General features: G+C 44.3%; 7 protein-coding genes, 1 long non-coding RNA gene and 5 pseudogenes across 11 annotated transcripts in view; 8 read left to right on the forward strand and 5 right to left on the reverse strand.

The window, feature by feature from the left end:
* The first annotated feature begins 11,718 nt into the window (after positions 1-11,718).
* On the forward strand, positions 11,719-17,857 carry LOC136469234 (uncharacterized; annotated as a pseudogene).
* Positions 17,858-22,535: 4,678 nt separating this feature from the next.
* LOC136472349 (uncharacterized) lies at positions 22,536-23,230 on the forward strand. The gene is made up of 3 exons (XR_010762325.1): positions 22,536-22,752; positions 22,818-22,934; positions 23,023-23,230. It is a non-coding gene; the product is annotated as an uncharacterized lncRNA (long non-coding RNA).
* An 840-nt stretch (positions 23,231-24,070) lies between these two features.
* On the forward strand, positions 24,071-46,771 carry LOC136469235 (BTB/POZ and MATH domain-containing protein 1-like; annotated as a pseudogene).
* LOC136472350 (uncharacterized) lies at positions 28,228-32,266 on the forward strand. 2 transcript variants are annotated; one of them, XM_066470062.1, is made up of 5 exons: positions 28,228-28,730; positions 29,117-29,640; positions 29,733-30,965; positions 31,054-31,172; positions 31,256-32,266. In XM_066470062.1, exons 2-5 carry the CDS (start codon positions 29,118-29,120, stop codon positions 31,643-31,645), a joined length of 2,265 nt encoding a protein of 754 aa, XP_066326159.1. In that variant the 5' UTR covers positions 28,228-28,730; position 29,117; the 3' UTR covers positions 31,646-32,266. The 2 variants fall into 2 exon arrangements, with proteins under 2 accessions (XP_066326159.1, XP_066326160.1); XM_066470063.1 differs by having other exon boundaries at positions 29,733-30,959.
* A 1,078-nt stretch (positions 46,772-47,849) lies between the features above and the next one.
* On the reverse strand, positions 47,850-52,229 carry LOC136472351 (uncharacterized). Its single transcript, XM_066470065.1, has 7 exons — positions 51,932-52,229; positions 51,529-51,699; positions 50,751-50,915; positions 50,513-50,677; positions 50,029-50,163; positions 48,490-48,587; positions 47,850-48,192 (listed from the first exon to the last, which is right to left on the reverse strand). Exons 1-7 carry the CDS (start codon positions 52,136-52,138, stop codon positions 48,000-48,002), a joined length of 1,134 nt encoding a protein of 377 aa, XP_066326162.1. The 5' UTR covers positions 52,139-52,229; the 3' UTR covers positions 47,850-47,999.
* Positions 52,230-61,407: 9,178 nt separating this feature from the next.
* LOC136472352 (leucine-rich repeat receptor-like protein kinase TDR) lies at positions 61,408-64,941 on the forward strand. The gene has a single exon (XM_066470066.1). It carries the CDS (start codon positions 61,680-61,682, stop codon positions 64,812-64,814), a length of 3,135 nt encoding a protein of 1,044 aa, XP_066326163.1. The 5' UTR covers positions 61,408-61,679; the 3' UTR covers positions 64,815-64,941.
* A 2,088-nt stretch (positions 64,942-67,029) lies between these two features.
* LOC136469236 (probable RNA-dependent RNA polymerase SHL2) lies at positions 67,030-69,293 on the reverse strand. The gene is made up of 2 exons (XM_066467515.1): positions 69,289-69,293; positions 67,030-68,473 (listed from the first exon to the last, which is right to left on the reverse strand). Exons 1-2 carry the CDS (start codon positions 69,291-69,293, stop codon positions 67,030-67,032), a joined length of 1,449 nt encoding a protein of 482 aa, XP_066323612.1.
* Positions 69,294-70,298: 1,005 nt separating this feature from the next.
* LOC136469238 (uncharacterized) lies at positions 70,299-85,891 on the reverse strand (annotated as a pseudogene).
* Positions 85,892-86,967: 1,076 nt separating this feature from the next.
* LOC136475406 (L-type lectin-domain containing receptor kinase SIT2-like) lies at positions 86,968-90,487 on the reverse strand (annotated as a pseudogene).
* Positions 90,488-105,251: 14,764 nt separating this feature from the next.
* LOC136476555 (L-type lectin-domain containing receptor kinase SIT2-like) lies at positions 105,252-107,958 on the reverse strand (annotated as a pseudogene).
* An 8,232-nt stretch (positions 107,959-116,190) lies between these two features.
* LOC136469239 (uncharacterized) lies at positions 116,191-125,030 on the forward strand. The gene is made up of 3 exons (XM_066467516.1): positions 116,191-116,445; positions 123,050-123,163; positions 123,267-125,030. The coding sequence occupies exons 1-3, from the start codon at positions 116,191-116,193 to the stop codon at positions 125,028-125,030; spliced, it is 2,133 nt and encodes a 710-aa protein (XP_066323613.1).
* An 8,280-nt stretch (positions 125,031-133,310) lies between these two features.
* LOC136469240 (uncharacterized) lies at positions 133,311-138,851 on the forward strand. Its single transcript, XM_066467517.1, has 3 exons — positions 133,311-133,703; positions 133,807-135,426; positions 138,735-138,851. The coding sequence occupies exons 1-3, from the start codon at positions 133,311-133,313 to the stop codon at positions 138,849-138,851; spliced, it is 2,130 nt and encodes a 709-aa protein (XP_066323614.1).
* A 2,266-nt stretch (positions 138,852-141,117) lies between these two features.
* LOC136472353 (uncharacterized) overlaps positions 141,118-143,704 on the forward strand; it is a 2,608-nt gene continuing 21 nt past the window's right edge. The window contains exons 1-4 of one of the 3 annotated variants that reach the window (XM_066470068.1): positions 141,118-141,256; positions 141,357-141,821; positions 141,925-142,978; positions 143,070-143,293. In XM_066470068.1, the coding sequence (XP_066326165.1) occupies positions 141,429-141,821; positions 141,925-142,978; positions 143,070-143,167 (1,545 nt within the window). In that variant the 5' untranslated portion in view covers positions 141,118-141,256; positions 141,357-141,428 and the 3' untranslated portion in view covers positions 143,168-143,293. Of the gene's footprint in view, positions 141,257-141,356; positions 141,822-141,924 lie in introns of all 3 variants that reach the window. The other 2 variants (XM_066470069.1, XM_066470067.1) reach the window with 2 other exon arrangements.

Below are 143,704 nucleotides of genomic sequence, written 5' to 3' on the forward strand. Positions count from 1 at the left end.
CACGCTTGCAACCGGTCCATCAAGCTAGGTCTTGTATTGATCTTCTCCACCTTGATCACATTACTCAATGTTATATCTCATGTGCATTTAAGCTCCTTCATCATCACATGTGTGAGCTTTGCAACATCTCCAAGCCATTTTCACCTTCATGGCATATGTTGCTCACACACATGTACCTGTGGACTAATCACCTGTGTATCTCACATAAACACAATTAGTCCACCTAGGTTGTCACTCAATTACCAAAACCAAACAAGGACCTTTCAATGACCCAAGAAGACAAGCTTCCCATGACGTCCAGGGGCTGGGCGGCTCCCAAGCCCATACGTCAGCCCCTGGAGCTGACCTCCTTCGCCACCAAGAAGACTCTAGAAGGTCCACCTGGGGAAGGCCAGTCTAAGTCGACATAGCTTGACATGTAGAGTGTCAGAACAGAGTAGCCGGATGACGCCCAAGGCTTCTTTGGCTCCACAACACCACCACGGTCCACAGAGCGCTGCTGCAAGACCCTCCTGGATTTTGGCGCATGTAGACCATAGACTTATCTCCCCAAACCACCATGTACCCGACCTATCTTATTATATAAGGGATAAGATCAGACCTAGAGGGGGGAGGACAATCCAAGACAGATCATTCCAATCCATTCCGTCCGCTCCTGCTTAGCACCGAGAGCAGGGCAACCCAGAGAGGGGCACCGAGAGCTCCTCCACTGTATCCCGTCGTCTTCCTCCTCTTTGACGAGGGGAAGGCTCCACCAGCGGCGAGGCAACCTCAGGATTAGCATTGAGGTAACCCCCTACCAAACCCCTCTTTACACTCTGTTGTAACCCCCCCCCCATTTTGGGTGCTTTTAAGTATAAGGATCATTAGCTGCTAGACGTAGGGCATCGATTGGCGTGAACCAAGATAAACCGTTGTGTCCTCTCTATGATTCTTATGTTCTTGAGTCCATCCGAGCCACCAGAGACCCATACTCTGACACCGACTCGAACAACTATGTTTGTCGCGGTTCTGACCCCACGATAGCTAGCGTGCTAGGTAGAAGGCAGCATCAAGTGCGATTCAGGCTCTACGGTGGCCAGAGCCACCTGCCTCATCACCAGAGGAAGTGGCACCGCCCTAGACGGTGGTGTCCTCTTCCCTGGTGAGATCTCCGTCATGGCCGGCGCCTTCTCTCTAGGCTAGGTCCTCAACTTTGGGAGCATGGCCTACGTCACCGACTCTCTAGGCTAGGTCCTCTTCCCTGGTGAGTTCACCGGAGGAAGCGGCACCGCCCTAGCGAATGGCTTGTTTATTTGATTAAGCATGAAGAACAACTTTTTTATAAACAAATATAAAATATAACTTGTATTTAGTGCTTAAATAAATTCGAAGTGCAACTATTGATTTGGTGAATATGTGTTGTTCCATGGTATTTCTGATAGCTCAAAGATCGAATTCCGTTGAGTCGGCAAACTAATGATTTGTGTTTAAAAGTGCTATCTTGGGTGAATTATATAGTGGAACCTACTTAAATAGCGCTTTAATATTTTATTCCATGAATTAGTATGAAGTATGGACTATGTCATGCTATATTGTTAGTTGAAGTCAACGAGGTTTAAACCTTGTAAAAATTAAGACAAAAGTGTTAACAGGTGTTAAGTTCTAACGAGTCCCTCATCAATTGCTAGTCAGGGATGATATAGACGATGCTACTTTGGCATTTAAAATTTAACAAAAATGATTAAACAATATATCCATGTTTTTGTATAGTTTGATGATTCACTGTGAGTACCTTGGCTTGGTGTAGGTCGTAGGTTGGTTTGATGTTGCGGGGTTACCCAAAAATATCCTGAAGTTCTTTCAAAACGCGTTGTAACCCATGTGTCGGAACTCAGTTCGTGAACTGGTGCCTGAGTGACGAACCCAAGTTGGGCGTGCCATGCTCGTGTGTTAGGCCGTTGTGCTGTGCAAAGGGTCGCGTCGAGGTCGTGGCTGTCGTCGTCGGGTCATCGTGGCGTTCTTCTGGCCTTTTAATTCACCTACCGCGAGCAGGCGCCGCTGCCGCCGCGGCAGGGCCATCTAGCCCCCGGGCTCTGCGGTGATGGTGAAATTTCCCTGCCACGCCTCGCTTTGAATAGCTACCCACCGTAAGTGAGCCCCGCTCACATCCTTGCTACTGCCCACACTGCCTGCCCGCTGAATTCTTGGGGGCGCTGAGCTCACCCCGCCCACTCTCAGCCTCTCCAGCTGCCTCTCCCTCGCTACTGTTGTGTTCACACCCAACATGGCCATGAGCTCAGGGCCACGCTCATCATCGTTGTTTGCCGCTGCGCCTACCGCCACCACAGCCACCTCGCTTTCCTCTGCACCCCGCTCGTGCCTGCCTTGGCTGGCTGGTCGAGTGAGTCGCCGCCCTATCCGTTGGCCATGGCCGCGCACGGGCTGGCTGACTACCGCCCACTGCTGCGTGATGCGCAGGGGCTAGGCGCCACTAGTGGCCATGGCTGAGCCGCCGCAAACCACCGCTGTCGGGCCAGGGCTAGGTACGGGTGAGGCCGACGCTGCCGGTGGCCACCCCACCTGAATCGACCTCGCTCCGGTGCTCCTCTGCTCTGCTCTACGGCCGCCACTGTGCGTGGTCCTAATGCCTGGCACCGCCTCCGGCCGTGCCATGGCTGCCTTGGGGTCACAAAGGGAACCGCACTGGGAGTCGGCCATCCCGATGCACCGTGGCCGCCCGCCGCTGCCCCCGCATGTCCTTCGGTAGGCCTTGCCAAGTTGCACCGGCGCCGCCCGGTGGTCACCCATGTGGGTGCATGGCTAGGGTGCCTCGGGCCACCCATGGCCATGCCGCTAGTGCCCACGGGAGCGGCAGGTGCCCTCGCTGCCCCTGTGCACCGCCTCCATCATCGCCGGTCACCCCTGTGTCGATTCGGCCACCGGCCGATTTTCCCCTGCCCATGCTATGTTTTGAGGAAGGAGAGAAGGTGAGAAGTGTGATTAGGAACTAATATAGGGTTCTAGGTGTAAAATACGTGACTCACATGAACAATGCTTTTGTACTGCGGAATGATTTGGTAGAACTGCAGGGTTCTTTCTGCATAAGTAGCGCGCTCCTCTAGGCCTTGGCCGTGTGAGCCGTAGCCGGCCTTGGGCCGCTACCGCGTGCGCACCGGTGGGCTACTAGCCTGGCTAGCTGGGCCACATGTGCCTGGGCCTCTTGGCTGCCCAGCGTGGGCCGAGTTGGCCGAAGCCGGCCTAGGTGCCCTTTTCTTTTTCTAGTTTTTGTTTCAAATGGCTGAAACTTATAGAATCCGTAATAAATCAAATAAAAATCATAAAATGGTAAATCTAGTTTTGTTGAACTCTACATAGATTGTACTACACTATGAACACATAAAATCATATGCTTTAGTGCAAAATAATTGTCTTAAAATTACTCTAGGGTTTGTTGTAATTAATTAAAATAGTTCTTATGCTCCAAATACTATGAAACTTTTATAGTAGCATAACTTTGTTATGTTTGTACTCTAGTAAGAATTTTATGTTCAATAGGTACTAGATGACTGGAGTATTAATTTAGCTTGTGAATACTAATTTAATGCTTGAAATAAAATTAAAAGAAAATAGAAATATAAAATGTATGTCCTTAGAATATTATTACTATAATAGTACTTTAGGACACTTGTTAACACCTTGGAATTGTATAACTAAAAGCACTTGTTGGGAAATGACACCTTTCTTGACGATGTTGATGCGTAGATTAGAACGTTAGTCATTAGAGCTAGCTTGTTAGTTCGTAGTATGTACTCGGTTTTAAGAGTTGTTGTTGCATGGTTAATTAACTGTTGCATCATCTCTGCATCGCATTGCATGCCATAATAGGGACGATGATGGATCGGGGAGTCATCTGGATTATCGGAAAAGATGGTGTCTCGATGATCATGTCACAAAGATGGAATACTGACTTTTGGTTATATTTTACCCAGGCAGCCCTGGTGCATAACCCCTACTTTTCTGCACTTTAAATTATATTTGTGCATTAAGTTTTAAGGAGTTGAATGAAACCCACTTGCATATATATATCTTTATCCTATGAGCCTTACTAGTATGATAGAATCGTGTAGATTGCTATGCTACAGGACTCCGGTAGAAGTCGAATGATTGCCTGTCACTCGCGAGAGATAGGAAATATATTACTGTATTATTATCACTCGGAATATATAAAATGGTGGAAAGGACAAATAGAGACCAGGCAGGGAGATGGTTTGGGTATTGGTGGGTGTAAGAGGTTGTGTCCCGCGGCCAACGGGGCATAGCTTGGTTACACTGTTTTCCCTGTCTGTGTCAGTTAAGGACCGATCGTTGCATTGGACTCTAGGCAAGTCACAGATTTATTATCCTGAGCACATACTTGAGTATGGGAGCGAGGAAGACTTGTTACTCTCTTGTCATGGGTTCCGGCTCTTTCTGGACTGACTGTTAGGGTGATTTTTGGGTGGAGGTCCTTGCACCGCACTGAGTCTTGGACTTAGGGACAGAGGCTTGGAGTCCTAGTTTGGACAGGGACGTGGACCACGTGATAGGACGGTAGTGGGTTGGTCCTGCTTGTGCCTGGGGTACAAGTGGGGGGGTGTTTTGGGGGTACCCAGCTGGGCACATTGATTCACAAATCGCCGAGCAATCCGGTACGGCTTGTCTAAAATCTCGCATCGTAGTAAGAAGTGAAAGATGAAAGATAGTAAATTGATTTTGATTGCTTAGCACCTGCTTGACAGTAGCATAGGTGCTTACATAGAATGGTTAGTTAATGAACTAATGAGGACTGTTAACAAAATCGAATATAAGGACACACATTTAGTAATGCTCCTGCAGATGCAATAAACCCACAAACCAGATAGCTTTGCATATCCTTGGAGTCTTTTCTTTCCTCCTATCGGGTAAGTCTTGCTGAGTACAATTGAGTACTTAGGGTTTTATTTCCTCCTGTTGCAGGTGACAGGTGGATGCTAGAGCTGACCCTTGTGTGTGGGTTCCTCTTGGTGGGCTCAGAGAGGATTCCTTTACGCTGTGATCTTAGTTTTCATTTATAACTCTTACTAAATATTTTTATAAATAGAAGATCTTTAATCTATTGTCATAACTTATATACCAATGCTTTATCATGTCATGAATAGATAATTATTTCTGCTATCATTATGATCACATGTTTATATTCCACTGTAAATTAAATTGTTCATAACTCTGATAACATGATCATATTCCGCTATTATAAATAATAAACATTATACTCCGATGTTACATGGAAAGTGATGTAAGAAATGGTTAAAAATATTGTAAGCTTTATTCTCTCATTTATGATTCTAATGGAAAAATGTGAATTTTCACGTTCTCCCTTGGGGTGTGCTCGACAGAACTGCGTAATTTGGTGTTCTCCCTAGGGTACTTAGTGTCTAATGGAAGACGAGTACTCCTGGGAGGCATTAGATTAGGAGGTTCTGCCACAACTCCAACATGCATGCCCTACCGATGGGCGCAAGCGGCGGCGACTCCTCTAGCAGCAGCCCCGACCCTCCATGGACCAGGGGCGCCAAGCCTCAATAGGAGCAAAGGCGCAAGCCTTCCCCTTGGCATCCTCCCATGCACCACTAGATCGGTGTCAACCGCGACGTCTGTGACACCATTGACGCCAGGCGCCATGCTCAGGCGTAGTCCCGTACTCCTGGGCAGAGGGGCGAGGGTGCCACCGCGGATCACTTCGGCCCTCGGCGTTTGGGGCGACGATCCGAGCGGCCCCTACCCCAGGCGGTTCTAGCCTCCAACGCACATCTCCAAGTATGACGACGAGATCAACCCGAACCATTGGCTCGAGCACTACCGCCTCGCCATGAGGGCCGGGGGTCCGACAATGACTTCATCGTCTAGTACCTTCCCCTTCTCCTGTCAAGCTCAACCAGGGCTTGGCTCAAGTAACTCAAGCCCGGCAGCATCCGCTGCTAGGGAGACCTCTGCTCCGTCTTCATCGGGCACTTCTAGGGTACATACACTCGGCCCGGGAACTCATGGGACCTCACTTGATTCGTTTGTTCTGTGATGTTTAGTTAGGTTTATTTTATGGTTATAATTATGTTTGTATGGTTTGTAAGTCTGATTTCTTTTTTAAACCCGGGCTAAAACTTGTAACTAGTCTTTCTCCATCATACTAACTTCAAAATTGATTATTTTTCTCTAAATTTTTTAAAATCATGCTCTATCAATTTATTGTGTTCTTACAACTTTCATTTTGCTCATCTTTTCATGTGAATTTGTTTTATCAATTCAAAATTTGATTCTCCAAAAATGGCAACTTCAATCGGCATTTTGAAGCAGTAAATGAATTCAGCTGGGAAATTCCTAAACATAAAAGTTGTAGAACATTTCAAAATCTACAACTTTCATTTTGGTCATTTCTTCATCCGATAAAATGGTTGTAAACATTGTTCAAAATTTACATCTCTCATATAGTTTCAGAGATATGTAAATTTTGAACAATTTTTACTACAACTTTATCGGATGGAGAAATGACCAAAATAAAAGGTGTAGATCTCAAAAAGTTATACAATTTTTTAGTTGGCAACTTTTTCATTTGCAACCATTTTGTCAAGGAAAACTATTTTTGAATTTCTCATATTTGAAATTTAAATTTTTAAAATGTCCTCAAATGGAGAAATGACCAAAACAAAAGTTGTAGATCTCGAAAAGTTATGGAACATTGTAGTTGACAACTTTTTTATTTGAATTCATCTAGATGACGATAATTACGGCTAAGTACTACAATTCATAATATTTCAACTAAGTACTGCATTTCCCATTGTAAAAAATGTAATTATAATTTATAGCATACGTTTTTAAACATTTATAGCATGAAACAAAACACTTATCAATTGTATATGAAAGAAAATTTGTATTGCAATTTTTGGAGCTATATTTTTTTACTACCCAATTTCCAATTTTCAGCCTATTTATATAAAAGGATATAACGAACTGTTCTATGGGCGAAAAACGAAACTGCCGAGTAGTAGCAGTTTCATCGCATGCCAAAATTTGGCTTTAGTTCCAGATTGAGCCACCACCCTAGACTGAAAAATCTTTAGTCCCGGGTTATGGTTTAAACCGGGACTAAAGGTCCTTTTAGTCTCGGGTGGTAGCTCAACCTAGGACTAAAGGCCCCCCTATATAATTGTTATGTCTATTCTTCTTCCTCCCAACTCCCAATTTTTCGATCCCTGGACGCCACGCCCTCGTCCTCCTCTCTGGCGCGCGCCCTCGCCCTCGCCGTCATCCGCGCCTGCACCCTCGCCCTCGCCGTTGTCCGTGCCGACGCCCTCGCCCTCGCCGTCATCCGCGCCTGTGCCCACGACCTCGCCGTCGCCCGCGCCCTCATCTCTGGCCTCGCCCTCATCTCTGGCGGCGCCTTCATCTTCGGCCTCGCCTTAGTCTTCGGCCTCGCGCGCCCTCGCTGCCACCACTAGGTGAGCAGTGCCAACCACATGGATCTCATCCCTTCCTGCTATGTGAAACCCAGCACTCAACCATGAAATATATATATATATATTGATATAAATTTGCTTTAGTGATATATATTTTGATATATATATGTGGAAAGATGCTGAATTTTGATGCATAGGGTTTATTGATGCAAATTTTGATATATATAGACTTATAAAAAAATTGACTTCAGTGACATACATATATGAATTTTGATATATTAACTTTAGTGTTTATGCATTTTGGTATATGATAAATATTGACTACAGTGATTTGAATTTTGATATATAGGGTTTAGTGATGTGAATTTTGATATTTGTAGACTTATGAAAAAAATTGACTTTAGTGATATGCATTTTCGTGTATGAAAAATATTGTCTCTAGTGATATGATTTTGGATATATTGACTTTAGTGAGAAGAGATGGCTGGACGTCGTCTCCCTCCGCCGGAAGTCATAGGTTTCAGCGGCTATGTAAAGTGGATGGGATTTGATCCAGTGTTGCCAAATGTACCGTTTAATCATCCAAGCATAGTAATCAACTCTATATGTTTCCAATAAATTAATGTGTCAAATACGCTTGTATAAATATATTTTCTAATACGTATATATATATGTGATTCTTAAATGTACAGTAGGTAATTGACCCAATCATTTGGTTTAAAGAGACACTCTCAAATTTTAGGGTACATGCTGTGGATGTTTAGTCCTTTCATGTAGATAATGGTCCATTAATCCAATGTTGAATTGGCTTTTCCATCGCCGCTAGGAGGGGTGAGGTGTTGTACATATCTCAGAGATGGGAATAAAGGCACCCTAGCAGACTGTTGCACAAAAATATGTTGTCATTGCGTGTGTAACTAAGCTTACGAATATTGGGTACACCCTGCCTACACTATCCTCCGTGCTGATACAAGCTATAAATGCGGACATGTGTCATGATGTTCAGTGCTTTTGTGCAAGCATTGCTTGGAACAACTTAAATGATGTGGTAAAGTCGAAGTCAAACTCATAACTTATATCTGGATTTGTTGTTATATGTTGCAACGCTTGGTTCTCATAACCTTTTTTTTCTGCCAACACTTATAGGTTGAGGACTATGACTTAACCTATGCAGGGTGCAGTTTTGAAGCCATTCTAAACCAGACAATGTATCGATTGGGTTATGATTGAAAATATGCTCATGAATGGCCAACACTCACTACGGAAGGATTTCAGGCAAAGCTACTTGCGACTAAGAGGGGAGATCCACCGACTTCTCAGGCACCGTTAAACGTCGTTAGTAGATCTTGTGCTCGTAGTTGTGAAGCAAGGGAGAGTGCACTAGTTAATGCGTTGGTCTTCATCAATGATATTTTTGGATAACACGTCGGTGACCTACACTTCACCGAATTGAAAATACGAGAAAGTCAACTTCATTAGGTAGTAGTGGTGACATACTATGTTTGCATGAACTTTGGGGGGTACTTGGACATGTAGTGTATAATGACTTGGTTTAAATTTATTATGGTTTGTACGAAATTTGATTGTGGGATGGATGGTCATTGTAATATACAACATCTTACTTAATTAGTTTCACTCTTAATATGTGTGTACAATATTCAATGCAAAGAAACGGTAAAAGGAAAGAAAAGAGATAGTCTTGATTGGTTATAATATGTGGCAGCGCCTGGGGCGGCCCGAGCTAGAGCCGCCCGTACTCTCGGTTGGTATTACCAACCGAGACTAGAAGGTCCAAATCAATTCCGGTTGAGGGGACCGAGATTAAGTTCCGGATACCGGGACTAGAGGGGGGCTTTCAACCGGAACTGAAACCCACTGCTACAGTAATGGTGCTAGCGCTCGATGACACTGCGGGACTGCAGGTGAACTCGCTTAAAACACCCTGCCTTTGGCCGGCTATTGCTACATGCGGCACAGGAGCAGCACAATGGCGGCAGCGGCGTGTATGCGTTCTTAGCTAGGTTAATGACCCTCTGGCCAGTAATTAGCTTTTATAAGCACGTTCACCGGCCAGCCGCATGGGCCATGTTGGGTTCGTGGGCCAAAACTGAATTGCTCTTGGGCATTAGCTAGCAGTAGGCAGGCCAGGCAATGGGGACGGCGGCCAGGTGGCTTCGGGGCCCTGGCGGCGGTGGAGGCGGCCGAGCCAAGTCGGAGAGGGTCTGTCGCAGCCGTTCTCGTCGGAGCTGGAGAAGAAAACGGTAGGGAAGGGGGAGGGTAAGAGGGCACGGGAGGATCTCGCCGGAGCTCCGCGGCGGCAGAGCTCCGGCGAGACCCTACCGTGCCGCAGCAAGGTAGTGGGCGGCGCGCGGCGGGGGAGCGGGCAGGCAGGACGCAGGACGCGGTTGGAAGAAATAGCGAGGAAGAAGTTGAACAACGAGTGGATCAACTGGGGGGCGTTGAATCTTGATCCAACGGCTAAGATCGTCACCTGAAAAAAAAATCAGGCATATCTCTATCTCTATCTCTATCTCTACCCCTATAATACACCACTTCTAATTATCCTACAGCCACCAAACAAATCCCACCTCTACAGTCATGGCCTAAACTACGTCCACCCCACAAAACGCACACAGAAAAAAATGTCATTAAAAACGTGCGCACTAAATTAACTCTCACTTATTCTCTCTCCTTACTCAACCACATCCGACGGCCGATATTCTTTGGATCTCCCACCCTGTGTCTCCGCTCCCCTAACCCGCAAGGCGTCGCATGCGTCTCCGCTCCCCTTGCCCGCAAGGCCGTAACCCCTTCACGAAATCACGCACGAGCGGGGAAAATTTTTTCCGTACCAGCGACGGCGACCTCACTCGTAGGTGCGGCGGCGGCGCTCCCACTCGCAGCGACGGCGTTGATTATTAGAAGGAGCGCACGGAACTTAAAAAAATAACCCAACCGAAGTCTCTGCTCGTAAATCTTCACGGACTCACAGTCGCGCGTACCATTGCGGCGGCTCGCCGAAATCCGGCGGCGGCTCCTCGCGCAGTCGCGCTCGCAGCGTGCGGCTGCCTGCGTCGTCCGGATCCGGCCTCCGGTGGCGCTGCGGCGGCTCCCAGCTCTCAATCGCCCACTCCCTCTCGGCCTCTCCCATCTCCCTCCCGGCGGCCTCCAAGGTCCCGGTACGGCGGATCCGGCCAGGGGTGGCACTGCAGCGGCTCTCAATCGCTAACTCCCCCTTGGTCTCTCCATCTCCCTCCTGGCGGCCTCCAAGGTCCCGGTACGACGGTCTCTGGCGCTCCACCTGCTGGCGTGCTCGGTGCAGCTGCCGCCTGGTGTCCTGTGCACGAGCCACCTCTGCCGCGAGCCAGCGGCAGCGACCAGGGAGGAGCCAGGCAAGGACTAGCGAGGCGGCCTGATTGCACGGCTGCAAGGTGGGCAACTCTCTGTAGTCTGAAACTCTGAATTGTGATGCGAGCAAACTCCCTGTAGCTGTAGTCTGAAACTTTGAATTTGCATATTACGATGTGCCATTTTCTGTGTAGCTGTGGTCCATGGTTAGTCACTTCTTGAGCAAAAAAATTTAACTGACATTGCCGGTATAGTTCTGTTTGGTGTAGCTAGGCTCGGCTTGTGAATCCCTCAGAGCCAAATGTCACAGGATGTTCGGTGTAGTTAGGTGCAAGTTGTTTTTGTTCAGTTCTGAATGCCCAAATAAGACAAGTTGTGAGTGACACCTACCTCTTTGCAGTGGGAGCAAGCAGCCTTACTGTAGGTTTCTTCCAGAGGATTCCTTTCTCGATCTTTTTGAGCTCGGTGAAGACTCGGAGATCCAAGGTTTGGACTGTAATCCTGAATTATGCATATCATGCAAACTGACCCAAAATCTGACTGGTCTGGCGGCTCCCTGTATGGTTTTTATGTTACCTGCCTTCTTAGTTTATCTCCTCGCCTTGAATGTTCAATCTTCACACCTCGTTCCTTTACAGTGATCATTCCTTTACAGTAATTACATGTAATGTTCTAATCACTATATGCATTCTTCTTTTCAAACACCTGTTTGTATCCTTGTTATGCATCTCAGTTCCACAGTCTCATTCCTCGGTGGTCAAGGCAGCAATTAGCAATTACCGGAAGGTATATATATATATATATATATATATATATATATATATATATATATATATATATATATATATATATATATGTGCCTCTTGTATGTCGTCTTTCTCTTGTGAAGCATTAGCTGCAACCAGATTGATATGGTACCATGGCTGTCTTGTATTCACCATCACAGGCAACCAGATTGAACGGGTACGACGCGGCGGCGCACCTGACGGAGGAGACATTCTGCAACATCGGCATCATCTCCGTCTTCGGCTGGGCGTACATTCTGGCCGTCATCTTCAGCATCCAGGTACTTGCTTGCTGAGGAAACTAACACACGTGCAATGCATTGCAGTCAGCTGTCGATTCCTCTCACAAATGTCATCCCATGTCAGATTAATTGATTAAGAAAAATATTTATTCTATAATATTTGAAACTGCATAGAGAAGGTGGCAATGCGGATGTGGTAGCTAGATAGAGATAGCAATGCAACGTCCTGATATTTGCATCTTTCAGATTCCTACGGATCTACATGAATTCTACTGTGGTTAATTAAAAACAAAAAAAAGGCCATGTCAAACCAGAAAGCAGATCACAGTACTTTAGATGACATAACAAACAACAACACAGGTACGAGCGCTTCATGGGCTGTGGCGGAGTTACTTTCATATTTTTATAACCTTCTTAGTTTCAGTTCAACCACCTGTGGATGAGGCTGAGCGGAAGAGGGAAGAGAGGAATAGAAAACAACGAGAATACCGAGCAAGGATAAAGGCTAATGAAACTGACGAGCAGAGAGAAGAGAGGAAAACAACGAGTATTGGGTGGAAAACAACGAGTATTGAAGAGGACAGAGTCATCGACGCATACTATAGGGCCTGATCATGGTATTGCTTATTTTTTTAATAATGCTTCCTTTGTTTTTTTTCAATGTTGATCTTACTCCTTGAATGATGATAGGTCAACGAGCACCATATGGAGTGTGTTCAGGTATTCTCCAAGCATCAGATGCTGAGGACAAGGAAAATGTGTGCCCGGAAAACAACACGGATTGGCTACATAAAAATTATAATTATGTCCGTACAAGACAACCGACCTCTCATACTTCTTGTGTGCCCAACAGCCTGACAAGCCACAATCTGTTTAATGCAACGTCAACTCTAGGTGCCATCTTTGTATTTTTTCATTTTTGCAATCCATGTTGCAACTTTGACAATGACAATGTTTTCCACCCAATGGTGATCAGTTACCAGCTCAAATAGGCAAAGGGCCCTCGCAAAACGAGAGAGGTACAATAATATGAATGAACACGACAAGGAAAACATGTTGCAGAGAAAAAGGGACTACAAGAAAAAGATGAGGACACAGTCAGCCGGTGACTTGGCAAAGGAAACATTGCATACAGTACAAGATGATATAGAATATGATGGTGCCTTGTTCGAGCCTATAACCAATCAATCTGATGAAGGTGTGTTCATTTTCTTTTTTTCCAACAAAAAAACCCTTAATTTTATTTTATTTTGATAACACACTCAGTCAATGTGTTCTATACCTAATTGTTGGACCAAACATCATGCAGAGGACCATCTGGAGGCACCTCGTGCTTTGGATATTGATGATCTTCTTGATGACGAAGAGACCAGGCAGTACATTGGTGAAAGTAAATTTATTTTGTGTGGCGCTTTCGAGTAAATTAATTTTGGTGAAGGTAAAATTTATTAATGTTGTGTAATAACGGCCAATGCTTGCTTTCATAGCAGATGGTGCCTTCGAGTCCTATCGTGTCAGTGTTAATGGTGTTGATCTGAATAACAATGAAGATCCTTACGATTATGTCTACCAAAATTTGCTTGATAGGCACCATGTTCTAAGAAAGGTGCCTAACTGCTTGTACTGTGGAGCAAGGAGATTTCAATATGAATCACCTGGATTCTGTTGTACAAAAGGAAAGATAAAAGTACATGTTCCACAAGTGCCTGATGAGTTAAAAAGGTTATTCACAAGTTAGGTAGATAATGATGCACAATATTTCAGGCAAAATATCCGGTACTTCAACTCTCATTTCTCTTTCACGAGCCTTGGAGTAACCTTGGATCGACGAGTTGCCACCGCAACAGGGACTGGTATATATACATTTCGTGTGCATGGGGCCTTGTACCATCGCCTAGACCATTTGGTCCCAGGTTCTAAAGGGGCTCGCCACTTGCAACTCTACTTTTATGATACTGAGGATGACAGTTTGGCGCACAGAAAGAAGAGATCGCCTAACCTAGATATCAATCTTATCAGAACTATGCTGCTAATAATGGAAGGCAACCCATATGTACAGACCTTTAACAGAGTTGGAGTTATTCCAAATCTTGATGACTATGTAATTGAACTCAATACTAATGTCACACCAGACCAACGAAGGTACGCATGTTCAGGAATATGTTTATGTATTACAAGATATTATTATTCTACTACAAATAAATTTGGTTTATTTGTACTACTAAATATATGTTCCTTTGTTGAAAACAAGGTACAATGCACCCACGGCGTCACAGGTCGCAGCTATCTGGTCAGATGGCAACGATCCCCAAAGATGTTTTGATAGGAGTGTGCTTGTGTATGCCAGAGGGGATCGCCCACGCTATATAAAGCATATCATGGATGTTATGATCCATTGGCATATCCGTTATTTAAACCTAAGGGGGAAACTGGCTGGAATAAATTTATGCCGTACAATGATACAGTGACTGATAAGGAAGGACACACCTCGGTTCATCCAACAGAAGCAGCAGATCCAACAGGTACTGAACATGATTTAATTTCCAATGCCTTAATAAAACGCATGAGTACATACTAATATATTTTTTTTGTTAGAGATAGAGCAAGGTGAGGATGACACGGACGTACAACAAGGTGAAAACATGAGTACCATGGTGGAGGAACGACAATCTGGGAGATTTGTGATAGCAAGAGAGTACTATTGTTATTTGATGCAAGTTAGAGAGGGGCTTTTTAACATATTGCTATTTGGAGGACGACTTTTCCAACAATGGGTCGTTGACATGTACGTAAAGATCGAGTCTATGAGGCTTGATTGGTATTCTAACCCTGATAACCAGAAACTCATACGCGCGGAACTATATCAGGTGAGTTATGCAATGTTTTATTATTTACAATATAATATGACACAACAAACAACAATTCAAAACTAAAAAAATCATACATGCTCTATTTTTTTATGTAGGGTTTGGTTGATGTAATTTCTGCCGGGGAGACAAGGGCTTCAGAGGTTGGCAAGAGAGTAGTGCTACCCCGCAGTTTCCCAGGTGGCGATCGTGACATGATGCAAAGATTTCTTAATGCAATGGCTATAGTCCAGCGTTTTGGAAAACCAGATTACTTCATCACCATGACTTGCAATCCGTACTGGGAGGAGATTACTCAAAATCTTGAGCCTGGCCAACAACCACAAGATAGGCCAGAGCTAGTTTCAAGAGTATACAGGGCCAAGCTGCAATCCTTGATGGATTTATTGATCAAGAAAAGTATTTTGGAGAGGTGGCAGCATATGTCCATGTCACGGAATTCCAAAAGAGGGGGCTTCCACATGAACACATCCTACTAATTATGAAGAAAGGCAGTAACTTAACAACCCCATATGCTTATGACAAAGTCATTTCTGCAGAGCTACCAGACAAGGATAAATACCCCGTGTTGCATAGCCTGGTCATCAAGCATATGCTGCATGGCCCATGTGGGGTCTTGAATAGAAAGTGTGCTTGTATGGTTAATAGAGAATGCCGCTTTCGTTATCCTAGACAGTTTTGTGCAGCAACACAGCAAGGCAAAGATTCATATCCTTTGTATAGGAGGAGGGATGATGGACGTCGTGTGAAAGTAAGAGGTGCCGAGTTGGACAATAGGTGGGTGGTTCCATACAATCCTGGGCTGCTTATGACATATAATTGCCACATAAATGTTGAAGCTTGCTCAAGCATCAAAGCTTGTAAGTACTTGTTTAAGTATGTACACAAAGGCCATGACCGTGCATCATACTCTGTTGATCCTGCTGGAGTAATCAATGAGATCCATCAGTACAGGGATGCTAGATACATATCACCCCCGGAAGCTGTACATAGGATTTTCGGCTTCCACCTTTTTGGAGTTTGTCCATCTGTTTTGCAGCTCCAGTGTCATCTACCTAATATGCAGTCTATTATTATTGAGGAGACAACCAATCTCAAGGATGTTGTAAAAAAACCATCTGCAACTATGATGACACTCACGGAATACTTCACGTTGAACCGTGAAGATAGTTATGCAAGGAAATTCTTGTATAGAGAAATCCCAGAACACTACCGATGGATTAGTGGTAAGAAGGCGTGGCAAAGAAGAAAGCAGAGGGGACAGGTGGGGCGTATTGTGTATGCACACCCGGCTGAAGGAGAAAGATATTTCTTGAGAGTACTTCTAAATCATGTACGAGGTGCAACCTCATTTGAGAATTTACGGACAGTTGCTGGAATCATGTACCCTACTTTCAGAGAAACATGCGAGAAGAGAGGACTCATAGAAAGGGATCAGACTATTGATGACTGCTTGAGTGAGGCAACAACTTTTCAGATGCCAGCAGCTCTACGACGGTTATTTGCGACTATTCTTGTGTTTTGTGAGGCCACCAACATCCGTGGATTGTGGGACAAGCACAAGGAATCTTTCTCCGAAGATTATAGCCGAAACAATCCAAACACAACAGCAGTAGAACAAATGGTTCTCAGAGACATTCGGGATTTAATTCAGTCAATGGGAAAGAATATAAGGAATTATGATCTACCTGAGCTAAATGATATGGGTAATATTTTCAGCATTAATATTATCCTAAAAATATTTTATTGTCTGGTAAAATACATAATTGTAATACTTTAATATCTGGATGTCAATATAGTAACTATTTCATATATTATTTACTTATTCCATATATTTATTTACTTATTCCATTATCATTTTCTTGTGTCAAGCAGATGAATTTAACAATGACATTATGAAAGAGGTTAGGGAGGAACTGGCTGTGCCTGTCGACCAAGAACATTTAGATATGTATGCTTCTCTTAACAAGGAACAACGAGAAGGATTTGATGAAATATTAAATTGTGTACTGAATAAGAAGAGCCAAGTGTTTTTCGTGGATGGTCCAGGAGGAACAGGAAAGACATTCCTATATAAGGCACTTCTTGGTAGAGTGCGCTCAGAGGGATTAATTGCCATTGCAACTGCAACTTCAGGTATTGCGGCGTCCATATTGCCTGGAGGACGCACAGCACACTCAAGGTTCAAAATCCCAATTAAGCTTGCTAACAATACCACGTGCACCTTCACAAAGCAAAGTGGCACTGTAGAGTTACTGCGTATGGCATCCTTGATTATCTGGGATGAAGTAGCAATGACAAAGCGGCTAGCAGCGGAGTGTCTTGATAGGTCCCTCCAGGATGTTATGAATTCTTGTTTGCCATTTGGGGGAAAGGTTATGGTATTTGGTGGAGATTTTAGACAGGTGCTACCTGTGGTACCACGTGGGACAAGAGCACAGGTAACAGATGCTACATTGCAGCGATCTTATTTGTGGGAAAGAATAAGGAAGATACGATTGTCACGAAACATGAGGGCTCAGTCTGACCCATGGTTTGCAGATTACCTCCTTAGAATTGGGAATGGAACTGAAGAGACAATTGGAGATGATTATGTCCGTCTTCCAGTTGATATTTTGATTGAGTATACTAACAACGAAGAATCGGTAAACAAGCTCATTCAAGAAGTCTTCCCATCACTTGAGAAAAATGCAAGATCATCAGCTTATATGAGCAAACGTGCCATCCTGTCTACCACTAATGAACATGTGGATCAGCTAAATGCAAGTATGATTGACAAATTTCCAGGTGAGGAAAAGGTTTATCATAGCTTCGACTCTGTTGATGATGACTCAAGGAATAACTATCCTATTGACTTCTTGAACTCCATCACTCCAAATGGTCTCCCCCCACATGAGCTCAAAATAAAAACCAACTGCCCTGTGATCCTTCTCCGCAATCTTGATCCTAACAATGGCTCGTGCAATGGAACGAGACTAATGGTTAGAGCATTCCAAGACAATGCAATTGATGCAGAAATAGTTGGTGGGCAACATGAAGGGAAAAGGGTGTTCATACCTAGAATCCCTATGTCTCCATCGGATGATATTTCACTTCCTTTCAAGTTGAAAAGGAAGCAATTCCCAATTCGTTTGAGCTTTGCGATGACAATAAATAAAGCTTAGGGGCAAACCATCCCACATGTTGGGATCTATCTTCCAGAGCCAGTGTTCTCACATGGGCAGCTCTATGTTGCCTTGTCGAGGGGTGTGTCCAGGCAAACAACAAGAATATTGGCCAAACCAAACAAGGAATTAGATCCAACAGGAAAGTGCACCAAGAATATAGTGTATAAAGATGTCCTGCAATGGTGACAAGGTGGTAAGTAATGTTCTATATGCTTTTATGTTCTCTTCATCTCATGATATTTGACTTGAGAGACAGTGACGAGTAGCATATATGGCTATATGACAGAGATACTCGAAGGTCTTCAAGTGGGTTATGGTGCTATTCAAAAGTGATATACATTAATACCGGCTCTTGTTTAGCTAGAACTGAGAGGTGAATTTTTCATTGTTTAATTATGTTTTTTTCACATTATTTGATACTCCTTTCTCATGGAGTGATTTTTTTATTCCTCACACTTTCGTGGGTATTGAAAATTGATTCCTCATCAGCAAGAGTAGTATGGATTTTTAGTCCATTTCAGTTGACTCATACATATTATTGCTTCACTGTAGATCAACTTTATTAGTGTTTTTTGCTGCTCTGGTTAGGCGTGAAGATTCCGGAATTGTTGCAGTGACCATACCATCTGAACAATTTTATGCCATGGCAGGATATATGATTTTCATCTGTTCATAATATAAAATTCTCGTAAATATTATTAGCTCAAATTTTTGTAAATATTATTAGTATTGTCGACGCCCTTCGTGGAGGCGAGGAGGAAGCCATGGTGCCTGCTGTCAGCGTCCCGATCGCCCTGATCGCCCACGCTCACACCCTTCGTGGAGGCGAGGAGGAAGCCGTGGTGCAAAAGTGTTTTCCGGATTGTATACATGCTCAAATACAATTATGTAAAAGTTGAACTATGAAAAAAAAACATTGGTTGTTTTCAAGATTGGAAGATGTTTTTTTTGCCAATTCCAAGGGGTAGGTGAGCTTCTTTTTTATTGCTTCAACGATATGGTTGTCCAATTCATGGCAACGAGCAGGCGGCGACGATCAAGAAATATGCCTTACAACTGCAACTATGGAAAGCAATTAAGTAAAATTTTAGGATGCATTTTCTTTTTGCGGTGGTGGTTTCAACATTTTAATAACTTCATCCGTTCGGTTGCAGGATTAAGTCCCCATCCTGATTTGGAGCATTGGAGTGGATGAAGTCTTTTGTGTCATTATACACTACTGAAAAACGATTTTTAGATTGGTCCGTATTTTTTATGGCTACACTTCTTGATTTATGGTGGAGGCGGGCGCCTGCTGGATGCTGCCCGGCCTGCAGCACCAGGATAGCCGCTGCCATTGCTTGCTCTTTGCGAGTTTTACTGATGGGTATGATTTATTAATGACAGGTGTCCGGAGCTATTACAACGAGGGCAACCGTACAGCTGAAACGTTGACCATGGATTCGTTGACCAAACATTTTTTTCCCAGTGATATATTTATGTACTGGTTTGCATCCATCAGCATAAACTGAACTACTAAGACGGAGAGACTGCTTCGGCAAAGCCCTCTGGGAGCATAGATCAAGTCAAGGCTTTTATATTAATCTCGAGATGCATTCTTATGCTGATCCGGTGGCATGACTGACGAAGAACAGATTTAGACTTCTGGGCTCTACGGAAAAAAAATTGTAAGATATGTATTACCTTCAGGTAGATATAGTAGTAGCTAAAAGAACAAAAAAATTGTAAGGAAAAAACACGCACTTCTTGGTTTAAGAAAAGCTTTACCTGCTACTCAGATCAAGTCGTACCTACAGGTCGGCATATGCCGTATATATATACTAGAGACATGCATGCACGTTGCATGCAAACTTTAAGGCGGTTGCCGGTGGTTGCGGAGGCCACGGAACCGAATCTATCGGATATTTACGGTGGGTCTACGGAGGCGACGGAACCGAGACTCCCGCGTGCCGTATATATTATATACTGTAGAAGATACGCCACGTCTGGGCTCTCACGTGATCCGCTGATCCTTCGTACGGTCATCCCTGTTCGGCAGACGCCGAGCACGCAGGCGCCAGGTACGTAGTGCCCTAGCTACCTACTTCTCTGCACACGCTGCCTTAATAAATCGATCTTAATGGCCCTCAGCCTCAGTCATCGTCCGCGACCGCGCTGACTCCGTGCCATGACTCCGTTCGTGACGCTCGCGGACCCTCTCAATGCATGAACCCTAAACCCTCGCAGGAAGTTGCCGGCGAACGGCCGGGAGCGGAAGACGTTGCCTTCAAGCGTCCAGTAGCGGAAGACGGCGGCGGCGAGCGGCGGCATCGACGGAGACGGCGCGGCTGGGAGCGGACGCCGTGGGCGACGAGCGGGCGACCTCCACGGAGGCAGCGCATAGTCTTCGTTGGACCCTTCTCTGTCGAGACTTTTGGAGTCGGTGCAAGAAAATGGATCATGAACGTGCCTTAGTTGACCCACCTATGGAGGTGCAAGAGGTGCAAGAGATACTACCAGAAGAAGAAGGTATCCTCCACTCAGCTGAATTCCATGGCTGAGCAGCATGATCCGTAGGTTCAATGCTATATATGTTTATTAGTTTCAGTCAATTTAAGCTAAGTTTGATTACTACTTTTAGTCAACTATTAAGCTATGTTTGATTATCAACCATCATCGCAGATACATAAATTTGGTCTCCAAAATTATTTATTATTTATGCTTTGTTTATCTGGATACAGAAGAAAATAAAACAGATATAGAGATTGAGGCAACAATGGAACCCCAAAAAATGGATACAAGGGGTGAAGAAAAATTGCAGATCTCAGACGATGCCAAAATAATAGTTCAACTAGAACGAGATGAGGACAAGAAGCGAAAGCGTGCTCATGAGGATGTCGTACGTAACAATCTCTCAATCAGCTCACATATCCTCACACATGAATATCTATATAACAGGGTCACTGATATTATAATAATATTGCATATGTAGATCAGTATTATAGATGAAGACGAAGTGCAGATCCAAGACAATGTCATAAAAAGAGTTGATGTACAAAAAGACGAAGACATTAAGCGTGCTGACGAGGAGGTTATGGCAATCCCTCAATATAATAAACCTAAGAAGGCAAACAATGCAAATGTCCTCCTAGAAGGTGAGACGTTCTCAATTATATCTTATTTCTTTATATTTGGGAATTAATTAATTAATTATAATATAAATATTTTCTCTGCAGATTATGAGTGTACACAAGAAGATGTTCAGGTAATAGAATACATGAAACGGAAACGTATGGATGATTTACTCGTCCAAATTGATGATGCTTGGGTAAATAGAGATGATATGAATTGCCTTTTCCATGATCATGAACATGTCAATGGCGGTGTAAGCATGTTAGCACTGCTTTTAAATTAACTAGCTGATGTCCATGTGGAAAATATGGTAATTTTTTATTTGACAAATTAATAAATTACAGGTCATAAGTGCGTATATCCATTTGATGCGGCATGAAGAAAACCTACTTCATAGAGAAGGTGGATATGTTTATATGGAGACTACATTTATCACTCAATTGCTCGGTCACGACGGAAAGGCTGATGCAACGACATTGAGCTATAGTAGAGATGACATGATTCAAACATGGGTCCAAAACTATTTAGACGCTGATATGGTAAGTTTGACCACAAGATCTGATATATGCTATTTTCTGTTGATTGAAACATATAGAAAAAAATTTAAAATAATCTCTATTACTGTAGGTGTTTCTTCCAATTAATATTGAGAAGTATCACTGGTACCTAGCGGTTGTCAATGCTTCGGAAGGACAGATACATGTTTTGGATTCTTTTGGAGAAAATATGTTACAATGGCAAGATCTCGACTACACGGTATGACTTAATGGTTGATTGTATACAAATACATAATATTTTTTAAACATTTGTTAAAATCCATTTCTATAACTTGGTGTTCCGATCATAGCAGTTAACAGGAATGGAAAGATTAATAAAGCATGCAACAAAGCATAGTTAGTTGAACCAAAACAAATGGGAAAAGGGTATCGGAGTGGCATCTTGGCCAAAAATACATAAGATCATCGAAAAAATGCAAACAGATGGGTAAAGGATCATCTAACTTGTTGTGTATATGACATTGTCGTACCAGCAACGGTATCTTTATCACTTATATTTAATTTTTTCAATATTGCACAGTGTAAGTTGTGGTTTATGGATGATTAATTTCATGGAGTATTGGACTGGAGCTTCTTTATCTGACCATGTGACCCAGGTAATTTCACAGAAATATTTCTAAAAATAGTCATTTTTGGACTTATTAATACATCAGGACTTACTCATATTTTCAGGATGAGATAAATAACTTTAGGTTCAAGCTACCTGCGATCTTGTATAACTCTCCTTTAAACATAGCGAGAGGAAAAAAGGATGATGTGCAAGATAGTGAGACCAGCCATAATCTGGATGATGCTGTCATAATGTTCAATGATATGGACGATGTGTCTTTTTTACTGTCGGGTACAATAACATGGACAAACAAGACAGACCTATTGTCTGCAATTTGCGTAAACATCCATTTGATGGCCAATGGTGAACCTTTGGAGTAAGTCATTCTAAAGAAACTTGTTTTGTTCTAATTTGGATATTTCCATTGCCCGTGAAAGAATTGCTAGAATAAGTAATTTGTTGCTTGTCCTTGTTTTTTTAGCAAAGAATGGATCCAAAACACACGACCATATCCAATTTCTTTAAATGCGAGAAAAATTAGAGATATTTTAGATGAGAACAAAGAGATGGATCATGATTGCTTCAATATAGCAATTCGGATGGCTGCGCAGAACAAATTCTTGTTGATGAAGAATCAAAAACAAAAATACCACTTTATGGATCTCCAGTTTGCTGTAAGTTAATCTAATTCTTAATTCTATATTTAATCAAATACTTATAAATTTTGCAAAATCAACAGTCCATAACCCAGTTTGGACGAGATCCACGATGTTGTGGCAAACTAGACCACAAGAAACTGGCAAAAGTGCTCCAGTGCTGGCCTGACATGGAATACAAAATTAAAGATTGCAGCAATGTAAGATATATTCAGTGTACTCCTTTATATTTTATTTATATGTATTATAATTTTTTTAAACACTTATATTCTATGTCTATGTTTTTAGATTCTACTGCCATATTATCGAGATGGACTATATACTTTATTCATAATGGACATGCAAAAGAAAATTGTGCACATTATGGATCCACTCCCAGATGATGCATGTTACAAGGGTTATGATCAAATCATGCCATATATAGCTACATTTCACACTATTGCTAAAAGGTTCAGTCTCGCTATGAAACTGATAAATTCTAAGTGGGACGTCAATATTTATTACTGGAAGCGAATATTCCCTGCATGTGTTACAAAAGTTCCAAAACATAAAGACTGGTAATCACCTATAATATGTTTCTTCTTTCTTATTATCACAAAATAGTTATTTCATTTATGTACAATAAATCAAACAAATGCTCATCTCCAGGAAATTAGAAGGCTACCTTATATACAATTTCATGAAGTCATGGGATGGTGTAAGATTGCCACCGATCAACACTGTAAGCATATATTCTCTAACTATATTCCGTACACTACATACAAAATTAATAACTTAACTTATTATATCTACTATGCACAGCTATCAAATTCACTGAGGATAGAATTTTTGGGGGACATTCTTAAGAGCCATGCAAACGAATGTTTTGACAACTTTCCTGAAGATCTACAAGCCATGATTAAGGACTTAGACAGAATGTAACTTAAATGGTTATATGAGAAAAAACTTTACTATGACTTCTTAGTTTCCCGGATTGTATACATGCTCAAAGATACTGTGTAAAAGTTGAACTATGGAAGAAAACATCGGTTGTTTTCATGTGCGTCTCCAAGATAAATCCGTTGCGTTAGCACGGGCATTATACTAGTGGAGTATAGCAATTCCCAAAATTTCCTCTCTTCCATGTACAAACCTTAATTATTTGCCGTACCTCTTCTGGATGGCTGATGTCAGTGACCCACTATTGACTATATATACGGAGTAGGATCTATAGGATTTATTTAGCCTCAGCCGACCTAATCTATTGAGCCAACCCCCCCCCCCCCCCCTAGCTACTCTGATCCGATCCACAACGACTTTTACAGAAAAGCTAGCTAGGTGAAGGAGAGGGCAAATAATGGCGGCATCCCAGCTGAGGCCGCCAAGGGTAACAGCGTCGATATGCAGCTTGGAGAAGGAGAGTGGGGAACACACATTCGAGATAAGAGACTATCAGCTACCAGACCGACCTTGATAGAGGATACATCTTGTCTGACAGGTTCACTGTCGGCGGCCATGACTGGCGCATCCGCTACTACCCTGATGGAACCGGCAACGGGGAAGAGTGCAAAGACTACGTGGGAGTACAACTGGAGCTCATGAGTGTGTTCACCAAGGTGAGGCTGGCGTACGAGTTTAGCCTCGTCGACGACCAAGCCGCCTTCAAGTCAACGACGACTGTGTTAACAGCTGAGAATCCCACGTGCGGAACTGACAAATTCAAGAAGAAGAGCGATCTGCGTAGGTTCCTTTGGAACGATTCTCTTAAGATCCACTGTGTTGTCACTGTTATCAAGGAAGCACAGCTGAGGGAGACCGCTGTCAGTTCCTACCTCATCGACGTTCAAGTGCCGCCGTCGACCCTGCCATCTGATCTTGGACAGCTGCTGGCCTCCGGTAAGGATGCGGATATCACGTTCAAGGTTAAAACCAGTGAGGTGTTCCGTGCCCACAAGCTTATCATTGACATGCGGTGTCCGGCCTTAAGATCCACTTCAACCAGTGGCGGATCCACAGACGGGCTCCGCCCCAGGCTAACTAATATAAAACTTAAAATTTTATCCCACCCAAGTGTTCAACCAATAGACTCAAACAATACGTAGAACATTGAAGATAGAAAAGTACCAAATTACGAGTCTTCCATGACAAAAAAAAAGAACCATACATGTCTTCATGAATTAACACCACTTCCACTTGCACCGACATCCTCAATTCTACATAAAAAATTTCAACATCTCAGCCATTTATAAAACAAGATAACATTATGTATTGAAATAGATTAATACAAGTAAACAACACGCACCTTGAGCCCTCGTTTGGCAAATTCATCTTACGGTTTCTTAAGCCTTGAAAGCGCTTTAGAATTTTTTCATCTTCAATCGATGCAAACAAATCCCGCTCAATAAAGCAAATCATGCTACTATTCAGCCAATCATCATTCATTTTATTTCTTCGCTCGGTCTTGATAATATTCATAGCAGAGAAGGCTCTTTCAACTGTTGCTGTTGCCACCGGCAAAATCAATGCAAGTTCAATGAGACGATACACCAAAGGAAAAGCTGTATCTCTTTCAGTCTGAACCATCTTCTCAGCAAGGTTACCAAGATCAGTACAATTGTCAAAATTATCATCATTTCTGACTTCATCAATGAATATACGGAGGTCACCCGCAAGCTTTATGCAGTCATAATCACAGAAGTCATCTTTATAAATCTTAGCAAGCTCAACTAACTTCTGTACCTCAAAGTTGGCAAAAGAATCCCTCGGATCAAGACAAGCAACACATCTCAAGAGTTGAGTTGATCTTTCTGGAAATCGATTGTTTAACTCACAATAAACTTGATCAATCACAACATTGAAAATTCCATGATGAAAATGATGGTAGTAACTCACTAATTTAGCACCACGACATCTCGAACGACCTCTAACTGGTATCATATCTTCCATATTAGGAATGTCTATGTTGTTGAGGAGGCAAAACTCCTTTACCTCTTCAAAAAGAGCTTCCCAACCATTTTCCCTCATTTCATTCATATTTCTCATCACAGAGCCAATTAATCCTATTGCACGAACAATGTTTTGATTTTTTTTTTGCAAACATTGTGACAGGTCTTTAGTCATCCCCAATACTCTGATCATAAGATGTAATATGAACACAAATTCAAATGACTCCATTCTTTGAATCAATCCAGAGGCTGTAGTTTTCTTTTCCCCATCAGTTCCATCTTCACTAATATTCTCCAACACCTCCAGTACAGAGGACCACATGATCATAAGACGTGCCAATGTTTTATGATGCGTACCCCACCGTGTATCACCAGGCCTAGCAAGACTAATTTCTTGGTTTTTCCCTCTCCCAGAAAAAATAGTACCACTATCTAACTGCTCAACAAGCTTATCATGGTGACTTTGAAGGAGTTGATCTTTCCTCTTGCAAGAAGCACTAACAACATTGACGATTGAAGTGACATAATTGAAGAAATAAAAAGTTGAGCCACAACACTTGGCTACAGAAACTACCACAAGCTGCAATTGATGAGCAAAACAGTGGATGTAAAAGGCATATGGGTTTTCGTTCACCAGTCTTTGTAACCCATGAAATTGTCCTCTCATATTTGAAGCTCCATCATATCCTTGCCCTCTAATCTTGGAAATAGATAGACCATATCTTCTAAGCATAGTATCCAATGCTTTTTTAGTGAGGTTGATGTGGTGTCAGAAACATGTTCAATGCCAAGAAACCTCTCAATCACACTTCCTTTATCATTGACAAACCTACAAGAGAAAAGAGAAAATAGTGTTACTTGAAAGCAACAAAACAAAACCAACGAAATAACCAAATGGAGAGGAGGTATATACCTCACAACCATAGCCATTTGTTCCTTAATAGATGCATCACGAGCCTCATCAACAAGCACCGCAAACCAACGATCTCCTATTTCACTTGTAATTAACTCACTTGTCTCCTCTGCACAAGCCCTAGCCAAATCTTTCTGAACCATTGGACAACTCATTTGATTATTCCCTGGAGCATTTTCACCGGTCACAAGTGCAGCCTTAGGATCCTTCTTTCTATACCATTCAAGCATCTCCATAAAGTTCCCTTTATTTCTTGATGTTTTATACTCATCATGTCCACGAAAGGCTAGAGCTTGCAAAAGGAGGAATCTAGCAATGCCTAACATGATAGTTAAACGAGCTTTATATGCCTCCTCTTCTGCTGCACTTGTAACAGTCCACACATGTTCAACACTTTGCCTCTGATTTTTGAAATCAAGTGCACGCTTTCTTGCATTATTATGAAAGCCATCAATTGATTGAGCATGCTCCTTGAAAGAATCCTTTGCATTCTTCCGATTTCTAAACCCAACTTTGGTGAATGTATCATTACTATGAAACCCAGCTTGTTGTGGCTTAAAGAGATAGCAATAAAAGCAATAAGCTGCATCCTTGGCTACACTGTACTCTAACCAATCAAATTCATCAAACCATGATCCAACAAATCCTCTTTATTGCCCTTTACCATCTTTTTTAGTTTTTGGAAACTTATGACCAGCTGGCCTATATGGACCTATTTGTAGATATGCTCTCCTTGCCTCATCCCTAATGCCATGATGAAAATCATCAATTGGCTTCCTTTCTCCTGGATCGGCAACTATATCTCCCATATCAAGTTCAATCCTTGGTCTTTTTTGCTCAACCCGGCTCTCTATGGTTTCGACAGTACTCTTTGACGCATCTTTTTTGGCATAGTATTTCTCCATTATAAGGTATGAAATGTTGCAATTGAAAAGTAAGACTCAAATATTCAATGACAGTCCTGCTCAATGAAATGAAATATTCATAACTTTGCAATGTAAAAGGTAGCAATCATGGAGCAATTTTCAAAAAGAAATGAAACTAAAGAGTAGAAATCAACCTATTTCATATTTTCATGGATCCAGTCATCCAGCATACAGCAGACAACAGCCGCCAGCCAGCAAGGGGGTGGCCGGGTGGGGGTGGGCAGCAGCCAGCAGCCAGTAGGCCGCTAGGAGGCCGGCCAGCAGGCCGGCTCAGCACTCAGTAGCCAGCAGCAGTCCTAGCCAGCAGGGGCCAGGGGGCCAGCCGGTGCGGCCATGCGGGCGCGGCACGCGGCCGGCGTCGCCGCGGCGCTGGGAGGCGGACACGGGAGAGGGGAGGCTGGAAGCGCGGCGCGCGGGCGCGCGGCCAGCGGAGGTGCAGCCGGGAGCCAGGACGCGGACGGAGGTCGGCAGGTCGCGCTAGCGCCGTCGGCCGTCGCGGGGAGTAGTCCTAGCGGAGTGGCGGGTGGCGGCTGGCGTGGAGCCGTGGAGGCAGTGAAAACGGGAGGGGAGGCCGAGGCTCCGAGGCTAGAGGCTGGAGTCCTGCCAAGCGAGGACGGCGGCGGCCAAGGAGCTGGAAGGCCAAAACGCGAGACGGGAGCTGCTGCTAGCCCAATGTTCGGCAAGGCGAGATTCCACGGTCGCCTAGGCGCGACTAGGCGCTGGGCGGAGGCCTACCGCGGCGCCTACGGGGGTAGGCGTACATCTAGGCGGTCCACGCGCCTCCGCGGCGTTCCGCGTGCCTCCACGGCGTTCCGCGACGCCTCCGCGGCGCCTGGGCGGCGAGTAGGCAGACGAGGCGGCGGCTGGGCGGGAGCGCGCGGGCGCGGGACTCTGTTTTCGCGGGCGGGAGCGCGCACGCGCGAGAGCGGGCGACAGCGCGGGAAAGAAAGCGGCTGCGCGGGAAGGGAAAGAGCAGAGCGCCGGATTAGAGAGAGACAGAGACATAGAGAGAGAGAGGAGAATAGGAGAAGGAGATCCTCACTGCTGTCCGCCGCCGGTCTTCATCTCTCCTGCCGGCCGCCACCCGTAGCACCGGCGAAATTGGTGTCCCGCCGAGGCTCGTTGCAGGGAAGGGTGGAGGCGAGTCCAGAGCTCCTCCTCGAGCCCACCAGGGGAGGGAGTCACTGAGTCCAGAGGTCCTCGTCGCCGCCTTTGGCCTTCCACAAGCCCAAGGTGAGGTCTGCCCACCCCCTGCTCCTCTCTCCTCTGCTCGACTGCTCCCTTCCATCTTCCTGCTCTGTACGCCTGTGCTGTTCTGCTGTGTGCGGTGTGCCTGTGTGCTGCTGCTGTTTACCTACTACCTTTGGAGATCTGGTTGATGCTATATAATATGCCTGAATGCCTGTTGTTCTTGCTCTGTATCTAGCATCTATTATCTGCATCTGTGATGTACTAACATCTGCTATCTAATATGCCTGAAATCTGAATGATTGATGTCTGTTGTGTACCTACTATCTGCATGTTTGTAGATTGCAGCTTAATTTCTTGAATTGCTGTTATATGCCTTTGCATGTTTGTAGAATTATAGTTTCATATGCCTCTGCATTCTCTTCATGTAGAATGTCGGAGCAAGAAGTGGCTCCGGAGGAAGTGAATGTCCTGAAAAGGAATTCAGATGATGTGGGATGGGAGTATGGGTTTCTGGTGGATCCAAACAATAAGGACAAGGTCGAGTGCAAGTTCTGTGGTCATCGGAGCCAAGGAGGGATCCATCGGTTGAAGGAACATGTGGCCAATGTTGGAACAAATGCGAAGAAATGCAGAAAGAGCACAGATGAGGCTAAAGAGAAGTGCAAGAAATCGCTAGAAGATGCAAAAAAGAAGAGGAAGCAGCAGGCTGCTCGTGAACTAGAGCTTAGAGAAGAAGTGAATGTTTCTCGGGTTGGAACAGAGGATGATGAAGTGACTTGTGTTGGAAGTTCAGAGCCTCACAAATTAGGACCCATTGATAAGTGGACACGTGCTATTGATCCTAAAGCAACAAAATCTGAATCTTTGCAGCAACAGAAGCTGAACAAGGAACTTTGGAAACAAAGAACACATGAGGTGCATAAATATATTGCAAGATGGGTCTATAACCATGGTAATTTACTATTATGCATTTCTGTTTTACATTTCAGATTTGAATACATGCCTGAACTGAACACTAATTACACTTTTTTGTATCATTTGTAGCCATACCATTCAACGCTTGTGACAATGATGAGTTCAAGCAAATGTGTGAAGCAATTGGACAGTTTGGTTCTGGACTGGAACCTCCATCTCAGCGTGATCTGCGAGAGAGTTTGCTAGATGAAGAATATGCAAGAACCAAGAGTTTGCTGCAAGAACGTGATGCTGAGAAGGTGAAGAATGGGTGCTCTATTATGACTGATGCTTGGTCAGATAGGAAGAGGAGAAGCATAATGAACCTGTGCACTAATTGTGCCGATGGATCCAGTTTTATCAGCTCAAAAGAGATGTCAGATGTGTCACACACAAGTGAAGTCATCTTTGAACTAGTAGACAAAGCTATTGAAGACATTGGTCAGGATCATGTGGTGCAAGTAGTGACAGACAATGCTTCTAACAACATGGGCGCAAAGAAGCTATTGGCTGAGAAGAGACCAAACATCTTTTGGACCTCTTGTGCAACTCACACAATCAATTTGATGCTCCAAGGAATTGGCAACATGCCACGGTTCAAGAAGGTGATTGACCAAGCAAAGGCATTCACCATATTTGTCTATGGGCACACAAGAACATTAGAGTGCTTGAGACACTTCACAGAGGGGAAAGAGATAATAAGGCCAGGGGTGACTAGGTTTGCTTCAGCTTTTCTCACTTTGAACAGCATGCTAGAGAAGAAGGACCAACTAAGAAAGATGGTGGTTCATAGTAGGTGGGACACATTGAAGGATGTGAAGTCAAAAAAGGGAAAAGATGCAACAGCAACCATATTGAGTCCAACCTTTTGGAAGGATGTGAAGTTGTGTTTGAGTGTTTTTGAGCCATTGGTCAAAGTTCTTCGTTTGGTTGATGGGGATGTGAAACCATCAATGGGTTTCCTATATGGAGAACTACTGAAGGCAAAAAGAGAGATCAAGGAAGCCTATGGCAATGTTGAGACCCGCTACAAGGAAGTTATTGCTATTATTGACAAGAAGATGAAAGGAAGACTTGATTCTCCATTGCATTTGACTGCCTATCTGCTGAATCCATACTACAGCTATGCTAACCCATCAATCTTTGATGAGCCAACAATAACAGAAGGATTTATTAGTTGTGTAGAGACTTTTTATAATGATGATGAGGACAAGCAAGATCAGACTGCCAACCATGAACTAAAGAAGTTCCAGGATAGAGAAGGACCATTTAACAAGAAGCTTGCAAAGGCTTGTGAAAAATATGATTACAACCCAGGTAGAGGTAACTCATATTACATGGCTGTTAGCTATTTGCATCTATTATTCTATTGTAAGTTTGTAACTGACATTACATGGCTCATTTATTTCAGCATCTTGGTGGCGGTTGTATGGAACTGAAACACCAGCTTTACAGAAGATGGCAACAAGGATCCTATCTCTGACATCAAGCTCTTCAGGCTGTGAAAGAAATTGGAGTACATTTGAAATGGTTACTCTCTATCTAATGTCCAGATTTCAGCAGTAAACTTACAGGAATGGAAATATTTATATGCTCTATTGTTTAATTTGTAGGTACACACTAAGAAGAGAAATAGGCTTACTATAACCCGACTCAACAAATTGGTCTTTATTCAATTCAACTCCAAGTTGATTAATAAGAAAGAAAGGATAGTGTCAAAGAAAACCACTGATGTTCTCTTGTCTAGTGACACAACTGAAGCTCAGGGTTTTCTGTATGAGGATGGAGATGAATGTGCAACAGTTGTCTATAGAGATGAGGAAGATGAGGAGATGGAAGGTACAGGGATACCTTGGTCTGTTATTGGAGAAGCAGTGGGAGCAGACCAACAACTTCAGCTGCGTAGAAGTGCAAGAGTGAGACAGCTTTATGAAGGAGAAGAATTTGACTCCGAAGAAGAAGAGTTTGATGAAGATGAGGATGAATATATGGAACCCTATTGAAGAAGATATGGCAGTGGGGCTTTATCATGTCATGTTTATCTTTTAATTGTATCTTTTAACTTATGAACTTAGAACTCCTGCAGTCTGTGCCTGTGTTCTGTACTTCTGTGTTTTGAGAACTGAATTATGTGTTGTATTGTCCTACTGGTCTGCTATGCATTTAATTTTCTTTGCTGCTACTGTTATCCCTACATGTTTGTGTTCTGAAATGGCTTTCCTTTGCTGCTGAGTGCTGATAATGTCTGATGGATAGGAGAAGGCTAAGATCATTCAGATAAGTATCTAACCTGTATCTTTTAACTTGTATTATTCATATGGTTTGCTGTCCATTTGTATTTAACTACTGATATGGTCCATTGTATTGCTGTAGGAACATCACATTTGTATTGTATGAACTATCAACTATGTATCAATGTATGAACTAAGCATGAATGTCACTTTTGTATCAACTAAGGTATGTCTATTGGACCTTATCTCCTTTTATACAATTCACTCTGCTACTATATTTAATTATTTATATAATTTATTCAGCTATATATATGCTGAAATACAAAAAGGGAAAAACGCCTAGAAAACGCCTAGAAAACGCCTAGGCGCGCCTAGGCACGCCTAGGCGCTAGGCGAGGGGTCACCGCCTTGAAAACGCCTAGCGCCTAAAAAAACCTTGTGCTAGCCTGCTGCGACGGCCTGCTCGGGGTGGGCTAATGGGCTGAAAGGCCTTTTTATGCCATTTTTATAAAGCAATTTCCCACTGCTCATGGGCCTCGCCCCGGGCTGTAGCCCGGGCAGCCCGGGGCCCAAATCCGCCAATGCAGTCATCCAGCAGACAGCAGACAACAGCCGCCGGCCAGCAAGGGGGTGGCCGGGTGGTGGTGGGCAGCAGCCAGCAGCCAGTAGGGCTGCAGGGGCCACGGGGCCAGGCCGGCAGGCCGCCAGGAGGCCGACCGGTAGGCCGGCTCAGCACTCAGCAGCCAGCAGCAGTCCTGGCCAGCAGGGGGCTAGGCCGCCAGGGGGCCAGCCGGTGCGGCCGTGCGGGCGCGGCGCGCGGCCGGCGTCGCCACGGCGCTGGGAGGCGGACACGGGAGAGGGGAGGCCGGGAGGCGCGGCGCGCGGGCGCGCAGCCAGCGGAGGTGCAGCCGGGAGCCGGGACGCGGACGGAGGTCGGCAGGTCGCGCTAGCACCGTCGGCCGTCGTGGGGAGTAGTCCTAGCGGAGTGGCGGGTGGCGGCTGGCGTGGAGCCGTGGAGGCAGCGGAAACGGGAGGGGAGGCCGAGGCTCCGAGGCTGGAGGCTGGAGTCCTGCCAGGCGAGGACGGCGACGGCCAAGGAGCTGGAAGGCCAAAACGCGAGACGGGAGCCGCTGCTGGCCTGCTGTGACGGCCTGCTCGGGGTGGGCTAATGGGCTGAAAGGCCTTTTTATGCCATTTTTATAAAGCAATTTCCCACTGCTCATGGGCCTCGCCCCGGGCTGCAGCCCGGGCAGCCCGGGGCCCAAATCCGCCAATGACTTCAACTACTCAGCCTCAGCTCCATGGACAACAAAACATGTGGGACAGGAGGACTCCTGCTACTACTGATAACAGCAGCACAGTTGCTATTGAAGACATGGAGCCTGCTGCGTTCAAGACGCTGCTTCACTTCATCTACACGGATTCACTGCTGAGAGGACATAGGAATGAGGAAATCGCTAAGAAATTATTGGCGGCTGCCGACAAATATGGCATGGAGAGGATGAAGTTGTATTGTGGAAGAATCCTTTCCGACAGACTAACTGTTCACAGTGTGGCAACCACCGTAGCCCTAGCTGACGACTATCATTGCAGGGAGCTGAAAGATGCATGCATCCAATTTATCCTCTCTTCTACGAAAACAGGGGCTGATGCAATCTCAATTGAAGGGTGTGAGGAACTCGAACTTAGGTATCCTGGAGTTGTTCTAGAGATACTGGAAAAATCCGGAAGTAAGCTAGCTCACCTTATAACTTTTTTTATAAAAAAAATGTCTATTTTATTTATTTCCAGCCATGAAATCCGAAAATCTATCTGCTCTTTTTGAGAAATATAATCCTCTTTATACCTGTCAACAAAAGATGCTCGGCAGTCCACTGAGGGGTATCCCACGATGGTAGATTGATCGGTGGAGGTGCGCGTGATCAGGAGCGAGATGGTAATACAAGCACCAAGACAAAAGATTTAGACAGGTTCGGCCGTCGGTATGACGTAATACCTACATCATGTGTTCTGATGTATTGCATTGAGATATATGGATCGCTGTCCACTAGGGGACCCCTGCCTCTCCTTATATAGTCTGGAGGGGCAGGGTTACAAGGAAAGTATCCTATTTGGTACTATACATTAGCTTGCGGTGCCCGCCGAGCAGCGCCGTGCACGCCTTGATCTTGTGGGCTGGGCCACCTCTGATGGTGCGGCCCATGTCTTGTCTTATGGATACCAGGGGCCATACCCCCACAGCTACTCCCCGTGCCTGACAGTAGGTGACGTAGTCACGTGGTGCCAAAATCAGAAAGTAGAAGACCAACCGAGTAGTCAGCCAGTCCCTGGACATAGCCTCGAGATGAGAACAAGCACATTCACCATAAGGTGAAGTGTGCCCACTTAGTCCCCGAGCCTTCTAGAAGATGAAGAATGAATCTTGAAGCAGGGTCAAAGAAAAAGAAGTCTGAAAGCTTGCTGACGTCGTCTGACATGCGCGTATCAAGACTCTAGATGTGCTACCCAAGATCAGCACCTTGATCCGAACAGCATGGAGCAGCTTGATAGCACACCGACAAGACGTAGGAAGATCCGACCACCAAGGGAGCACCAAGGAGTCTCCGGCGTCGCTGGCGATGTCCGAGCACCGAGGAGCGAGGAGTCCCCGGCGTCGCTGGCGATGTCCGAGCACCGAGGAGCGAGGAGTCCCTGGCGTCGCTGGCGATGACCGAGCACCGAGGAGCGAGGAGTCCCCGGCATCGCTGGCGATGACCGAGCACCGAGGAGCGAGGAGTCCCCGACGTCGCTGGTGATGTCCGAGCACCGAGGAGCGAGGAGTCCCCGGCGTCGCTGGCGATGTTTGAGCACCGAGGAGTCCCCGGCGAAGCTAGCGAGGTCCGAGCACCGAGGAGTCCCCAGCATAGCTAGCGATATCCGAGCACCGAGGAGCGAGGAGTCCCCAGCGTCGCTGTCGACGACCGAGCATCGAGGAGCGAGGAGTCCCCAGCGTCGCTGGCAATGTCCGAGCACCGAGGAGTCCCCAGCGTAGCTGGCGATGTCCGAGCACCGAGGAGTCCCCGACATAGCTGGCGATGTTCGTGCGGTGAAGTGTACCCACTTAGTCCTCGAGCACGAAGAATCCGAGCGCCGAGGAGTAACCGGCGTAGCTGGCGATGAAGCACAAGCGACGAACAGTTTGGTCAACTGGCCGGCGGCGAAGTGAGCATTGATTAGAAGCGACCGGCGAATAGTCCGATCAACTGGTCGGCGACGAAGTCTATGAACCTAGCAGTCCGACCAGTTGATCAGTGGAGAAGTCTAAGCACCAGGTGGTCTGATCACCTGGACGATGATCCTACAATACAAATATGTAGAACGGGTAGTACATGATGTAAAGATATATGAACTCCAGAGAAAAAATAGAGCATATAGCTTGGCGATCAGTTGGAGCGAAGATGTATTTAATATAAACCGCCTGAACAGTTAGTGTATAGCTGAGTCTCCAGCCTTAGCTAGCCTGTTAACCATAACGCGGAGCGCGGAGCCCATGCACATGTAGGAGGAACAGGCGTCGCTAAAGAGCCGTTGCCGACCACCCATAACGCAGAGGGTAAACGCTCGTGCATGAGTTGGGAGGAGCCGGAGACAGGGCCGTCTCTAGAGGCATCCGAGCATAACATGACTGTTCGGGGGTTTAGAAAATCGTTTGAAGAGCAAACATAGAGAAAACAGTTCGAAGAAACATCATGGCGATATATAGAGATTGGAGAATATTTAGGAAAATATTAAAGTGTGACTTAGCTTTAGACAGAATGACTGGTCGGCGACGTACGGCGCTATCGGGTCGGCGAGAGGATGGACGTCTTCAACCTGGTCGACGAATCTGCCCCTTAGGGCATGATGGTAAGCGGCGGCAGCGTTGGCGAACCTGAAGGGTAGGGCCATAACCCCTGGAGTTTCCCAAGTAGCCTCCGATAGATCTGGATCGGAGGGTGGTCAGCACTGAACCAGAGTGTCCAGAGCCGATTCGGCGATGGAGAGGCAATCGGCGAGCTTCAGACTGACCCGATCGATGGATATGATCAGATCGTTGTTGTTGATCTGCCTCCTCTGGTAGCGAGGAAGCGGGCGGCGAGTTGTTGATGAAGGTGACCTCGGAGTTGGTTCCGAGATCGGATCTGCTGTCGCGGGGGCTGATGTAGCCAGCGATGAATCGTCGTCGTGGACCGGCATGGATCTCCACGAGATTGATGACGAGAACGCGCTGTTGATTTGAGATCCATCTAGCTCGCCATGGATCAAGCGCATACCCCTACCTGGCGCGCCAACTGTCGATAAAAGATGCTCGGCGGTTCACCGAGGGGTATCCCACGATGGTAGATTGATCGGTGGGGGTGAGCGTGATCAGAAGCGAGATGGTAATACAAGCACCAAGACACAAGATTTAGACAGGTTCGGCCATCGGTATGACGTAATACCTACATCCTGTGTTGTGATGTATTGCATTGAGATGTATGGATCGTTGTCCACTAGGGGACTCCTGCCTCTCCTTATATAGTCTGGAGGGGCAGGGTTACAAGGAAAGTATCATATTTGGTACTATATAATAGCTTGCGGTGCACGCCGAGCAGCGTCGTGCACGTCTTGATCTTATGGGCTGGACCACCTCTGATGATACGGTCTATGTCTTGTCTTGTGGATACCGGGGACCATACCCCCACAGTTGTGCATCAGTACTACTTCAACTCTGTTTCTTAATAACCCTCTTCTTTATTTGGAAAAAGTCTACTCCACTCCCTCAACTATGGAAGGTGGTCTACATAACCCCCTCAACTATGAAACCGTCTGTTTTACCCCCTGAACTTTCCAAAACCGTCTAATTTACCCCCTGGACGGTTTTGCTACAGTAACAGCGGGTCTGCTACAGTGACAGCGGGTTTGCTACAGTACCAGTGTTTTGAATTTTCTCTTTTTTTGTTTATTTTCGTTGAATTTTTGAAAAATCATAGTAAATCATAGAAAAATCGTAAAATAAAAAATCTAATTTTATTGGACTCCACATGAGTAGATCTACACAGTGAATATATAATACGGTATTTTATTTGTACTAAAACATACCGTATTATATATTCACTGTGTAGATCTACTCATGTGGAGTCCAATAAAATTAGATTTTTCATTTTACGATTTTTCTATGATTTACTATGATTTTTCAAAAATTCAACGAAAATAAACAAAAAAAAGAAAATTCAAAACACCGGTACTGTAGCAAACACGCTGTCACTGTAGCAGACCCGCTGTTACTGTAGCAAAACCGCCCTGAAAAACCGCCCAGGGGGTAAATTAGACGGTTTTGGAAAGTTCAGGGGGTAAAACAGACGGTTTCATAGTTGAGGGGGTTATGTAGACCATCTTCCATAGTTGAGGTGGTGGAGTAGACTTTTTCCTTCTTTATTTCCTGAAAAAATCCCAGATCTGTTTCTTCTCTACTTCAACTCTGTTTTTAATATATCCATGTGTAAATTTCTCCAAACCTACAGTCTATGCATCAGTACTAATAATTGTTTGATTTCATCAGTTTCTAAAATTCTGTTTGAATTTCTTTTATCAATGTTTACTTATTGGATGTTAATTCGTAAAATTTCGAGGAAGAAAAGTATTCAAGAAGCCAGTTGAAAAGCAACAAGACCCTGGAAATCACCGTGGTGAAGGCAAGTTCAAACTCAACCATATTACATTGGAGCATAATTTGCAATATTAAACATGCCAAGATACATAAAAATAAATTTAGCTATCTGCATGTTTGCTAATTTATGGTTTATTTTTGTTATCGTTATGGTTTATTTAAATACATGTTTGCTAATTTGTGGTCTCCATACCTAGAGGGCGTTTGGTTCAAGTAACACTGTGCATCATGTGTCCTCTCAAATTTTATAGAATGACTCTTTCTTTTGCTTATGGCCCCTTTTGGCTGGCTGAAACTTGGCTGAAAAACACGGTTCCGGTTGGTTTGTTGTGAGAAAAAAACACTATTTGGCTGGTTTGATGAACAGTAAATTGAGAGGGGGATCAGCCGGCTGGCTGGTCTGATAAGACCAGCAAACGCAGCCTATATTAATTATTCATTTATGAGAAAAGACCGTGATGTGGATCAACTCGATCATTCCATTCCACATAACAAAACAAAAAGTAAGGAGTAGTGAAAAAATACAATAATTATTCTTTATTTATCAAAGCAAACATTCCTAGTTCCAAATCCACTGTGAGGCAGGACTCCAATATAAATTTTGGTCAACGGGTTTGCAGGAGGGCGTACAGATAGACTAATAACGTTTTCCAGTATATTTTCCTTACAAGTGGCCAATGGTTTAAAAAAGTATATATGAATAAGCAACCAATATAAATTTTGGTCACCGGTTTGCAGTAGGAATGCAAATTGCTGGTTCTAATTAAGCAACCAATATATGAAAATAGATTTAACGATCTATCTAATGATACTAATTATGTACTATAAATGTTAATATTTTCTTATATATATATGGTCAAAGTCGTTTGACTCCTCGGAAAGCGAGAACACCACTTATTTTGGGACATAGGGAGTACTATCAGATTAATTATGAAAAATATTTTCATAGTTAATCTATTTGGAGATATAAATATTGATATATTTTCTACAAAATATCATAAACTTGAGAAAGTTTGACTAGTCTTAAACCTAGCATTACATTAATGTTTTTTTATGGAGGGAGTACTATATTAAAAGATCATTTGAAGTTTAAAAACCAACTGAAATTTTTTAGAGAACTGAGTACAAATACTCTCTACATATCTTTTACATGGTGGCACGCAATTCAAGATTCAATTTCAATAATTTCTTCTATTAACAGTGTTATAAACTCTATTAAACAAGAAAAGATAACATTACATTCATATTTTAATGCCTTACTTTCTATGGTTATAGTTTTGATACCAACATTTTTAGTAGAAATTACATGTAAAATATAATTGTAGTGTTGGAGAACATGCCTAGTCAATTTCTAAAATAGAGAGAGTACTTTTTGTTTTAGTGCCAGGAAAAAGCGATTCAAAAGGAGAAAGCCGGAGTGTCTTACCAGTGCAGCACTGGCTCATGTCATGTCTTTCGTTCATTTGGTAAACATGCACACATCCGTAACCCCATAAAATAGCCTGCACGGATGTCACCTCCTTTTATCCTATACTCCCCCTATTCCTTTTTAAGCATCGGTATTTGCGCTGGTCAAATTTTTTTCTTAAATTTAACTATATCTGTAGAAAATATTAGCAAAATATTTATACCTCTAAATAAGTTTTTATTATAAAAATAGCTTTAATGATTTATCTAATAATACTAATTATGTATTATAAATATTAATATTTTCTTGTATATATTTGGTTAAACCGAGTCTAGAGCATATCCCATGAGAGTATGAGACTAGAACCGAGTCAATGGATATCCTTTTATCCAGTTTTTAATTAAGATTGACTTCCAATTCCACACTGCCCTACGAAAGTGAGGCTAGAAAGGTGTGTTTGCCTCTTTGGATAGTACTACCTTTGTCCATCAAAGAATGTAACTATAATATTTGTGCCTATTGAAATTGTTAGGTTGATCAAGCTTATAGTGAATAGTATTCACATTTATATCTCCAAATCAGTTTATTAAAAAATATGTTTCATAGTTAATCTAATTGATAGTACTTAACTTGCATCATAAATGTTATTAGTTTTTCGTATAACTTTGATCACATTTAGAAGCATTTGACTTCCTGAAAAACGAGAATCGTATCCTTTTCTATACAGGAGTAACATACTAATTAACTAGATGCCGCCTCCTAGGATTTTTTTTCTGACTTAGCATGGATTTAATGAAGATAGAGAGATAAAAGTGTATGGTCCTGTACATACAGCTTGGGTACATCTAAAGTTACACTACGTTAGATTTGGACATCACTGTCGGCCTCATCACTGCCAGATTTGTGACAACCGGCAGTGATGTACCTTCACTGCCAGTTATGAGCTTGAAAATGAAAAAAAATGATTGGGGCTGTGCCAAAACCGACAGTGAAGGACCACATCACTGCCGGTTTGTGGCTTGAACCGGCAGTGTTCTGGCGGCCACTCATCACTGCCGGTTTAAGCCAAGAGCCGACAGTGATTTGGATCTATCACTGTCGGTTCTAGCTAATAACCGACGGTGATAAACCTACAGCACAAAAAGGCTGCAGTTGTCCTCTTCTTCCTCCTCTCTTTCATCCCGAGAACAGAGGCGCGCGTTTGGGCCCTTCCTTCTATTGTTGCGTCTGCTCTTCACCATGAAGCTAGGGCTTGGATTTTGAAGAATGGCTTGATCTTTTTGCTTTAAGGTTAGTAACAAACATCCACTCCTTTGATTTTGTTGCTTAATTAGCTTCGTTTTAATGGCTACATTGCTTGATTCTTATTCGAGTTCTTTCTCCATTCTAGAGAGTACTTTTCTAATTGGACATTTGTGCAAGGCTCAAATTATGGTGAATCCATCATCCAAAAGGTTGGTGTCTATGAACACATTTAAATTCCTAGCTAATTATTCCATGGTGGTCAAGATCATCATTGTTAGTATGTGATGCTATAATTAGTTCTTAGAAGTAGAGTAGGATAGATGTTTTTCATTATTGTACAATAATTGTTTTTAATACGATTTTCAATTTATAGGGCCGGGGCTACCAATTTTAATTTCCAATAATTAGTGTACAATAATGTTTTCCAAAAATAGTACTTTCGAGCTACAATTGTTGTTCATGAAGCTCAATTTCTTATTAATTCTTTGTAATTACTGTCTCAGTATTTTTTTGTGCAGAGATGGATCGAGAGTGGATACATTTGTCCCGAACAGACAAGCGGTACATGTATGGCGTCAGCCAGTTTATCACCGATGACAAAGCTCATGCTGGGAATGGGAACCCTGTCTTCTGCCCATGCAAAAATTGCAAGAATCAAAGGAACTTTCGTCAAATTGAGTCTATACGATCATACTTGATTACCAGAGGGTTCATGCCAAACTATACGATATGGACTATGCATGGTGAGGTTGGTGTGAATGTTCTATAGGAAAACGATGATGATGTGGACATGCCTGACGTAGCCATCCACGATGCTGACAAGGAACTCGGTGTCAATACGAAACCTATGGCCACAATTAATAATATGTTTAGGAACACGCTAGCTGACAACACCGAGGATAACGATGGCATTTCTCAGCTGCTATGTAATGTAGAGACTGGATGTCTTGGTAAAAGACAACTGAGAAAGCTAGAGAAAATGAGACAAGATGACAAACACTATTGTATAGGAATTGTCCAATGAGCAAATTGGAAGCTGACATCATGTTGTTAGAGTTCAAATCGACAAACGGATTGAGCGATAAAGGCTTCGATCAGTTGTTAGGTATAATAAGAAAAATGCTCTCAGAAAAAAAACGAGTTGCCAGAAAAAAATATACTTGGCCAAGCAAATGATCTGCCCTATCGGCCTCGAGGTTGAAAAAATCCACGCGTGTTCCAATGATTACATATTGTACAGTGGAGAAAAATATAAAGACTTGGACAAGTGCCCTAAGTGTGAAGCTCCACGGTACAAGAAAGGGCTGTCAGATGAGGGTACTAAGACCAGAAGAGGTCTCATAAAGGTCGTTTGGTATTTCCCTATAGCTCCCTAGGTGCATAGGCTGTTTGCATGTGCAAAGTCAGCCAAGCTATTGCGCTGGCATGGTGAAGAGCATAAGAAAGATACAATAATGAGGCACCCCGCCAATGGGCATGACTGGAGGACTATCAATATAATGTTCTATAAGGACATCGGTGGAGAGGTAAGGCACCTTTGGTTTGCTTTGAGCACAGATGGGATGAATCCTTTTGACCAGGTTAGAAACAATCGTAGCATCTCTGTATATACAACCCTCCACCTTAGGTCTATATGAAGTGGTCGTACATCCAGATGCCACTACTGATCCAAGGGCCAAGATAACCTGGGAATGACATCGATGTGTTTCTGGAACCAGTGATCGATGAACTAGTGGAGGTGTTTGAAAAGGGTGTGTCGGATGTTTGGGACGAGTACAAAAAGGAACATGTCATGATCAAAGGAGTACTTATCGCTACAATCACCGACCTGCCAGGTCGAGGTTCGTTGTCTAGAGAGAAGACAAAAGGCTATACTGGATGTGTCAAGTGCTTGGACGACACCAATTAGGTAAATCTGCCAAATAACTCAAAGATAGTTTATATAGGACACCATAGGTTCCTACCTAAGGATCACCCTTACCACAGGAATAGAAAAGATTTCAATGGTACTATTGAGAAACGCTTAGCTCCAAAATATCGAGATAGGCCTGTGATACTTTGACAACTCAACAAACTAGAGGTTGTCCTTGGGAAGGGGGACAATGCAGTAGCAGCGCCTGATGGGAGCGTTTGGAAGAAAAAAAAATCAGTTTTCTAAAAACTACCTTACTTGTCATTTCTGAGTATACGCCACTGTCTTGATCCCATGCACATCACTAAAAATATGTGCGCTAACACTCTTAACACCTTGATGGACATCGGGGGGACATCGAAGGATTCACTAGCCACATGCCTAGATATGCAACACTTGGGAATCAGGAAGGAGCTGCATCCCATGGAGCTAGAGAATGGTCAGTTTGAACTTTTGGTTGCATCATGGACATTGAAGAAGGAAGAAAAGTGTACGCTTATTTCTTTATTCAATGAACTCAAAGTCTCGACGGGCTACTGTGCGAACCCGAAGAGGCTAGTGAACATGAGAGAACTCAAGTTCAACTATGGCCCTATGAAGGCCCATGACTGTCATGTCATTATGACTCAGCTGCTCCCTGTTGCCCTGCATGGTATCCTCCCCCCAAAGGTCTGTGCCCCAATCATAAAGCTTTGCTCGTTCTACAACGCGATCTCAAAAAAGGTCATTGATGTGTCCACGCTAGAGCAGCTACAGTGAGACATAGCCAAAACTCTCGTTAGGCTTGAGATTCATTTCCCGTCGACTTACTTTGATATCTCATTGTATCTGCTCATTCATCTTGTTGACCAAATTAGAGCCCATGGCCCAATGTACCTACATCAGATGTTCCCTTTCAAAAGATTGATGAAAGATTTTAGGAGGTATGTTAGGAACAGATTCAGGCCAGAAGGAGGCATGGTTGAAGGATGGTCAATGGAGGAGGCCATTGAGTTCTGCACATATTATCTGAACATCAAAAGGGTCGGAGTTCTAGAATCTCATCATGAGGGAAGACTACGTGGCAAAGGAACGATCGGGGAGAAATCTGTTATAGTAGACGACCCTATTTCTTTCAGACAGGCATAATTTGCTGTTCTCCAGCAAGCCGAGGGTGTGATGCCATACATTGACGAGCATAGGCAATCGCTGCATACTCTATATCCGAGCAGGTCACAGGCTTGGTTGGATAAAAACATAAGGAGGAATTTGTCAACTGGTTGCGACGTCGCTTGCTTGGAATAAAGTTGGGTAATCAACTAGATGCCTTAGCCAAGGGACCTTCGAGTACATATCTTAACTACCAAGGGTATGAGATCAATGGATTCACATTTTACACAAAAAAGTAAGATAGAAAGAGCACATACCAAAATTGTCATGTTCGTTTTGATGCTCACGATGAAAACGGCAACTTGCAGGCGACATACTATGGTTTCATAGAGGAGATATGGGAGCTAGCCTACGATCCATTGAAGGCAGCTCTTTTTTGTTGCCAGTGGGTCTGGCTCGAGGAAATCAACACTAACAGCGAAGGGTTCACTACCGTTGATCTCACTAAGACCGCATATAAAGACGACCCCTTTGTCCTTGCAAGAGATGTTATGCAAGTCTTCTATGCAAAGGACAACAAGACAAAAGTAAGGCTAAAAGTAGTCCTAGAAGGGAAAAGAAAGATTGTCGGTGTCGATGGAGTGACGAGCGAAGAAGACTACAGGGGCTATTAGGAAATGCCTCCATTCAAGGCGAACGTACCCCTACCTATCCTTCAAGAGGGTGACAAACCTGCTTACGTACGGCTTGATCACAATGAGGCCCTCATTGTTGATGCACCTAAAGATAGTTAGATTATTGTTAACTATGTAATCATTATGCAGACGTTGTATCAGTAATTCGCACTGAATATCTAATTTATATTTTATGCGCATCTCTATAATTTAATTATTGACTATGTAATCAAATATTGAGATAATTTATAGTACACATCTCGAAGGAAGATTGTGTTAGTTTCTTCAATCTCTATGCCTCACTGTCTTCGTGTTTGTTGAAGTCCGAATTCGAAAGGCAAACACAGAATCAGTACGCTACAATAAGAGCCGATAAAATACACAATGAAGATTTAAGAAAGATACAGAAGTACGTTGAAGATAACCCCAAGTTAACCATTGAAGAGGCCGCGAACATCTATTATGATGTACAAGGGACGGAAACACCGACAATGAAGTATGAAAGGGGCAATCTTTTGGTTCCCGATAACGAGTATAAAAATTTGACAACATATATGCGCCAGTTGCATGAATATTACATGGCTCAAGCAACAGAGATGGAGGACTTTGATTTTGAGGTTATTATCCGTTCGCCACATGTTTTTCATTATCCTGAAGACGAGAAGTTCGATGTCGAGTGGGAGTGCTTATTCCAGCTATACTAGAAACGCTCTCTTGATTCACAAATGTTGACGCTGTGGACTATGTAAGTACCCTACATGCACGATATTATAATTAACTACTCTCTCGAGACACAAATTGTTAACTTTTGACCAATTTCCATGATTTTATGTAGGTGTATAGCAAAAATTTGCATACTAAAAAGCAAATGGGATAACATAGGCTTCTTGGACCCCTTGCGAGTCAATGAGAAGACATGTTTAGGCCTCCATGGATGTGACGTGGAAGACTTGAAAGAGAGATTGATGGTTGTTTTCGATGAATTCAAGATGAAGAACAAAACCCACATACTTCTAGCCTACAACTATGAGTATGTGTTCTTGGCTTTTAATTTTATGCTTCTTTTTTCATTAAGATTATTCGATAATTAGGATTATGTGATTGCAGCAACCATTTCATCTTCATTTGTGTCAATCTTGCTAAAAATCTGATCAAGGTGTGGAACTCGAAGAAAAAACCATTTCATCATCTAGATGCACTAGTGGCAGTGCTGAATTAGTAAGCGATCCTAATAACATATTATTTTCTAGTCACACATACCGCTTTCTAATGTTTCTCCTTTTAATGTTGCACAGTGTCCGAAGAAGACATATCGGTGGGATGCAGGTCTTGTTCAAGGTTGTCGAAATGGAGGGGAAGTACCTAAAACAGTCGGCGAGAAACAATGAATGCGGGTTTTATATAATGTGGGCAATGCTTCGCTACATCGGCGGAAAATCGGAAGAAGCAGATAAGTTGATGTGTATAATCCCCATTTCATTTATGTCTATTAATAATTCAACAAAATGATTTACTGATTCCTCTTTGGATATCATTTTTTTTGAACGACAGCGCAAGAAATATAACCACGAAAGGCTATTAGACATGGAGATCGTCGCACTGCAATCGGAGCTGGCAAAATTCATCTTAGCAAAGGTATTGGAAAAATATGGAGTATTTTTCATTACACAATCTGTGAAGTTCAAGGACCGCCCAGAGCGGCTCGCTAGATTATTGTAAGAAGTCCGAGAAGTATGCTTCATCTTATTGAATAATTTCTTTTTTATTTTGAGGGATCGAGTTCTTGATAAGAACATTTGAACTGTAACTGTAACATTTGTAATGTTTAATATCGATGGACCTGTCGTCTACATAGCATATATAAAGCGAAACCCGATTCCACGAAAAAATATAAATTAAAATAAATTATAAAACAATAAAATGCGAACAGGCCATCACTATCGGTTAGCAACAAACCGACAGTGTTCTCGTAACCTTCACTGTCGGTTAGAAACAAACCGACAGTGTTGGCCAAGATGGCACTGTCGGCTTGAGCCACAAACCGGCAGCGTTAGCTTATCCCATCACTGTCGGTTTTTGTCACAAACCGGTAGTGCTCGTTATGACAACACTACCGGTTAAAACATAAACCGACAGTGTTTGGTGGAACTAAACTCTGTCGGTTCTGGTCACAAACCGGCAGTGCTCATTATGACAACACTGCCGGTTAAAACACAAACCGACAGTGTTTGGTAAAACGGAACTCTGTCGGGTGGTCTAATGAACCGGCAGTGTTGGTGGACCGGAACTCTACGGGTTCTGTAAAGAACCGACAGTGAAGTTGAAGAACACTACTGGTTTGTAGGAACCGACAGTGATAGCTGACCCTCATCACTGCCGGTATGGTTGCGTCGATTCAAAATCCGGCAGTGATGGGGTGTTTTGAACTGGCAGTGAAGTGCTATTCTGACGTAGTGTTAGAAACCGAGCACAATCCTTGAACCCATTGTCATAGATAAAAGATACATAATAATAATTAATTGTTTAGACGCTCCTAAGAAATAATACCATGATACTATGTATTGGGTGAGTCGTATCGTAGGTTTCATAATAACATTTGAAACAGTGAAACATAATGCACTGAGAATAGCCTTATAAGCTTGGAATAGTGGATTCCAACCTTCAATTTTTCAAGATCTGTATCCAATAATACATCCGAATTCCAATAGCAAACCGGATCCTAGTGAGACCAAATAGTATCATTTCCACACTTCTAAATTGTAACGTGGCAAACCGGATCCGAGTTCACTTATGGTGGTTTCTTCTTTGCCTTGTAGCGAGGCGGGGTCAGGGTGTCTCCCGTCCACGAATAAGGTACCCCAATAACGTGGCAAGTACTCATTGGAGTAGTTATGAAGAATGAAGAACGTCAACGAGTCTGTGTCGACGCTGCGGGGTCCAGTCCCAACTTGCCCATAGGCGTTGCATTTGGGCTCCTTTATCTCTCGGCTGTCATTGTTGTTTGATTAGTATACAACTCTACAGGTACCACCATGCCCAACTTGCCTATAGGTGTTGGGCTCGATCAATTATCCCTCGGCTATCATTGTTGTTTCTTCATTGATACAGCTGGCGTGTCCGCTGTCTTTGTTGTTTGAAGTTGTAAGAACGAGAATGAGAGAAAGAAATAATTGAACTATCTTGCTTCCACTGATCAGGTTTTATACTCCCTCTGCCTTTGAAAAAATAGATTTCTATGATAAAATTTATCTTTGAATAAATCAACTTTCAGGCCCTCATTGTCCATTGGGTCTATTTATTTCCTCGTAGTCTCCGGCGGTCACGCACCTAGCTATTTATTCGTCATGAACGTCACTGTGAATTATTGATGTAGTTGGTGCAGTAACATTTAATATATTATTAGAAACACCAAACGGCATATGTGTAGCTTCTCGGCAAGTGGTGAGTACAGTTAAAGTTAATTAGAAGCTTAATGAGAGGCAACAAAGTCATTTCTCCTGTTTTCTAGCCTGTCCTAAACTTGCTAGAAATCTATTCTTCTAAGGACAGAGGGAACCGTCACCTAGGGGATGGCCGACACACGTCCAGGGGATGTCAGTGTTTTACATGAGAGAATAGTAAGCATACGATTACATAGACGGCTACTGCTAATCTTAGTCACTAATCCATGGGTTGAATTCGGAGGGTGAATCCATGGGGATAAGATCACTGACCGGTCGACTTGTTTCTCAACACTCCGCCTTGATTCAGTCCAGTCTTGAAATCAATCAATAGCTTCAATGCTCTAAAAACCTTATAGGAAAATATGAGATAATAATATTGTTGATATGTCATTAAACTTCTCTAAAACTCATAGAGAGAAATCAAGAGAAATAATATAACATATTCTAGATTTATTGATCCGTTAATCACAACCAACAGGTCCAAGATATCGCTTGCAGATAATATAACCCTGCTACTCCATGACATTTGCTTGAAAATTATCATCATATTCCTCTGTTTCAAATGCCTGTATTAATGTTATCATAACTTTGCATAAACTCGTCAGTCCGGAGCACTCTTAAGTCCATGTACCTAATAATACACAAAAGGTTTTACAATACATTAGCATGCCTGAATTATAACCAAGCTTACAAACCTAAGACCTCTTCCATGGTTACAAACCGGCCCTGCTCGATTGATAATTGCCCAGCCACACCGATGGCAACAGATAGTAGGCCGTCACTTAAGTTGACAGATGGTCCAGATGCACCTTGAGCCTTTATAGCAGACAAGAAATTGAGGTGTTCCAAGTAGCTGGATCCATGATGAAGACCTTGGTACCTATGATACAAACACTTCGTTAAGATACAAGCAAAACTTGCAGTATGCAAAACTATGCATTCTGCATCTTAACTTTAATCCTAAGGCAAAATTAAATATCAATTTCTTATTTTTTGGTTCAGTGTGCCTTAATTATCTGGTCATATAGAATCAGACTACGCTAGTGCAAGAAGCACCGAATATGCAAGCGCTGTAAACAAAGGTGGTACAGGGGCAAGGCCAACAACAAAATTATTACTTTTGAGGCTGTCATTTGAAAACTAAATGCTAATAAGGGACAGCAAAAATAGAGCATACTTGATCCGTTCATCTTCCGCCATTATTGTTACAACTCCATCTCTGCCTTCTGTTCTCTTTCCAAACCTGACAATGCTCTCTGGAACAAAAGTTTCACCCTGTTTCAAAGAAAATGTATCACATACACTAGAACTGAATATTAAACAGAGACAGGATAGCAGAGATTCAAAATCCAGGAAACCAGATTCAACTAAGAAATAAAAGCCATTTCTTTCATCTGAGAAAACACTCAAGATGAGAGGAACCTGAGCTGCCTGTGGTCGACTATGAACAGTAGCACAATAGGGACTCACAGTTCAGACTTGGTAGAAAATAATCTCTCCCTCTCCCTCAAAGCCAGAAAATCTAACTGATGAAGAATATTATAAACCACTATATGCCTTAGGCCTCTTTTAGAGATAATATTGCTGCAAATTCTCAAGGACTCCCATAAGAATCCAGTCCAGATGCTTCCCTTGCCTAATTGATTCGATCATATATCTAGCTCATCAGAACCACCAGTTTGATCTTCATACTGAACTTTTTTTTTTCATGCGGCAAAGTGCATGCTCATGCCTTTTATCACCAAGCTTTTTGTGAACTGACTCACTCATCAATGGTTCACCATCCAAGGTCAGTCTATGAAATATGGCAGGTAGCATTCATGATATCTCAGCTAGACTCTAGAGGCTACCTTATTGCCCAAAAATGAGCCAAGACAAGAGGAAATATTTTGGTGGATTTTCCTAGACCTCCAGGTAATACAAGAAGGTGACCATTCCAGTATTACTGATAATATAGTACAGAAAAGCACAGCCATTTGTTGGATTTGTGAGTTCATGTTTGTATGGTTAGTTTGAGCCTACACAATTTATGGTTCTGTTATGTGTTAGACATATCCGAAATACGTCACACGTTAGTTTAAGCTGCTGTACTTTTTAATTTTACATAGGTATGTGCCAGAAGCTAATTCAAGAGCCCAGTGTAGTTTTACCCACTTGAATCACATTATGTATCTCAAGATTTACCTACAACAACAATTATATAAAAGTACAAATGCTATTAGCAAATGTAATACTAGTAAAAGGATAACGCTAGGCCATGGTTCTTCAGGCACAACGGCGTGCTGATTTCCACGGACCCCTATCTAAGGACAAATATTATGGATATACATATTCAATTCTTTCATATGTCCAAAGCATTCTCAACTAATGTTAGACAAGCTTTCCTTCAATTGGTGTAACAAATATATTCATTAATTAACACTACTTTCAAAGAAAGAAACATTTCATTGAAGGGAACATGTACTTCTACAATTGGTGATATTTTTTCCCTCAAGTTTCAGGCCTTTCTTCTAAGGATAACACACTTGTACGCTGTAACTACACACTACTAGTAAGACAGTAATCAGACAAGAATTTTTGGGGGTAACAAACTGTAAACTGAGCCAATTAAGTATAACTAAGTTACCTAGAATCACATCTGCAAAAGGTTACAGATTAGTATGTCACCACATGGAAAATAAAAAATTGTAAGAGAAACATATAGCTGTATTTGTACCTTCCCAATGTCACCAACCACACAAATTTCTTGCTCATTCCTACTTCCTTCAGCAAACATGCAGAGATCAAGCATGCCACGAGAGCCATTATCAAACTCTACTATCACATATGCATTATCAATAATATCTGGTACCTGCATTAGGAGATAATCAACTTTTAGCCACTACTAGGAATGTTTAAAGGCTGCCTTCAGCCGGAATGTCTTTGGCTGCCTTCAGCAGTTCAGCTTGTGGTTTATTTACTGTTATGGATTAGGAGTTCCAACTGCAACATTGCACAAATGCGCTAGAGCAGTGAGTCTAAATATAAGCACTCAGGCTTTCACCGTTACATTGATCGCAAGTCTTTCAGTAGGAAGAGAAAGACGAAACAGAACATGTTTATTGAAAATGGCATGGCTGCATGGGCATGAGCACAGAGCTATGCATGCACAGAATATGCATCCAATGAAATGTTTTAATCAAGCAGTGAGACAACCAGACCTTTCCATCATACACTTCATCCTTATGGTTAACATCAATGGCCCCAGAAGCCATCACACGAACTGGATTTGCAGCTGCAAACAGTCTCATCAAATCAAAGAAGTGGCAGCACTTCTCTACTAGAGTTCCCCCACTGTTACAATTGAATCTATTCCAGTTGTTCACCTGCACGTTGTAGCACTTACAAACAATAAGAAGTGAACTTGTATGTATTACAAGTAAACACAGCTACCAGTACCTTAACAAGGAAAGGAAAACGGTGTTCGCGTATTGCCACCATTCTGACTTGTCCTAGTGTGCCTCTCTTAACGATGTCTATCAGCTTAGCAACTGGTGGCATATACCTGTATTCTAATCCAACTTGCACAAGTATGTCTGGTCTCTGTTTAGCTGCTTCAATGACCTGTATGGAAACATAAAAGTCAACAGAGATTCGAAGAATGTGAATTTCAAAATGAAACAGAGGACAGGTCACGATATCTAGTTGGTAATATGGGTACTTTTTTCCGAAAAGATACCGGCAAGAGCTGGGCATATTTTCAAACAGAAAAACACCCATGTAAAGCTCAATGTCTGTGGCATAGTAACATAGATACTAATACACAAAAACTGAATGTCTGTGGCATGTAGAGTGAAGCTGAAACAATGAAAACAGTTTTCTTCAACACTATTTTTTTAACACAATAGCAACATAGATACTAATACACAAAAACAGAATGTCCGTGGCATGCAGAGTGAAGCTAAAACTCAATGAAAACAGTTGTCTTCAACAACATGAATCCCATGTTCCCTGGTCAGGAGAACAATGATACTGATTTATGATTTTGGCGGGGTAGAATCATATTGTGCTATTAGAGAGTATGGTTTGGTGATCTGTCCATGAGGATGAAGGTAGACAACAGTGAGGTGATATCAACAAAAGAAACAGAGTAGAATGCGCTAGCTAGCAGTAGCAGGCTAGCAGGTCATGACGAAAATCACATTATCAAACAGATCAAAGTACCGGACTAACTAACCTTCTTGCAATCATGCACAGTGGTGCACAAGGGCTTCTCGACAAGGATGTGGTGCGGTTCGCGGTGGCCGATGATGTCCATGAGTATCTCGTAGTGGGTCATGTTTGGGGACGATACGATGATGGCGTCACAGAGCCCGCTGTCCAGCAGCTCGCGGTGACCTGAAAAGGTCTTGAAACCTTTTGGATGTTACTAAGATTCACTGATTCAGTAATTACCAATTAGTACCCGACTAACAAAGCACATAATTCTGCTTTGCACTTGCACATTCTAATCATAATTGATTCATATTCTATTCAAAATCTGTTTTTTTTATGTGCATACTATTTTATAAGAGGAAACATTTGAGATGTCGGAATCTAGCTGTAGGCTGTATAGCTGATAAATTTGAGGGTATACGTACCTGGGGAGCCGGGAGGCTGAGCTCGGCGGCAAGCTCCAGGCCGAGGCGGAGCGACTCCTGGTGTGGGTCGGCGAGGCCGGTGACCCGGACCCGGACGGACTGCTCCCGCTCGACCTCGGCGGCGAGGTGGGCGAGGTTGTGGAGGTGCTCCCGCCCCATCATCCCCACCCCGACTATCCCGTACCTCACCTCCGCCGCCGCCGCCATGTCCCTCGTCGCGCCGGCAGATAGCCGCCGTCTCCTGAAGCGATGATTGGACTATTGGAGTGGACTGGAGCGAAGACAGGTGGTTGCTGCGTCGCCACTCGCCAAACAAACCGAATCAAGCTCGGTTTCTATTTCCACGATAAAAAAAATGAAATGGGCTTAGACGTATGCAACCCGTTGGATCAGCGATGGTAGGCGCGCGCGCCCCGTCTATGTGAAGTGGGCTTGTTGGGCCGGAAATTCAGGGTGGGCGGCCTTTTATCTTAAATGGGCTGAAGTTACTAATTTTGGCCTTAGGGACTTCTGATGTTGAGGGTACATCTTTCATCTTTGAATCCAATCCAATGGTGACTGAGCTTTTTTGGGTAAGTCATAAGTGTGTGCTGATCACATAGTTTAAATGTGGCTAATGTCGTTCACCAAAACTATGCATGTGGCTAATGGGTGAAGGGAATAATAAGCTTAGCTGTTAAGAATCTATTTTCATTGATGCTATGGTATGTTTTTCATGATGTGTACAAAAAGCAAGAAACAAGTTTTTTTTTTGGCCATCGAACGATTATTCGGGTACGGTTTTGGCCATCAAACTTCAAAATCAGATAGCTTTAGCCATGTAACTATTTAAACCGCATAACTTTAACCCTTAGTTGGTTTCAAAGGTGGATTTGCCTGTAATATATTTTTTCTAAAAAAATAAAAATATGGTTAATGTTCATCGTTGGTTTGTATAGAAGCATAAGAATACAGAGGACAGTAGTTGGGAGATGGAAGACAACTCTATTATTTGTGGATGATTTCAGTACATGAACATCTATATATGATGATGTCCCTTTGAACTCTCCATACATTTTCTTTTATAGAAGGAAGAAGTAAAACATGGCTACTTCAATTTTACTGTTTCATTTCTACACTTCTCTTCTTATCAAATTGGCCACCATTCAAAGTCATTGTTTCACATTAAGGTCATAGTTTCACATTGCTTTTTAACTTTGGTTTCACAATAGTTAAATCTGTACAAATTCAAAGCCAATTAAATAGCTCCTTCAAAAGCAAGTGAAAAGCAACCACAAGCTATCGATAAGCAGGGGGCACAAGCCCCTTAACACCCACCCACCCCCCAACCCAACACACGGCCAGCTCCTCTAACTCAGGAAGGACTACGTCCTCGGACGTACTTGCGCCCGATGTCCTCATTTCCGATCGAGTGGTAGGAAGCACACAACCCAAGAGGAGCTTGTGGGTTCGGCGACCCCGTAAGCCTATCGCGGCGAGTAAGACCGCTTTATATTGATGACTGGTATTTGGTAGATAAATAAAAGTGTTTCTGGAAGCTGTAATTTCATTCCACTAAGAGCAATTGGCCTTCCCGCCCGAAGGAAGATAGAGAATGTTTGGAAAAGAAAACAAAGAGCCCGTTCGTTCCGGTCATCACCGGCAGCCAAGGAGCTAGCCGGCCGGGGTACAATGCAAAATTTGAAAGAAGCTTCTCTTTGGGTCGCGCGGGGCGCCTAAATTTCCGAGCTAGCAAACTAAAGCGGCGGGCGGCATCGATTGCCTGGCACCACCGCTGGTCCGCTGCCGGGGCTGCCGCCGGCCGGCACACACCGGCCCGTCCGGGGTCCGGCCCAATCCCGCGCGTGTCTCATGCAGCAACCATCGATCGGACGCCTGCACGCGTCCATCCTGCATGCTGCCCTACCTCCCTCAGGCCTCAGTGCCTCCCCTGCTTCTCCTTTAACCCATCCAACCCACGCCGGCCTCCATGCTCGATCGTTTCCACCGCGCGCGTCGCGTCCAAAGGCGGCCACACTCCCATCATTCTGTTCCATTTTCCATGCTGAAAAGTTGCAGCTAGCACATACCACTAGTATCATTCAGTCCTGCAGTTGCAGTTAGGCTCTGAAACACATGTAGTAGATTAGATGTACACAACACACACAGATGCAAGGAGGATCACGCATGATGATGAACAGTTCATCATCAGCAGTACGTACGTAGTGAGTGAAACACACGCACGCACACAGCTCCCTCCTGTAATTGCCGCCATCAGTGGCATCGATGATGATGATGATGATGCCATCCGTCGCTTGCAGCGTGGCTCAGCCTCATCAGCTTCAGCTGTTAATTATGCGCACATCTTAGTCTGCATTACATCATGCTTACTCGGTGATGATGACCGACCCATCGATCTTTCGATGCAGAATAAAAGACAAATCCTGCTACGCTTTGCCCGCATTGGAATTTGGAAATGATGAGGACTACTGCGTACTCCTATGTAGGAGTAGGAGTAGATATATAATGAAGAGCATTTTGGACCGCCTTTTCGATTTGTTTAGTCTTGACGCTCACGGGAACGAACGATCCAAGCCAAGAGATCGGGAAAGGCTGGTGCATGAGCTGCTAATCATCACCTTGTCTTAGGACCTACCTATTCAAGTAGGCCTCCCTTATTATTATTTAATTTCAGCGATCTATCTAATCCCTTTTTCAGAGATAACTACCTAGTGCTTTCTCTACAAAGCAGCTAGCAAATGATACAGGTATATACTAATATAATACTCATATACAATGCCCTAATGCAGAGCACATGCAGTGCAGCAGAAAGGCAAAAGAGTGGAAACAAAGATCAACGGGAATATAAGAAAAAATGGCCCTACAGTAGCTAGTAGTACATCCAAAGAAAGGGTAAAGAAAGAGGTAGTAGTTGGCAGGGGGGGGGGGGGGGGGGGGGGGGGCGGCAATCACAGTCTGATGAACGTACAAACCTTGTGCACCATGCATGCATGCGCTTGCTTTCGAGCTCTTTTCCCTTGGAACAATAATCTGCGTGGCCCACACTGTCACTGGGCCACCAGTGTCTGAAATCCATGTGGATACCTGCCTAATAAAATTTCTTGTTTTCCTGCATCATCTGCATTCACGCTATATATATATGTAATGTAATCTAGTATGACGTTTATTCTTATACTCGATCCACCAATCACACATCAGTAGACAAGTCTTGCCGTACGTCGTACAAGCAATCATGCATTGTCATCCTCACACAAAAAAAAATTACAAACTGGATTAGCATATCATCTATCTTGATTGTAAGCACCAACCGTACGTACAATGCATGTTTAAGCTCAATCATCGCACAAGTAACGATAATACACATTCGACCCAAAACTTCCGGGCATAATATCTTCACTCCATTCTATGTTTTACTACCCTACTACTACTGCTAACTCACAGTTGAAAAAGTGATCAGGTCAACTCTGCTTTCATGCTTCTTCCTTCAGTGCTAGCTCTGACTGGTTCGGCTTTGTCTCCCTGCCGCATCCATTTTGCCGCGCATGCACCATGCAGACAGCGCGCATCAAAATAAGCTCAAAACAACACTTCGTCATGCTTAACTAGTTTACTCGGTTTTCAAGGAAACAAAGATGAGTGTTTTTACGATGAATAGATCTCTGCTTGTTGGTTTTTTCTTGGATTCATCTAGTAGAGGTGCCCCCACAATAAGCTGAGGCCTGTCTGAAGGCATGATTTGCCTTGATTTCTACACCCAGACTCCATCGAGAGCTCAGGACAGTTGACACAGCTTGTACTTTTTGTACCTACACTCGAGTGCTTCATCAGCTGCCTGATACTACTATCGGTTAATGTGAGCGCGTTTTAGTTCCAACCCCAAATTTTCAAAAAAGTACTACAGTATTCATCACATCGAATCTTACGATACGTGCATGGAGCATTAAATGTAGACGAAAAAAAACTAATTGCACAGTTTGGTTGAAAATTACGAGACGAACATTTTGAGCCTAATTAGACCATGATTGAACACTAATTATCAAATAAAAACGAAAGTGCTACAGTAGCCCAAATTCACCCAACTAAACACGCGCTGAGTAACCTTTACTTAAACCCCATGGTATATATATGACCTAGCCTGTGCCAGCTCTCACCACTACTGCAATAATGATAGATGCTACATTTCAATCAACCACCAAAGAAAAAAAATGTTGGTTGTGCTTCAAATTTTGAGGAGGCTTAATTAGCATCAAGGTAACAAGTACGTTGGCATCGGAGAAGGGCTTCTAGTTTCTTAACAATCAGTTTTCAGGGGCGGTCGTGGCCCTAGAATAATTACAACAGCCTCTGGAAAGAAATAGGATGCCTCTAAAAATCGTTTCTGAAATAGTGACAATAATGCTATGTTTGAACTAAAAAATGCAGTTATGCTTCAAGTTCTGAGCAAGCAGCCTCTTGCTTCATAATTAAGAATCTGCTATCTATCTTACCTCCACGGACAAATAAACTCTCGTTCAAGAAATTAAGTGTGTTTATTCTTTACCACAGAAACGAAGCTTCTCAGTTCATTATATTGTTCCAAATACTGACAAATATTGCGAGTGATAAATAACTGGATAGTTAATTAGATTATTATAAATATCAACAGACAATACATACATAGTATTAATTAAACAGAGTAGTATATATTTGTTTAATTTTGATCATTCTTCATCGAATATGATTCATGCATGACTGACGTACATACACCACCACCACTCAATCTCAATGTCATCAAACAAACAAGCTTTTTTTGCTCCAATATGACAATAGAAAATGGACTTGCACACCAGCTTGATTACATGGATTAAATTATCCAATTGTATATCCCCCAATCATTAAATGATTAACTAAAGCAACGAACGGATGATAATGCTTATTTGGATCAAAAGTTGCAACCAACATCCATTTTTCTACTGCACTTTAACTAACTTGCCAATTTAATCGGGTTTAAAAGCCGGTGAACTTTGGTACCTGCCTTGTGTCTTGGTTTCAGGAGGGTCGCCTAGCTTGTTCGCCATGCATGAGAAACTATGAAATGCTTTTGCTCTTCTTCGATCTGCAGAGCTGACTTGTTTGCACGGTTTGTGTCGTCTTTGCTCTGCCGCCGCGCATTCATTTTGCCGCGCGCCACTTAAGACACAAGACAGTGCGCATCAAATAGGCTCAAATGGAAGTTCTGGCAATGATTTGTCGTTATTTACTTGGTTCAAGCAAAAGAAGGTTTTTTTTTTGGCGAGGAAAAAAAGAAGGTAAAATGGATCGATGAAATGATAAATATCTCTGCTGAGTTGCAAGACATGATTTGCCTTGGTTGCTTCACCCAGGCCAGAACGCTTCGAGAGAGAGGCAGGGGCACATGGCAGTTTGGTACATTCGAGTGCTTCATATCTGGCGCTGCTGCCTGCTGGTGAGATGAGTAACTTTTACTTAAACCTAGATATGATCATTTTTATATTGTAGTAGTATGACATCGTGCATGCAGGTCATAGATAGGTTGAACCTGATGATAGTGAATATTAGGAGTAGAGGCCACTATTAATATTCCACGAGTGAGGGATCATATAGTATGATTTTTTTTTCTTTTCCAACGAAGAATCGGCCCGAGACGATGTCCATTTTTATTGATAATAAAGAAAGAAGTTATACAACACCTAAGAGCAAAGCCAAACCACTACTGGAAACGCGTACTTTGCCGAGGGCCTGAGGCTTTGCCGAGGGCCAAATATCGGGCACTCGGCAAAGAGACTCTTTGCCGAGGGCCATACAAAGGAGCCCTCGGCAAATAACGGCCCTCGGCAAAGAGGCCTTTGCCGAGGGTACGACCCTCGGCAAAGACAGGCCCACGGCAAATCAAATCTTTGCCGAGGGCCTCGGCCCTCGGCAAAGATACCCTCGGCAAAGTAGGTCCGTTGGGTCACGGCGGCCATTTCCCGTCAAACTTTACCGAGGGCCACCCGTTAGGCCCTCGGCAAAGGTTCGGCAAATTTTTTTTAAGTCTTTGCCGAGGGCCCCAGACCAGGCCCTCGGCAAAGATTTTTTAAAAACCAGTTTTCGGCCAAATTTTTTTTTTATAAATCGGCTTTGCCGAGGGCCCGAGGCTAGGCCCTCGGCAAAGAGGACCTTTGCCGAGGGCCAGGATAGGCCCTCGGCAAAGATTTTTTATTTTTAATTTTAAAATTCTTTGCCGAGGGCCACAGGTTAGGCCCTCGGCAAAGAGCCCTCGGCAATTTTTTTTTTTGGTTTTTTTAGCCCAGTTTTTTTGTGGTGCTACAATACATTGTTTTGAACTCAATTTTAAAATTCAGGCCAATTTTGATTTTGTTTTGTATATTTCCTTAATTTATTTCGATTCTTCGATTTTTTTTGAATATGTCAAATTTGAACTGCAGGTGCATGGAATATTGCAATGTAGTGTTTCGAAAAATGTTATTCATGTTAATTGGTGCATGTTGAGTCCCTATCCACGAGCTCGCATCAAATTTTCACGCATCTTGTTCGCGTAACATGGCGACCGACTTGCCGGGAAAGTGTTTTAAAATTATATAAAATCCATACGAAGTCCGAAAATCACGAAACTTGGCGAGATGTCATGTTATCGCATGTGTAGGCTGTGGTAAAAAATTGAGAATGGTTCGAGCGAGTTGTGACGTTGGATGCCTGAAAAATCCTGAAAATTTCTTTGCCGAGGGCCAGGGAGTAGGCCCTCGGCAAAGGGTTAAAATTCAAAAAAACCATTTCTTTGCCGAGGGCCGGCCCTCGGCAAAGAATTTTAAAAAATCCTGAATATTTCTTTGCCGAGGGCCATAGAGGAGGCCCTCGGCAAAGATTTAAAAAAAAATAAAAACTTTTATTTGCCGAGGGTCGGCCCTCGGGAAACAAATTCAAAAAAAAAAACCATTTCTTTGCCGAGGGTCGGCCCTCGGCAAAGAAACCGCCTACGGTGCCGGCATTTGACGGCGTCTTTTCTTTGCCGAGGGTGATCCTGGCCCTCGGCAAAGGCTTTGCCGAGTGCCCGATAAAGGGCCCTCGGCAAAGACCCCTTCGCCGTCTAAAAATTCCCCGAGGGGTCTTTGCCGAGGGCAGCCCTCGGCAAAGCCTTTGCCGAGGGTTTCTAGTCCTTTGCCGAGGGCCAGAGGCCCTCGGCAAAGCATGCGCCTCCAGTAGTGAACACAAGGATCATGCAGAGTCTATTTGCAGAGAACAAGTAGCCGATCGAGCTAGAACTCAAACTTTAAGCTAGGACAGCAAACAACAAAGTGTCCAGGATTCAGAGAGAGCGCCGGGCAGGGAAGCAACAGGAAGAGCTTTGACACGCACTCGCTCGCTTTCGCACAGGTTGCCGGCCCCAGTAGCCACTGGGATGAAGCATGGGAATCTGCACGAGGGCCGGGGCCGTCCATGGAGCAATTGAGCATGTGCAGACACACTCACTCAGCCTGTCAGCCAGTAGGTGGATGCCACTGACCATCACAGCCGCTTCCATTCATCCATTGCATGCATCGAAGTTACAAAAAGAAGACGGCAGTAGGCGCGTCTGGCTGGAGGAGGAAGAAGGATATCAACGCCTTGGCACTGGCAGCAGCAGCCTCATCGAGTGCACTCCTTAGTCCTTCCCCCTGCCTCACTCGCTCCAAAGCATGCAATCCGAGCGGCCGGCGCGGCACCACCCCCTCTCTCTCACTGACACCGTGGGCCCGTGCACATACATACATCAGCCACACCGTCCGTTCACCAGCCAGCCAGCGACCCTTTAGTTTGTCCGTTAGCTGTAGCTCTTTTGAGAAAGGGAGAAAAGGTTGCAAACCCCTAGCGAGGTATAGAGCTAGATCATCGTCTGGAATATATGGAAGGAAAGTGAAAGAAACAATGCCGGGCAAAAGAGATTTCTATGTCGCCTTGTTGTCGCGTACAGCAAAAACAATAACACATGCACTGTTCAACATGGTGCCACAAAGTCCACAAAAGGCTAAAGGCCCTGAATCCCTCAACCCTCATCCTTAGTCTCTTGTCTCTTGCGGCTTCGTATGGCAAATACTCGATGGGAGATGTGGGTATACATACAATCTTCTCACTACTATTTTTGGCGCTCTTTAGCTCGAATTTAGATACTCATTTCTTCTAACTCCTTCCATCCCAAAACAAAATGTCATTTTCACTTTTAGAGGAGCCAATCAGTTTTAATTTTGACTAAATATATAAAAAATACTTATATTTATAATGTGTAATAAGTATCATTAGATGAATATTGAAATATGTTTTCGCAATAACCTATTTAGATATATAAATGTTGATATTCTTTTCTTATAAATTTATTCAAACTCAAAACGATTGACTTACTTCAAACTACGATGACATTCTTTTTGCTATGGAAGGGAGTATTTAAAACGGTAAAGTCCATGTTCCAACCTCTAACTTACAATACAATCCAGTTTTTAACCCTTGACCACTAAAGCGGGCACCGGAGCCCTCTGACAATTAAAACTGAACAAATTTGGTCCTCTAGATGATTTCAAGAGAGGTTTTTTATTTTTTTTTAAAAAATAATTAAAATATATCTTAATATCGAAAATATCATAGCTACTTTAATTGACATCAGATAAATATGCAACCAGTACTATTTTTTTCTAAAGATGCTATCTATTTGTTGGTGGATATATTTAGATTTATTTGGAACTTGTTTATTTTCTCATATTGTTTTGTTACTCATATTCAGACATTAATACCATTATTAACAAATAAGATTTAAATAATTCCAAACATAGTATCAATAGATAGATAACATTTTTTTGAAAAAGTTTGGTATTAGTTTTCACATTTTTCTGATTTAAAATAAATTACTTACGATTTTTTAGAGATTAAACCAATTGTTATTATTTTTAGAAAATATAAAATCATCTATGTTTAACCAGCTAGAGGACCAAACTTGTCTAGTTCTAATAGTTGAAGGGTGTTTAGTACTCAAATAAGTTGAAGGTTGAAATATTCTTTACTGGTTTCCCCTATTTAAAAATACCGCTCATCTGTGTTTCATATTTTTTTTTCTAGAAGGGGCTAGGACGTCTAACTACCCCACATACACCTTGCTGAAAATGCAGCCGAGAAGACGAGGCTGAGCTCAAATTGCAGCAGCAAATGAAAATAAACGCAGGCCCAAGAGATGAACAAAGTGTAAGAGGGAAAATGCTTGTGTCGGAAAATGTCAGGTGGGATTTAATTTTCCTCTTTGAAAGAAGTTCATAAACCTAGCAAACTAGCAGAATGAGGAAGACAAAACGGAGTAGTGGACTATTGATAGCTCGTAGCTGTGATGAGAGGCAATAGGCATGTGCATGCACGGCACAGCCAAAAAGCCTATCCGCCATTGCCGCCGCCTGCACTGCAATGGTGAGAAGAGAAAAGCTTTTGAAGCCATCCAGTCCGTTCAGCAAAGTCTCGCCACTCGCCCACTCTTGCAGTGCCCGGCCCGACCACCACCATCATCACCTCCTCCTCCACTCCACCGCACCTCACCACCATCCCCCCTCCCTCTCCTGGCGCTGCCCCTGCGCGCGCGCTCTCCACTCCACAGTTCACTCCTCATGTCGTCCACCACCACCACCTCCTCCTCCTCCATCATGACCTTCGCCAGTGCGCCACCACCTTTCTCCTCACCATTTTACCACCCCCGCCCTCCTCCCATTCATGCCACCATCGCCGCGCCTCCGCCAGCATGGCCGCCACCACGGGCACCTCCTCCTCCTCGCCGCCGCCGCTCCCGCTCCACGGCGGCCTCCTACTCCTGCTCCCTCTCCTAGCCATCACCTCCGCCGCGTCCTCAGCTCCGCTGCCCCTCCTCGCGCTGCTCTCCCTCAAGTCCTCCCTACACGACCCGTCCGGCGCGCTCCGCCCCTGGACGTACGCGTCCGCGGCGTCGGCGGGCGCGACGCGGTCACTGGCCCCGCCGTGGTGCGCGTGGCCGGGCGTGTCCTGCGACCCGGCCACGGGGGACATCGCGGGGCTCGACCTCTCCCGCCGCAACCTCTCCGGCACATTCTCCGCCACCGCTGCCAGGCTGCTGGCGCCCACGCTGACGTCGCTCAACCTCAGCGGGAACGCGTTCGCGGGGGAGTTCCCGGCCGCGGCGGTATTCCAGCTCCGGCGGCTGGAGTCGCTCGACGTCAGCCACAACTTCTTCAACGGCACGTTCCCCGACGGCGTCGCGGCGCTCGGCGGCGCGCTCGCCGTGCTCGATGCCTACAGCAACTGCTTCGTCGGCCCGCTGCCACGTGGCCTCGGCAAGCTGCGTCGGCTCCAGCTGCTCAACCTCGGCGGCAGCTTCTTCAACGGGAGCGTCCCGGCCGAGATCGGGCAGCTCCGCTCGCTGCGGTTCCTGAACCTCGCCGGGAACGCGCTGACCAGGCGGCTCCCTTCGGAGCTCGGCGCCCTCGCGTCGCTGGAGCAGCTGGAGATCGGATACAATGCCTACGACGGCGGCGTTCCCGTGGAGCTCGGCAACCTGACGCGGCTCCAGTACCTCGACATCGCCGTCGCTAACCTGTCCGGCCCGCTGCCGCCGGAGCTCGGCGAGCTCGCGCAGCTCGAGAAGCTGTTCCTGTTCAAGAACCGGCTCGCCGGTGCCATACCGCCGCGGTGGTCCCGCCTCTGCGCGCTGCAGGCTCTCGACCTGTCGGACAACCTGCTCGCCGGCGCCATCCCGTCGGGGCTCGGGGATCTCGCCAACCTCACGATGCTGAACCTCATGAGCAACTTCCTCTCCGGCACGATCCCGGCGGCGATCGGCGCGCTGCCGAGCCTCGAGGTGCTGCAGCTCTGGAACAACTCGCTCACCGGACGGCTGCCGGAGTCACTGGGCGCGAGCGGGCGGCTCGTCCGCGTCGACGTGTCGACCAACTCCCTGTCCGGTCCGATTCCTCCCAGGATGTGCACCGGCAACCGTCTCGCCCGCCTCATCCTCTTCGACAACCGCTTCGACTCAGCCATCCCGGCCAGCCTCGCCACCTGCTCGTCGCTCTGGCGCGTCCGGCTGGAATCCAACCGCCTGTCCGGCGAGATCCCGGTCGGGTTCGGCGCGATCCGCAATCTGACATACCTGGACCTGAGCTCCAACTCGCTCACCGGCGGCATTCCTTCCGATCTCGTGGCTTCTCCGAGCCTCGAGTACATGAACATCTCCGGCAACCCCGTCGGCGGCGCGCTCCCGAACGTGTCGTGGCAGGCGCCGAACCTGCAAGTGTTCGCGGCAAGCAAGTGCGCCCTGGGCGGCGAGGTCCCAGCGTTCGGCGCCGCGGGGTGTTCGAACCTGTACCGGCTGGAGCTGGCAGGGAATGACCTCACCGGTGCAATCCCCAGTGACATCAGCACGTGCAAGCGGCTGGTGAGCTTGAGGCTGCAGCACAACCAGCTCACCGGCGAGATCCCGGCAGAGCTCGCCGCCTTGCCGTCCATCACCGAGATCGACCTGTCCTGGAACGAGCTCACCGGCGTCGTCCCGCCGGGCTTCACTAACTGCACCACGCTGGAGACCTTCGACGTGTCCTTCAACCATTTGATGACCGCTGGCTCGCCGTCATCGGCGGCGTCACTAGGAGCCGGCGCGGTGACCTCCGCTCGGCGCACCGCGGCAATGTGGATTTCCGCTGTGGTGGTGGCCTTCGCGGGGATGACGGTGCTCGCCGTCACCGCACGCTGGCTGCAGTGGCGCGAGGACGGCACCGGCGCGCCGGGCGGCGGTAGCGTGGGCGGCGCACGTGCACGCCCCAACGTCGTCGTCGGGCCGTGGCGGATGACCGCGTTCCAGAGGCTGGACTTCACCGCCGACGACGTGGCGCGGTGCGTCGAGGGGAGCGACGGCATCATCGGCGCCGGGTCGTCCGGGACGGTGTACCGCGCGAAGATGCCGAACGGCGAGGTGATCGCGGTGAAGAAGCTGTGGCGCCAGCCGTCAGCGCACAAGGAGGGAGGAGGAGGAGCTCCGGCGGCGGAGCCACCACCGAAGCGGCGGAAGGAGCCATCAGCTGACGCGGACGGCAACGGCAACGGAAACAGGAGCATGCTCGCCGAGGTGGAGGTGCTGGGCCACCTCCGGCACCGCAACATCGTCCGGCTGCTGGGGTGGTGCACCGACGGTGAGGCCACGCTGCTCCTCTACGAGTACATGCCGAACGGCAGCCTGGACGACCTCCTGCACGGCGCTGCCGGCGCCGGCGCCGCGGGCAAGGCGGGGCTGGGCTGGGACGCGCGGCACCGGATCGCGGTGGGCGTGGCGCAGGGCGTGAGCTACCTGCACCACGACTGCGTGCCGGCCGTGGCGCACCGCGACCTCAAGCCCAGCAACATCCTGCTCGACGCCGACATGGAGGCGCGCGTGGCCGACTTCGGCGTCGCCAAGGCGCTCCACGGCGCCGCGCCCATGTCCGTCGTCGCCGGCTCCTACGGCTACATCGCACCAGAGTACACGTACACTCTGCAAGTAGACGAGAAGAGCGACGTGTACAGCTTCGGCGTGGTGCTTCTGGAGATCCTGACCGGCCGGAGGTCTGTGGAGGCGGAGTACGGCGAGGGGAGCAACATCGTGGACTGGGTGAGGCGAAAGGTCGCCGGCGCCGGCGCCGCCCGCGACGTGATGGACGCGGCGGTGTGGGCGGCTGACCAGCAGCAGACCGGCGGCGAGGCGGCGGCTCGGGACGAGATGGCGCTGGCGCTGCGGGTGGCGCTGCTCTGCACCAGCCGGTGCCCGCAGGAGCGGCCGCCGATGAGGGACGTCGTGTCCATGCTGCAGGAGGCCAGGCGCGGGCGGAAGCTCCTGCCCAAGAAGCAGCAAGCGCAACCAACAAAGATTAATTAGCAACGACCACGTGTTACGTACGTGTAGGTGTATTTGTATTACTAGCTACTTACTAAACTGTGTGCTTTGTCATGTAGTCGTGTCATGTATAATGTCTTCCTAGATCACTGTATGAGTAAAGATTCGCGACTTTCGAATGATGTCATATTTCAAAGCCAAGACCAAATCGAAAATATTTCGAGTTTCTTAAACTAGCTATAATCAATCAATGCTCTAGTTCAGCATAGGTGTTTGTCGTTACATGGCTATTAAAATTTTCAAGGATAAATTGAATATAACTAATAAAAATAAATAATTTTCTTTGAACCGGTCTATTTGAAACTCGAGTGATCTGTCTCCTCTAATCCCTCAAGCAATTTGAGGAGAGAAAATTACACAAGTACAAAATCCAAGCAATGCAACGGACCAAATCACTCAAAGAAAAGCTGAAAACAGAATCTGAGTAAAACAAAGCTTATAGTGACATAAATTCTCCCTCCCCCTTCCCTCCCCGTCCACTACGGCCAAATATAGGTAAGTAAACTAAAAAAATAAAATCAAACAATAACAAAAAAAATCAAATAAAAAGCATAGAGACACAGATGCATGATGCAACAAAACACTGTTGGACTTAGAGCCAACCATTTGGGCTGCGGCTGTTGTCGGACACAAAAAACACTGGCTACAATGTTTTTCAGCAGCTGATGCATGATGTAAAAAAAGGAATTTTCTGATGGATCTTCATAAAAATGGCAAGCTATTTTGCAGCATTCTAACTATTAGTATAAGCAATGAATTTCTATGGAGATCAACAGCAAAGAAACATATGAAAAGAAAAATTAAACGAAGCAAATAACGTATTTCAAAAACAAATGCACGATGCAAAACAAATGAATTTCCTTACAAAAATCCCTAGTCTTCACTTGGTTTGCTACCAAAATTTTTCAATCTCCCGTCTTTGACTTACTAAATCTATGACAAATATTTTTATCCAACTTTTAACACCTTTTGTTTGATAAGAAATATTCGACTTGTTCAGCTTGTTTTTTCAGCCGGAACAGTGTTTTTCTCTCACAACAATTCAGCTAGAACAGTATTTTTCAGCCAGTTTCAATCAAGTTTCGTACCAACGAATGGGGCCAAACTTTAGTAGCCAACTAAGCAACCCTTGATAGTGGTGTTTGGAAAGGGGTTAGGATAGGGACAGGGAAATATAGATGGGTAAGAAAGAGGAGGTACCCATGTTTGGGTTGTTCATGGTTCAGGGCCGTGTTCGGCTGGCTGGCTGGCTGGTTGCCGGCTGGCCAGCCAACACACAAAAACACTGTTCATAATCAGCTGGAACAGTATTTTTCTTTCACAATAATTAGCCGGAACAGTATTTTTCAGTCCTGCCGAACAGGGCCCAGGTTAGGGAAATACTGTAGGGCAAAAATAAATAAATAATAAAAAAAGAGGGAAAAAATGTCGACATCTCCTCGCTCGTGGCCCCGATCATCTCGTCACCCCTTCCACCGGTGGAGTGGACCGGTCTGGCGGACCTCGCCATCAACTCCGGCCTCGTGCCTGGCGGACCGCGCGGCTGCTGTGGAGCGGCGACCCCACCGCTGCTCCGGCAGTACGGACGATGAAGCCGACTCCACCGGTGGGGGCGGTTGCTGCTCCGGCAGCGCGTGCGGCGAGGGCGGGCTGGGTCTCCAGCAGAGCCGGAGGGGATGGCGACTGGGGCTCCCGCAGCGCCGACGGTGAGCGCGGCTGGGCCTCCTGCGCTGAGGGCGGTTGGGGCTCCCGCTTCTCCGACGGCGAGGCACTGTGGCTGGGCCTCCTGCGCGCCCAACTTCCCTCCTTCTGCCACGCTGCGTGCTTGTAGTTGCAGCTCCCAATTGCCCCACGGGCCGTCGGCTCCTATTCTTCGCTTCCATGGATTTCGATGGACGGGAAATCCCTCCGGCGACCGGCGAATGTCTCCTGCGACAAGGACCGTGATTCGCGTGGCGGACCTATCATCGTGCGATTCCTCCTCACGGCCATGCTAGCTGTCTGCTGCGACACATGAGCGCCGATAGGCTTCCTCAGCTCCGGTGGATGGACGAGATCGATTTTGGTGGAGATCATATCTGAGTCGAAGCAGGTAAGCATGAATCGGTATTTCCGGGCTTTTTACATATTTACCATTATTACGATCGCCACCTACAGGAATAGCACTCTTAGAATGACGCTTACAAATTTAGCCGTTTTAGTTCACGCTCCTTTCATTTTTACCACTTTCGTCTATGTGGCACGCCAACTCGTGCTGACACGCTGGCACCGGCACGGGAAATGACCCCGCTGCCCCCGGCCATCTTTCAATTAGCCGTTGCCCTCTCCCTTTTCTCTCTGTGAAGAACCAAGCTGATCTATCCTTCATCTGGTTCGATGAGAATGCAAGGAAAGAGTACTTCCTACCACACAAGTGGAAACCCTTTGTCATAAGTGTGTGCACACGCCTATAAATTGTTGTCTTGTGCTGGAACGATTTTGACATCAAGCTCTGGACAATCGGTGCGGCATGGAAGTTGAGTGCATTGACATTTAGCAGCTGCATACCTTCATCCATAAAAGTTACCCTCAAGAACCGATCCGCCACATGATGATAGTGCCGAATGACGCGGTTAGAGCGCTCCACTTGTGGCGGCATACAATATGCCCTGGTGGGAGTGATCACCAGCCTCCGCACCACAGCATTATAATCACCAGCAACCTTGCCCCTGCTGCGAGGATGAATTAGTTTGGGATTTTTGGCAACCCGATCCTGCACATTTTTCAGCCTCCAGCATACATCAAACACCTGAGAATTTTCTCCTAACAGCTCCGTCAGCGCGGCCACATTCACATGCTCCTCTTCTCTCTTGAGCACAGAGAAGAATTTGGACGTGAGCTGGTGCTCGTTCACTATCCCCTTGTGCACCAGCACATTAACCAAGAACAAGACTGGAAACTGGAGCTCCTCGACATGCTGCACGCACAAGAAAAGGTCCTGCATTGGCTTCCCAAACTCTGGCTCGTCGTGCACCTTGAACCCCGGCCACCCAATGTCGCAGACCACAGTCGGCACCCTCTTCTCCTTCATGTACGCCAGTGCATTCTTCATCTTTGGCCAGAACCACGTCTTGAACGAGATCCTGTACATCCAGCACCGCCCAATGGCCCCGCTGGCGGTGATGTCGGTGGTCCGTATCCATGGGTCGTCGTCGTCATCGTCGAGCAGGTCAAAAGGCACCGATTGGTGGACGCCATCGGCCGCCGTGTGGTAGTACAGCAGGGGCGCGGCCGAGAGCCGGAGCAGCAACGAGTCATCGGTCGGGAACACCAGGAGCTCGGCGATGTCGTCGACGGAAAACTCAACCTTGAAGTCGCAGCGCAGCACCACCGCGGCGCCGCGGGAGGCAGGGAACGCGAACGCGGTGTCACAGGAAAACACCAGCCGGCAACTGCCGTCTAACGGGTCGATGACGAAGTCGAGGCCGGAGCTGGAGCTGGAGTCAGCGGAGTCCTCCGGGCAGCGCCAGGAGACGGCGAAGGCGTCCGGCGCCCAGAGGTTGCCGACCTCGACGCGCGCGTCCGTGAAGCGGAACGGCTTGGCGCTCTGGCGGCGCGGCGCGCGGTCACGGAGAGGGAAAAGGGAGAGGGCAACGACGCGTCTAATTGAAAGATGGCTGGGGCAGCAGGGTCATTTCCCATGCCGGTGCCAGCGTGTCACCACGAGCTGGCGTGCCACATGAGCGAAAGTGGTAAAAATGAAAGGAGCGCGAACTAAAACGGCTAAATTTGTAAGCGTCATTCTAAGAGTGCGATTCCTGTAAGTGGCGATCGTAATAATGGTAAATATGTAAAAAGCCCGGTATTTCCCACCCAAACCCACCCCCTTCGTTGGGGATTTTTAACTTTTTGCCATCTTTACGGATGACACTCCTTCGTTTGTTACTTTTATACGCGCTCCTACACAATTACCATCGCAAAACACTAAACCTCCTACGTTTTTGCCATTTTTGCTGACATGGCACGCCAGGTGAGCACGCCAGCGTGGCAGTGAGCCTGAGAAGGCCTACAGAGCATGCGAAATGACCTATTTATCCTTGTTGCTTCTCTTCCTCTACTCACTAACGCGTGGGCCCCACACGCCAGCTTTGTCTTTAACCTCTAGCCATCACCCCAAGCCGAGCGACCCGACAGCGAGCGGGCTCTGGCGGCGAAGGGAGGAGCGACGCGCTGGCACCTAGGCCGTGCTGCTACAGAGCTGCTGCCTCATAAAAGCTCCCTACGCTTGCTCCTGTTTGCAGCTTCCACGGAGGCGGGGTAGAAGACTGGAGCTTGCACGGAGCTACGGCCATGACTGGAGCTCCATCGTCACCATCGATCTCCCCCATCCAGCCGTCTCTACTACTGCCAACGGGCTCTGCGAGTTCGCAGTGGCATGACGACTTCACCCCGCTACTTATCGTTCGGCAACCCCCACCCCATTGCCGTGAACCACCGCCGTCGCCGCCATTGCCGTCCCGAGGTCGAGCTCACCGATCTCCGCATACACAGCAGCTCTCACCTCCCCGTCTCCTTTGTTGGCGCCGCAAGGACCCGCCGCGGCCGCCTATCCACATCTCAGCGCCAAATCCATGGCCGTAGTGGCGTCTTCCACCTCAATCGAAGCACTCCGCTGGAAAGCCTCGCTTCTACCCGTGGCTGGCTGCCACCAGCCCCTCTTTGCCGCAAGAACTCCTCCATCGACTTCGCGCGCGGTGCCTTGCTCGTCATCCTCTGCTGCTCGACAGCCATGGAGGGATGACGAAGCTGGAGGTGCCTGGCTCCCATCCAGGTGCTGGAGGTGTGAGAGTTCGTGGTTGGAGGTTGAAGACAAAGCTGACGTGTGGGGCCCACGTGTCAGCGAATAGAGGGAGAGAAGCAACATGGGTAAATAGGTCATTTCGCATGCTCTGTAGGCCTTCTCAGGCTCACTGCCACGTTGGCGTGTCCACCTGGCGTGCCATGTCAGCAAAAATGACAAAAACGTAGGAGGTTCACTGTTTGCGATGACAATTGTGTAGGAGCGCGTATAAAAGTGGCAAACGAAGGAGTGTCATCCGTAAGGATGGCAAAAAGTTAAAAATCCCCCTTCGTTGGGATAGGATGACTGGGATAGGAGACTCTCATTTCCCATACCCGATCTAACAGTATAACCCTTTCCCACTATCCAAACATGGGTCTAGGTATAGTCATCCCCTTATATCCCATACCCACCGCTCATTTTCCCACTTCCCAAACGCCACCTCTAAGTTTGGACCATGGGCCGGTATCCGTAGTAGGCTTAAGCCTGTGGCTTAGCAACACCTAGTATTGGGCCATGGTCCCTGTTTTGCCTCTGGGCTGGGCCGCTCCACTTTCGTGTAGCTTGTCCGGCCTTTTGCCGTCCGTATGTGCAGGTGCAATCGTGTTGGTCATCCAGCAATTTGGAAACGGGTTTCTTTTAAAAAAAAAGGAAACGGAAAAACGTGGACTCTGCAGTCTGCAGGTCCCTCCGATTCGGACTCTGCCTCGAATTTGGAGTGGTGAGGAGGTCGCACCCGGCGGCGTGAACCGGTGAGGTGGTGAGGCGGAGGTGGCGGCGGGCTCAGCGCGTTCGGATTGGGCCGGCGTCTCTTCGGCTACGGCCTCCTGTTTCCTCCGCCGAAGGCCAGATTGCAGCGGGCGGGGGGCCTGCGCTTGATTCCGAGGAGACGCGGCGGCGGCCGCTGGACCGCCGCGGAGACGACGCTGCACGCTGCAGTAGTTCGAGGTAATCGTGATCCTGAAGCTTGTTTGCGAATCGCGATTAGCGTTTGCTCGGAGCCTATCTGTATGGATTCATTACTGAACCATGGATCATTTCATTTTGGCACAGAATCAAATCTGAAACTGTGCGTGTATCTCTGTACTCCCTGCAGCACGATTGGAAGAGCAATTTTCCGTAAATTCTAACAAAACTGACATACAAAAAATACATTTTCCCTTGTAATTTTTTAAACAATCTGTTACATTTCGTTCTGGGTGTCAGATCCGTGCGAGTCTGGTAAACTTTTGTTAGGTGAAGAAATCTCCTTATCCTTTTTTTATGCTGTTTTAGTTCTTCAGTTATGTTAGTGTCTTAGCATCACTAATTCAGTATTGTGTTAGGTATTAAAAAGGTTGCTTGTGGACAATTCCTTGTAATGAAAACAAGGAAGAACAATGTTCCCTTATTTTATAGAAAAAGTACTGTCAACGCCTAAAGAATTCGTAAGGTAAACAGACATAAAGCCATCTGATACATACAACTTGTACGTGATTGTGAACACCTAAATTAAGAAGATAGGCAGTAAGACTGATCATAGTCATATGAGTATTTCTATGGCACAATAAATGAGCCACATACTAAACAGATTAAGTAACCAACTACATAAAAAAAACACCATAGATGTCATCTTCCTCCTGAGAGGCCAGATATTGTGCAGAAGCTTGACGATATTTGAGGATATGACATGACAGCTGAGTTCAGTCCACTGTTTTTCATCAAGGCAACCATGCTCGAGCTCAGTTCGGTCGGCCTCAGCTCAGGTAGTGGCATATCACCATCGAGGTATTGCATAACTTCTCGCATCCTAGGCCTGGAACTAGGAAGCGGATGTGAGCACAAGAGTCCTAGCTTCAAGACGAGATGTGCCTCATCGATGTTGTACTCATCCTGAAGCCTAGAATCCAGTGTGTTCGTAAGCAAACCATTGTTCCGGTGCTCGAGAACCCAGTCGACCAAGAAAAATTCATTTCCCTCTGCATTTCTCTTGACAGGTCGTTGTCCACATGCAACCTCAAGAAGGAATATGCCAAAGGCAAAAACATCTGTATAAGGGGATGCCTTCCCTGTGCGCAGTAGCTCGGGGGCTAGGTACCCCTTTGTGCCAACCATATGTGTTGTTTGTGGGTCAGTGCCATGATCATATAACCTTGCAAGGCCAAAGTCACCAAGGCGGCCATTCATCTCACCATCTAGGAGTACATTGCTTGCCTTGATGTCTCTATGGATCACTATCTTCTCCCACTTCTCATGGAGATACAGCAAGCCGGTAGCGATGCCTTTGATGACTCGAAACCTCTGATCCCAATTCAAAATACCCTTGTGCTCTTCATAGTGTAGATATTTATCGAGGCTACCATTGGGCATGTAATTGTAAACCAAAAACAGTTCACCTTTTCTCCTGCAATAGCCAAGTAGCTGCACAAGGTTGCGATGGCGGAGTCGACCGATGCTAACAACCTCAGTGACAAACTCCTTCATTCCCTGTCTTGACTCATGAGACATCCTCTTCACAGCAACCTCTACATTAGACAATGGAAGCACTCCTTTATATACTTTACCAAAACCTCCTTCTCTGAGCAGGTGTTTATTCTTAAAGCCCCCTGTAGCATGGAACAAATCCTTGTATGAAAACCAGTGTGGTCCAAACTCACTCTCCCAATCTTCACGCACCTCAGCATACTTCAGCCGCCTTCGCACAATGAGAACGACGACAGTGCCTATGGAGAGGATCAATGTAGCAGTGGCTATCGGTAGGACAATTGCTAAGACCTTGGACTGGGCCTTTGGACCAAGAGAAGGCAACTTGGGAAGCTTGGAGACATCAAGGGGTGGAGCTGGTTTATTCAGGCCAAAGCTCCAGCCCATCACATACTGCGGGTGTTGATAGGAGTGGCTACGGATGAGAATCCAATGTACGAAGTTGAGTTGGAGAGTACAGTTGAGAGATCACAGGTTGCAGAGATCAGTGGCCTTGATGGTTTGCCCATATTGATTGGAGCCAAGGTCACATTGATCTGTGTAGTACCCTCGTCATAGTCTACCCACAGTTGTGTTCCCTGGTTTCCATTGAGCATCAGGTTCCTGAAGGTACCACCGTCATCTTCATAGAAGCCAGCTGTGCTGGAATTGAAGGAGATCACATTGTTGATATTGATGCCGACATGTTGTCATTGATGTCTTGGAGCTCAGCATTTTTGTAGGTGTCGAGCTCGACCATGAAGATGTGTTTGCTTGGGTCGCCGTTGCTTTTTTCATTGAGGAGGCCAAAGTACTTGGCTGCCCGCGCATCGGAGAAATTCTTGGTAGGGGCGATGAAGAAGGCCATGCCATCAGCGCTCAAGTCTCGGTATGTGATGAAGATACTGAAAACAACATTGACCGAGAAGGATTGAACTTTACCATCAGGTGATTTTCGGAAGTGCAAAGGGTTGGGGTAGAATGCGTGGCCATTGAGAATTGCAGTGCCATTGGTCAGATCAAGGAGGCCACTGTTTGTGATGGTGGCACAGCCATCAAGGTTTAAGCTGGATTGGGTGAAGCCAGAGAAGAGAAATTGATCATCGCAGGAGGCCAGGGTTGTGAGAAGAAAGAGCAGGTATTGAAGGAAGGATGTATGCTTCATTGCCATTGGAAGTATGTTGTGTGGCTGCATATCAACAAGAATAGCAAGCAGTAAGCGTTTGGTGGGCGACCAATGTTATCTAGTTTCAGATTGCACTCAGTGGTGCAGTTTATACTAGATTTAACTTGCAGCTTGGTACACAGTCTATTCTCTGGATTTTCAACATCTGTCATCGTCTAATTTAATAGCTGATGTAGACACATATTTTCAGGTTTATTTGCTACCACATCTTCGAACTGATTTTACGGAACAGCCTAGCAAATGTATTTTTTTATTTCAGAACAAGTTAACAATGTATGGCGTGTGTAGAAAGACAATGTCATCTAAAGACAGTTCAGCTCAAACTTCATATCATCAGGTCTATTTTCTTTCATCATGAATGGGAGACGCACACATTGGTGCATGAGTGCGTTGTACAAGTTGCACTTTCACGCTTATACATGCATAGACTATGAACCCAAATCAAAATCCGAAACAGAGCTTTCATTGTTTGCAAAAGAAGGCTAAAAATTCCCAGGCTAGCATTGTTAACATATATTTCTGCTTTCATCTAGAACTTGTGAACACTGTTCGATCTTATAACAAAAAAAAAAAAAAAACTGTCCATTGAGACAGTGACTATTGAAGATAGCTGTTCCTTAGCAACAAGGGCAGAGGATTCCGATCAACTTTCTGCAGTCCTTTCAAGTCAAATGGACTGGAAAACTTACAAAATTGCATTTAAAGATGGACAAAAACTGAAAACGAAGATTCTTCAACATTTAGGGACAAGTCACTTGCAGTGATTACCTAGGATATATGATGGAGAGGGAACATGTCAATTCATATTTCAGGCTTCGGACAACCAAGGCCAGACGAAGCTGCAATCATACTCAGAATTTTGTTTGGTAGAGACATGATCTAATCCTATTTGCAAATGATGTCTTGTATATGTCCGATGTGATCTAAAAATTCTAAATACTAAGCTTAACCAAGAGACAGAACCTATCCTCGTTTAACTAAACTAATAAGGCAGTATAGAGTTGCAAACAGGGATATGCATCCCTATATATGAACCTTTGAAGTCTTGTTTCTTTTGTCATGTATAAAATGAAATAAATCTAGATGCAAACAAATGCATTTTGAAGATGTACAATAACTGAAAAGGAAGCTTGATGCAACGTGTGACAATTTGATGCAATTTGTTGTAGACAATATATTGTCAGATGTGTGTTGTGGAGATTACCTAGTTCCAAAGAAACATGGCATTTGATAATTCAGACTAAACTACTTCAGAATGCCTGGTCCAAATCCTACTTCTCGGAAATATCTTGTACGAATCCAGCTGTGGACTTCTGAGTACGCTATGAAGTTGTGTGATTGTGTCACGTGAAACGACCTGACGTCACGGGGCAGTTCGGCTGGTACAAAAACCAGCCAGATTGCACTGTGCGTGGATGAAATTCACTGTACACTCTCTCCCGAATTCTTTTATATTCATTTAGATTCCTCCAAATTCCTACAAGCGAATAGGGCAGTTGTCCTTGGAAGGGTTTGCTGGGCTGATAAGCCATGGCTGAAAGTATTATTGGTTGATTTGTTGTGAGAGAAAAAAACTATTCGTTGGTTGAAAAAGTACGGCTTATAAGCCCAGCGAAAAGGGCGCATCTATGCTGCGGCTTGAATCCGGCATCAAATAATAGTTTTAATTTAAACCCTCAGTTATAGTAAATAGTAGCTAAGTATTATTCCAGGACTAGCATATGTCGAACATAAGTACTATCATAGTACGCATGGCCATGAATTTCAACAGCTCTGGTTGAAACGTAGTCTCAGAAAGTAATATCTCAGTTGACAAAAAGAAGAAAAAACGAGACATTCAACGTCTCGTGCTTTAGACTTGGTGCTTGTTTAGTTTCTAAAAAGTTTCCCAAAAAGCGCTACAGTAGCCATCACATCGAATCTTGCAATACGTGCATGGAGCATTAAATGTAGACGAAAAAAAACTAATTGCACAGTTTGGTTGAAAATTGCGAGACGAACGTTTTGAGCCTAATTAGTCCATGATTGAACACTAATTGCCAAATAAAAATGAAAGTACTACAGTAGCCAAATTCTCAAAATTTGCGAACTAAACACGTACTTGATTATGTTGCCACTGAGGTCATGTCAACCTCAGCTCATCTATGTAGCGGTCTGAATCTGGCCTTAAATAATAATCCCTCCATTCTAAATTATAAGATGTTTTGATCTTTGTAGATATGTAGGTTTTACTATACACTTAGATATACACCATGTCTAAATATAATATAAAAACTTTGATTTTTGTAGATACGTAGGTTTTACTATGCACTTAGAATACACCATATCTAAATACAATATAAAAAACAATAAATCTAGAAAAAACAAAACATCTTATAATTTAGAACATATGAAGTAATATATACTCACTCCCTTTGTTTCAAAAATTTTCTTTTTTCGATGGGTTAAATAATTTTAAGTTTAACCAAAGCTACAAAAATAATAACATTTATGATACCAACTAAATATTATAGATTAATCATAAAATATATTTTTCTAGTAAACCTACCTAGAGAAATACTCTGTTGTATTTGTTCAGTTCAGTTTTTTTTACTATAATATAATCAATAACTCTGCCTGATTGGTTAAAAAACTATCTAAAGATATAAATGTTGACATTATTCTATAAATTTGTGACATTTAAGAAAAATTGGCTTAAATTAAATCTATAATTGTATTCTTTTTATACCGTGGGAGTATATTATTTTAAATTTTAAACCCTCACTTAACAAATAGTATAAAGTAGCTGAGTGGTGTTCCACGGCTAGTATTTCGAACATCTATATCTATCTATAGCTCTTATAAAGCTAATCTTCACTACAAGTTCTATCTCAACATGCAAGTCTTCATGTCATCCTCCACTAACTATCCACGTATCTTCCACTAATAGCTATGTCATCATACTAACTAACCTTTTAATGCAAGGTATTCACGTCATCTCCACTAAGTGCAATTACTACTTTCAATATACAATATATACATAATACATCCATATATTGCTATTTGTTTTGTTGTTCCATCATCTTATAATTAATGAGATCTAATTCTGTTAGTTTTTTTTATTGAATTCTTTTATTTCTTTGCTCAATTTTGATAAGAATGGATGTAAGAACATATCAGTTTAACTCATACATACATAAAACATATTTATTTATAAGAAAGTTTTGTAGCAACACGCTGGGTATTCTTCTGGTATTTAATATGCATGAAGCCATGAATTTCAACTGCTCTGGTTTCTATTGTCCACACTCAAGAAAACATTCAACGTCTCGTGCTCTGAACTTGGATTTATTTTGCCACTGAAGTCATATCCCATGACACGACATGACGTTGTCCTTCCATCCAATCTCTGTGGCGGTTTGAATTATTTTCGACGGTAGTACTACCAAAATATTTAATGTACATGAAAATTTTAATCCCGTTTAGGCCATGAACTTTAACTGCTTAGTTTTCATTTTGCGAGGACTGTGTAGTTAATCTATACGTCAATAATACGCCCTTCATTCAGAAACGATAAATGTATTTTGATCAGAGAAAAATCAAATAAAATAAATTTGACACTTAATTTCTCATACAATATATCATCAATTGCTAAAAAAGTCGATATCAACTTAAAGGTTCTAGGAATACAAATCTATTGATGTAAACTATAAGTTCTAAACTTGCATATAATTTGATTAATTGTTGGTCAAATTTTGCAAGTTTTCCTTGATCAAAATAGATTTATCATTTTTTAACGGAGAGAGTACTAAAATATGGAGTGTTTTGTTCTTTCACCATCTTCTGTGCCCATATGAGTTAGAGCAACGTGTGTAATTAAGTACGACGCTTTGTCCAATCCCAATATGAATTGAAATATGGAGCGTTGCCGTGGTTCATCACTATCTTTGGTGCTCATAGGAGCTGGAGCAACGTAACTAGGCACGGTACATAGTATGATCCAAAGTTGAATTGTAATGTATAACATGATCATTGAATAAATCTCTAAACTTCCTGTGTCCGTATATGATAGAGCAACGCGTGTCTAGGGACTATACATAGTACATTCCAATATAAATTGGAACGCATAACATTGCTATTGAATTAAATAAATCTTTTATTGACAAGCCACGAACGCCTAAGAGGGGACGTGGTGTTAATTGGGTGCCTAATTAAAACCTAAATCTTAGGGCTTAGCTAAAACTAGCACTAGAAAACCATAAACTAGGTCTAGCATGATGCATACTTATGGTTTTTCTAGTGTCCTCTAACTTACCCTTAACTAAGAAATAGTTTTGTAACCTAGAGCCAATAAGTCCATTTACTAGCAAAAACTAATCTAGAAAGGTAAATGTCACACAAGTAAAAACAATAAAAACGGCAAGTAAAGAGATAGGGATAGATAGAGTAAACTCTTGGGAGACGATATTTTATCTTATGGTATCGGTTGCCAAAACATAATCTATAGCCCATGTTGGAGCTCTACCAAGGTATGCTCCTAGTCAGCAAGTCGTCTCTTTTGCTCATAGTGTTGGACTACCATTAAGGCCACTACCAACCAAGGCAACACCGGCACCCAACTCTTTCAGTCACTTTGACGCCATGTACTATGGATTTCTCCATTAAGGGTCTCCTCGTTCCCCACACACCAAGCTGCATCTTTCCCCTCAAAGATCAGAGGGTCTATACTTGGAAGGTCACCAAGGCCCTCACTGGAAGGTCATGGAGACCTCAAGTATCCGACTCGCTAAGATATAAGGGAAAAACAACTCTAACTCACAAATATCTCTAGCTCTAAGGCCTAACACTATCAAGGATGAACTATGGTGTTTATCGTAGACTTGGATGTGATCTTTGTTGACGGTAGTTAACATTCATCACAAACCATCAATATACCTCGCATAAATGACTAAAATAGATCACCAACATAGACTTAGGGGTTTAAACTGACAAATTTCACGAGTTTTGGTGAATCTGTATTTCTAGCATGATTTAATCAGAAAACCGTCAAGGGGGACCTATTCATCAAAGGAAATCACGAAATTCCACCGCGGAATCAACGTGGGAAGGTTCCAGAAGACTCTCCACCGAAGCGGGGCTCGGCCCACTGACATGTGGGCCGGCCGGCCCCACCTAGAGGGTGCCCGGCCCTTGTGGGCCCCACCTATCATCCTCTTTGTTATGTCGGTTCTCCACCGCCTCCTAGGATGTATCTCCGCCATTTATTCAAGTCGGTTTGATCCGAGGGCTCATGATTGACGCTCTGACCTATATATATCTGCCTGTACCACCCTCAGGGCATGCCTCATTTGATCCTGAGAGCTGAGAAGCTAGAAACCCTAATTCATATGTCCACCAGGATCAGGGCTAGCAATCAAGAGAAGATTAGTCCTCGATAGGATCTAGCCTTGTATTAGAGATAGAGTGAGAGGGAAGAGTTTTGGAGGAGTCCCGGATCAGGTGCTCTCTCTACGGCTTGTACCCTGGTGGAATTAAGTTCTTCTTGAGCTTGCTTCTAAGATTTCTCTAGTAACCGACTTCTAATTCAAGTAAGCATTTTGTTCATATTATTATTCAGGTTTGCGACTCTCTTTTGAGTACTTTAATCCTTATAACTTCTAGGTTAAAGTAGTATTCGTAGTGTAAGCGTGGTACTTAGACTCGGTTACTCATGGATGTACCCTATTTTTTGGATCGGTGGTAGCTCGCGAGGGTGACTCTTATAGCCTCATTAAATCCTCTGTAGTCCACCTCCCGTTAGTAGGCCTAGCAGGACTTTGTTACTATAGGAAACATACTCTGCTTGTGTTTTCTCTAGTAATATCCCTAGAATTGAATAATAGAAGACAAAACTTACCGAAGTTAGAACTAGAATACCTTAGCAGTCTCCTCTACACTCCTACTATCTAGCCTTGATTGTGAAGTTGGGTTAAGTTAGAATTGGTTATTCTCACCCCCGTTCCTTTGGGTTCGATATAAAACTAGGTTACTCTCGGTGAAGTGCTACAATGGTATAATATCTATGCGCTTGCAGATTATTCTGTGTACATTAATTTATACCAACAATCTTGATGCACTAAAGAGGGTGGATAGAGCATAGAAACACTTGGTCTAGCTTCTAGTAGCATCAAGGTACTCCAACAATAACAAACAAGTGAATGGAACCCAAAATATATATAGCCCCATCCACCCCAGCCAGCTAGTCGTTCCAAACTTTTTGCACACCACCAGATGATGCATTGGGTGGTCCTTGATGTATCATCCGATGGGGTATATTTCTCTTCTGGCTACTGAATCTCCATGGTTTATGGTCTTATGGATGATGGTAGTTAGGTAGTGGTGGCATCCAGCTTTAGTAGGTTGGCATCAACGCCATGGCAGAGGGTGGCGATGAAGGTGGGGTTTAGCTGTTGAAGCTGGGCGAGGAGCCATTGGAAATGTAGGAGCATGCGTAGACTTGATGAAGATGTCAACGAAGGATGAGGCACATTGAGAGTTAGGAGGAGGACGGATCCAAGAAAAGTGGTGCCATTGAAGGCAGGTAGTGAGGTATTTGGGGTGAGATTGGAGCTAAATGCGTGTCGTAGTTGACCAGTTGGTCATGGGCAAATGGAAGGGGAGACATACACGCCAAAGGAGAGAGAGGGTGGAGAGGGAGAGAGAAAGAGCCTCCATTTTTCAGATCTAATGCCTAAAATAACTAGGCCTCAAAACACTCCATTGCCCACTAGACATCCCCTTGTTATACGGTTAAATCTAGTGAATTCTGGCACCAATGATCACCATCAATTATTTGATTGGAGGTTCTAATACAAAACAAAAGTGCTGCATGAAGTTTCTCAACACAAAACACAACATGCCTTGATGCAAATAGAAGAAGCAAGCACATAATGTGTTTATAGACAAATTAATAACAATATCCTTAATAAGGTATATGTAGGCTTCCTATAACAATATCCATAATAAATATATTTGGACACCGCTCATGACAAAACACCATGTTCACCTTCCTACATTAGGGATGTATGACAATGTGCTGATGCTACTTGTTGCCAATGGATATGAAATGATATATGGGTCAAACCCTTCACTTTGCATAGAGGCTAGTACCTATAGGCTTAAATTTGGAGGCTCAATCTCCCCATCGAAGTATTGCATGACTTGCCGCATGGTAGGCCTTTCACTGGGGAATGGGTGTGAGCATAGCAGGCCTATTTTTAGCGCCAAGTATGCCTCACTAACATCATACATCCCTTTGAGTCTAATATCCACGGTATCACCGAAGGATCCTTTTTGCACCTTGTCAAGCACCCAATCAGTCAACATGAGCTGGCTATCTTGCGTGTTTTGATGATCGACATGCCTTTGTCCACATGTGACCTCAAGGATGAACATACCAAAGGCAAAAACATCTGTAGGAGGAGTGGCATTTCCACTCCGTGCTAGCTCTGGCGCAAGGTAACCTATGGTGCCAACCACATGTGTAGTTTGTGGGTCGACGCCATGATCATAAAGTCTCGCAAGGCCAAAATCACCTAACCATTCATTCATCTCATCATCTAGGAGCACATTGCTTGCCTTGATGTCTCGGTGAACAACCACTTTCTCCCACTCCTCGTGGAGATACAACAGGCCAGATGCAATTCCCTTGATGATCCGAAACCTCTGAGTCCAACTCAAGTAGATACAGACTTGGATTTATATTGGCACTGAAGTTGTTTTCCATGACAATGGCCTGATGTTATCCTTTCGGCCCATCTATCTTGCGGTTTGAATCGGCATTGAATAATAAGTTTATAATAATTTTCAATTTCAATCCCTCATTTAATAAGTAGTCTCAAGTAGCTAAGTGGTATTCCACGGCTAGTATTTTGAACATGAATACAGTTTTTTAAGGAAATGGAAGATCCTGGGTATAACCCATAACCTCAATTTTAGGTTCTCTCCTTGGTAGCCGAATATACTCGTGGGCAATGCAAAATTCTATGTGTTTACCCATTGCCCACCAAAACTGCGGACTGAAGCTGAGGCTTTTCCCAAGTCACTGATAGTATTCAACAGATAGAATACATATATAACTGTGTTAAGCAAAAAAGGAATCTTTTCTATGAATGAACAGGTTAGCATCTAGCTTAGTTTTTGTCTTGTGGATTTTTTCATCCATCTGGCCTTAGGATTATCATGGATGCACATATGAATAGTTTGTGAAAAAAGAACAAGCATGAATACTTATTGGTACATCTTCCTTTCCAAATTATAAGTTCTGGCTTTTCTAGATACATTTTACTGTGTATCTAGGCATACTATATAACTAGGTACATAACAAAAGCTATGTATCTTAAAAAGTCAGAGCAACTTATAATTTGGAATGGAGAGAGTAGAAGATAAAGCTAATGGATTTTGGCACCAGTGAGCACTGTACATTATTTGATTGGAGGTTCTAATGCAAAACAAGTTTGCTGCAGGAAGTAACTGAGCAGGAAACACAAGATATCTGGACGCAAACAGAAAAAGAAGCACATAATATTTTACAGGCAAATTAGAACAATATCCTTAGGTTAATGTAGGCTTGCTATATATGCCTCATTACATTACAATACATATTTAATTTCTTACGGTATGCAATAAACATATTTGGATCCATTCATGATAAAACACCATTTTCATCTTCCTCCAGAGACTGTTTTCGACATTGTGCTCATGCTTCCTTTTGACAATGGATATGAAATGATGTATGGATCGATCCCTTCACTTTGCATAGAGGCTAGCACCTCAAAGCTTAAATCTGGAGGCTCAATCTCCCCATCAAAGTATTGCATGACTTACCATAGGCCTTTCATTAGCGAATGGGTGTGAGCATAGCAGCACTATTTTTAGTGCCAAGTGTGCCTCACCAATATCATACTTCCCTTTGAGCGTAGCATCTATTGTATCACCGAATGATCCTTTCTGCACTTTGTCAAGCACCCAATCAACCAACATGAGCTGACTATCTTGCATATTTTGGTGATTGACAGGCCTTTGTCCACAGGTGATCTCAAGGACGAACATACCGAAGGCGAAAACATCCGTAGGAGGAGTGGCATTTCCGCTGCGTGCTAGCTCTGGAGCAAGGTAACCTATGGTGCCAACCACATGTGTAGTTTGTGGGTCAACACCATGATCATACAGCGTTGCAAGCCCAAAATCACCTAACCGTCCATTCATCTTGTCATCAGGGAGCACATTGCTCGCTTTGATGTCTCTATGAACAACTACCTTCTCCCACTCATGGAGATACAACAGGCCGGATGCAATTCCCTTGATGATCCGAAACCTTTGAGTCCAAGTCAACACGGAGTTATCCTCTTTGCCATTATGCAGATATTTATCCAAGCTTCCATTGGGCATGTACTCATATGCCAAGAGGAGCTCGCCTTTGCGTCGGCAATAGCCAAGCAGGACGAGATTACGGCTCTGAAGACGCCCTATGCTGACAATGTCTGCTATGAACTCCTTCATGCCTTGCTTGGAGTCATGCGACACCCTGTTCACGGCTATCTTCAATCTTGATCTCAGAAGCTCCCCTTTGTACACTCTCCCAAATCCTCCAACCCCAAGAAGGTTTTTGTTCTCAAATCCACCTGTCGCATGGAACAAGTCCTTGTACGAGAACCGGTGTGGGCCAAACTCCAACTCCGAGTCTTCTCATATATACCTCGGCATATCTGAAATGCCTCCGCACAAGCAAGAAAGCAATGGTGCCTAGAGACAGGAGGAATGTTGCAGTTGCTATGGGCAGAACTACCTCTAAGGCTCTAACACCCAGGATCGTCGACCCTTTTGATGACGTTGTGGAAGCTTCGGAAGCATGGTAAGATTGATGGATGGAGCAGGGCCGTTCGTGGCAAAGCTCCATCCGAGCACGTAGTGTTGTGTATGGATCTTGCCTGTTGATGATGAGAAGCCGATGTACGCCACATCGGTGAGCACATCTGAGAGGTTTTGGATGGCTGACACTGTTGGTCTCCTTGGCTTGACCATGGCTAGAGGAGCCAAGGTGACATCGATCAACGTCTTGTCTCTATCATACTCCACCCACACCTGCATCGCCTCTTGGCTGCTGAGAGTCAAGTTCTCGAAGCTTCCATCCCGATCATGGTAGAAGCCGGCAGGGCTGGACTGCACAGAGGTCAGGCCGTTGATGTCGATGCCAACGTGGTTGTTGTTGATGTCCCTGAACTCGCTGTTCTGCCAGGTGTCGAGCTCAACAGCAAACATGTGATTGGTCGTGTTGCCATTGTTGGAGCCACTGAAGAGGCCCAGGTAAGGCAGGTATTGTACTGCAATCGCAGAGAAATTCTTGCTGGGTGCGACCAAGAAGGTGAGGCCATGGCTGCTCAAGTCATAGACGGAGATGATGCCGAACACGAAGGAGGCGGAGAAGGACTGCACCGTGCTGTTGGGTGAGTCGCGAAGGCGCAGTGGAGCAGGGTAGAAGGCGTGGCCCATGCTCATGATTGTGCCATTGGTCAGCTCGAGCAACCCGCCTTGTGTGATGGAGGCTGTGCCGTCGAGGGTGAGGCTAGCATTGGCGAAGCCGGAGTAGACGAACTGGTGGTCGTCGTCGTCTCCAGTCCAGCGCTGAGGGGTGCAGTGGCAAGCCCAAGGCCAACTAATAGGAGTTTTAGGATCATCAAGGAAGCGGGCTTCATGCTTGACAATGGCGAGAGTGGGTGCTTGCAAATGTTTATGTGCTGCAGTTGCAGCAACTCGGATGGAGTTTGTACTTACTATCACTCAATTGACAACTGGGGAGGCAGAAGCCACACTACCTAGTACGGTAGTAGTAGTACCTACTACACGTACCTCGCAATACTAATGCGAAAATTTCTAGCTTCTGGGAAGGAAGTCACGAAAGTGATAGCTACTATTGACAAGTTTTTTTTTAGCGAGGAAATTCAGTTTGAATGTTTAACATCCTTTTAAAGACACTTTTGAGTGGAACGTAGGTACTCTGTACTCCCGCTGTCCTAAATTATAAGACGTTTTGACATTCCTAGATTCATATTTTTTTATGCATTTAGACATGCACTATGTCTGAATACACAGTAAGAAAAGCTAAAGTATCTTATAATTTGGAAATGAGGGAGTAGGAGCGAACTGCATGGGTCCAGAGAAGGTTGTGGCTGTAAATTAAGAGGCTTTTTATTTTCAAATTAATATTAGTGTTGCCTAGGAGATGTGATATCATTTATGTTTTTGTGAGTTAAGAGGCGACCGTCTAATGTTCACCAAGAGATTGCTGTTCACAGGGCAGACGGCGGCCGGTCCCAATCAACCTTTTTTTCTATTGTCTTTGTCATTGTCATGTTACTGCATTTAAAGATGGACAATAACGGAAAATGACACAACAATTTGTCTATAAACATTTTGCCAGCAGCTTCTGTATGCTGCCGCCTCTGTCTATGCTTATCTAGTGACCACAAGTCACATGATTTTTCGTGTGAAATACGTGTGCATACCCTCAAAATCTCATATGTTGCTCGCTTACCGCTATGCCTCAAAGTCACTTGTGACGACTAAGTGGCTGATACATTCTTTTTGTATTCACTTTAGTGAACATTGTAATGTAAATTTGAGACTCTAAACGAATTTGAATGCTAACGGTTTGAATTGAAAATTTTTAGATTTCTTTGAGTACTACAACTTTAATTGAGGTCGTTTCTACATCCAAGGTCATTTGAAAATTCAAAAAATAAATAAATTTCAAAATATGAAAACTCAGAATAGAATTTCTAAGCCTTAAATGATTTCAAACAAAAAGGTCGTCAGCTACGAATTTGTATATCTCTTTGAGTACTTCAATTTTGGTTTAAATCATTTTTCCTTTCGAGATACTCCAAAACATTGAAACATACCTATGCATTTCTCCATTCAAGATACTCCAAAACATCGGAACACTATGAGGGTTGATGGTCAAAATTTGCACTTAATGACCATCACCAAAGTCCTTCATAGAGTCTGTATACTATAGCATACATGCCTATGCCTTACAAATGAGACATGTCATCACTTGGATGACTTGTGGCTCAAAGTTTATTCAATGATCATGTCATACATTTAAATTCATCTTAGAATAAACTTCGTAGTGTGCTTTGACACGTGCTACTCTTAACTCATATGAAAAGAGTGATAGATCATGGAAACACCCCTTATGATCTTATGTGGGTTAGCTTCTATATCATTTTGGTCTGCCCACCCTGATGCTACTAGGGGACGACCTCAAGCATCATCTCTTTTTGACAGTGCCTCTGCCCTTATCAGGTTTTGGGGCTTAGATCCTGATTGGCTGGTGGCTAAAATTTGGTTGCAAAAATTTGTCAAGCCAAGTTTTTTGCTTCCACTTGGTTTGCTACCAAAATTTGCCAATCTATCGTATTTGGCTTACTACTAAACTTATGGAAAATACTTTTATCCAACTTTTAAAACCTTTTGTTTGGTAATAAATCTTTGACATGACAAAATTTTTAACAGTAAAACAACCAGGCCGTGATTGCCCTTTAAAATTCGGACCACGGGCTTGTCACTCAGCCGCACCTGGCATTGGGCCATGGTCGGCTCTGGGCCTTTCGTGTTGCTCATCCAGCAATTTCGAGATGGTGGATTTTTTTTTTTTGGACAATCTCCTTTGTCCTCTGCAGCTCCCTCCGCTTCGGGCTCTGCCACGAATCGAGTGACGAGGTGGCGCCCGGCGGTGTGAGCCGGTGAGGTGGTGAGGCCGAGGTGGCGGCGGGCTCAGCGCGTTCGGATTAGGCCGGCGTCTCTTCGGCTACGGCCTCCGGATTTCTCCGCCTGATTCCGAGGAGACTCGGCGGCGGCCGCCGCCGGACTGCCTCGGTGACGGCACTGCAGCAGTACGAGGTAATCGTGATTCCTGAAGCTTATTTGCGAATTGCGATTAGCGCTTGCCCGAAGCCTATCTAGATGGATTAGTTACAGAACCATGAATCACTTCATTTTAGCCCCAAAATAAATCTGAAACTGTGCGTATAGTTTTTTTTGTTTTTGTTTTTTTTTTGGGTGGAGGGTGGGGAACTGTGCGTATAGCTGTGTACTCCCTGCAGCACGATTTGAGGAGGAACTTGCCACAAATTCTAACAAAACTGTCACCCGAGGAAATCAGGGGCGCACTCTACCACTGAGCTAATAGCACGTTGCGAAGTTGAAACCAAGAATTTTTTTGTTAATTTCCTGATGTTTCCGAACACTTCCAATAAAACCCACCAAACCCAAGTTGGTGAAGATCATGATTTAGGCTGGGGCATAGTAGTTATTACCTTTGCAATTGCGGCCTGGGAAGTTTCTCTTCACAGTATCAGGATCGTTTGATCGATTTCCTTGATCGTGACCAGTGGCCTGTGGGCGTGCACTCAAATGATACAAACACGGATTCGCAAACAAAAAGGGGAATTCATAGCCACTTTTTCCTGTGGCCCAGAATACGACTAATCTAGCATGGGCTACATCTACATGAGGTCCAAGTAGTTTACCGAACAAATTGATAAGTCTAGCATTCCCAGCCCACCAAGGTTTTGTTCTGGGTGTCAGATCCACGTGAGCCCAGCACACTTCTGTTTGGTGGTGGAGAAATCACGTTATTCTTTTTGTAAGCTGATTTAGTTCTTGTTCTTTAGTTATGTTGTGTCTCGCCATCACGGTTGTGTTAGATATTGAACAGGGTGTGGCTGATCTTTTGTAATTGAAAACAAAGGAGAAAAACGATCCCTTATTTTCTATAAATATTAATTGGCACAAAAGGATTCATCAAAAGGTAAAAAAACAGTCAGACATAAAGCCATCTGGTATATACAACTTGTGAACACTACAATAAGGGGACATACAGACTTTAGACATGCGAGATTGATCATACTCTTATGAATATATCTACGACATACAATGTATGTGCCATGTACTATGTAAATGCAACAGAAGTAACCAACTTACAACAGAACACCACGCATATCATCTCCCACCTGAGAGGCTAGATATTGTGCAGAAGCTTGACGATATTTGTGGATATGACATGACAGATGAGTTCAGTCCACTGTTTTTCATCAAGGCAACCATGTTCGAGCTCAGTTGGGTTGGCCTTAGCTCAGGTAGTGGCATATTGCCATCAAGGTATTGTATAACTTCTCGCATCCTAGGCCTTGAACTAGGAAGCGGGTGCAAGCACAAGAGTCCTAGTTTCAACACGAGATGTGCCTCATCGATGTTGTACTCACCCTGGAGCCTAGAATCCAGTGTCTTGGTAAGCAAACCATTGTTCCAGTGCTCGAGCACCCAATCGACCAAGAAAATTTCATTACCCTCTGCATTTTTCTTGACAGGTCTTTGCCCACATGCAACCTCAAGAAGGAACATGCCGAAGGCAAAAACATCTGTATAAGGGGATGCCTTCCCTGTGTGCAGTAGCTCAGGGGCTAGGTACCCCTTTGTGCCAACCATATGTGTTGTTTGTGGGTCAGTGCCATGATCATATAACCTTGCAAGGCCAAAGTCACCAAGGCGGCCATTCATTTCACCATTTAGGAGTACATTGCTTGCCTTGATGTCTCTATGGATCACTATCTTCTCCCACTTCTCATGGAGATACAGCAAGCCGGTAGCGATGCCTTTGATGACTCGAAACCTCTTAGCCCAATTCAAAAAAGCCTTGCACTCTTCACAGTGTAGATATTTATCAAGGCTACCATTGGGCATGTAATTGTAAACCAAAAGCAGTTCATCTTTTCTCCTTCAATAGCCAAATAGCTGCACAAGGTTGCGATGGCGGAGTCGACCGATGCTAACAACCTCAGTGACAAACTCCTTCATTCCCTGTCTTGACTCATGAGACATCCTCTTCACAACAACCTCTACATTAGACAATGGAAGAACTCCTTTATATACTTTCCCAAATCCTCCTTCTCCAAGAAGGTGTTTGTTCTTAAAGCCCCTTGTAGCATGGAATAAATCCTTGTATGAAAACCGGTGTGGACCAAATTCACCCTCCCAATCCTCACGCACCTCCGCATACTTCAGCCTCCTTTGCACAACGATAATGACAATAGTGCCTATGGAGAGGATCAATGTTGCAGTGGCTATCGGTAGGACAATTTCCAAGATCTTGGACTCGGCCTTTGGACCAACAAAAGGCAACTTGGGAAGCTTGGAGACGTCAAGGGGTGGAGCTGGTTTATTCAGGCCAAAGCTCCAGCCCATCACATACTGACGAGAGTTGACGGGAGAAGCTCCAGCTGACAATCCAATGTACAAAGTTGAGTTGGAGAGTAGACTTGAGAGATCATAGGTTGTAGACAGCAGTGGCCTTGATAGTTTGTCCATGTTGATTGGAGCCAAGGTCACATTGATCTGTGTAGTGCCCCTATCCACAGCTGTGTTCCCTTGTTTCCATTCAGCGTTAGGTACCTGAAGGCACGACCGTCATCTTCAAAGAAGCCAGATGAGTTTCAAGGAGTGTACACTGTTGATGTTGATTCCGACGTGGTTGTCATTGATGTCTTGAAACTCAGCATTTTTGTAGGTATCGAGCTCCACCATGAAGATCTGGTTGCTTGGGTCGCCATTGTTCTTTTCATCGAGGAGGCCAAAGTACTTGCCCGCCCACGCATCAGAGAAATTCTTGGTAGGGGCGATGAAGAATGTCATGCCATGAGCACTCAAATCTGGGTATGTGCTGAAGATACTGAAAACAACGTTGACCAAAAAAGATCGAACTTTACCATCAGGTGATTCACGAAAGTGCAAAGGGTTGGGGTAGAATGCGTGACCGCTGAGAGTTGCAGAGCTATTGGTCAGATCAAGGAGGCCACCATTTGTGACGATGGCACAGCCATCAAGATTTAAGCTGGATTTGGTGAAGCCAGAGAAGAGAAATTGATCATCGCAGGAGGCCAAGGTTGTGAGGAGGATGTAACACCTCGGGTGTTTAAAATACTAAAACTGCCATACCATCATATGTATTGCAAGGCAATTGGTCATATTAAAAACTTTGAGATGCATACACTAAAACAAGTTTATATTTACGTGGTATGTGTTGAATTGTATTGTTTGACTTAAGTTCAAAGTTTGTTTGGATTTTGAATTTTTCGAGAAAACCCTGATTTTCAGCATTTAAATCCTACCCTAAAAATCCATTTCAAAATATAAGCATATTTTGGGGTTGAGCCCAAAAGCAAAAGTGTAGAGCTTGGCAAGTTATACAAAGTTTGTTTTTGGAGTTTTTCAAGTTGTTTAGAAAAATTTTGAGTAATTCGAAATGGCGTAATTCGTTAAATTTCTCTATTCAAATTCAAAAGTTCATTTCAAAATCTAGACCGAATTAGGAGATGGTTATAGAAGCAAAGTTGTAGAACTTTTGATTTTGAACAACTTTTGTTTTTGGAGATTTTTGAGTTGTTATGAAAATTTGGGAGTAATTTGTGAAATTTGGCGAAAGACAATTCTGTAATTTCGATGAACAGTGTTCACTGCTTGCGCTACACCGCCGGCGAGCTTCGGTTAGCTTCCAGTCGCGCGTGTGGCCGTCTGGGCGTCGCGTTGGCGCGGTAAAGGCTTCGTCGTGGCTTCCTTGAGCTTCCTGGCCACCCTTTTTAGCCTGAACCGTCGTCGTCGTTGCTCTTCTCCCTTGCTCTGTTTCCGCCATCGCCGGTGACCTTGCTGCGCTCACAGAATTCGTCCTCACCGTCGCGCCTCATGCCAATTGCGTCTGCCATTCTCTCCGCCCCGCACTCTCGCTCATTCCTGGCCTGTTTGCTTCGCCTCTAGCAGTCCAGTGTCACCGCATGCCGTTTTCTTCCTCAGAGCCGGCCGAAGCACCGCCACCACTGACCTCTCCGTGGCCAGAGCCCGTCGGTGAGCCGTTGCCCTTGATTGGTGTACCTTTGGCTTCGTCTCGATGCCGTAGTGCTAATTTCATTGTTGCTTGGCCGTTTTGTCCACTTCAGTTGCCGGCACACCATCACCGACGACCCCTGCGCCGCCGTGATCACCGTGGACATCGACCCGCGTCACCGTTGCTTCTCCGACCTTGTTATCTGCTCAGTTGTGTTCTGGGTGAGCTGCTGGTGCTTCCTCGACCTTTAGTTTAACCGCTACCGGCCTGTAGTCGCCGGCGTAGTACCGCCGAGGCGCCGTGTCCGCCATGGTCGACGTTGAGCTAGAATTGAGTCGTAATCGGTACATCTACCTACGTCTATAGGTGCGCCTAGTAGTGTAGAACATGTTGGTGCTATCGCCATCGCCGGTGATCTCACCGTCGGCGAGGAATCGCTGGTCAGAGCCGTCGCCGCCGTGGTCAACGTCGGAGGTTAGGGATGACAGGTGGGGTCGGGTTGTCAGTGACTCAGCGTTCAAATGGATTTTTCTATTTTCAGATTTGAATGAATAGTGTCTATTTTTGTTATTTTTGTGTAGATTTATTTAGAGCTCCAAAAATTATGAAAATTTTTGTGTGACTTCTCTGTGATGTATAGTATTTAATAAAAATATGAAATAATGTTTTTCAGTACTTTTTGAATGTGATAAAAATTGCTCAATTTATTAATAAATGGATTTCCATGATTTTTATAGGCTTATTTAATTGTCCAAAAATTATGAAATTTGTTTTGCCACTTACTTATCATGTAATGAACATGTACTAAAATTTTGAGTTCAATTAGAATAAGTTGATTTATTTCATAATTTTGAATTAATTAATTAATTCATAAAAGCAAATAGTAACCTTTAATGATTTAGGTTTTGTTTGAAATTTTGGATTGAGTGATGACCTTGGGTCATTAGTTGATAATGATCCTTGGCAATTGATGTATGTGTTACGAAAAGATTTAGTCTGTTTGACTTGCAACTGTACCGCGAAGGAAAGTTGTATTCAAATTATTAATTTTGCATCCATCATCGAGCATCATGTTTCGTATTCCGCATCATGTTAAACATGTCATTGTTATTACGTGTAGTGAACAAAGGTGAAAACGTGGTAGTTAATCAAATTGTTGAGGAGGTTAATCCATCTGTTGAGGTCGGATCGAATACTTGTGAAACGTCGCAGGAGCCGGACTTTTCCGTCAACGAAGGCAAGCCCCGGATGCATACAACCCTACCTTGTGTTTTATAAATTAATTTCGCTTTTGCTTTCCGTTACTGTATTAAGTGATTAGGAGTTAAGTAAGAGCCTAATTGGTGCATTACCAACTTTCTTATTCCATATTTACCATATTACCAGTTTTAAATTCGTATATGCCTAGTTTTGCTTAGCTATGCGTAGAACGATGAAGTCAGGTGATTAACTGTCACATGCACGTTTCAAATGGAACCTTGGTTACTTATGTTATCATGTGATATGGGAATGTGGAGTAATAAATCTAGACCGGGCGGACTCGGTGTGTGTGAGCCACAAGACATGGAGGTCTTGTGAGCGGGTTCTTTCCGCCTATGTCGATTAAGGCACGTCCGTTGTTGAATTGCATGAGGTGAGAATTTGTAGTACTAACCACATACTCCGGTAAGCCTGAACTTGGCAATTCTATTACGAGAATGGCTACTCACGCACTAGGAGTGGAGAGATGGCGGGAATAGCGTGTACCCACGTGGCAATGGGCTGGATTGGTGGAGTACTGTATTCTCGGGTGGCGCGGACCCGTTCTTGCTTTAGAGGATCCGAGAGTAGGTTGGTATATGTAGGTCGGGGACCTGCATATGTCGTGTGGTCTGGAATCCCTAGCTGGGTTTACAATCAGTTCGAATCGTCGTTGCTCCTCAGTTATGGAGACTCAACTCACTGTTCATCATCGTAGTATTAATAACTGGAACTTGAGAAAGGTTTGCGAAAAAGATTGATATGAAGTTCATGTTCTCATTATGGATCATGGCCGATTCATATGTGGTACTTATAAAGTTTTACCTTGGAATTAAAGAATTTTGTTAAAGAGCTTTTACGCAAAAGAACTTTGATTATTGTTAAAGCCATACCTTAAATCCCATGAGCCGGCATTCCTAAGTTCTATCAGTTTATTTCGGTTAAGTCTTGTTGAGTACTTTTGTACTTAGGGTCCGTTGACCCCTTGTTGCAGGTGAGCCTCATGAGCAGATCTATTTTGGATCGTGCTGCATGACTATCGTTCGTTCTGACGATGTGAAGTAAATGTGTGATCCTTGGGCAGGATGTTTATTTTGTGTGTTATGTATATGTTAATCATGCCACTCCACTACTACTATGGTTTGTAATAATTATCGAACTTGGTTTGTAAGGTTTAAAACAACTGGTTTGTAAACTATGTTATCGTAAGACTTCCGCTGTTTTTACTCTGGTGCTGATATTTGAATAAATGTTGTAATACTGCAATGACTTTGTAATGTGATCCTACTCGAAAATCGTGGATGATTCGGGGTTCCCCGAGGACACCCGACAGTCTTTTTAAGTTATTGGAAACATATGCATAAATGTCAAAGGTCATCGGACAGTGACAGGTGTATGTGGGCCCTATAACTTAGGAGGTTCTGCCACAGAATGGTATCGGAACGATTGTTACAAGGTTTTTGTTGTACTGTTTTACAAAAACTTCAAAATGATTTGGGATGACTAAATTTAACTTGATAATTTGGTCCAAATTGCTTCTGACTTATCTTATTTCTTTCTCACCATTCCGTATTTGATTAAAAAGGTCTTGTGTGGTGGAGTAGTAATTTTACTATGCCCTATATAAAAATAAATGTTGTTTATGTGCATTATAAACTTTGATGTTTTTGTTCGTAAGAACGATTCATGCATCATGATTAATTCACTCGTTACTTCATTCACCTCTTAGTCTGGAGTTGAGTAGTGAGACTGGTTTGAGTAATGTAATCCATCATAGCTGTTCTTTAGACTTTGATCAAATGGTCTTACTTGGATTAAATTGGTTTCCTACAGTATGGCTCGTGCCAAGATGACGCCCCGTAAGTCCACTGGACCCAAAGGAGTTCCTCGTCACCAACTTGCCCCTAGAAATGACGGTGCTAGCAGTAGCTGTTCTAGGCCTGATCCCCAAACAGAGATACAGATGATTTCTACAAAGTTAGCACAAGCTACTAGAGATAGGGCTTTGGATGCTATACATGTAGGAGAATTACAGGATCAATTGAGGCGTCTCACCACCGCACACAGGAACTGCGAAGGCATGTTAGTTCGTACGGTGGAGGGACGAAATGAGGCTTGGCATAGGGAAAATGTAGCTAGAGCTAGAACTCATGAGCTAGAATTCTATGTAGAAGATTTAGAAGAACATAATACCTATCTACATGAGGAAGTTCATAGGCTTAGTAATCTACTAAATCCGAATCATGAGCCTCAAGCTGATGCCATGGACCCCGGTGTCATCCTTGTCGATGATAACGAATCGAAAGAGGAAGAAGAAGAAGATCCTGAAGAATTAGTAATAATCAATGAAAGTGATGACGAAGGCGGTAATAATTCCGGAATGGATACCGAGTCTGAAGTTTGAAATAATCACGGAAAAGAGTAGAGTTGTATAATAGTTAATTAGGGTTAAGTTATGTATCTTGTTTTGGTACTTATAGGTTCTGGTGTTTATAGTAGTAAACCCTATGCAATGTGTCTGGAGTAAGCTTTTGTGCAATTCAATAAAGGCTTGTGAATAAAGTTTGGTTTGTTATGAGCAGATGCGTCGTACGCGGGGTTCGTATGTTCCTGGAACTTCGCAAGATGAGGATGGTATTCCAGATCCGCCACCAGTTCCAACAAATCTAGCTGATGCTATAATCGCACTTGTCAATGTGACGACTGAAAATTCCCGTTTGCTTCATGAGATCGCTCTAAGTAATCAGAATCAGATGCAAGGAAACCGTGGTCATCACCATAACAGACAGGAGGCTACATATGTTGACTTTACAGACACAAGACCACCAGTGTTCACCAAGGCAGATGAACCATTGGAGGCTGATGACTGGCTTCGAACCATGGAGCAGAAATTTGAACCTTATTCCATGCACGGAGTATCAGAAACCTGCGTTTGCCGCCCAGCAACTTAGAGGAGCAGCAAGTGCTTGGTGGGCAAACTTAGTGGCTATGCAACCAGCTGGCATTCCAATAACTTGGGCTGAGTTCCGTACTGCCTTCAGAGCCCATTATATCCTTGAAGGAGTGATGGCGATGAAGCTAGATGAATTCCTTGCTTTGAAACAAGGAGATCAAACAGTGATGCAGTATGTGGGAAGATTCAATCACCTGTCACAATATGCATCCGAACATGTTAATACTGATGCCAAGAAGAAGAGGTGGTTTATGAGAGGTTTGAATACCAAGCTGCAAACAATGATGACAACTTGCACCAATGTCACTTATCATGAGGCAGTAAATATTGCAATTGCTTCAGAGTCAAAGTATCGGCAGCATAAGGAGCTCAAAAAGAAAAAGAGTATGCCGTCTGGATCTTTTGGGGGAAATCAGAAGAGGCAGAGGGTGATTTATCATCCAGTACATCATAATCGTCCTCCTTACCGTCCGCCACAGTCTCAAGCCGGGCAACAGTCAAATGTCCGTCCTGCTATAACCTATCCGAATTCACAGTCAACCAATGCTCCTGGTGGCAATAGCTCCAACGTCCCAGGGTCACAACTATCCATGTTACAATTGTGGAAGGACTGGTCATTTCTCCAGGGAATGTCCATATCCTAGGCAGGCTAATCAAAATTATCAGAAGGTCCCTGCCAATCAACAACAGGGTCAGGCACCAAATAAGAACCCCAATCAGAATGCTCAGAAGGGCAAAGATGAGAGGAAGACAGGATGGGTGTTCTATATTCAAGCTGGAGAAATTCCAGAAGGGGAGCCAGTGATGATGGGTATGTTTCCTGTTGCCAATCACCCTGCAGTTATACTTTTTGATTCTGGCGCATCGCATTCATTCATCAATAGAACATTTGTCGTGAAGCATGAAATTTCAATTGGGGCAACAAAGGAAAGTTTCTTTATACAGTCGCCCGGGGGACGTCTGTGTACTAAGGAAATGGTATACCAGGTACCCGTAAACCTGGGTGGGCATATTTTTCCCACTACCATGATTATCCTTAAGGATCAGGATATAGATGTAATCTTGGGAATGAATTGGATGTATCAGCATAAGGCTGTTATAGATGCTTTGAATAGGACTTTAAGAGTAAGTTTGCCTGATAGTAATTCTCAACTTCTCATCCAACTTCCAACCCTAAGAAGATCAGTGGGCAAGATTTGTGCAACTGCTGTCAAAGAGATTAGAGATATTCCGGTAGTGTGTGAATTTCCGGATGTGTTTCCTGAAGATTTACCCGGTCTACCACCTGATAGGGATGTACAGTTTAACATAGAGTTACAACCTGGAACAGCTCCGATTTCTCGGAGAGCTTATAGGATGCCACCTAAGGAATTGGCCGAGTTGAAGGCTCAGTTACAAGAATTAATTGAGAAGGGGTTTATCCAACCTAGTTCCTCACCTTGGGGATGTCCGGCAATTTTTGTGAAAAAGAAAGATGAGACCCTAAGGTTATGTGTTGACTATCGTCCGTTGAATGAAGTGACCATCAAGAATAAGTATCCATTACCTCGGATAGATTTGCTTTTTGATCAATTGGCCGGAGCCAAAGTTTTCTCCAAGATAGATTTGAGATCAGGATATCACCAAATCAAGATAAAGCCTGAAGATATTCCCAAAACGGCATTTACCACAAGATATGGATTATATGAATACTTGGTAATGTCTTTTGGTTTGACAAATGCTCCCGCTCATTTCATGTATCTGATGAACTCAGTATTCATGCCTGAGCTAGACAAGTTTGTAGTGGTGTTTATTGATGACATTCTAGTATATTCCAAGAATAAGAAAGAACATGCGGAACATCTCAGAATTGTTCTGACCCGCTTGAGAGAACATCAACTATATGCCAAGTTCAGCAAGTGTGATTTTTGGCTTAAGGAAGTGCAATTTCTTGGACATGTCTTGTCAGCCGAAGGAGTTGCAGTTGATCCCGGCAAAGTGAGTGATGTACTTGATTGGAAACCGCCAACCACAGTTCATCAAGTTCGGAGTTTTCTAGGATTGGCGGGGTATTACCGTCGGTTTATTCCAGAATTCTCTAAAGTATCAAAGCCTATAACTGAATTGTTGAAGAACCAAGTCAAGTTTGTCTGGTCATCAGATTGTGAAGAGGCTTTCCAGACCTTGAAGAGACTGTTGACTACTGCACCAGTATTAGCCCAACCTGATATCGAGAAGCCGTTTGATGTGTATTGTGATGCTTCAGGTATTGGTATTGGATGTGTGTTGATGCAAGAAGGCCGAGTCATTGCCTATGCGTCCAGGCAACTTAAGCAGCATGAAGAACACTATCCGACTCATGATCTGGAGTTAGCAGCTGTGGTTCATGCTCTGAAGATTTGGCGGCATTACCTGCTTGGTAATACGTGCCATATGTATACAGACCACAAGAGCTTAAAGTATATCTTTACTCAGTCAGAATTGAACATGCGACAAAGAAGATGGTTAGAACTGATTAAGGATTATGATTTGGAAGTACATTATCACCCGGGTAAAGCAAATGTGGTTGCAGATGCCCTTAGTCGCAAAAGTTATTGCAATTGTCTGACAGTGAGAACAATGGGTTTGAATTTATGCCAAGAAATGGAGAAGTTGAATGTAGAAGTAATTCAACAAGGAAGTTTGACCAACATAATTGTTGAAGCTACTATTCGAGATCAAGTTATTGCTGCTCAGAAGGAAAACAAGGGTATAGCCCATATCAAGGAAAAAGTCAAGAATGGAAAAGCGGAATGCTTTAGCATAGATGATGAAGATGTGTTATGGTTCAAGGATCGCCTGGTGGTACCAAAAGTTCCTGAGTTGCGGCAGTCAATTCTAGATGAGGCACATGCTACTAGGTTATCTATCCATCCAGGAAGCAACAAGATGTACCATGATTTGAAGCAAAGATTCTGGTGGACTAAAATGAAAATAGAGATTGCTAGATATATAGCGAAGTGTGATACTTGTCAAAAGGTGAAAGCTATACATTTGAGGTCTGCTGGTGAATTACAACCATTGCCTATTCCATCTTGGAAGTGGGAGGACATAAGTATGGATTTTATTGTTGGTCTACCCAAGACATCAAAGGGATTTGACTCAGTATGGGTTATTGTAGATCGACTCACTAAGTCAGCACATTTTCTTCCAGTCAAGACAATATATCCCACGATCCAATATGCCAAGATGTACTTAGCAAGAATCATGAGTTTGCATGGGGTACCAAAAACCATAGTGTCAGATAGGGGTACACAGTTTGTCTCCAGCTTTTGGAAACACTTACATGCTTCGTTAGGTACCAAACTTCTATATAGTACAGCTTATCATCCGCAGACTGATGGGCAGACTGAAAGAGTCAATCAAGTACTTGAAGACATGTTAAGATGTTGTGTCCTTAACTATTCCAATAAGTGGGATGAGTGCTTACCTTTGGCCGAGTTCTCATACAACAATAGTTATCAGGAAAGCATTAGAATGGCTCCATTTGAAGCACTCTATGGTCGTAGATGCAGAACATCATTGAGTTGGTCTGAGCCGGGAGAGAGAAGATTCTTTGGAGTTGACCTTGTGAAAGAAACAGAAGACAAGGTTAGGCAAATACAGAGTAATCTGAAGATAGCTCAGTCCCGCCAAAAGAGTTATGCGGATAGACGACGGAGACCATTGGTATTCAACAAAGGAGATTTTGTATATCTGAAAGTATCACCAATGAAGGGAGTTAACCGTTTTGGTGTTAAAGGAAAGTTGGCACCCCGATACATTGGACCGTATCAAATTTTGGAGAGGTATGGAAAAGTAGCATATCGCTTGAAATTACCTGAACATCTCGCAGCTGTGCATGATGTGTTCCATGTTTCTCAATTGAAGAAGTGTCTCCGAGTGCCTGAACAGAATGTTGAAGTTGAAGGAGTGGAACTAGAACCGGATTTAACTTATTCCGAATATCCTATCCGAGTGTTAGATCAGAAAGATCGTGTTACTCGAAGACGGACAATCAAGTTCTATAAAATACAATGGAATCAACATTCAGAAGAGGAAGCTACTTGGGAATCAGAAGATTACTTGTTAGAAAAGTTTCCAGAGTTTCTAGCGTCAATATAGAATAGAGTAATGTTAGTTGAGCTCGGTTGTTACAAGTTGTGTTTTGTAAAGGAACCTCAGCTGTTTTATGGACAAGTTTTGGATGTTTTTGGATTGACACATTTCCTTTTCCATTACTTACTCTATGGCTTTGAATCTCGGGGCGAGATTTCTTTTAGGGGGAAGGATTGTAACACCTCGGGTGTTTAAAATACTAAAACTGCCATATCATCATATGCATTGCAAGGCAATTGGTCATATTAAAAACTTTGAGATGCATACACTAAAACAAGTTTATATTATGTGGTATGTGTTGAATTGTATTGTTTGACTCAAGTTCAAAGTTTGTTTGGATTTTGAATTTTTCGAGAAAACCCTGATTTTCAGCATTTAAATCCTACCCTGAAAAATCCATTTCAAAATCTAAGCATATTTTGGGGTTGAGCCCAAAAGCAAAAGTGTAGAGCTTGGCAAGTTATACAAAGTTTGTTTTTGGAGTTTTTCAAGTTGTTTAGAAAAATTTTGAGTAATTCAAAAAGGCGTAATTCGTTAAATTTCCCTATTCGAATTCAAAAGTTCATTTCAAAATCTAGACCGAATTAGGAGATGGTTATAAAAGCAAAGTTGTAGAACTTTTGATTTTGAACAACTTTTGTTTTTGGAGATTTTTGAGTTGTTATGAAAATTTGGGAGTAATTTGTGAATTTGGCGAATGGCAAACTTGTAAATTACTGATGAACAGTGTTCACCGCCGTAGCTACATGGCCGGCGACCTTCTTCGGCGTTCCAGGCGCGTCGTGGCCGTCCTTGGCGTCGCGTTGGCGCGGTAAAGGCTTCGTCGTGGCTTCCTTGAGCTTCCTGGCCACCCTTTTTAGCCTGAACCGTCGTCGTCGTTGCTCTTCTCCCTTGCTCTGTTTCCGCCATCGCCGGTGACCTTGCTGCGCTCACGGAATTCGTCCTCACCGTCGCGCCTCATGCCAATTGCGTCTGCCATTCTCTCCGCCCCTGCACTCTCGCTCATTCCTGGCCTGTTTGCTTCGCCTCTAGCAGTCCAGTGTCACCGCACGCCGTTTTCTTCCTCAGAGCCGGCCGAAGCACCGCCACCACCGACCTCTCCGTGGCCAGAGCCCGTCGGTGAGCCGTTGCCCTTGATTGGTGTACCTTTGGCTTCGTCTCGATGCCGTAGTGCTAATTTCATTGTTGCTTGGCCGTTTTGTCCACTTCAGTCGCCGGCACACCATCACCGACGACCCTTGCGCCGCCGTGATCACCGTGGACATCGACCCGCGTCACCGTTGCTTCTCCGACCTTGTTATCTGCTCAGTTGTGTTCAGGGTAAGCTGCTGGTGCTTCCTCGACCTTTAGTTTAACCGCTACCGGCCTGTAGTCGCCGGCGTAGTACCGCCGAGGCGCCGTGTCCGCCATGGTCGACGTTGAGCTAGAATTGAGTCGTAATCGGTACATCTAAGTACGTCTATAGGTGCGCCTAGTAGTGTAGAACATGTTGGTGCTATCGCCATCGCCGGTGATCTCACCGTCGGCGAGGAATCGCTGGTCAGAGCCGTCGCTGCCGTGGTCAACGTCGGAGGTTAGGGATGACAGGTGGGGTCGGGTTGTCAGTGACTCAGCGTTCAAATGGATTTTTCTATTTTCAGATTTGAATGAATAGTGTCTGTTTTTGTTATTTTTGTGTAGATTTATTTAGAGCTCCAAAAATTATGAAAATTTTTGTGTGACTTCTCTGTGATGTATAGTATTTAAGAAAAATATGAAATAATGTTTTTCAGTACTTTTTGAATGTGATAAAAATTGCTCAATTTATTAATAAATGGATTTCCATGATTTTTCTAGGCTTATTTAATTGTCCAAAAATTATGAAATTTGTTTTGCCACTTACTTATCATGTAATGAACATGTACTAAAATTTTGAGTTCAATTAGAATAAGTTGATTTATTTCATAATTTTGAATTAAATAATTAATTCATAAAAGCAAATAGTAACCTTTAATGATTTAGGTTTTGTTTGAAATTTTGGATTGAGTGATGACCTTGGGTCATTAGTTGATAATGATCCTTGGCAATTGATGTATGTGTTACGAAAAAGATTTAGTCTGTTTGACTTGCAACTGTACCGCGAAGGAAAGTTGTATTCAAATTATTAATTTTGCATCCATCATCGAGCATCATGTTTCGTATTCCGCATCATGTTAAACATGGCATTGTTATTACGTGTAGTGAACGAAGGTGAACACGTGGTAGTTAATCAAGTTGTTGAGGAGGTTAATCCGTCTGTTGAGGTCGGATCGAATACTTGTGAAACGTCGCAGGAGCCGGACTTTTCCGTCAACGAAGGCAAGCCCCGGATGCATACAACCCTACCTTGTGTTTTACAAATTAATTTTGCTTTTGCTTTCCGTTACTGCATTAAGTGATTAGGAGTTAAGTAAGAGCCTAATTGGTGCATTACCAACCTTGTTATTCCATATTTACCATATTACCAGTTTTAAATTCGTATATGCCTAGTTTTGCTTAGCTATGCGTAGAACGATGAAGTCAGGTGATTAACTGTCACATGCAAGTTTCAAATGGAACCTTGGTTACTTATGTTATCATGTGATATGGGAATGTGGAGTAATAAATCTAGACCGGGCGGACTCGGTGTGTGTGAGCCACAAGACATGGAGGTCTTGTGAGCGGGTTCTTTCCGCCTGTGTCGATTAAGGCACGTCCGTTGTTGAATTGCATGAGGTGAGAATTTGTAGTACTAACCACATACTCCGGTAAGCCTGAACTTGGTAATTCTATTACGAGAATGGCTACTCGCGCACTGGGAGTGGAGAGATGGCGGGAATAGCGTGTACCCACGTGGCAATGGGCTGGATTGGTGGAGTACTGTATTCTCGGGTGGCGCGGACCCGTTCTTGCTTTAGAGGATCCGAGAGTAGGTTGATATATGTAGGTCGGGGACCTGCATATGTCGTGTGGTCTGGAATCCCCAGCTGGGTTTTAATCGGTTCGAATCGTCGTTGCTCCTCGGTTATGGAGACTCAACTCACTGTTCATCATCGTAGTATTAATAACTGGAACTTGAGAAAGGTTTGCGAAAAAGATTGATATGAAGTTCATGTTCTCATTATGGATCATGGCCGATTCATATGTGGTACTTATAAAGTTTTACCTTGGAATTAAAGAATTTTGTTAAAGAGCTTTTACGCAAAAGAACTTTGATTATTGTTAAAGCCATACCTTGAATCCCATGAGCCGGCATTCCTGAGTTCTATCAGTTTATTTCGTTTAAGTCTTGTTGAGTACTTTTGTACTCAGGGTTCGTTGACCCCTTGTTGCAGGTGAGCCTCATGAGCAGATCTGTTTTGGATCGTGCTGCATGACTATCGTTCGTTCTGACGATGTGAAGTAAATGTGTGATCCTTGGGCAGGATGTTTATTTTGTGTGTTATGTATATGTTAATTATGCCACTCCACTACTACTATGGTTTGTAATAATTATCGAACTTAGTTTGTAAGGTTTAAAACAACTGGTTTGTAAACTATGTTATCGTAAGACTTTCCGCTGTTTTTACTCTGGTGCTGATATTTGAATAAATGTTGTAATACTGCAATGACTTTGTAATGTGATCCTGCTCGGAAATCGTGGATGATTCGGGGTTCCCCGAGGACACCCGACAGTCTTTTTAAGTTATTGGAAACATATGCATAAATGTCAAAGGTCATCGGACAGTGACAGGTGCATGTGGGCCCTATAACTTAGGAGGTTCTCCCACAGAGGAGGAGGAGCAGGTATTGAAGGAAGGATGTATGCTTCATTGCCATCGCAAGCATGCGTGTGACTTGCACGCTGCAACTCAACAGGGAGAGCAAGCAGTAAGTGTTTTGTGGGCAACCGATGCTATGTAGTTTCAGATTGCACTCAGTGGTGCAGTTTATATTAGATTTAACTTGCAGCTTCGCACCAAATCTATTTTCTGGATTTTCAACATCTGTTATTGTCTAAATTTTAATAGGTGACGTAGACACTTATATTGTTAGGTTTATTTGCTACCACATCTTTGGATTGATTTTTTTTTTGAACGTATCTTTGGATTGATTTTAAGCAACAGCCTAACAATTATTTAGGATTCCAGAACAAGTCAACATGGAACTAGCAAGACAATGACAGCTAAAGGTAGTCCTGCTCAACCTTCATATCATCATATCAATTTTTTGTCATGAATGGGAGATGTGCACATGGCTGTATCCGTGTATTGTACAAGTAGAATCTTTCATGCTTGTTCATAAACTATGAACCCAAGCTAAGATCCCAAAAGAAAGCTTCCATTGTTTGCACAAGAAGGTAAAAATTTCCAGGCAAACATTGTTAGCATACATATCTGCTTTCATCTAGAATTTGTGGACACTGTTTTGAGCTTAACAAAAAGAAAAATATCTGCCCTCTGGGACACTGACTAGTGAAAATCGCTGGTCCATTGCAACCAGGGGGGAGGATTCCAAACAACCTTTTGTAGTCCTTCAACAGCTCAAGGGACTGGAATATACAAAATTGCATTTAAAGATGGACAATAACGGAAAGCGAAGCTTGTTCAACGTGTAACAAAAGCTTTGATGTATACCTATCTGAAGGTCACTTGCCGTGATTACCGGTTGGAGGGAGCTTATTAACTCATATCTCAGGCTTTGGGTTGAAGCTGCGATCGTACATAAAATTTTGTTTTGTAGATACAGGAACTAATCCTATTTGGAAATAATGTCTTATATATGTCCAATGTGATCTAAAATTTCTAAATTTTACTAAGCTTAACCAAGAGCCAGAACATAACTTCGTCTAACCAGACTAAGGAAGATCTAAAGTTGCTAGTAACAGGGGTCCCTATGAACATTCGAAGTCTCTATTTTTTTATTAAAAATATATAGAAGTAGAAGTAAACAAATGGATTTAAAGATGGACAATAACTGAAAAGGAGGCTTGATGCAATGTGTGATGCTTTGATGCAAACATATGTGTGGTTATAAAAGATTAAAAGTACAAAACAAATTTTCTAGTCAATATTCTTTGTCATAGTGTGAATTGTGGAGATTACCTAGTTTCTAAGGTACTTGGCATCTTGTTATTCAGACTTCACTACTTCAGAATGCCTGGTCCAAATCCTACTTCCTAGAAATATCTTATATGAATTCAGCATGGACTTCTGAGTGCCCTCATGGCTGTAGGAGTCAATTTGTCGAGACTCCAGAGTCCAGACACATTATTCTTTGTCTGACTGCGATGTAGAGATTGCCTAGTATCAAGGGAACTTTGGCACTTTGCATTTTAGACTTCAAACTTCAAAATGCCAGTTCCAGAATCCTACTCCAGACACATTATGTGCATTCAGCAGACTTGGGAATATGCTTCTGGTCATACTGGTAGAGTGGTAGAATTTATAGAGATTGCCAATACCTAGCCAGGATCAAGGGAACTTGGCATGAGAGGATTCAGTCTTCAGAATTCCTGGTTCAGGATACTATTACCGATCTTATGTAAAATTCTGCACGGACATGGAATTATGCAATGTTTCTTGAATAAAATGCATAGAGAACACACAGGTGGCTGCAGTTTAGAACTGTCATGCACAGTTGGTTGCCACGTGTCCATTCGGCATTAAATTGAGGTTGGATTAGTCCTTTATGTTTGAATAAAAGGGGTGTGATTGAGTTATATTTTCTCATTTGGCAGTTCAATTGAGGTTGGGTTAGTCCATTTGGCCATTTAGAAGAGGTTACATGAGAAAATATTTTCGCATGATTGAGTTAATATTATTTTATTTGTATTATGGAGAAAACCTGTGCAGCCTAGTACCATTTTTCTCTGGTTTGTAGTGTCCACCGTTATGGAAACATATAGTCACAAGGAGTATACATCTCAGTTTATTACAAAAAAAAGGGAAACATTCAACGTCTTGTGCTCTAGACTTGGATTTTTTTTTGATAAAGGGATGATTTTATTAAATCACAATCAATACATCGAGTAGATACAGACTTGGATTTATGTTGGCACTGAAGTTGTTTTCCATGATAATGGCCTGATGTTATCCTTCGGGCCCATCTATCTTGCGGTTTGAATCGGGCATTGAATAATAATTTTATAATAATTTTTAATTTCAATCCCTCAGTTAATAAATAGTCTCAACTCTCAAGTAGCTAAGTGGTATTCTACGGCTAGTATTTTGAACATTAACAGTTTTTTTAAAAGGAAATGGAAGATCCCGGGTATAACCCAGAACCCCAGTTTTAGGTTCTCTCCTTGGTAGCCGAATATACTCTTGTGGGCAATGCAAAATTCTATGTTTTACCCATGGCCCACCAAAACCGCGGACTGAAGCTGAGGCTTTTCCCAAGTCACTGTCATTATTGAACAGATAGAATACATGTTGATGGATGCAACATATACATTTTTTTATATCACTGTGTTAAGCAAAAAAGGAATCTCTTCTATGAATCAACAGGTTGGCATCTAGCTTAGTTTTTGTCTTGTGGATTTTTTTCATCCATCTGGCCTTAGGATTCTCATGGATGCCCATATGAATAGTTTTGTGAAAAAAAGAACAAGAATGAATAGTTGTTGATACATCTTTCATTCCAAATTATAAGTTCTGGCTTTTCTAGATATGTTTTTACTGTGTATCTAGGCATACTATATATCTAGGTGCATAACAAAAGCTATGTGTCTTAAAAAGTCAGAACAACTTATAATTTGGAATGGAGAGAGTAGAAGATAAAGCTAGTGAATTTTGGCACCAATGAACACTGTCAATTATCTGATTGGAGGTTCTAATGCAAAACAAGGTTGCCACAGGAAGTAACTGAGCAGGAAACACAAGATATCTGGATGCAAACAGAAAAAGAAGCACATAATATTTTACAGGCAAATTATAACAATATCCTTAAGTTAATGTAGGCTTCCTATATATGCCTCATTACGTTACAATACATATTTAATTTCTTACGGTATGTAAGAAACATATTTGGATCCATTCATGACAAAACACCATTTGCATCTTCCTCCAGAGACTATTTTTGACATTGTGCTGATGCTTCCTGTTGACAACGGATATGAAATGATGTATGGATCAATCCCTTCACTTTGCATAGAGGCTAGCACCTCAAAGCTTAAATCTGGAGGCTCAATCTCTCCATCAAAGTATTGCATGACTTGCCGCATGGTAGGCCTTTCATTAGCGAATGGGTGTGAGCATAGCAACCCTATTTTTAGTGCCAAGTGTGCCTCACCAATATAATACTTCCCTTTGAGCCTAGCATCTATTGTATCACCGAATGATCCGTTCTGCACCTTGTCAAGCACCCAATCAACCAACATGAGCTGACTATCTTGCATATTTTGGTGATTGACAGGCCTTTGTCCACAGATGACCTTAAGGACGAACATACCGAAGGCGAAAACATCCGTAGGAGGAGTGGCATTTCCGCTGTGTGCTAGCTCTGGAGCAAGGTAACCTATGGTGCCAACCACATGTGTACTTTGTGAGTCAACACCATGATCATACAGCCTTGCAAGCCCAAAATCACCTAACCGTCCATTCATCTCATCATCAAGGAGCACATTGCTTGCTTTGATGTCTCTGTGAACAACTACCTTCTCCCACTCCTCATGGAGATACAACAGGCCGGATGCAATTCCCTTGATGATCCGAAACCTTTGAGTCCAACTCAACACAGAGTTGTCCTCTTTGCCATTATGCAGATACTTATCCAAGCTTCCATTAGGCATGTACTCATATACCAAGAGGAGCTCACCTTTGCGCTGGCAATAGCCAAGCAACTGGACAAGATTACGGTTCTGAAGACGTCCTATGCTGACATTCTCTGCTATGAACTCCTTCATGCCTTGCTTGGAGTCATGCGACACCCTCTTCACGGCTACCTTCAATCTTGATTTAGGAAGTACCCCCTTGTACACACTCCCAAATCCTCCAACCCCAAGAAGGTTTTTGTTCTCAAATCCTCCCGTTGCATGGAACAAATCCTCGTATGAGAACTGGTGTGGGCCAAACTCCGGCTCCCAGTCCTCTCGTACCTCCACATACCTGAAATGCCTCTGCACAAGGAAGAAAGCAATGGTGCCCAAAGACAGTAGTAGTACCGCAGTTGCTACGGGCAGAACTACCTCTAAAACCCATGATCGTTGACCCTTTTGATGATGCCGTGGAAGCTTTGGAAGCATGGTTAGATTGATGGACAGAGCAGGGCTGTTCATGGCGAAGCTCCAGCCGAGAACATAGTGTTGTGTGCGAACCTTGCCTGTTGATGACGAGAAACCGATGTATGCCACATCGGTGAGAACATCTGAGAGGTTTTGGATAGTGGACACTGTTGGTCTCCTAGGCTTGACCACTGCTAGAGGAGCCAAGGTGACATCGATCTGTGTCTTCTCTCGATCATACTCCACCCACACCTGCATCACCTCTTGGCTATAGAGAGTCAAATTTCTAAAGGTTCCATCCTGATCATGGAAGAAGCCGGCTGGGTAGGACTGCACAGAGGTTAGGCTGTTGATGTCGACACCGATGTGGTTGTTGTTGATGTCCCCAAACTCGAGGTTCTGGTAGGTGTCAAGCTCAATGGCGAAGATGTGGTTGGTCGACTGGCCATTGTTGGAGCCATTGAAGAGGCCCAGGTATTGTACTGGTGCAGCAGAGAAATTCTTGCTCGATGCGACCAACAAGGTGAGGCCATGGGTGCTCAAGTCGTCGTAGATGGAGGTGATACCGAACACGAAGGAGGCAGAGAAGGACTGCACCGTGCTGTTGGGTGAGTCGCGTAGGCGCAGTGGATCAGGGTAGAAGGCGTGGCCCATGCTCATGGCCGTGCCATTGGTGAGCTCGAGCAACCCACCTTGTGTGATGGAGGCTGTGCTGTCTAGGGTGAGGCTAGCATTGGCGAAGCCGGAGTAGACGAACTGGTGGTCGTCGTTTCCGGCGATGAGGGGCGCAATGGTGGCCAAGGCCAACTAAGAGGAGCTTTAGGATCATCAAGGAAGCGGGCTTCATGTCGAACATGGCCATGGTGGACAATGGCAAGAGTAGGTGCCGGCAAATGTTTATGTGCAGTGCTGCAGCAACTTGGATGGAGTTCGTACTTATCACTCAATTGAGGAGGCAGAGGCCACACTACCTTGCAATACTATGCGAAAATTTCTAGTTTCTGGGAAGGAACGTGATAGCCTTTTGACAAGTTTTTTTAGCGGCCCGGGGAAATTTAGTTTGGATTTTTAACATGCTTTTAAAGATGCACTTTTCAGTGGAACGTAGGTAGCAGGGAACTGGACGGGCCCTGAGCTGAGAAGGGTGTGGCTCTAAATTAAGAGGCGTCTTATTTTCAAATTAATATTAGATGTGATGTCATTTATGTTTTGTAAATTAAGGAGCGTCTTATCTTCGCATTAATTTTGCCTGGCAGATGTGATGCTATTTATGTTTTTGTAAACAATCGGTCAAGCTTGATTGACAAAGAGATCGCTGTTCCGTGGCAACAAGGGCACGGACGGCCGGTCCCAGTCAACCTTTTCCATTTAATTTGTCATTGTCATGTTAAATGGACCAGAATAAAAGTAAACAACCTTTTCTATTTAGGAAGTACACTGGTGTTGTCTAATTGGTTGTCTCATGCACTGCCAATCTTAAGTTACAAACAATTTCAGCGATACATTGTTATTTAAATTCTCTTAGTAATCTATGGTTTGAAAAATTATACACGGAACAAATAAATATTGTGATCATTTACAAATCTCAACTTTGTAGCTTATGTATGTCCCAGAGTTGTGTACACATTGTTTCATTATTAAGAATGAAAAAAAGGGAAAGGCTAGCGCCCGGACGTTCCAGACATGGGCTAGCGTCTGGACGCCCGCGTCGCATGCATGCTTCACGTGGGGTCCCATGCTGCTTCATGTCCCGTGCCGCTCCGTGTCCCACGCCCGCTCCGTCTCGATCTGCACCCGCACGGTTTCTCCCGCCTACTGCTCGCGCCCTGTCCACACCCACACGCATACAGGCGGGCCTAGCAGCTGCAATAGACCACTGCAACATGTGCAACACTATATCTACTTTTGCAACATTTAGAGGAAACATTTGCAACATACGTTCGAAACAATTGAAACACTTGCAACATACATCTAAAACACGAGGGAAACACACTACTACAAAATTCAATTTGCGCAGCGTCGTCCCGAAGGTCTCCGTGGCGGGCTCCTATTTTTGTCCGTCACGGTAAATCCCACGATTTACCGTGGCGGACACTTTTTATTTTCCGCAGCGGGCATTTTTGCCCGCCACGGTAAAACGATTTACCGTGGCGGGCATATTAAGATGCCCGCTACAGAAAATACCCTATTAACCGTGGCGGCCGTCTTAAGGTGCCCGCCACGGTAAATCGATTTCCATGGCGGACACATTATAAGGCCCGCCACGGAAAAGGCCACGGCCCAATAGGCACACCAACGAGGCCCGTATCCAATTCTGATTTATCGGGCTTATATATACGGGGGTTTTAGGGTTTTCACTCCACCTCTCTCTCTCTCCACCACTCCTCCCTCAACCGACAGCCACTCTCTCCCTCTCCTCCCTCAACCGGCGGTAGCCACCACTCCTCTCGGTCCTCTCGCACGAGGCACGGCGTCCCTCTTCCTCCCTTCCTCTCCTCCTCGTCCTCCCTCAACCGGCGGCCCTCCTCCTCCCTCTCCTCCTCCCTCAACAGGCGGTGGATGGCGGCTCGAGGCACGCGGTGGCGCGACGTCGCGGCCGCGGATCCAGGCGAGGGCGCCGGTGTGGACGGACGTGGATCCAGGCGTGGATCGAGGGCGCCAGCCGTGGATCCAGGCGTGAACGGCCACGGGTCCGGCGGTGGCGCGGCCGGGGAGGCCGGATCTACCGCGAGCCCCTCCTTCCCCTTCTCCACCAGGCAGATCCAGGCGACGACGGCCCTAGCGGAGGCCCCGGCGGCGGATCCGGCGGTGGCGCTACCGGGGAGGCCGGATCCGCCGCGAGCCCCTCCTTCCCCTTCTCCGCTGGGCAGATCCAGGTGACGGCGGCCCTGCCGGAGGTCTCGGCGGTGGATCCGGCGGTGGCGCGGCCGGGGAGGCTGGATCCGCCGCAAGCTCCTCCTTCCCCTTCTCCACCGGGCAGATCTAGGTGCCGGCGGGCAGATCCAGGTGGGGGCGGCCCTGGTGGAGGCCCCGGCGGTGGATCCGGCGGTGGCGTGGCCTGGGAGGCCTGATCTGCCGCGAGCGCCTCCTTCCTCTTCTACATCGGGCGGATCCAGGCGGGGCGGTCCGGGCGGAGGCGCCGACGACGGATCTGACGGTGGCGCGACCGGGCTGGAGCTGCGGTGGATCCAGGTGACGGCGGCGGATCGACGTCGACGGCGAGATCTAGGTCCAGTGCGGCCCAGATCCAAGCCCGTGTGGGCTTTTCTTCTTTTTTTTGTTTTTTTCCAAATGATTTACCGTGGCGGGCTTCCTTAGGTGCCCGCCGCGGTAAATCGATTAACCGCGGCGGGCAAAGCAGCCCGCCGCAGGAAGGCCACGATTTACCGTGACTTCCCGGCAGCGGCGGACCAGTTTGCCCGTCGCGGGAAACCAGAAACGGCCGCCGTGGATAAACATTTTGTAGTAGTGACATGTGTGTAGCAATTGCAAAACATATGCAACATCTATATGAAACACTTGCAATATATGTGTGAAAACATATGCAACATGCGGATGAAACACTTGCAACATAAGTGTGAAATATATGCAACACCTAGATAAAACACGTGCACCATCCGTCTGAAACAGCGGAAGCATTTGGAACAGATGCTTGCAATATATGTGTATAGCCATTGCAACATATGCAACATCCTGATCTATTTTTGAAATATCCACATGAAACATTTTTAACATGCATATGAAACACCTAAAACACTTGAAACATACGCTTGCAACACGCGCTTGCAATGTCCGAGGAAGGAAAGGAGCGTGAGGTGTAGCTGGAGAAGCCTGCTCTGGGTCTGGTCACTCCGAATCTTGTGATGCCGCGAGCTGAGGTCGAGCGTCGCGGTGGTGCCGGCGTCGACAGCGGCCACGACCTCCTGGTGGGGAACGGCGGCGTCGGCAACACCTCAACACGGCGAGGGACGGGGCATAGCGCGACGAGGTGGAGTGGGCGTGGCGGGGGATGGAGCACGGCGTGGCGGCAGAGGTGGCGCAGCTCGACGAGGGATGGGGGCACCACCGTGAGGCTACTTGGGGCGGGCGGACGTCGCAGTGAGCCGCAACGAGCGAAGCGAGGAGTTGGGGATTTCTGTCGGCTGTCGCAGAGTAGATGGAGTAGATAGAGGAGAGAGCGTAGATGGGCCTGTTGGGCCGGTCGCTGTGCTGGAGCGAGCACGGAGCAGAGCGTCTAATTTTTTTTAAGATTCTAGACGTATGTTCTATAACATTACCGATAAAAAAATATGCTAGCTCCCCTTCCCTGCATCTATCTTTCTTCTCACCATGTGCGCTTATACATCAACCAAATAAAAGCATGCCGCCTGCGGCCACGGCTTCCATGCGCGCTTGATGGTGGGGGAGTTGGCATATGAGAAGAAAAAAAATTAATTGCCTCCCACAGCAATGATGTGGCATAAAATAGTGGTGAGGTCGTCACCTCCACCGAAAATTTCATGGATGATATCGTTGTCTCACAAAACATCGGCTTGTGTCTCTCCCGCCACTCCCTCTGCTCCAAATGAGCAAAAATGCTATATGGTGATGCTTTTGGTTTTCTTCGTAATAGCATACATTAATAGTAATATGAAGACCTTTAATTTAGAAGTCTAAGTGGAGGATACTTTGAGATTGTCTTTGCTATGGTAGAATTGGCATTAGGTACACACACTACTAGAATATGGAATTGCCTTGCTGGCTGAGAATTTTCTTGAGTGCCAAAATAGAACCAAGGAATGTATAGTTTCCTTGGCTGTGCTAGTAAACCTCCAAGAAAAGTATATTCCTTGAGAGGTTTATAAGATCCGTTAAAGGAAAATTTCTTATGATTTAGCTTCACTCATTAGACATGTAGAGTTACCAGTTCTGGATAATCGCTTCTCCGAAGAAGAAATACAGCTGACTGTGACTGCTATGCCTCTTGATCATGCTCCGGGGCTAGATGGATTTAATGGGCTTTTCTACAAGAAATGTTAGCCTCTTATATCACCAGATTTCAAGAGACTTTGTGAGCAGTTTTGTCAGGGAGTAGTTGATTTACAGCCCATTAACAGCTCATTCATCACTCTCATTCCTAAGAAACAAGACCCCAGGCCTCTCTCCCTCCTCAATTGTTCAATCAAGCTTCTTACAAAAATTCTAGCCAATAGATTGCAGTCTGTAATGACAAAGATTGTCCATGCAAATCAATATGGTTTTATAAAGGGTAGAACTATTCAAGATTGTCTGGCATGGGCCTTTCAATTTTTACATACTTGTCATCAGTCTAAAAAGGAGCTGATCATCCTCAAATTGGATTTTGAGAAGGCATTATATAAAGTTGAGCATCAAGTGATTTTGGAAATGTTATTTCACAAAGGTTTTGCACAGGAATGGTCAAATGGATAGACTGGATTGCTCAAATTTTGTCCTGGCACATCCTCAGTACTTTTGAATAGCATTCCAGGGAAGTTCTTTCATTGTAAAAGAGGAGTGAGGCAGGGTGAAACCCTCTCACCCCTTCTTTTTGTTTTGGCTGCTGATCTTCTCCAGACCATTATAAATTCAGCTACACATAGGGGGCTTCTTTGTCACCCTCTGGGTAATAGATTTGGTGGTGATTATCGTATTGTGCAATACATTGATGACACTTTTCTTTTCATGAAGGCTGATGCTAGAGAATTGTTCTTGCTTAAGGGCTGTTGAGATCCTTTGCTGACTCCACTGACTTGAGAATTAATTTTGCCAAGTCGTCTTTAGTGCCAATCAACTTGGATGAAGATAAAACACTTCACTTGGCTCAAACTTTTGGATGTTCTGTTGGTACCCCCTTCCTTTCACTTATTTGGGGTTACCCACTTACCCTGGGGCACTACTCAACCCACTGTAACTGAGTTCTTACCTCTGGTTTGTAGAATTGAGAGAAGGCTAGCAGGCATCACTAGCTTACTATCTTATCATGGCCGCTTGATTTTGGTTAATTCTTTGCTCTCCTCCCTGCCAATGTACTGGCTGAGTTCAATCAAGTTTCCCAAGTCTGTGCTCAAGCAAATTGATAGCTTTCGGAAAAATTACCTATGGGACAGGAAAGATTTGCATAAGCAGGGAAAATGCCTGGTTGCTTGGACTGCTGCTTGTAGGGCTAAAGATGAGGGTGGCCTAGGAATCTTCAATCGTAAGTCACAAAATAAAGCTCTTCTCTTGAAATTTGTAGATATATAAATTGTATAATCACTGTGATACTGTGGGGGGTATAACCCCGGGTACCCACGGCACAAGACATGGGCCGTACTATCAGGGACAGTCCTGCCCACAAGATCAAGACGCACGGTGCAAGGTACTACTCGGCGTGCACCGCAAGGCTTCAGGAAGGAATCTTGAAGATAGAGATAGATCTGATCGGATATGCTAGATTGTCATATTCCTTATAATGATTATCATGTAACCGATTAGATTTAGATCTAACCGATCTGTAACCCTACCCCCTCATCTCATCTCATCATTCTCATCTCATATACCATCAATACAATCAACAAAGACACAGGACGTAGGGTTTTACGTCGTATTGACGGCCTGAACCTGTCTAAATCGCGTGTCTCTGCGCCTGTGTCACCATCCGGTTCCTGATCACGTGTACCTCCACCACACAATCTACCATCGTGGGTATACCCCTCGGTGGACTATTGATGATATTCCGTCGACAGATACTCCCTGGGTGCATTTGACTTGGCAAGCATACTAGTCGGGCCCTATGCCGCCAAACTTGAAAAGGCCTGTTGGTTCTTTTTGGTGGAAGGATGTGATGAGTTTGTTACTGGAATTCAGAGGGATAGCTTTTTGTGTCAGTGGGACAAGGTGATACAGTTAGCTTTTGGGAGGACACTTGGAGTTTTGGCCTGCTGAAACTTGAATTTGCACAGCTGTTCTCATTTGCTAGAGACCCCATGATCTCTGTGGCTTTTCTTCAGCGAGATGTGCAACAAAATTTTCACCTGCCTCTGTCTTTGGTAGCTTCCCAGCAGCTAGTGCTCTTGGAAGATAGACTGATTTCTTTGCCCAATGATGGGCAGCAGCTGGATCAATGGAATTATATATGGGGGCTAAACTTTATCAGCAAGCAAGCCTATAAATCTTTAATGGGCCAATCACCAAAGGTACAACAGTTTATTTGGCTTTGAAAAAGTGGATGTCATGGCAAACACAAATTCTTTTTCTGGTTGCTCTTGTTAGATCGTCTCAACACCAGAAACATGCTTAACAGGAAAAATATGTACTTGCCCTCATATTCTTGTGTCCTTTGCAATGCTAATGTTGACGAGACAGTGGAACATCTATTTTTTGAGTGCTCCTTTAGCTCCTGGTGCTGGAGACTGTTAGACGAATTGACTGGAATTTTTCGGTGCCTATACTAGATAGGCTATCGCTGGGATTACAATGCTTCAGCAAGCCATCAATTTTCATGGAGATAATCATTGTAGCTGCTTGGTGCATTGGGACTACAAGGAATGGAATTATTTTTTATGGCAAATCTTTGTCGCTATGGAGCTGGAAAAGACTCCTTTGAGAAGAGCTTTCTTTAACTTTACTTAGATGCAAGTCCTCTAAGAAACCTCTTCTTAGGATTTGCGAAAAAAAGAAACCTCTTCTTAGGGACTGGCTTTCTTCTTTTTAGCCTTTTTTTGTAAAATGACTTTAGTAGGGGTGTTCCCCTCCTGTTTGCCTCAAAAAAATTTCCTTGATTGCTATTCTTATTCGCCAAGAAATTAGAATTTCCTTGAGGGATCTTTTGGATCCTTTCGTTCTAGATGAATTGGAATCTACATAATGGACTAGACTATTTGGCTTGGAATTTGACATTCATAACTTTACAAAGTTCAAATATAAGGCTATCTTAAATTCATGGGGTGGAAGATGGAAATCGATTCTATAGATCCCCATGCTATGTTTCTACATACTGTGGAACTTATAACATACTCTTTGACTCGCTCGCCTATAATAGAAGTGCAGCATATAAGTATTTCCTTATAAGGCTAACAATAGTATTCAAATATATTCCACATACAACTATATTAGCTTAATTGGTTGGTGCCTAAATTATGATTATTAGAATGGAATTCACTTAGGATTCAAACGGGGTCGAGTGTAAGAATTTTGTTGAGTGTTATTCTATACTGAGGAAAAGTATAATTTCCTTAGGGGTTATGCAATTTCCTTGGCAGTTCGCACCCAAGAAATTATAATTTCTCTAAGCATGCATAATTCCATTTTAAACTATAAAAAATAGAAAATTAGTTCAAAATTAATGGAACTCCTTCACGACAATATATATGTAGTCTATTACATTTAAAAGTGTATTTGGGTATATAAGATAAAAAGTTTTGCATGTTACTTCAAATGGTTCCTTACCTAGGTATTTGAAAACTAGATTTTTTTTTGCATAACAAGTGCCTATGTAAATTCACATTAGTTAATACAAAGGTAAAAGTTAGATTGTCTATAAATTTGAAATGTATATGAGTAATAAAAGGTTTTGAGGTGTACAAACTTCAAAGTTTTCCTAAAGTTATATGAAACTTTGTGAGAGATATATCCATTTGTTGAATGATGTACTATAAGCCAACTTGAAGATTTAAGGGGTTACTTGAGGTTATTTTGATAACAATAGAGGTAGTTAATTTATTTTTAGATATGTATTAAGAGAGGTAACTTTAAGTTGTTACTTTTTCAAACAGATAGATACAAGCAATTTAGATACATATTAAGAGGATTACTTTAAGTTATTTTTCTTGATGATTGATGTTGCTTTAAGAGGTATATTTTTCTTATGTACCGATATCTTCTTTACCTCTGGTGAAAAGCATGCCATCGTTTTCGAGAAAAAAAAAGCATGCCATTCTTCTTGTATTCGTTGAAATAAAATCTTCATATTTAATCTTCTCTGGAACATCATTTGATTTCCAAGATGCAAAGTTAGTAGAACCCAAACTGAAACATACTAATTCCAGTCCAAGAGTCAAGGATAATCCGTGGGGATATGGCAAGATGTGAAAAGTACGGGGTTGTTTGTTTTTTTATTGTCATTTTAATCTGAACATGTAACTTGGCTGAACGTCGTGACAACTTGAGGTACCTTGAAGATTTCCTGGCACGCTATGATCCCATCCAGCAACCAGCAATGCTCTTTGTCTCTGGGTAAAGGTGATGATGTTCCAAGGGGACCCCATTCCTTGCTTGGTTTGTTCAATATAATTTGAGAGGATTCCTCTCTCCTGTCACTTGCGATAAGGTTAACTTTGCTGCATCGATGCTGGCTTGAGGCATTCAGTGGGCAGTGGCCACACCAAGTAATACCATTCTGTTTGATGAAGCTGTCCATGATGTCTTACACATATATAACACACGATAAATTTGTCATGGGATGGTGCCTGTAAACCAGTGCACAGACTAATTTGCCTGTGAGGCCAGGGACAGCGAATGCAAATGCAATGGGCCTTTCAAGTGCCATGCAATGGTGGGAGGAGTGGCAGCTGCGCATCCTCGTCTTGGGCAGCCTCAGCGTTCAGTGCTATCTCGCTCTATTTGCCAGCTCTCGTAAGAAGCATATCAAGCCATTGTATAGATTGTTCATCTGGCTGGCATACCTAGGCAGCGATGCTCTAGCGATTTATGCCCTCGCCACGCTCTTTAATCGCAACAAGAAGGACCAGCACCAGCCTGTAAATGGCAGCCGTGATCTAGAGGTGTTATGGGCCCCTATCTTGCTTATGCACCTCGGTGGACAGAGATGAATATATCTGCATACAACATCGAAGACAACGAACTATGGAGGCATCACATTCTTACTGCAGTGGCTCAGGTCAGGAAAAAAAGAAACAAATTAAGCAAACTTTTCCTCTTATGTATTATTAATTTTGCAAATTTACTACTCTGTAGGTCACCGTGGTCGCCTACGTGTTTTGCAAGTCATGGTCACCCTCAGCCGATAAGCGGCTATTAGCTGCAGCAATTCTGCTCTTCATCATTGGTGTTTTCAAATGCTTCGATAAACCCTCGGCTCTCAAGAGGGCAAGCTTTAATAGCATAGTCAGCTCTTTCCGTCCTGCCCCGAGGACCAAGACAAAGAAAAGAGAAGTTGAGCTTGAAGAATACTTACAAGAAACACGAGGTCTTGTGCAACACAACCAAGATCCCGCACCATTGGAGTCTAATGAACGACAAAAACACATAGAGCAACTCTCTATAACTGACAAGCTATTTGTAGACTATGCATATGTCTACCATGACCGTTTGGCTAACATGAAATCCTTCTGGTTACTGGACAAAGAAACCGCTTATGAGGCTCTACGTGTAGGGCTCTCCAAAACTTTTGATTTTATCTATAGCAAGGAATTTCAGTTTGATGATAAGAACAGAGATGCACCTTTCTGTGGTAATTTCTGCTCTTTACTTATATGGCTAGAGAGTGAAAATTGCAAAGCGAAGAATCCGCAAAAAGGAGGCAAGTAAACAAGCTACTACATCGGCTTCACAGGGTGAATGCGTTGCCCCAGTTCCAGCAATGAGTATTATTGTTGTTTCACCGTAAGAGCAAACAGTACACCCTTGTATATCTTAATTATCTGCATAATATATAGTGATATACTAAAAGCAAGGTGATGTATATTATGTTTCAGTGTTCCCCGGCTCCCCCACACGCTGACTGCTGTGTGCGGGTGAGTGTAACATTCCATATTCGGTCGTTTTGTTTCATGTCTCAACAGCTGAGTTTACAGCCAAAAGTTTCAGACTTCTCTTCATTTTAGTTGGCTAACAGTAACTCTACTCTAAGTATGTTCCTTGGAATATGTTATGAGATGACGAGTTTTAGGTGTTCTTTTGGGTGTATGGCTGACTGACCAACTGACTCGTTGTAATATAATCGATAATCCAACCGAAAGTTGCAGATCCCTTTGACATCCATACATGGATTTGTCTCGATAAAACAATTCCTTCCAAATACAGATGGGTTGGAGTGAAAATTGAAATGATCTCCTTATCATTCCTTTTAGATACCTATGGATTAGAGGGGACTATCTTCTTTGCAAAGAAGCCAACTGTAGTACAGACCGTGACCAGTCTGTTTTCTGCGCTGGGGTGTTGGGTTGTTAATAAAAGTGTACTACCATCGCCCAAAAAATCTTGATATTCTAGTCCTGATTTAGTTAAACTATATTCAGTTGGACTAATTTTCTATGAAAAAGTACCAATATTTATATTACTAAATAAGTATAATTAAATGCATGGTGGAACATATTTTATAGTATATCTACTTGGTGTCATGAAAGCATTGTTGACCCTCTTATTTTGCCCATCCGTTTGTGGATGATATGTCACATCGTAAACCAGTTTCTTCCCCATCAAAGCAAAAAGTTTCTTCCAGAACAGAGTAGGGAAGATACGATCACAGTATGTAACAACCGTCTTTGGGAGGCCATGAAGTTTGACCACTGAATCACATACTCGTTTGACAACATAAGGAGCTGTGAAAAGTATGCTTCAAAGAAAATGGGCATACTTATAGAAGTGGTCGAAAATTTTCAAAATTGTATTGGTGCCAAGCCACCAACAGCAAACCTTCAATGAAGTCCACAGTCAGTTCCTACCAAGCGCCTTTAGGAACCGGAATCGGTTGAAGTAAACCAGCAGGATTGTTATGCTTGTGTTTAGCCTATTGACAGATCAGGCACTGATTGACAAAATTGTGGACATCTTGTTTGAGCCATTTCCAAGAATACAACCTTTTGAGCCTTAAATATATGTCGGTTGAACCCTGGAATGACGCCCTAATGGCATGGAAAGCATAGATGAGTTTTGTTCGAAAGGTTGAGTTGTTGCCAATCCAGATTTGGGTGCCATGCTTGCTAAGACCCTACTGCATGAGAGTAGTTTTGTGCATTGAGACTATGAAGAGCTAAATGCGCTGCAATAAGTTTCGAGCTTCCTGATCAGTGGCATATGAATTCAAAACTTCTTAGAGTCAGAGAGGTTTGACTTCAGAAATCAAATGTGTAGCAAAAAGGTGTCCCACCCAGGAGAGAGCATCACCCACCGCATTTTCTTTGCCCTGTTGTAAGTGATGCTGAATTGGAGACACATCATTTGGCCATGGCTTTCTTCTACATGTCAGAGTGCATGTTTCAATATTCCAAAAAGCACAATGATTTGTGATCGGTTCTGATTGTGAAATATTGCTTCTGAAGGTATGGACGTCATTTGTCAATGGCCATAATCAAAGCCAGTAATTCTTTCTCATAGATGGAGAGATATTGATGCTTCATAGCTTTTTTTAGATAATGGATGAATTCAGCTTCAGACCTCTTTAAGGAAAAGGCATCGGTCCAAAATTATTACAAAGTTTCGCTAACTCCACACAATGTGTTTAACACTAATAGCCAATACAAAAAACAAAAGGCTATCCATGGGAGGTGAAGAACCCCATCGAACTTGATTCTAATAGCTGGCAAGAGTACACACTAGGTGGTTCTTGTCATCATCGGTGCAATGTAACAGAGCCTAGAATTGTAGCCAATGTGTCCCCTGAACAATACCTGCAAAAATATTTTCGTTGGCAATAGTTAAACACAAAGTCATTTCTTTGTGAGCCAAATAGTCCAGCCCACAGCTGCAGCCCTTGTCAATAAAAGAACATTTTGTGGGAGGGGGGGGGGGGGGGGGGGCACACTGGAGGACCGGCCACTCTGGAGGGTAAAGTATTTTGCACAACACTCACTACTACAATATGATTTTAGGAGACTCGCCATTTTATTTACGAAGGCGTGCAAGAATTAGTATTGTCTCCAGAAATGGGCGGTGAACTTCAAAGGCTGCTCTTCATTTACGAAGTCACTTTGATGAATGACCATCTCCTAAAGTGGATTAATAGAGGTCTGAAAATGAGGCCTATTTTCAGAGGCAAACCTCTTAGAAGGTCCGCCTCCGTAAATAGCCTCGAAGCCCAGACCGGCCCATTACTACAGTCGCATATATATAGCCAGACTTAGGTTTTCTCTTGTCTCTGGGTCTCACTTTTAGTCTGCCTCCAGCTGTCGCCTCCACTCTCTCTCTCCCCCACGCACCAAAGGCAAACGTCTCCTCCACTCTCTCTCGGGCCTCGTCGCCGCACACCCACTCCCGAGGCTGATTTTCGATGGGCACCGGACATTTCCGGTGCTTGCACAAAAGCTGCAACAAGGCTGCAATGACTAGTTTGGCTTTGGGATCTATATATAGTGGGGATGACCAGTTGTTTTAATCTTGCTGGTGCCCAAGGGTTGTCCCCCCATCTATTAGAGCCTAAGTAAAGCCCTCCACTCACATTTGCTAGTAACGATTGCATTCATAGTGAGATTGAAGTGATCTAGTGCAATTGCTTTAAAGAGATAGCATCTAGTGGCGCTAGGGGCTGTTGAGCAAGCTTGAGAGCTTGTTACTATTGGAGGTGAGATTCAACATGGCTCAGGAGAAGGATTTGTACGAGATTCTTGTGCTCGTTCTCGTGGGATATTACAAAGAGAGCAACTCTAGTAGAAGGAGGTGTGAAAAGCACTAAGTGGTCTGGCCGGGTCAAAGAGCTAGTGCTCACGTTGGAGGTCACCTTGGGGGGGGGGGGGGTGATTGCAAGCTTGAGGGCTTGATACCTAGCTAGAGGACCAACAGCAACCTTGGGGGCTTACCTGAATAACAGTAGCTATTCACTTGTTGATCTTGTGCTAGTGTTGTTGCTCTTGTGTTAGTGTGGCTCTTTTAGTTGTGCTAGTGTAGTTGCTTACCTGTGTAGGTAGTTATAGGGTATGTTTGGTTGGGTGTAGATGGGCTGTAGACTGGCTTGAGGAATCCATCTATACACCCAGAGCCTGGCTCTGAAAGAACGCCACGGGCAGCCGTTTTTCTAGGGCCAGGCTTGGCCAGGCGCAAGTTGCGTTCGCGTCACCTCCCTTTGCATCTCGTCATCTTCCCTCCCTCCGGTTCCGGTGCTCCTCTATGGGTGCCCCCACCCTCCACCCTCACCGGTCTCCTTGCTCGCGCCACTCCTGCCTCGCCGGTCGCGGAGGGACCGCGACATGCTGGGGAGGAGACCACGCTGGTGGAGGCTGTGAGTCGTCGGGGAGGAGGCAGCCATCGCGGACCCAACTTGCGCATGGATCTTGCGAGAAGATGGCCCGTGTCACTTTGGTGAAGGACGAGAGGGAGCGCTCAGCGAGGAAGCAAGCGGCGACTATGAGCATGGTGACAGTGCCCACGAACCAGGTGCGTCTTTGCCAGCAACTACCCCTACTCCGCCGCCATTCTCCGGTAGCGCGAGGTTCGCTGATGGGAACAACGACTTCTTCTTCCAAGATGCGTCAGTTGTCGGACTCTGGATTGGACGGTGGGATGTCCTCGCCGGGCTGCTCGCCATGCTTGTTGGATGCTCGCTGAGGTGCTGGCCATGCTCGTTGAGGTGCTCGCCATGCACCCATTCAAGAGGTGCCCACCAGATGTTCGACAAAAGTCCTCAAAGGGGATAAACTTACCGATTGGAAGAAGAGCTGATTCTATGCAATTCAGACCAGACAACCAAACACACAATTTGCTAGTCAGGCTTAAACAACCAAACAACTAGGGGTTGGCTTGGTGGGAGCAGGCTAAGGCTAGCCAAGCTTAAAAGCTAGCCAGGCTACAAATAGGCCAAGAAACCAAACACACCCATAGTATTTACCTTTGATCACTAGTATGTGTAGGAGCTTTCATGTGCTTGCTGGAGTACTAGTTGCTTAGGTTTGCGTGACCTTACAAACTAGACTTTTGTAGGAGAGCTCTCACTAGCTGCCTAGTTGAAACCTTGTGTAGGTTCTTTTATAAGGTGCTTGTGAAATTAGATAGAGGGACGAAGTCTTGGGTAGACCGTTAGTTTAACTACACGCTTGTATCGGTCAGCCGAAACATTTAAGTTTTAGAAATGACTATTCACCCACTCTAGTCCGCCATCTCGATCTAACTGAAGGCCGGTCAGGTCATTTGTATGGATCATCATTTGAGATTCAGTCGTGTGCTATTGACCGGTTGGAAGGGGAACAATGATCTATGGAGACACGTTAGATGATTTGGATACACTATTCATCACCGTCTTTTGTAGTAGGAGGATGCAGTTTTGGCGATTTGACCATCCATCTCACTTTATTGTACAATAAAAATTGGAGCAACCGTTTCAAGGTGTTGCTATGCATGTAATTGGAATCTAGATTATTAGAGGATGTGTTGAGTTGTATATTTAGTCTGAGATCCTTTGTTGCTTAGAGCTTTCTGGGTCTCATTCTTTTTTCTCTCTGTCTCTCTCTCTCCCCTTTTTCTTTTGTATTGGCTATTGTGGTCCTAACCTGCTGGCTTTGGTTTTAAGGATAAACTTGAATTACGTGCTTCATTGTCCATTGTTCTTGTTTCATTTACACTCCTGTAAAAGTGATGATTAGCTACAAACAGTATGTTGTGGAAATCAAACTCAAAACATCATATTTTTTCATTCTACAACACTTATTAGGGAGAACTTGAATAACATTTGTTGTTCCCATTGCAATGCACGGACACATAAATCTTTGTGCTAATAAGACAACAGGTGTGAGAAGTGACGGGACCGTTTTTTTTTTTGTTTCAATCAGAACCAGTAACTAGGCTGGACGCCGTGACAACTTGATGTACCTTCAAGAATTCCCGGCCGGCACCCTATGATCCCTTGCAGAAACCAGCATATCTGTTTGAGTGAAGGTGATGATGTTCCAAGGGGACCCCGTTCCTTGCTTGGGTATTCAACTAGAGAGGACGGATTCCTCTGTCCCTGTCCCAATAAAGGGTGGCTTTGCATTGATACTTGGCTTGAGCCATTTGGTGGCCACGCCAAGTAATACCATTCTGCTTTAGCAAGCTTTGTCCATGTACGTGGGTTCACATACACTATATAACACTATAGATTTGTCATTGGATGGTGCCCATAAACCAGTGCACAGCACAGACTAATTAATTTGCCTGTGAGGCCAGAGCGTGCATGTGCATACAATGCGCTTCTCAAATGCCGTGCAATGGTGGGAGGACTGGCAGCTGCGCATCCTTGTCTTAGGCAGCCTTAGCGTTCAATGCTACCTCTCGTTATTTGCCAGTTCTCGTAAGAAGCAGATCAGGCCCATGTACAGATTGCTCATCTGACTAGCGTACCTAGGCGCAGATGCTCTAGCCATCTATGCCCTCGCCACGCTCTTCAATCGCCAGCAAAAGGCACAGCACCAGCCAGTAAATTGCAGCCGTGGGGATGTAAATGAGAGCCGTGACTTAGAGGTTTTATGGGCCCCTATCTTGCTGATACACCTCGGTGGACCGGTCAACATCTCTGCTTACAACATCGAAGACAATGAACTATGGAGGCGTCACATTCTAACTGCAGTGTCTCAGGTGAGAAAGAGAACAAAGAGGATTCGTGATATTTTGCAAAATTACAACTCGTAGTTATGCTAAAGCTCCTGCAGCTCTAATTCAGTTGTGTGAAACTCCTCAGGTCGTCGTGGTCCTCTATGTGTTTTGCAAGTCATGGTCATCCTCTGCTGACAAGAGGTTACTAGCCGCAGCAATTCTGCTTTTTATCATCGGTATTTTCAAATGCTTCGACAAGCCATCGGCTCTCAAGAGGGCTAGCTTTAATAGTATAGTCACTACTTTTGATCCTGCCCCAAGGATAAAAACTGCCAAAAGAGAAGTTGAGCTTAAAGGGTACATACAAGATGCACGGAGTTTTGTGCAACAGAACAAAAATCCTCCAGCACTGGATTCTGATAGCCGATCACCACACAAGAACCAACTATCTGTACCGGACAAATTATTTGTAGACTATGCATATGTCTATGATGACCGTCTCACTACCTTGAAATCCTTTTGGTTGCTGGACGAGAAAACCACTTACGACGCCATTTATGAAGGGCTCTCTGAAACTTTTAATCTTATTTATAGCAAGAGATTCCAATGGGATGATAAAAACAGAACCACGCCACAGTGTGGCAATTTCTTTTCTGGCCTTATAATATTTCTTAATCTCCTATTACCGATCGTGCCCGTTTGCCTCTTCCACAGCAGCCACAAAACGGCTTATAGGGGAAGCGACATCAAGGTTACATTTATATTATTGTACGTCACATACTTTTTGGAGATTTCGTCCTTTCTTACATTGGCACAGTTTGACAAGGAGTGGTCAGACGGGGTTGCCCAGCATAGCCTTATAGGATTCTTAGCTTGTAACAGAAGGCACGCAAGGCTAATGGGCATCGCAGAGTTCTTTCAGTGCAAAGGTTTGCTTGACACATATTTTGGCTTGATGTCCTATCACTCATCCAAAGACATTACAATGTTAGTTCGTGAACATGTTAAGGCTGGATGGATGAGTCATATAACAGATATTAAGAGTTATTGGAGGTTCTGTGACAGCCGAGGCCAATGGGCACTTGAGCGCGATGGCGGTGAAAAAGAAATGCTTCTTGGGAGCATAGACAAGCCCTTCGATGAGAGCATCATTCTCTGGCATCTGGCCACAGAATTTTGCTTCTATATGACGGGCACATCTCCTGATTCTAGGATATGTACACAAATATCTAACTACATGATGCATTTGCTGTGTGCTAATACAGAGATGTTGTTACCTGGAAGCAGAAGGAATTTGTTCACAGTTGTTTGTGATGAACTCGAGGCCATCCTCCAAGGTGATGATGATCTATCGGTGCTGGACGAAAGAAGACTTACACAAAAGATAATTAGCAAGGCAGAGTCAGCAGAAGGTTTTATTCGAGACTCTTGGGTTCTAGCTCAAGAGTTGATGCTGCGATTAGGTGGTACGAAGAAGACGTGGGAAGTAATCAAAGCCGTGTGGATTGAGATGCTCTGTTTTTCTGCTGGTAGATGCAGGGGTTACCTGCATGCAAAAAGCCTTGGCTCTGGTGGGGAGTACCTCACCTTCGTCGCTCTGCTGATGTCGCATGCAGGACTGGAGACATATGCGGAGAGGCAACAGAGGGTGCATCTTCGGCATTCCAAAGAGGAAAGAGTGAAAATTGCAGAACAAAGAATACAAGGAGCTGCAAAGAACCAAGCTACTGGTGGCTCGTTAACTTTCCAAAGCATGGCCCCTGTGAAGGACGAAGAGATTGCTACCACTCCATTGGCTTCTCAAGTCAATGGGCAACTAGAACAAGAAGAAGATGCTGCTTCTACATCAGCTTTACGAGTTGAATGCGTTGCCCCTGCCGCTGCGATCAAGATTGTTGTCTCACCATAAAAGCAATGTGATGTCTTGTGTATTCCTATCACACACGCTGACTGCAGCATGCATGTACCCTTCCTTGTCTGTTCAATTTGTTTCAGATCTCAATATAGTTGAGTTTGCAGTTTGAGCAGTCGAAAGGTTCAGCCTTTCTTGATTTGAGTCGGCTGTTAGTAGTTCCTGTCTAAGTTTGTTCTTTTAAATATGATGAGATGACGACTTTAGGTATTATTTTGGATGTCTGACTGACCAACTGACTCGTAACATAATCGATAATCCATCTAAATCTTGCAGATCCATTTGTTATCCACGAACACATGGGTTTGTTTCGTTAGGATAAAACGATTCCCTCCCAATTCAGATAGGTTGGAGTGCAAATTGAAACGGCTTCCTTGTCAACCACTCCCAATACACATGGATAGTAACCAGTCAATTTTTTGCACTAAAGCGTTTTGTTTTTTAAAGCTCTAATAATGTCTGGATCCAGAGAAAAACTTCCCAGACATATCATATTCTCAGGTGAATGCGTTCATTAGCCTGCACCATAGTTTCTGACTGAATGAAGTTTTGTAAGGAAAGATGCTGCAACAAGAGCAATCAAAGCATCCTGCTTGAGCTCCTCTATCTTAAACGTCAATTCAAACCGTAAGGCGCTGTTTGGGAGCAAGGGGTAGAATACCCAGGGAGGCTTCATTGGTAACACAAGTTTGTACCTGACGAACATAATTTTCAGTGAAACGTCAGGATACAATACGGCATACATTGCACCAAGAGGAGCGGCAGACCATGAAGTTACCTAAGACAATTTCCAGGAAAAATGAGAAGAAATTAAAGAACTTGCAACTATAACCTGAACAAACATATCATGCACAACCTACAATGCAAGAAGTCAACATCATAAATGAAAATGACGTAGCCAAAGGAGACAGTTACACCCATAGCTGGAGAGATTGGCACCTATCATGTATACATTTCAAAATAAGTTGTGAAAGCATCTAAAAGGAAATCAACCATGCATATATACACCTGAATTAAAAAGAAACAAATTGATGTAGCTAGTTGTCATTTATAGGTAAGCTTTTCGCAATTACCCTCTAATAAGACTATTCCAGCTAGCCTTCTAAAACACAAAGCCATGTGGACAGGATTGCAGTATCCATCTTGCTGTCATTGTCTCATACTTCCTCCTTCCACAAAAGGATGCAGTTCTTACTTTTCATTTTCCAAGGAGTCAAACAATTCGAAGTTTGACCAAAAATTATATAAAAAATCCTAACATTTATGGTATATAAAATAAGTATCATTTAATTAATTATGAAACATATTTTGTAGTAAACCTAATTCGAGACATAAATGTTAATGATAGTCATTATAAACTTAGTCTAAGTTAAACTAGTTTGACCTACACAAATCATATAGTTGCATCCTTTTGTGGACCGAGGGAGTAAACATCCAATGAATCATATTAAGCTATCCAACAAGGATTGGGTTTGTATATATTGTGGAGAGGTTCTAGAAAAAAATCACTAGATGGAAAGGAAAACACTTTTGGTCGGTGGGCGACTCGTTCTTATTAATTTGGTGCTAACTAGCTTAGCCATGTTTATGTTATCCTTTTTTAAAATCCCTAGAGGAGTCCTTAAAAAATTGGATTACTATCGCTCCCACTTTTTCTGGCAATGTGATGAACACAAGAAGAAATATCGATTGGCTAGGTGGAACGTCCTTTGTACACCAAAAGACTTTGGTGGGCTAGGTATATAATTAACCTACAACTTCAAAATAGATGTCTTTTGAGTAAGTGGTTGTTCAGGTTGATCAATGAGGATGGAGTGTGGCAAAACCTTCTAAGAAGGAAATACCTATCCAATAACTAACTTACACAGGTGCAGCATAGGCAGAGAATTCTCATTTTTGGGCTGACCTTATGAAGGCAAAGGAGGATTTTTTTATCTAGTGGCACCTTTAGGGTACAAAATGGGGAGCAAGTGAGGTTTTGGGAGGATAACTGGTTAGGTGACAAACCTTCTAGAGAGGTTTACACTAACTTATACAGAATTGTGAGATGAAAAGACGATATAGTGACAAATGTCCTGGGAACTATACCACTTAATGTGTCATTTGCATCGATCATCATTTGAGATTGTCAATGATATGCGACTGACATGATGGAAGGGAACATGATCTTTAGAGACATGTTAGATGATTTAGATGACTCTGTTTATTTGAGAACCAAGTATTTCCCTCCCACCCCACACCCAATTTTTTATTGCACCGTTCATCTTCCTCTTCCAGCCGCCTGCCGCTTGTTGCCGCTCGGCGCCCCCGCCGCCGACCACCGCCGACATCTTCTCCAGCTTTGTCGAGCCTCCTCCGCCCCAACCTGGCCCGGCCGCCGCTACCACCGCCTGGCCTACTTGCCCCCCCCCCCCCCCCGGGCAGCCCCTTCTATATCTGCGGGAGTTGGAGAAGAAAGAGGGGGAGAGGCTCGCCGGAACCCTAGCCACCGCCGCCATCGTCTTCGTCTCCAGTGGGCTCAGATCCACGAGAAGGAGGAGTAGTAGTACTAGGAGGAGGAGGAGGAGGAGGTGGTGGTGGTGGTGGCCGCCTACCTCATCGGCGCCAGCGCCGTCGGAACCCGCCACCACCGTTGGAGGGGAGAGAAGGAGGAGTCGCGTGGGGGCGCGGGCACGGGTGTCGAGAATCGGATGGCCTCCACTGCTGTCCCCCCGCGCAATGGACGCCCCAAAAATCACGTGTTGAGGAAGGCTAAAACACCCGAGTGTAGTTTAGCATTCCAGATTTAGATACATTGTTCATCACCTTCAATTCTTTTCTATGATGATGAAGTTTTGGCGATTTGATCATCCCGCTTCGTTGTACAACAAAACCAGGAGTAACCGTATGAAGATGTTTCTCTGTAATTGGAATGCAGAAGATTGCTAGAGGATGTGCTGAGTTTTTTTTTTTTTTTTGTGATTTCTATGCAGGGGCACACGGATGCTATGGTAAGATAATAGCTTTGACAAGTGACAGGACTGACTTTTTTTGTCATTTCAATCAGAACCTGTAATTAGGCTGGACGTCGTGACAACTTGATGTACCTTCAAGAATATTCGGCCGGCACCCTATGATCCCATGCAGAAACCAGCATATCTGTTTGAGTGAAGTTGTGATATTCCAAGGGGACCCCGTTCCTTACTTGGGTATTCAATTAGAGAGGACGGATTTCTCTGTCCCTGTCCCAGTAAAGGGTAGCTTTGCATTGATACTTGGCTTGAGCCATTTGGTGGCCACGCCAAGTAAGGCCCGATTGCATAAATTTAGTTCCTCCTAAATGGTCAAGTCTCATTTAGTCACTTCAGAGTTGTCAGAGAGGACTAAAGCCCTTTTAGTCCCATTAAATCATAGTGTTGGATTAAAAAGTGGCTAAATGAGTCTCGATTTAGGAGCTCCTAGCTGAACCAAACACCCGTTGATATACCATTCTGCTTTAGCAAGCTTTGTCCATGTACGTGGGTTCACATGTACTACATAACACTATAGATTCCCATAAACCAGTGCACAGCACAGACTAATTAAGCGCGCGTTCGGCTGATCAGATTTTAGATGATTTTGAATAATTTAATAGTATTCTGTGAGAGAGAATAAGCTGAAACCAGCCGAGCTGAGAACTGAGCAGCCGAACGGGGCAGCCTTAGCGTTCAATGCTACCTCGCGCTATCAGGGCCTTGTACAGACTGCTCATCTGGCTAGCGTACCTAGGCGGAGACGCTCTAGCCATCTATGCCCTCGCCACGCTCTTCAATCGCCAGCAAAAGGCACAGCACCAGCCAGTAAATTGCAGCCATGATCTAATTCTAAATAGCAGCCGTGACCTAGAGGTGTTGTGGGCCCCTATCTTACTGACGCACCTCGGCGGATGTGTCAACATATCCGCTTACAATATCGAAGACAATGAACTATGGAGCGCTCTAACCGCAGTGGCTCAGGTATAGGGAATTCTTATGCCCTACTAACTTTTGCAAATCCATCAAATCCATCACTCATAGGGATGCACCTGCAGCTCTAATTCATTTGGGTGAAACCCCTTAGGTCGTCGTGGTCCTCTACGTGTTTTGCAAGTCATGGTCATCCTCTGCTGACAAGAGGTTACTAGCTGCAGCAATTCAGCTTTTCATCATTGGTATTCTCAAATGCTTCGATAAGCCATTGGCTCTCAAGAGGGCTAGCTTTAATAGTTGCAACTAAAATGTCTGATTTCAGGCCTATTTCCCCACTGAACACTTCTGTCAAGATCATCACTAAATTGCCGGCTAATAGGTTAGAGGTGCTTCTTCCACAGCTTATTCATAAGAACCAGTATGGCTTCATCAAGCATAGATGCATACAGGATTGTCTAGCTTGGTCCTTGGAGGTCCTGCATCTCTGTCACCAATCAAAGCAGGAGATTATTATTCTTAAATTGGATTTTGAAAAAAGCATTTGATAAAGTGGAGCATAATTTGATGACTAAAATCATGGAAAAAAGGAGTTCCCTAGCAGATGGATGTCATGGATGCATTTGATCTTCACTTCAGGTACCTCAGCTGTTTTACTAAATGGTGTTCCAGGGAAAGTTTTTCATTGTAGGAGGGGAGTTAGGCAGGGTGTGACCCCCTATCCCCTCTTCTAATTTGTATTAGCAGCAGACTTTCTACAGGATCTTCTAAATGCAGCAAAGGATCAGGGTCTACTATCCTTGCCTTTGGTTTTGCCTCATAATCATGATTTTTCAGTGCTCCAGTATGCAGATGATACACTCATTTTCATGAAGGCAGATGCAAGGCAGTTATTCTTCCTCAAAGCTCTGCTCAATTCTTTTGCTGAGTCTACTGGTTTAAAAGTCAATTTTCATAAGTCTGTGATGGTGCCCATAAATGTGAGCGACACAAAGTTGGACATCCTTTCTAGAACTCTGGGTTGCTATAAAGGATCCTTACCTTTTACTTATTTGGGCCTTCCTTTGAGCCTTACTAGGCCCACAGTATCTGATTATTGGCCTTTGGTCTCACGGTGTGAAAGACGTTTGGTTAGTATATCTTCCTTCCTCAATGAAGCTGGAAAGCCTCCAACTAACCAATGCAGTGTTCAGTGCTCTCCCAACATTTGCTATGTCTACTTACTTGCTCCCAAAGACAGTTATTAAGTAAATTGATAAATTCGAAAAACATTGTCTCCGGCGTGGCTCATATGTAAATAATTAGAAGCCACCAAAAGCAGCTTGGCCAATGATTTGTGATACAAAGGCTAATGGTGGGTTGGGAGTCATCAACTTACAGACACAAAATCAGAGCTTGCTCCTCAAGAATCTGCATAAGTTTTTTAACAAAATAGATGTTCCTTGGGTTCACCTTGTGTGGGAAGTTAGATATGCTAATGGCAGACCACCAGCTAGAACTTGTAAAGGCATGATAAATTTGCAACAATTGAAATTATGCCGAGGAAATATACCACCACAAAGGTAGATAGATCACTACACAAATTTTCATTGATATGACCATCATAAGTGAGACTTCAATGATTTGGATGGTCATACTTCTCACTTGATGAAATGTGGTTAAATTGAGCTCACTCTTTGTTGCCATGATCTTGGATGATCAATATGATGAATCCATGTGTACTTGTTGAGCTCTAGAGAGGAGAAATAACACGGAAAGTTCACTCTTCAATTCTTTTATCCAACTCATTGAAATCCAGTTCCACTAAAGGATTGGAGCATCCAACACTAAACCAGAAGCACTTGGTTTATAAAGACTGAGACCTCCTAGAATAATCTTTGGAGCACCCAAAGATTCCATTGGAACCATCCTTCCTCCTTTGATGTTTATCCTTCCTCTAATGTGTGAGATTATACAACATACGCTTGAGAGAAACCATTAGTCCCATAAGATATAGACTAAACTCCCCCTCAATTTGTGCATACAAGAGTACAATTTGCTGGGGTTGGCTAGCCAGAACTTTGCTGGGTCGTTGTTGCCTCCGGCGTGAGAAAGTAGTAGCAGGCTATAGCAGCAGGTGGCCTTGCGTGAGTTGGAGTAGCGCTGCTTCTCTGCGAGCGCCGAGCGCGCGGGCCCTAGCGGAGGTGGCGGGCTTAGGGTAGGGAGCACAAGGCCGACGTACTTGCCCCTGGTGCCCAGCACCCGCCTCGCATGCGTCGTCGATCTTCCTGCACGCGGATGATGTGGCCACACGCGTGGACGTCGACCGGGCTGCGCGCTTCCTCGCGCGCCTCGATCACCTCCTCCGTGTTGATGGCAAGGCCCCGGGTGGTGTGGCCGCCGTGCCCGCCGCGGGGTCGTAGACGCCTCCTGCCGTCTCCATCGTGTCGTAGACATGGACTCGGAGTACCGGATCCGGAGGGAGAGGATAGAAACGTAGATGCCGTCCCCAACGCGATTAAGGTCATTTCTTCGACTCTCAATCTTCGTGAAGACTTTGTTTCTGGTTTAGAAATTGTTTCTTGGTTTTTTCCTTCTCTGTCTTCAGTAATTTCCTTGCCACGTCAGCCAAAAGCTGAAACTACTATAATTTCTCCATTGGGAGTGCCCTAAGAGGCATCGGTGGTTGAAGGCACAAAGATGACGACACATGTTGGTGACTACCAACCACTTATTCCTTTCACTTCACCTGGGAATTGGGACGTACTAACAGTGCGTAGTTTCAAAATTTCAATCACATGCTCCGGTGGTAAAAATAGATTCATGCACTGCATGGTTCGCTTTTCTCCTCTCAATAGAGCGTCAGAGAGGTTGGTGCGAGATTGAAAGCGCTCTCGATCAGGCAAGGTCGAGTGGTGGACTCGACACTGGGCGGGCGGGTACGGTGTCCAATCCGGTCATGGACATGGAAGGACAGGAGGGCCGGTGCTATTATTATTTCTTGCCCCTTGTCCCGTCCAGGTCCACCGCTCGCATCACGGACCCTCCTCCTCCTGGATTGGAAATCTGGAACATGGAACTGCTCTGCTCTCCGGACCCTCCTGGTACTCCAGAGGCCAGCATCGGTAAGATTCCGCGCCATTGTTGATGAGTGATATATGAGTACGCGAGCTCGTGAGCCGTGACCCAACGAACCAGCCAGCTTGCCGATGATGAGGCGACGACGACGGGTCGGCGTCAGCTTGCAGGCGGGCCGGGTTGTGGACGGTCCACGAGCCACCAAGCTGGCCACCAAACGATTATGTGGGCTTTGCGGTAGTCCGCCAGCCACAGAGTTATTGTCGCAGATAGTTAGTGGAACTGGTGGGCAAAGACACAAAGCCCGCTAGTGTCCGCAATACGGCTTGACGTACAGCAAGCAAGCACATACAGTAGGCACGTAGGAAGGCAACTCTATGGGCCACGGATCTATGCTACGCATGCATGCTGTGTACGAGCTGTTCGAGCAAATAGCGTATTACGGCGTGTACGAGCTGTTCGAGGGAACCAGCCAGGTGAGGACGAGCGCGTGGATTAGGCGGCCGGAGGAGGCGTTTCCGAGGCGCGCGCGGGCGCGGAGCGCCGTGGGGATGGCCTCGGGGTGCGGGTCCACCATGCCGCGATCGCCGCATCGGAGCTGGGCGAAGAAGAGGTGGGCAGAAGAAGGGGACGGCGGCGGCAGCGCTACCGTGCTAGCAGTAGGTTCGAGGACCATCGCAGACAACAGAAAGAATGCGGGTTCTTGCGGGTTTGTCCTCTTGTCCAGCGGGCTTTGCGGAGTGGACAATAATATTAGGCCACGAACACTTTGCAGCCACATCGGCCAGAAACAGCGTTCTCGCGGGGCGGCTATGCCTATGCGGGCTCGTGGAAAAACCCGCCCCGCCTGCAAGCTGAGGTCGGCGCATTATAGAATAGCTGGCCTCGGCCCAACCCCCAACCAGTACTTATTCCTTTCACTTCGTATCTAGCAAAGGAAATCACCGACGACCTGCTGGGTGCTAGGCTCGACGCATCAGCGACGGACGACGACCTTCGGTAGGGCAAGCGGAAGCGCCCGCCGCCACGATCGGGTATATACCTACCTACCCCGTTCACCCAGGACCTGCAGGATCAGGCACCACGTTGCCATCATCACCGGCCGGGAGCAAGGTACAGTTTATATAATATAATTTAAAACACGCATTGCAAAATATATTGTTTGCTACTGAAATCTGTCTACACAATTTTTTCCTCGAATTTTTCTACACAGGCGCCGGCCTTAGCTAGCTACTAGCAATCTACTGTGCACAAACACAAACACAAACACAAAAGAGAGCGCACAACAGGGAGATATATGACGACTTTCTCAAGTGCCCTGCAATGGTGGGAGGACTGGCAGCTGCGCATCCTCGTCTTGGGCAGCCTCGGTGTTCAGTGCTACCTCTCGTTGTTTGCCAGTTCTCGTAAGAAGCAGATCAGGCCCATGTACAGATTGCTCATCTGGCTAGCGTACCTAGGCGCAGATGCTCTAGCCATCTATGCGCTCGCCACGCTGTTTAATCGCCAGAGAAAGGCACAGCAGGAGCCTGTGAGTTGCAGCCGTGGGATTGTATATGAGAGCCGTGACCTAGAGGTGTTATGGGCCCCTATCTTGCTCATGCACCTTGGTGGACAGATCAACATATCCGCTTACAACATCGAAGACAACGAACTATGGAGGCGTCACATTCTAACTGCAGTGTCTCAGGTGAGAAAGAGAACAAAGAGGATTCGTGATATTTTGCAAAATTACAGCTCGTAGTTATGCTAAAGCTCCTGCAGCTCTAATTCAGTTGTGTGAAACTCCTCAGGTCGTCGTGGTCCTCTATGTGTTTTGCAAGTCATGGTCATCCTCTGCTGACAAGAGGTTACTAGCCGCAGCAATTCTGCTTTTTATCATTGGTATTTTCAAATGCTTCGACAAGCCATCGGCTCTCAAGAGGGCTAGCTTTAATAGTATAGTCACTACTTTTGATCCTGCCCCAAGGATAAAAACTGCCAAAAGAGAAGTTGAGCTTGAAGGGTACATACAAGAAGCACGGAGTTTTGTGCAACAGAACAAAAATCCTCCAGCACTGGATTCTGATAGCCGATCACCACACACGAAGCAACTCTCTGTGCCGGACAAATTATTTGTAGACTATGCATATGTCTATGATGACCGTCTCACTACCTTGAAATCCTTTTGGTTGCTGGACGAGAAAACCACTTACGACGCCATTTATGAAGGGCTCTCTGAAACTTTTAATCTTATTTATAAAAACAGAACCACGCCACGCTGTGGCAATATGTTTTCTTGCCTTATAATGTTTCTTAATCTCCTGTTGCCGATCGTGCCCATTTGCCTCTTCCACAGCAGCCACAAAACGGCTTATAGGGGAAGCGACATCAAGGTTACATTTATATTATTGTACACCACATACTTTTTGGAGATTTCGTCCTTTCTTACAATGGCATATTTTGATGAGGAGTGGTCAGACGGGGATGCCCAGCATAGCCTTATAGGATTCTTAGCTTGTAACAGAAAGCACGCAAGGCTCATGGGCATCGCAGAGTTCTTTCAGTGCAAAGGTTTGCTTGACACATATTTTGGCTTGATGTCCTATCACTCATCCAAAGACATTACAATGTTGGTTCATGAGCATGTTAAGGCTGGATGGATGAGTCATATAGCAGATATCGAGAGTTATTGGAGGTTCAGCGACAGCCGAGGCCAGTGGGCACTTGAGCGCAACGGCCGTGAAGAAATCCTTCTGGAGAGTATAGAGAAGCCATTCGATGAGAGCATCATTCTCTGGCATGTGGCCACGGATTTGTGCTTCTACAGCAGGGGCACATCTGGTAATTCTCAATGTGCTAGGATATGTAGACAAATCTCCAACTACTTGATGCATCTGCTGTTTGCTAATCCAGAGATGTTATTGCCTGGCAGCAGAAGGAATTTGTTCACAGTTGCTTATGATGAACTTGAGGCCGTCCTCCAAGGTGATGATGATCTATCACTGCTGGACGAAAGAGGACTTACACTAAAGATAATTAGCAAGGCAGAGTCTGCAGAAGGTTTTATTCAAGACTCATGGGTTCTAGCTCGAGAGTTGATGCGACTTGGTGATGACAACAAGATGTGGGAAGTAATCAAAGGTGTATGGATCGAGATGCTCTGTTTTTGTGCTGGTAGATGCAGGGGTTACCTGCATGCCAAAAGCCTTGGCTCCGGTGGAGAGTTCCTAACTTACATATCACTCCTAATGTCGCATGCGGGGCTAGAGACATATGCAGAGAGGCAGCAGAGGGTTCAGCTTCGGCTGCCGAAAGAGGCGAGGCAGCACATTGTGAGGGTAAACGCTATGAAAAGGGAAATACAAGAGGCTGCTTGGAACATGATGGGACGTAGAATGGAAAGAGCTGCTGGTGCATCTGCCGAGATCCAAGTTGTTATCTCCTAGAGTGACCAGTTTAATCATCCTTGTTGGTATCTTGTATATATATGCTCCAGAAGATACTACTTCATGTACTCCATTTTCATACTTGTTTGTGCTATCCTGTTATGCTTGCCTGTTCCGCTGCACTATTGCAAAAAATATATAGCACATACTGTATATTGTTTGGAGTACAAGTGCGATCTTAATGTTGATGTTTCATTGTTACCATGGTCTCGGTTATTCGTATTGGATTAAATTTCCTGAAGAAAATTTTCCTCCAATGTATACATTGCCTGTGTCGAATTACGACGCTCGCTTTTTCTGCTGACCGCTGCTAGTGGTAGACGTAGAGAGTAGCACGCCCCTGTCTCAATCCTTCCTGATGTCGCTGTGACCTGTGAGAATGGAGACGTTCCCGCCTGAGAGGCAGCAGAAGCTACGGTGCAGCTTCTGACCCGTACAACTGTTCCATGAATGCCGTTCGTGCTTTGCTCTGCCCTGTGCAGTGCTTCGTAACACATGACCTCCTGCGGTGTTGAAAGTTCCGGAAGAACTGTTAGTGGTGGATGGATGATAGGATGCACTATGCCGTGTGAGATTCTGGTGTGTTAAACAATGCATTACCGTGTACCTTGTATGTGAAGTAACAGTCCAATACTTGATAATAAGGTCGGGAGATTTTACCAGTCCATCAACTCATGCTCTCGCACGAGCTAGAACTATAAAAGATATATTTGTCTAAAAAGTTTATAAGAGATATACTATTTAATACATCTGACTAATAAAGAATTATTTATAATATATTATACTAGTTCATCAACCCATGCTCTGGCACGGGTTCATCTTAGGAGACACTAATAACTAATAAAAATTACTTATATTAAATGTTTTTCTCTTCACTAATGTTCTAAAATAATAGCCATAATAGATAGTCTATAGTCTATACTCAGTTTTCATAATCTATCAATTATTGATTTTTATGTATTTTTCATCCATATCCATCAGTTTTTTTTATTTACATAGCCCCTCTATTTGTCTCCAATATACATTTAGCTGAACCATTTGTTTAAACTATGATGGCTTTAGCTATAGTCTATATTTTGATGACATGAACCTAAGTTTTGATTCTTTTTCCCAAATTTTGAGGTTATTAATTGCTTAGATACAACAACTATTATTTACAATGGTGAATATAGTCTACCCATTTGATGGCAAAATGTTTTAGGTTTTTGTAAGAATTTTAGGACCTAACTTTTTTATTTCTAGAGGTTTCATGAGTAATAATTTCTAGGATTAATATTTTTTCTAGCATGATATGTATTTAAACATAAACTTAAAGTATATAAACTTTTATTTCATCACTTTATGTGATATCATAAAAAACTATATTTTAACTTTCAACTTTTGATCTAGTTGTTGTAATCTTTTATACATGTGTTAATTTGAAATTCCAATGCTTATTGTATGGTTTATTCAAAATTTCATTTTTTATTTTATTAAAATAATATTCTAGGTCTTAAGCTACCTTTTTAATTCTTACAATGGCATAAATAGTTGTTTCTAGCATGCAGCATGGTACTCAAGATGTTGAATTTATTATATTGTTTTATTAAATGAATAATGCTTGAAATGAAATTACTAATATTCATATGATATAATGTTTCAATCAAATTGTTTAAACTTTTTTCAAGATAACGACTTACAAAAATTTATTACCATGAGTATTAATATAACTTAAAGTGAATTGAAAGTGTCATTACTATGTGGTTTGCTAAGGATATTTTTCCACGCTTGATAAACTTATCAAATAAATATTTATCCTAATATATACATGTTTCCCTGGTCTACGTAGTGGAACATAAGTGTGTGCATAGTTTTAACTTAATAATGATAGAATTGTGTATTCCAATTAGCTTTGTGCATACATTGTACTTATAGATGTTGAATTATTTTTCATAGTAGCTTATATTAGCATTTACATGTAGATTTGAGAGATTTTTGCTAATTTTTATAATGGTTGAGATGGATAATTTAGGTACAAAATATATAGGTGTATATTACATTATATTATTATAAGAAACGTGACACCTAAGAGAGGGATGAATTAGGCAACTTAAAAATATACTTCTAACAGTGGCCTCTAATTTTCACCTCAGCAAAACCTATACAAATAAATAAACTAACTAAATGTGCAACTACGGTTTTGCTAGGTGTGTTGCTATCTCTACCACAAAAGAGTTACGTACCTTAGGTTCCAAACCAATCAACTAGCCTATTAAACTAAGTTAGGAAAGTATGCACGCACCCAAAGTACATAATATAAATGCGGAAGGTAAAATGGCGATAGAGATGCAAACTCTCGTCGACGACTCTGGTATTTTTACCGAGGTCTCGAGCTCACGCTTCCCCCTAGTCCTCGTTGGACCCCTCGCAAGGGCCAAGCTTCCGGTCGCCTAACTCCGTGGATAGCCTCGGGCTTTCCCCACGCACAAGTGGGTCTCCGATGTGCCTTCCGTCAAGCCTCTCCTGGACCGCTCCCCGCCGTCTTCACTATCAAGCTTTCGACCAAAACGCCGCAGGCTTTGTTCCCTCCATACACGGTGGCGGCCACACTACAAGCGCGGTTGGTGTGGTCTCATAAGACTTACAAGCCCTGTTGAGTACAACAATTGTGCGCGCAAGCACCGAGTGGTAAGAGGTATGCAAACCTTACTAAACACTAGGCCTGAACCTAGAGCAAGCACATAAGTGGTGGTCTAATCAACCAAAGCACTTTGCAAAGCAACTATGCTAATCACCGAATATTTCGCTAAACACTTTGGTGGCTAGAGCAACTAAAATTGAGTCTCAACTCATATAGCAATTCCTTGGGCTCTGACACCTTTGTTTTGGCCGGCCATGGGGGTATAAATAGGCCCCCAAGCAAATAGAGCCGTTGGACCTCACATGAGGCAAAACTGCCACCCATCAGACCAATAGGTCTGAACCGTCGGACCTTTTTCCCTACGGTCCGACACCCCCTCCTTCTATCCGTTGCGAGATGACCTTTACCGCTGTCGACCGTTCCCATTGCCCACCTCCCTGACAAGTGGGCTACAACGTCGGACGGTCCGATGCCCTCAAGGCGGACTTGGTCCAATGCCTCTGCAGTTCACCAGCAATAAGAGTCTCTGATATTGTAAACATACCAAAGACCTCATATCCAACATACACTTATCCCCAAAAGTAAGGCTCTTCCTTGGCAAGTGATTTTGTTCCGTCTCTTGCATGTCCCTCCGTATCTTTGATAGAGTTGATTCTACTATTTGTACGTGCAGTGGGTGTTCCTGGGCTGCCCGGGCGTCCTGTCACGCCTCCTCGGCGTGCCCCACATCGCGACGGGGGACCTTGTTCACGACGAGCTCGCCCCACCAGGTCACTTGCTGCTCAGGTGAGAGTGAGACACCTCTCCGTACCTCTAGGGTCCAGATCGGCCCCGTTCTGCTCTGCGCTGATCTGGACTTCGTTTTTAGTCGTGTGGATCAGCGACATGGTTGAGCTTATTTAACTAGAGATTTGAGGTCGCCTTAGGGTATCGAGTGTGGATCAGTACGCGAAATGCTTTAGATACGGAAAGAGAGAGAGAGATGGTTTTGGTTCGAGTGGCAGTCAAATTGTTGATACGGAAAAAGAAAGAGAGAGAGATGGATGTGTGGATGGATAAGATATATATGTGATATATGTTTGTATGAATTTATTTGTCATGATGGAATGTAAAAAAAAAAATTCAAAATTGCCGTTTTGGGTCACTTTCCTGAGTGCAATGGTCACAGCACTCGGCAAAGAATTTTTTTTTAAAAAAAAATTCAAACTTCGCCGAGTGCCGGACAGAGGGCACTCGACAAAGAAACTTTTTTAAAAAAAAAATTCAAACTTTGCCGAGTGCCGGCCAGAGGGCACTCGGCAAAGAAATTAAAAAAAAATAAAAAAATCTTTGCCGAGTGCTGTGACCATGGCACTCGGCAAAGAATTTTTTTTAAAAAAATTCAAACTTTGCCGAGTGCTGGGCAGGGAGCACTCGGCAAAGAAATTTAAAAAAAAATTCAAACTTTGCCGAGTGCCGGCCAGAGGGCACTCGGCAAAGAAATTAAAAAAAATCTTTGCCGAGTGCCTGAAGGTCTGGCACTCGGCAAAGAAATTTTGTAAAAATAAAATAAAAACTCTTTGCCGAGTGCCTGCAGGGTTGGCACTCGGCAAAGAAATTTTTTTAAAAAAAATAAAAAATCTTTGCCGAGTGCCTGCAGGGTCGGCACTCGGCAAAGAAGTTTTTTAAAAAAAATAAAAAAATCTTTGCCGAGTGCCTGAAGGGTTGGCACTCGGCAAAGTGACCGTCAACGGGACCGGCGCCGTGACGGTCGCTTTTCTTTGCCGAGTGTCCCCGAGACACTCGGCAAAGCCTTTGCCGAGTGCCCGATAAAAGACACTCGGCAAAGAGGGCTTTGCCGATCAATTTTTTGCCGTGTGTTCTTTGTCGAGTGCCGCACTCGGCAAAGGCTTTGCCGAGTGCAATTTGGCCTTTGCCGAGTGCTTCAGACACTCGGCAAAGAGCCTGAATCCAGTAGTGTATGTTGTGGAAATCAAACTCAAAACATCATATTTTTTTCATTCTACAACACTTATTAGGGAGAACTTGAATAACATTTGTTGTTCCCATTGCAATGCACGGACACATAAATCTTTGTGCTAATAAGACAACAGGTGTGAGAAGTGACGGGACCGTTTTTTTTTTTGTTTGTTTCAATCAGAACCAGTGACTAGGCTGGACGCCGTGACAACCTGATGTACCTTCAAGAATTCCCGGCCGGCACCCTATGATCCCTTGCAGAAACCAGAATATCTGTTTGGGTGAAGGTGATGATGTTCCAAGGGGACCCCGTTCCTTGCTTGGGTATTCAATTAGGGTGTGTTTGGTTTGAGGGTTTGAAGGGGTTGGAATGTGATGGACCCAGTTGGGGAGGTGTTTGGTTGAAAAGGTAGTGGGTTGGGTTCATCCCAGTAAGAGAATATTCCCCTCAAATACGGGTTGGATGCATCCGCCCAAAACGAGCGGACGCATCCAACCCACATGCACGGCGGCGTCCTCCGTTTCCTGCACGAGAGGAGGAGCTGGCGCGAGGGGCGCGGGCCTCGGCCTCCGGCACCGCACGAGGCTGCTCCGGGCGAGCCGCGCATGGGGAGAGGCAGGGGCTGGTGGAGGCCGGCGGGGAGAGGCAACCCACATATACTACATAACACTATAGATTGATGCCCGCAAACCAGTGCACAGCACAGACTAATTAATTTGCCTGTGAGGCCAGAGCGTGCATGTGCATACAATGGGCTTCTCAAATGCCGTGCAATGGTGGGAGGACTGGCAGCTGCGCATCCTTGTCTTAGGCAGCCTTAGCGTTCAATGCTACCTCTCGTTATTTGCCAGTTCTCGTAAGAAGCAGATTATTATTGCTTGCCCCTTGTCCCGTCCAGGTCCACCGCGCGCATCACGGAGCCTCCTCGTGAGCCGTGACCCAACCAACCGGCCGGCTTGCCGATGATGAGGCGACGACGACGGGTCGGCGCATTGTAGAATAGCTGGCCTCGCCCCAACCCCCAACCACTTATTCCTTTCACTTCGTATCTAGCAAAGGAAATCACCGACGACCTGCTGGGTGCTAGGCTCCACGCATCAGCGACGGACGACGACCTTCGGTAGGGCAAGCGGAAGCGCCCGCCGCCACGATCGGGTATAAACCTACCTACCCCGTTCACCCCAGGACCTGCAGGATCAGGCACCACGCTGCCCTCATCGCCGGCCGGGAGCAAGGTACAGTTTATATAGTATAATTTAAAACACGCATTGCAAAATATATTGTTTGCTACTGAAATCTGTCTACACAAATTTTTCCTCGAATTTTTCTACACAGGCGCCGGCCTTAGCTAGCTACTAGCAATCTACTGTGCACAAACACAAAAGAGAGCGCACAACAGGGAGATATATGACGACTTTCTCAAGTGCCCTGCAATGGTGGGAGGAGTGGCAGCTGCGCATCCTCGTCTTGGGCAGCCTCGGTGTTCAGTGCTACCTCTCGTTGTTTGCCAGTTCTCGTAAGAAGCAGATCAGGCCCATGTACAGATTGCTCATCTGGCTAGCGTACCTAGGCGCAGATGCTCTAGCCATCTATGCCCTCGCCACGCTCTTCAATCGCCAGAGAAAGGCACAGCAGGAGCCTGTAAGTTGCAGCCGTGGGGATGTAAATGAGAGCCGTGACTTAGAGGTTTTATGGGCCCCTATCTTGCTGATACACCTCGGTGGACCGATCAACATCTCTGCTTACAACATCGAAGACAATGAACTATGGAGGCGTCACATTCTAACTGCAGTGTCTCAGGTGAGAAAGAGAACAAAGAGGATTCGTGATATTTTGCAAAATTACAACTCGTAGTTATGCTAAAGCTCCTGCAGCTCTAATTCAGTTGTGTGAAACTCCTCAGGTCGTCGTGGTCCTCTATGTGTTTTGCAAGTCATGGTCATCTTCTGCAGATAAGAGGTTACTGGCTGCAGCAATTCTGCTTTTCATCATCGGTATTTTCAAATGCTTCGACAAGCCATCGGCTCTCAAGAGGGCTAGCTTTAATAGTATAGTCAGTACTTTCCATCCTGCCCCAAGAACAAAAACTACCAAAAGAGAAGTTGAGCTTGAAGGGTACATACAAGAAGCACGGAGTTTTGTGCAACAGAACAAAAATCCTCCAGCACTGGATTCTGATAGCCGATCACCACACAAGAAGCGACTCTCTGTGCCGGACAAATTATTTGTAGACTATGCATATGCCTATTATGCCCGTCTCGCTACCTTGAAATCCTTTTGGTTGCTGGACGAGAAAACCACTTACGACGCCATTTATGAAGGGCTCTCTGAAACTTTTAATCTTATTTATAGCAAGAGATTCCAATTCGATGATAAAAACAGAACCACATCTTCCTTGGGCAATCTCTTTTCTAAACTTATAATGTTAGTTAATCTCCTATTGCCAATCGCACCCATCGGCCTCTTCCACAGCAGCCACAAAAATGCTTATAGGGGAAGCGACATCAAGGTTACATTTATATTATTGTACATCACATACTTTTTGGAGATTTCGTCCTTTCTTACATTGATATATTTTTACGTGGAGTGGTCAGACAGGGTTGCCCAGCATAGCCTTATAGGATTCTTAGCTTGTAATAGAAGGCACGCAAGGCTAATGGGCATCGCAGAGTTCTTTCAGTGCAAAGGTTTGCTTGACACATATTTTGGCTTTATGTCCTATCACTCATCCCAAGACATTACAATGTTGGTTCGTGAGCATGTTAAGGCTGGATGGATGAGTCATATAGCAGATATCGAGAGTTATTGGAGGTTCAGCGACAGCCGAGGCCAGTGGGCACTTGAGCGCAACGGCTGTGAAGAAATCCTTCTGGAGAGTATAGAGAAGCCATTCGATGAGAGCATCATTCTCTGGCATGTGGCCACGGATTTGTGCTTCCATAAGAAGGGCACATCTGGTAATTCTCAATGTGCCAGGATATGTAGACAAATCTCCAACTACTTGATGCATCTGCTGTTTGCTAATCCAGAGATGTTATTGCCTGGCAGCAGAAGGAATTTGTTCACAGTTGCTTATGATGAACTTGAGGCCGTCCTCCAAGGTGATGATGATCTATCACTGCTGGACGAAAGAGGACTTACACTAAAGATAATTAGCAAGGCAGAGTCTGCAGAAGGTTTTATTCAAGACTCATGGGTTCTAGCTCAAGAGTTGATGCGACTTGGTGATGACAACAAGATGTGGGAAGTAATCAAAGGTGTATGGATCGAGATGCTCTGTTTTTGTGCTGGTAGATGCAGGGGTTACCTGCATGCCAAAAGCCTTGGCTCCGGTGGAGAGTTCCTAACTTACATATCACTCCTAATGTCGCATGCGGGGCTAGAGACATATGCAGAGAGGCAGCAGAGGGTTCAGCTTCGGCTGCCGAAAGAGGCGAGGCAGCACATTGTGAGGGTAAACGCTATGAAAAGGGAAATACAAGAGGCTGCTTGGAACATGATGGAAAGAGCTGCTGGTGCATCTGCCGAGGTCCAAGTTGTTATCTCCTAGAGTGACCAGTTTAATCATCCTTGTTGCTATCTTGTATCTATGCTCCAGAAGATACTACTTCATGTACTCCATTTTCATACTTGTTTGTGCTATCCTGTTATGCTTGCCTGTTCCGCTGCACTGTATATTGTTT

The sequence above is a fragment of the Miscanthus floridulus genome, chromosome 8 (genome assembly GCF_019320115.1).
Source record: "Miscanthus floridulus cultivar M001 chromosome 8, ASM1932011v1, whole genome shotgun sequence".
Taxonomy (NCBI): Eukaryota; Viridiplantae; Streptophyta; class Magnoliopsida; order Poales; family Poaceae; genus Miscanthus; species Miscanthus floridulus.

Excerpts from the sequence above, each read along its gene's own strand:
- LOC136472350 (XM_066470062.1), top strand. The coding sequence starts at position 29,118 with ATGTCGGAGCAAGAAGTGGCTCCGGAGGAAGTGAATGTCCTGAAAAGG. Across the intron at positions 29,641-29,732 it reads AAGATGGGTCTATAACCATG|CCATACCATTCAACGCTTGT; the intron begins GTAATTTACTAT and ends TATCATTTGTAG. Across the intron at positions 31,173-31,255 it reads ATTGGAGTACATTTGAAATG|GTACACACTAAGAAGAGAAA; the intron begins GTTACTCTCTAT and ends TTTAATTTGTAG.
- LOC136472351 (XM_066470065.1), bottom strand. The coding sequence starts at position 52,138 with ATGGCGGCGGCGGCGGAGGTGAGGTACGGGATAGTCGGGGTGGGGATG. Across the intron at positions 51,700-51,931 it reads TCAGCCTCCCGGCTCCCCAG|ACCTTTTCAGGTCACCGCGA; the intron begins GTACGTATACCC and ends AAAGGTTTCAAG. Across the intron at positions 50,164-50,512 it reads ATGAAGTGTATGATGGAAAG|GTACCAGATATTATTGATAA; the intron begins GTCTGGTTGTCT and ends CTCCTAATGCAG.
- LOC136472352 (XM_066470066.1), top strand. The coding sequence starts at position 61,680 with ATGGCCGCCACCACGGGCACCTCCTCCTCCTCGCCGCCGCCGCTCCCG.
- LOC136469239 (XM_066467516.1), top strand. The coding sequence starts at position 116,191 with ATGGGCCTTTCAAGTGCCATGCAATGGTGGGAGGAGTGGCAGCTGCGC. Across the intron at positions 116,446-123,049 it reads ATGGCAGCCGTGATCTAGAG|GTTTTATGGGCCCCTATCTT; the intron begins GTGTTATGGGCC and ends CGTGACTTAGAG. Across the intron at positions 123,164-123,266 it reads TTCTAACTGCAGTGTCTCAG|GTCGTCGTGGTCCTCTATGT; the intron begins GTGAGAAAGAGA and ends GAAACTCCTCAG.
- LOC136469240 (XM_066467517.1), top strand. The coding sequence starts at position 133,311 with ATGACGACTTTCTCAAGTGCCCTGCAATGGTGGGAGGACTGGCAGCTG. Across the intron at positions 133,704-133,806 it reads TTCTAACTGCAGTGTCTCAG|GTCGTCGTGGTCCTCTATGT; the intron begins GTGAGAAAGAGA and ends GAAACTCCTCAG. Across the intron at positions 135,427-138,734 it reads GTGCATCTGCCGAGATCCAA|TGGGTGTTCCTGGGCTGCCC; the intron begins GTTGTTATCTCC and ends TTGTACGTGCAG.